The sequence below is a fragment of the Uloborus diversus genome, chromosome 2, assembly GCF_026930045.1.
Source record: "Uloborus diversus isolate 005 chromosome 2, Udiv.v.3.1, whole genome shotgun sequence".
Taxonomy (NCBI): domain Eukaryota; kingdom Metazoa; phylum Arthropoda; class Arachnida; order Araneae; family Uloboridae; genus Uloborus; species Uloborus diversus.
The window spans coordinates 38,939,351-39,067,581 of record NC_072732.1 but is presented as its reverse complement, the minus strand read 5'-3'; the positions used below and the strand labels follow the sequence as shown (position 1 = coordinate 39,067,581).

At 34.3% G+C, this 128,231-nt stretch overlaps 1 protein-coding gene across 1 annotated transcript; it reads left to right on the top strand.

The window, feature by feature from the left end:
- The first annotated feature begins 8,327 nt into the window (after nt 1-8,327).
- Nucleotides 8,328-100,481, top strand: LOC129235230 (rhodopsin-like). Its single transcript, XM_054868936.1, has 5 exons — nt 8,328-8,557; nt 92,439-92,569; nt 98,212-99,089; nt 99,162-99,492; nt 100,396-100,481. The coding sequence occupies exons 1-5, from the start codon at nt 8,328-8,330 to the stop codon at nt 100,479-100,481; spliced, it is 1,656 nt and encodes a 551-aa protein (XP_054724911.1).
- Nucleotides 100,482-128,231: the final 27,750 nt, after the last annotated feature.

The window sequence follows — 128,231 nt, the reverse complement described above, 5'->3', positions numbered from 1 at the left end:
GTCTCATGTTACAGCTTGTGAAACTGATGTAAAACAAACCGTTCTATTATCAGTCTCGACGTCTGCGTTGCTCCAAAATAAATTCTATTCTTGAATGAAATCCAGTTGTTCCGTAACCGAAAAACTATTTATAACGCCATTAAGCAGTGCAATTGACATTTCTCAAGCTTTTCAAAATATTTAATGCATAATAACAGAAGGAAATATAATTGTTGAAAATAGTATTTCCGCATAACATTTCCAGACTACGTGCTATGGAAAAAAAGTGTAGTAATAGCTTTTAAATTGCAAAATACTTGTTTTATTCTTAGATTTCTAACCATTCATAGCGTTTTCTGTCGCAAAGGAAGAGAACAATCTGAACGGAATTACTGGTTTACATGCTTGGAATAGAGCCAGAAAAGTAATAACGTAACAACCTGTATTTGTTTTTCTCCATGACGTGCAAAGCCGCGATTTTCCCATACTTCTTACATGTTTTGCAGATTAAAAAACCAACCGGCTATATTACCTATCATTTTCTTTCCCATTTTAAGAATGTTTTATTTTTTCCTTTCTTTTTCTGCTCTTTAACGTACATTAAACTAAGTCACAGCTCAAAATAGATATTTGATATTTCCAGTTATCAATCTCTTTTTCATTATTAAGGATTTGATACCGGTGATAGGAAATAAAAGAAGCAGCCATGAGTTATTGAATTCAGAGTTGAATGGAATGTTCATAATGTTTTGAATGGAGCGTGAAAGAGGTGTAAAAACTAGCAACAGATTCCTCCACAAATTTGTTTATTGAAAATGAAATTCGTATTCGAAGAAAACTCGTTGAACAAGTGGACGGAAATATTGGACGGCTCAATTTTGAAAGCAAGATTTAAAACAGTTAAAGTTGCACTGAAGAAAAAGAGATAAACAATAAAGAAAGAAAGATACTTAATTAACAGTGCCACAAAGCTAGGGAAAAAAGAGTAAGAATTACATAAAATTTATAAGTATAAATTTTTACGAACGTTTTTAGTTTAGAAATTTTAATGAATGACACCATATTTAATGAATTCAACAATAGAATTACTATACGATGTTGTTCTTTAGGAATAAAAAACGTACAGTAAACTCCCGATTTCCGCGGATCAGGGTGCCATGGTAACCGCCGATGAGCGAAACCGCGGATAATCCGAATAATAGATAAAAAACGATACTGGTGTGTACAATAGCTACAAAATAGGAATAAAACTCACACATACATTTAAGTTATAGCGAAAAACAGTCACATTATTGTAAGAAATATATGTAAAAGCTAAAAACAAACAATAACACAATCATAAGTCATCACCGATGAAGACAAAAAAACTGTGAAGAGACTCGCGGATAATCCGAACCGCAGATAATCCGCTCGTTGATCACTGCATGAACGAGAAAAGCTTAAGACTACACTAGTGTAGACGAAAGGGTGTTTAGTGTGTATAACAATAATAAATTGAAAGATATTAAGGGGTCTAAAGACCTTTAAACTTCAAAATTTTCGATTTTCTGGAAAAAATATATGTTATGCACAGTTTAATTCTGAACAATTGGATACCTTATTTATTACTATACGCCAAAAACTTTTCGAGTTATTGTTAAAATGCCTAAACTTTCCCCATAGAGATTTATGTTAACAGTAGCTGTTTAAGCCTCTTTTTCTCAGGTGCCGGTTTCTTCGGTTTTCTCGTTTTGCGCGCATGATATCTCAGAAAGTTTGTTATATATGTCCGTAAAACTTTTAAAGTATGTTTATCTGGTTTATATTTATGACCTGAACCTAAATTTATTTATTTTTTTTTTAATTATTTATTTATTTTTTTGAAATTTGGTAAGTTAATATCGAAAATTTCCAAAATTTTGGGTTAAAAAATATTTATTTTTAAATATTAACTTTAATTTTTTAGTTGAAATTTAGGTTCAGATCGTTAAGATGTATCAGACAAACATGCATGAAAAGTTTTACGGAAATATATATAAAACTTTTTAAAATATCATGCGCGCAAAACGAGAAAACCGAAGAAATCAGCACCTGAGAAAAAGAGGCTTAAACAGATGCTGTTAACATAAATCTCTACGGGGAAAGTTTACGCATTTTTACAATAACTCGAAAAGTTTTTGGCGTATGGTAATAAATAAGGTATCAAATCGTTCAGAATAAAATAATGCATGACATATATTTTTTCAAGAAAATCGAAAATTCTGAAGATTAAAGGTCCTTAGACCCCCTAACATGGAAAATGAATCAAACATGTATTATTAGGTAGCGGGAGAAGCAGTGACGCTCTGGTTACCTGGAACAATTTGTTTTAACGACAAAAATTAGTAACGCATTCCTTTGTTGAGAACAAAAAACAAGAGACGTATAAATAGGAAAAGCGTGTACTAACAATAAATCTGAAATCCAAATTCAAGATAAAGGCAGTCAGACGCATGTCTAATAAAAAAATTACATACAAACATATTATACATCTATCATCAAAATGTCCATGATGTCGTTTTATGATGCAATTCAATAAGCCATGGACTGGAAAACAACGTGCCATATATCCGTATTTAGTGCCATCTAGCAACATTGAAAAATAAAAATAGATCGTTCTGATTTTCAATCGAGAACACTAGAGTCTGGGCGTACAATATAAACTACAGTGATTCACACGGCGGCGTGGGCAATATGTTTTAATTTTTGTTTGCGCATTTGGTGCTCTCAACAGAGCACATGAGGAAGAACCCAAATTCATGCTTAACTGAATTTGCATAATTTTTAACTTGTACCACTACTAATGTAACCCATCCAATTATTCAATAAATTTATTCCAATTATTCGGTGCGTTTATTTCAATCTAGAAAATGCGCTTTGTTTTACTGCCATTGTTAAAATAACTTCAGCATTTAAAGCATTCAAAGTTAATGATAAATTCAATTCGCTACTTTAGGGACCATTCAACCAAAGTGAGATATGTTAAATGTTGTAATTAAATTATCTTAATCATTAACTATTACAATTTTAGTTTCGAACATGGTTAACTATCGTAATCAGTAGTAAGAATTGCCTTTTATAACTTGTCTCTACTAATTACTGTTAACGAATAAAGTCTGCTGAAATAATAGAGTACATTTGTTAGCAACAGGACAAGTAAACAAGGAGTGAAATAATGTCTGTCTTTGAAAGTTATTATTAGCTAATTTTTGAGGGTTATCAAATCGAGTATTAATCAAGTCAAGTATATGGATTGATAGTTAGAAAATCGGTGTCCCCCAGTTTCGCCGACATGATATTTCCTTCCCTATTGTTTTCAGTTTCAATCTTACATTTTTATATATTTAATGAGATGGGGAATGAAATTTTAACTGTCGGCAAAACTGAGGGTAAACCAGAACATCAAGTAGTTAAAAGATATAAATGTATACCTAAAACAATTCTTCCTAATTGTATCTAAAATATGCAGTTTCAAAATGCTGGACATATTATAACTGTCTGACCACGGATTGTATGGAAAGACAAACATCCGTTTTACAGCCGAAAATGGACGAATCTGTTATTTTTTAGCGATGTCAGCTTTTGCAAAAGCAGAGTCTCATTCAAATGAGCGGAATACGCGCATTAAATTTTTACTTTTCCCCCTTATTCACATAGATTCGTCTTACCTAGACGTTTGAAAATTCCATGCAATCCGTGGTTGGACAGTATTTCTATAATTTGTTTTCTCACAGATCGCCCCTGCAGAGCAACAGGGCCATAACTCAATGAAAGAAGCAAAGAAAAAATTACAATAGCTTAAGAATTAAATGTTTTTCTTTGTTCTTCTTCATGTGTTTAAATTATGCCTTTCTTCACTTTAATACATAGATTATACGAGACGGTTCAAACAACAGCCATAATTTTCGACAGTCAAATGAGGTAATTCTGTAATAATAACGCGAAGTTTCACATGTATTTGAAAATAATATTACCCACATGGGATTATGACAAGCCAAAAGGTCATGAAAGCTCAGATGAATGCATATTAAAATAAAAACTGCATTCTAAAGTTTCGGATAAAAATATTAAATAGCTCTCCAGAGAAAGTGGTTGATTTTGAGATGCGTCCTTTTTTAAATTCCTACTATTGGCTCACAATCTTCGCACATAAATCTTGTTCAAATTTCGCAACTCAATTTTCACCCACACCCTATGATCGGACTCTTTTGAAATTTGAAATGCGACTTCAGATGCGATGACAATGTAATATTCAATGATCAAATTAATTTATAAACTATTAATTATTAGCTTATTCCAATTAGAATTATCATTTTTGTATAAATCCTGTAATATGAGGTGGAAAAAAATATTCGCAAAAACTAGAATAAAATATCTATAGAAACCCCTGATTTCTTTGCGTCAGATACAATTTGTTCAAAAATTCAAAGGTAATTAGAACGTGAATCATAATTGCTTGTAACTAATTTATCCCAGAATGTAGGTAAGCCTTCAATTTGGAAACTTATTTTCGATCAAGGTCATTGTTGAACAATCCTTTTGATAAAATATATCCAACTTTTATCAATATGGAATATCAATATGGTTTCCACGAACGGGGCAAACGACCTAACGGATTGACTTATTTTTTTTTTTTTTTTTAATACAGATTGCTTGTTCCTTTTTATAGCGGTGGTCTGATGTATAGTTTAGTTCCAAAATTAATCCATTGCTTATTCTCGCTCAAATTACAACAAACTATTGTAATATTGCGTACTATTTTTGCTCTATTTCTTAAAAGACAAAATATAATACACATAACAGGGATGTATATATTGACTTTACTCTTGGTGAGCCGTTTCCCTTGATCATCATCTATGAGTAACATCGCATCCACATACATATGTTGTTGTTGTCCGGTGGCGCACACAAGGGAGGTGTCCAGGGGGTCCGGACCCCTCCCATAGGTCTTGCTTTTTTACCGATTGATTATGATTCTATGTATTTTGTACGTAGAATAATTTCAAAGAAAGGTAACAATACTTTCAGTTGTTATAAGTAAAATAATACAATCCTCATGTTAAAAGATTTTTTAAAATGTTGTGCAATTTTTCTGTAACGAATTGCTTGTAAGAAGCAGAATAGTGATTATAAATGAATACACTGCAATAACCATGTTTTTAGTTTTGTAATTACAGAATAAAATGAGATTCTCTGAACTTGAATCCATTTTTCAATTATAAGAAGAGTAAAAGCATAAATTATTTTGCTCTCTGGTTATTAATTTAAGTATATTTCATTAAACAATGCTAATTAAATTTCAATAGTTTATTTTTTACTGTTTTTCATTACCGGGAATCGATAAAATCAAGCCAATATATTTGATGGCATATTGGGGTATGATAGGAGAATAAGGCTTTTGACCTTGGACCCTCCCCTTACAAAATTCCTGTGTGCACCACTGTTGTTGTCGTGTACCAGCTAGGCTGGCAATTTGAGGTGCGCTGCTTCACTGTCCCAACTGTACCGCAATTTGGTGTGAAGTCCGACTTCTACAGTACACACATGCCATAAGGACCAGTTTATAGGGTAGGCAACCATTCACATCATAACACAACACATTCACACAAAGAAAGGAGAGAGAAAGTACGTCCACGCCCGAGCCGGGATTCGAACCCGGACCTTCCCGTCGCAGTCAGACTTCTCTGACCACTAGACAAGGCAGGCGGCTCCACGTACATATTATTGCCTTTATTCTTTTTGACAGTCTCTTATTTTTAAAAATGTACCAATTTCCTTTTTTGTAATCCTATTTTTTATGCCATACCTTTAAAAACTCGATTTTGCAGATGATTTTACTGTTACTAACATGCTAATATAAAGTGCATACATGGATAAGCTGTAAAAAAAGTAATAAATAAAAAATAAACATTTTCAAAATAAAGTTCCGAATAGTGATTGAAACATGGAGTAAGATTCTAGGAAAACTTTTGAGGCAAAATAGGAAGTTTAAAGTTTTTATTCTGAAACTCATAACTTATTTTACTCCGCATAAAAACACATTCTTGCTCAGAGAAATATGTTGGAAGAAAATTTGTTGCGAGGAAGATAAATTCCTCACTTGCACATTTTTCACCAATCCAAATCATTGATTTTTTTTTTTTTTTTTTTTTTTTTTTAATGTATTGTTGGGAAAATAAAGGTTTGGTTAAATGAAACAATTAATTATCTGAAACGATGCCCACAATTTTAATTTCAGATTTTTCGCCATTCAAATATTTAAATCAAATTTAGTTACTTAACCTTTGTCTTTTCACACTTGAAGCAAAAACTATTCCAATACTATCTTGAATAATTTGTACCATACAAATGTTTCTTTTTCTTCTCTTCCCGCTGAATAATCCCTCAACCAATGCTCCTGCTGTTTCATTGACGAAAGCCTCCCCGACACGCATGCGCAATGAATCTATCCGGAACAAAACTCCTGACTCCCTCAACTCCAGTTTTGTCGAACTCGTTCTTCGGAGCTGTGTGTACTTGCCGCGAAAACCTCCCGGACGATAAGTAACTGCAACTGTTAACTTCTGCCGGTGTTCGCAGGATTCGCTCTTTTTTGCCCTCATTGATTGATGGAATATGCATAAACTTTGATTCTTGGATATTCTCCGGATTTGAAGGAACGATCATTTTTCAGTCATTTGATTTTTTTTTTTTTTTTTTTTTTGTAATTATTTCGCAGAATGATTAATTCGGATTAAACTGATTAAAAGTATTTCTACATTATTTTAACATTAGGAACTGATTAATTTCTCTGAAATTGCAGCAAATTCAACAGGTTCAGTCTAAATTATTTTCGAATGTAATTAATGTAAACATCGTATTTTTTTTTAGATACTATTTTAAATCGAAGCTAAAACTGAAATGGACAAATTTTATTTTAAAGAATTCCAAGCACAAGCTTCTCAAGACTTCACGATTCATTTAAATGAAATTTTGAATTTTATATCTCTCAAAAAAAGTAATTTGATAAATTTACACGATGTTTTTACAAACTTATGCACTTAATTATTGTTTTTATATACATAAAAACTTTCAATTTATTTGTGTATTCAGGTAACATTTTTACAATTAATTTGTAAGTGGGATCTGTTGAAGAATGAACTCTTTTAATCTAAACTTATATTATAATAAATATAATAATTTATTTAATATATATCAAAAAGATACTTATAATTTTTATAAGGAAATATAACTACAGGATACTCTTTAAAATAGTAAATTAAGCAATTTTAAGCATATTATATTCTTTAGATAGAACTTTTCTCATTTCCGCTAAATCGCTACAAATTTGAACTGTGATAAGATATTGCCGTCTTATATATTTAACGAGAAAAATTTAATCAGAGTTATGATTTATGGAGATACTTATTTTGCAATGTATTGATGATTAACCTTTTACCGAAATAATTATCTTGGAGTTGAATTAGAAATTTAATTTCATTTTTTAATTAATAAAGCGACTTTCAATCTTAAATTTGTTTGAATGAAATGCAATTGTTTTTGCGCAACACAAAATTACGTATTCAAACAAAAGCAAGTATCGTAACTAATCGACGAATATAAAACACTTAAAAATATCCTGAAGTAGATTACCAATTATCTATTTGAACATTATGTTGTTTTTAAAGAAAGAAGACAATTATTATTATTTAACTAAATCTGAGAAAAATCTATAACTTCAATTTAAAACTCTCGCAATAATTGTATCAACATCAATAGTTATTGCCCGAAATCTTTAATGCATGCTCAGATTATTTCAACGAATTATTTTTCAGTTCATACTAGAAAGGTAATTTTCATGATTATTCCTCGATAATTGTGAATTTATATCTAATCAAAATGTGAAGAAAAGAAAAGTAAACAAATAGAACTCAGCTATTTTCTGACGTAGAAATATTTTTATTCATTACATTCTGTAAAAAGTAGAAAATATTATAATTATTACCTGAAACTAGGGTGTTTATAGAGCTAAAAATGATTTAAATTATTTTTATAAATAAATTTCATAACAACACCCATTGAAAGACGAGCTTATTCGCGTTAAATTATTACAAGCTAATTATATGAGCTTATTATGAATTCAAGCATGGCAGCAGAGATTTAGATTAGTAGTTTTTCTTCTTTCAAGCGCATATTCGTTATTCTCTCTATCTCCCTCCTTTTCTTTTTCTACCAGAATAGAGAAAAATAAATATTTCGAACAAACAAAAATGTCAACAGAATGTCACTGAAAAACTTCTTCTCAAATGACTGGATTGCTTCAACGTAATATGATTTCGGAAGAATAGACAATGTCACTTTGCAGTGGATCAAGAGAGTTGTTGGAAAGTTACGGGATTCTCAAACCTGCCAACGAGGGAGAGTCGAGCAATTTCAGTTTTGTGGTGGACCCGGTGTTTAGCCATTGGTGCAATTATGATCCTGTTTCGCACGCCTCCCATTATTTCGTCGGGACACTCCTCATTGTGATATGCATCATGAGCATTACTGGAAACCTGTTGGTAGTCGTGGTCTTCTCCAGGTAAGAGATAAATCTTATACTACATTTTGTGAAAACTTTTCCGTTATGACCGAAGGTCCACCATTCTCATACCCGCATCTAAACATATTCTTTTGATTTTACCGATTATCAAGAACAAAAATCATTTCCAAAAAAAGAATAATTACTAAGTATTATTTAATCAAACAAATTTAACACTTAACCAAAATACCAGAAAGCTCAAGAATGAATGTACAGTAAATTCCCAATTATCGGCGGAGGTTCCTTTCACATTTTTTTTTTAATCACTGTTGCTTATTGTTCTCACTTGACGGTTTTGATGTTCCTATGATTTTATTTTCCCCCCGCCTTCCTCTGCAGCACCTCCGTCGACCGGCCCCTCCTGATGCTGTTCCTCCAGCAAATGCTGTCTCCAGGTTGCGTCTATATCCTACACAAACACGCACACACACACACATATACACACACGCGTACATACACACACGCACACATACACATACCTACACATGCGTACATATACACACGCACACATACACATACCTACACACGCGTACATACACACGCACATGCCTGCACACAGACACAAACACACACGTCTACATGCACACACATTCGTGATTGCAAAAAACATAATTTGTTCAAGATGTCAAAATTCAAATTATCTTTTTTTAACTTATGATTGTGTTATTATTCGATTTTAAATTTTGCACATATTTTTTTTTTTTCATATTCAATGTTAGTAGATGCAATATAGCAATGTTCTTAGTTATAATTTAAATGTATGTGTAAGTATCGTTAAAATTATTTAGCTAATGTATTCACTAAGAATCGTTTTTAATCCATTATTCGGATTATCCTCAGTTTTAATTCTCCCCGGTTACCGTGCCACCCTATTCCGTGGATAATCGAGAGTTTACTGTATTTACTTTTCTTACAGTTAAAAACAACAAAGCAGAATAATCATTATAGAACATTTTATGTTCACACGCAAATCGATTTAATAGGATAAGAAAGAGAGAAAATATATAGGGGAGGGTGGCCCAAAAGGGGTAGGTTTTCGAAGAACGCTCGAAAAGAGTAATTTTTGGATTTTAACCGCAACAATTCTGGTTTTGTTTCCTAGCTGGGTTCTTAAATTTGAAAATGAAAAGTAATTAAGCACTTTTATTGTACTTGGCCTGATTATCACGGAGAAATCTGAGGCCTGGTTTTGCTTATATCTCAGCAACTAGATCACTTAGAGACTTCGGGATTTCACTAAATGATTTGCTTACAGTTACAGTTTAGCGCTGAAAAATTAAAATTCTAAAATAAAATAATTATTTCAGTTGGATTGAAAACAGAAAATTTCATGCAATTTGCCTATTAAATGTCTAAATATAAAACCCATTGTTACAAATTTTGTTGCCTTGCAACAGTAATGTTAAAAGCAATCATGATGAAAATTTTGAATCAAGGCTTCTCTGAAGCAATCATGAAATTAACAAGCATAAATCATAGAGAAGAACAAGGATTAAATTTTAGTGCCAACTGCTTAAAGTTTGTACGTATATAGGTTTTCTTCCCATTTAGTAGCAAGTAGAGGTGCGACATCGGTGGCAAAAAATCAATGTTAGAAATTAAAACATCGATGCTATTGATAAATCGACCAAAAAACATCGATCTTTTTATCAATGTATAACATACATTTTTGAATATACTACACTAATTTAAGCAATACCAAAGAATACATACCCGACAAACATATTGAAAATACTGAACCTCAAATCATAAATATAAGAATAATTTCGCAACATCTTGGTATTATAACAGGACAAAAATTGGTAATAAGACAAGCACCTATTAATACAAATTAGTTATAGTAATAAGGAAATATTGTCAAACTGAATGAAACAAAGTAAATTTACATCAAAAAATAATCTAAGAAAAAATGTATCATAGCACTTACCGTCAGTTGAATGATGAGAAAAAGTCATGCTAAGTATTTTAAAAATACCAAGTTAATTCTAACAATTATTTTTAAGAGCAAGAAATATATACTGTACTGTTAGTTAATAATTAAACACAAATTGTAAGTAATAGAGAGACGACTTGTTTGGAGAAATCGATAAGTAACCCCGAATATTGGTGTTGACAGTTTGGAGAAAAAGAAGTTTGTTTACTTTATTTCCTCAGAAGCGCATTTCTCTTTTCGCAGATTATCCCACTACTCAGAGAAACATCTCTTTCCGATATAACAGAAGTTGCCATCACTATCAAATAGTATTTTAAAGCAACTTTTACCAGCTCTAAATTTTTAAAATTGTAATTTTCACGGTAGTAACGTATAGGATTTTCCTATAGTTTAAGAACCTGAGCCTTGAAATAGACTTCAAATTCTGGCACCAGACCACCAGTGTCAGGTTTTTCCAATAGCTTTGAACTCTTCCTCACTCTCTCGTTAATCTTCTGCTATCTTGTAGTGATCTTCCCAAAAATAATCCTCTACACAGAAAAATTTATCTTATAAAATGGGTTCAAAAAATGATTTTTTTTTTTTTTTTTTTTGGCAGTTCCATAAGTAAGCTTAATTACCTAGCGAGAAAATTGGAGCAAATTTTATGATAATTTTCCATTAAAATGCAAAACCATCAACATCGAAAAAACATCGAAGCCAAAACATCGATGGTGAAAAAACATTGAAAATAAAACATCGATGTTAAAAACATCGATGTTTTAACAAAAACATCAATGTTTCCAAAACATCGACATCGATATCGCACCCCTATATGAAAAAATAAGGTGAATTTTCATGAACTTAAAATTATTCTATTTTTGAAATACATTTACACTAAAAAGAATAAAATAACAGAATTAAAAAAAAAAAAAATACCAAGCACTTTTTATAATGCACTCAAAAGGACAAAATAACTTTTCTGGGTCAGAAAGGGCAGTTTAAGAATTCCTATAGCTTTCGAAAATTCCAAGAAAATAGACACCACAAACGAAGAAAAGTGCGGTTCTTGTCATTTCAAAACAAACTTTCCCAATAAGAAAAATATGCATGTTTGAATACTCAAAGTTAGGATTGAAAACTAGATAATCATAAGAAATTCTCTTCATGATTTGAGCCGCACTTTTCTTCGTTTGTGGTGTCATTTTCTTGGAATTTTCGAAAACTACAGAAATTCTTAAATTGTCCTTTCTGACCCAGAAAAGTTATTTTGTCCTTTTGAGTGCATTATGAAAAGTGTTTGGTATTTAAAAAAAAAAATCTGTTATTTTTGTATTATTTCAAACCCAATATTTATTTATTATCAAACTTAACAAACATGCGAAAAACCCGCTTTGCCCTAACATTGAGCCCATAGCAGGTAAGCTTAACTAATTGTGGTTTGGTACATTTTCCAATCAAACATGAAGTTTTAAATGATTAAAATAGTTGACTAGCTACCTGCCATTATTTAAAAAATATATATAAACAGTTGTACTTATCCAATCTAAAGTCAGTACATTTGTTTATAAAACATAGAGAAATAACTGACTTCATTAACAGACTAATTAATTGCCATCCTAAAAAATAACTTTTTAAAGTTATACTTATCCTATTGAAAGAGAAAATCTAAGTCAGCGCACGAGTCAGGAAATTTTAAATAAATATATGATTAAATCCTATACCCGCTTTTCCCAAAGGCACGTTTTTTATTTCATTAATTATAACCTTAAATTAATAATTAAAAAAAACGGAATGACCATCCATTGTAGTTTATAGGTGGATAGTATCAAAATAAGTTAATATTATTGATAATAAAAAAAAATCTGGTCTTTGACTAATCACTACATACAAAACGTTTTTTTTTTTTTTTTTTTGAGCCTAGTTGCGCCATGCCGCTTCGCTGGGAAGGATTAAAACTCGGAGTTGTTCTGGTAAACACGACATAGGTATTCGTCGCCGTTAACACACCATGGGGAGGGGGCATATGAAGGCCTACCCGCTATGGGTGACCTACCCGCTTTGGGCAAACCTCCTCTATGTTTTTAAATGTAATCTGAAAGTATTGCTATCTTTACTCGGGATCATTTTACGTACTACATACATCGGATTATAGTCAATCAAAAATATGGGTCCGGAACCCTTGGACCCTCCTCCTGTGTGCGCCACTGCCGTTATAGGTATATCACTTGCGCATTCTACCCCAAACCTGTACCCAAACCTGTTTTATTATGCAATTTTTTTGTGCGATTTTTTTTTTTTTTTTTTGTTTGTACAGTTTATTAAAATTTCAATCAGATTGGGAATTAATTGATGATTTTTTTTTTTAAACGAGTGTGAGGTAATGCCTTCAACATCGGGGTGACGACATAGGCATCCCGATAGGAAGTCACTGTGACCTCCCAAAAATTTCCTTGTTCGGGAAATTTTGCCCGACTACTCGGCAAAAATTATCACCACTTGGTTTATTTTGATTTTTTTTAAAGATTAAAAATTTGTAAATATTTGGGTTAATTTCTATGTGAGACTTTTTTTATGCGGTTCCTATCCACTGCACAAAAAAAAAAAAAAATAAATAAATAAAAAATTAAGTGTGTTTGCGAAAACAACTTTTTAAAGCTAATTGTGAAGTTTCGAACAATTGTGTTATACGATTTTTTTATGCGGTCCCATCCACCGCATGAAAACAGGTTTGGGTGTATTGGAGATTATTTTTCATTTTATTTATTGTTGCAATGTTTGAGCAAAATTACATGAAAATTTTTTGTATGGCAATACCATATATCAATTTTTCTTTTTTTCCCCTGATACTTAGGTAATTCATGTAACTATCTAGATTGAAAGTAACTCAATTTAAATATTAATAGAGTAGGATTGAATTAAAATGTACGTACAGTTTTACTTTCAAACGGGGTTTTCTCAAAACGTCAATTTTAAAATCCATGTTCCTTTTCTATATAAAACTACTTTATATATTACTTTCAAATTTTCACACAATACTTCATTTATATACTCATAATTATACTGAATTTCACTTTAGGACTCGAAATTTTTCCTTAACAGCTGAGTATTGGTTCAAAGCGGTATTTTTCGTTATTTACATAGTGACTATTTGATACAACACTAAATATACAAGTTTACCTTAAAATTTCACCTTAGTAGATAATTAGATATATCTTGAAAAGTCAGTAAAAATTCTAAGTTTCTATTATGAAAACTTTTCGAGAAAAGATACATAAAATTTAGCAATTTAATATAGCGCGTACACAGAACTCCCTTAACAAGACCAAAAATTCCATCAAAGGGAAAATTGTTCCCCAAATGGTTGAATTAAATCATTGAAAGTATACAGTAATCCACCAAATAAAAAACAAGCTAATAAATAACGCAAAAAATACCATTAAAAAGACACGAAAAATATATAAACCGACTCTAAATGTGCCATTAAAATGTTAAATATAATCTGCCAAATAATTACTCAGCTATTAAGAAATATTAAAAGTACTTTTGAATTGTAAAATTAGAAAAAGAAGACAGCGGTAACTTGAAGGTCGTTTTCGCATTTCTGGCAAGGTAGAAAATAAATATGTAGACAAGCCAAATAGCAGACCTATTACAGAAAAGTACCTTTGTTTTTCCTATAATGTAATGATTCACCGTAAGATTTTAGCCACGTTCGCTGAACAGTAACAAGAGCAGCAGAAAAAAAGCATAATCAAAACCTTTTCAACTAGTGTTTAGGTTTCCCCCTATTAAGACTACATATCTCTTCTCTACAGTATAAAATGAAGTCTCAAAAAAGCGTCTGTGTGTTTGAACGATCAAAACACGAGAACTACCCGGTCGATTTCACTGAAATTTTTAGTTTTTTTCTTTAAGCTCGGAAAAGGTTTGCAGACCGGTTCGGAAATAATTTGAAGAATAGTTCTTTTTTTTTTTTAATTCCAATTTAGGCAAAATTTTCACATAAACTCCCAAATATAGGAGGGAAAATTACTTGCACATATTAATATTATATATCGTTGGAAATGATAAAAGTTTCTGCATTCTATGCAATTTATTTCATTGCTCTAACTTAATTACGGCGGGAGTAATTTGCGTTTTTAGTTCGAATTTTTTTAGACTTAGCTGACATTTAGGCACTCCTTTCTTCTATAAATATATCAATAAAAGTGAAGAAATTGTCCCAGTTTTCTTTTTGACACCTTGGAAAAAACGACGTTTTTACTCCCGATATATCTCGACGTATGGTCGAAAAACTAAGCTTCTCTCTGCAAAGGGAAAAAAGGTACAAGCCTTTTTAAATCAAGTTCAAAAAATCTCATCTCCATTCAAGTGGTTAACCATTTTATTTTCGTGTTTCTACGGTTGCGCTTTTTCAATCCAATGTTTCTTTCCATCTTATTTAAATTTATTAAACTTATTTATTAATTTTTTTTTAAATTTGTGTTTACAATTTTTAAATCCATCTTTCTCACTTTAATTTCTTAAGAGCATTTTAATTGTCATTGTTTGGAAGGGAAATTTTGCATGATGTTTTTTTTTTCTTTTTTTAAGCCTGATTGTTGAATATACGTCACTTGACGCAATTTTTATTTTCAAAGTAGACCGGGCAAACCTGAGCAACGCAGCTAGTTTTAAATGTAACCTTCTCCCAAATAATTCAATAATACTATAAACGGGCTGCTAGTATTCAATAATAACACCATAACTTTAAAAAAAAACACTTCGATCATAACAAAACTACAAGTCGCGTAGCACGAAGTTTTGACCAGATTACGGTAAGACACACAAAAAGTATTTGAAATAAAAAAACATATTCATAGATATATAGAAATATTTAATAATAAAAGTAACATATTACTTCAAAATGCAATAAATTATATAAAACAAAATATTTCGAAAGGAAATGTTGTATGCGAAAATAATTTTCCTCTTAAATTTTAACTTGTTTCATGCAAGGCGGCGATTCTAAGAGAAAAGTAAAAATTCGATATCGGCAAAGCATCAATATCGATAAAGAGCTCTCAAGAATAAAATACGAAATACTTTTTTGCTGAGTAGCCAGAATAGTTACATTTCACTTTAGCTTAAGCATTTTATCTTAATAATTCCCAAAAAAAAACGAATTTTAAAGGAAATTGTAGTAACACAGGCCTGCGAAATTTATGGTCATGAAAAGGAGCTTGTTCGATAATGAGTGGCTTTTGAATTTTTTTGGAGATGCGCTGATTTTAAATAAGGCATCAATTTTTTCTCAATCCTATCAGGATAATTTTCCTCATTCCCAAAATGACTTAAATACAAAAAGTCATTTTGGTCATTTTTTATTCATTATGTCATTTGTCATTTTTTTTAATGAACAAAAAAGCTTATTTTGCATATTTCAGGAGAAGGAAGGTCTTTAAAAAAAAACCCAAAAGTTTTATATTTACAAGTTAGTTTATATATATTAAACAATTGAAAATGACATGCTTACTGTCTGACCATCGATTACATGGAAATACTAATATCCGATTTATAGGCGGAAATGGACGTATCTATTAGTTTATAGGGGTGTTAGTTGGTTTGTTACAGATATGCACTTTTGCCTCTATATTATTTAGCCTTAGTTTTGTTAAAATGAAAATTTGCTCTCAGCAACATTTTTTTTAATCTAAAGTATATTCGACTTATATTCTCACGTCAAAAATTAATTGATTTATTTATTCCCAGCAAAGTTCTGAGCTTATACCATTTTGCTTTTACGTTCCTGAACGAAATGAAATTATTTTCTTTTCTTTTTGTTGTTTCCATGGTAACTATTTTTGTTTTCCCTTATTTTATTTTAGCGAATGCAATAAATGAATAGTAAGGCATTGGTGACATAATAAAACACGTGCATGATAATCCCATCGTTATTTTCTCTTCTCCCCTGCTAGATTCATTCAGATAGAATATTTTTTACTTGGCAGATTGCCAGATTACATACAATCCGCGATCAAACAGTAGTATATATATTAGCTTGTGTATATATATATTAGTAGTATATATACTAGGAATTGGAGCAATTACTATTGTTTGTTTCATATAGCCTGAGCTCTTGTGTATCTTGTTCAATTTCTCTTTTCTTTAACAGAAAAACTGTTTCATGCCTTTTGAGTATTTTATCAAATCCTCTGCACAAGGGGGACACACTTTATGCGGAGCCCATGACTTATCCTGGTCAGTAAATTTCACATAAGAGTATGCATAATATAATGTCTTCCCACAATCAGTTATATTTCCTTAGTGCTTCTCCCGTACAAATTCGCCACAAATATAACAAAGATAATTGGGTAAATTCAGACAACACCTTGTTGCTATTTACGAGGCGTATTTTTAAAGTAAGTTCCGTTTTGATATAAAAAAGAACGAGTACAGATAGAGCAAATAAATTTATTGCACAAAAATCTACCATGCTGTTGTGCCACAGACCACCTTGGAAAGACTTGAGATGCCGAAACAAATGAAAGATACTGCGAGCGAGGTGATGGCACACCAGAGGATGTTCAAAAACGCCCCAGCCAAAGCCCTGAAAGAGTCCTCATGGTTGACTAAACGGGCGGTAACTTTGTACGAATAGGTATACAAAAACCTGTACCACGCTATGACAAATGCTTGGAAAATCACGGGAGCAATGTCGAAAAATAGCGTAAGGGTGGTAGATTTTTGTGCACTAAATTACTTAGCTCTATCTGTATTCGTTCCTTTTTTGTATAAAAACGGAACTTACTTTAAAAACACGCCTCGTAGTATGTTTAATTGATAGGTTAAATTAAGCATGAAAACCATTAAATTATGCACACTCATGTGCCGTGGAAAAAAGTCCTGTATAGAAATACAGGCGTCCCTCGAATAACACGGTACTTCTACAACACGGTTTCGATATTACACGGTACCAAGCTTGCGATTATTATAACACGGTTTAGATATTACACGTTACGAAACTTGAATTTAATTCTTAATGGCTTTGATATAACTCGAATGTTATATTTTAAAAAGATGGAACTTCATTTTTGTTTAATACATTCTGTTAACGGTTGATAACTCCGATAAGTTTTTACTTTGTTTGAAGAAACTTGGTTTCGATATAACACGGTACACATTCCTTGATTTACATTATTTCAAAGACTCGTATAACACGGTTTCGATATAACACAATGCATCTTAACCTGATTTTTTTTCATGCACATATATAATTAGAATTAAAAATATGTAAATATGTTATTTAAAAAAAGTTTCGTATAACACGGTTTCGATACTACACGGAACGAATTAACTGTGTTACCACGGAACGAGTGACACCTGTATCACCATTATAAAAATTGTGCTGCTTTGCACGGAATCGTTTAAATCGAAGATCGTAATTGAGCAGAGAGCAGAGGTGTGAAATGGGGGGGGGGGGAGAAAAGTAGGTAAGGATCATGATCTCCAGTCGTACGTGATTCTAATCAAATTCCTCTTAGGAAATGATAGCAGCTTAAGTTTAGTGAGGATTTTTTACATATTCACTCTGCAAATTATGGCTATTTATTTAATGACTCTGTTGAAACAAAACATTTTAGAAATAGTACTTAATTAAAAAATGCTTTAAAGAAAGTTTTTTTTTTTTTGTTCCAGAGACAAAAAACTGCAGCTTTTGCCTAAGGACACTTTTTTTGCACTATATGCCATTCCATTTCCTTAAGTACAACACTATTTAATGGTGTAACCACTACGAAAATCTAAAGCTGCACACTGTCAATGCGGAGAAATCAGCCTGCTTACAGTTTGCTGTGAAAGTGGCTTCTCTACCATTGCAGTAACAATGCAGATGAAGCAACCAATCTTCGTTAATTTGTGATCGCGCCTTTTTTTTTTTTTTTTTTTCAATGCAATTTAAATGCAGAAAAATAAACCTGACTGCGCTGATTTTGCTGAGGAAAAAGAAAAGAAAAACACTTCGGCAGTGCAGGTTTAATGCAGGGGAAAAAACATTTCTACCTTTTAAAAGTTTCTGGGTACCATCTCAGCGATAATTCAGGAGATATAATCACTGGAATATAACTAATAGCAGTTACGCAAGAAACCATGCACAAAGAAAACAATGTATAATCAATGCAGTCATGATTATTCAAATGAAACGGCAATATCATTTACGAATAATTACGATTATCTTGTATATTGTCCTGATTGTCTGGTTAGGTCGTAAACTGCCGTATTATCATCAAATCTACAGAACGCAGGACACAGCAAAGCATAATAGAATAGACCAACTGCGACAATTATTTTTACCAGCCTGAAAGGTAACTATTTTTTACTGCAAAAGTGCGTATTCGGCCAATATATATATATATATATATATATATATATATATATATATATATATATATATATATATATATATATATATATATATATATATATATATATATATATATATATATATATATATATATATATATATATATATATATATATATATATATATATATATATATATATATATATATATTTGAATTTTTGGCATCTTGAATTCAAATTATGTTTTTCGCAATCACGAGCGTGTTTGTGTCTGTGTGCAGGCATGAGTGTGTGTATGCGTGTGTGTGTAGGATATGGACGCAACCTGGAGACGGCTTTCGCAAGAGAAGCAGCATCGTGAGGCCGGTCGACGCGACGGTGGTGCTGTCAGAGGGTGCTGGTGGGAAAATGAAATGATAGCACGCCAAAACAGTCAAATGAGAACAGTAAGCAATCGTGATTGCTCAAAAAAAAAAAAGAACAACACTTAAAAAATGACCCAAATAATCGTCAACAAAAGAAAAACCCTCCAAAACTAAAATGATGAGAAGCAAACTCTATTACATTAATGTGAAGTCAACAAAATGAAAAATAAAGTAAAAAGAAGCAAAATAAACATAGTTATGACGAAGATAAAGCATTCTCATATATATATATATATATATATATATATATATATATATATATATATATATTAGGGTGGTCCTTATTAATATGGGAAAATTCTTTTTTCGGAATTCAACAAGTGACGCCCCCTAGTTTTGTGACACTATAATAAAAAGTAATCGATGCAAAATTTGAACTCGATCGGTCAATAATAACACGTGCCCCTAGGCCGTTGAACTTTAACACTTTTGATAATTTTCCCACAAATCTTAGAGTTTTTACTTCAGACCCCGTACATCGTTTCTCCTATGTTTGCAAAATATTTTTACAGCGAGGTATTACTAAAATTAATCTTTTTAATTACTTCATATCATCTAAAGATTTTACATTAAATAAGAATGAAATAGTGCTTTAGAAACTTTACCTTAATCGTACGCTTTTCTCAATGTATCTCAATCGTGTGCATTTTTTCCCGATAGTCTTGGACTGTTTGTAAAATACTAAATTGCTTTTGTGTTTCATATTTGGTAAATTGATTGTGAAATTCTTCGATAAATTGTGCTCCCCTTTCAGATGTATCATTCATAACTTTCAGCATTTTAACGATATCTCTTCCCTTTAAATAGCTTCCTTCATTTTGCCATGAATCAGGATCAAATAGGAAAACATCTTTTGGTGTTTGTAACTTATCAAACATCAAACAGTTTTATTGACTTGTAATTGATTCTATAAATAGGAAGATCTTTACTAAGTATTCCAAATCATCTACTGTTATCTGAAATTTTTTATACAGTCATCAGACTTCTTGCTCAGCAAACATTTTTTTGAAATAGTCTTTTCCTATTGTAACGGATTCGGTGCGACTTCCACTTTCTTGAAATGAAGACACAGTTCTTGATAAAAACACAGGAAATTTATTTACACTATGTACAGGAAAGATCTTCAACAACTGCTAAATTATTCATCAGCAATTAAGCAATTATCACACAACACCGTAAACTCAACGTTTACACACGTATTTACTTCCAAATACGAAAACAACACAGCGAAATGCCTCGCTATAAACAGAGCAAATACACACTCTTAGTTCGAAATCCTCAATCGAAACTAAACTGTTTATCCATCGCTAACGGCTTATATATACCGAAAAGAAATCTCTCAAATATTCCAGAAAATGCTACGACGTTCTACAACTACATTTCCATTGATAAAATCAGTGAATGAAGTAAGAAAAAAAAGAATAGGGGGTTGTATACTTGAGCCATATGTTAAGGAGTTGTATATTCATTACGGGAAACTATTTACAGGTTACGTTACTACAATAATTTCTATTTACAGGATTTGTAACATTGCCCCCTTTCTAAGGACTGCACGTCCCGGGCAGTACAATCCCCAGAAAGGGTGTCGAACTTCAATCAAAAGTTTACAAATATTCACATTAATTAATAACTAAAAGATACAGAAAACACAATAATAATAAGAAATATTACTAAACATTAAAAGCAAAAATTATCTACAACTTTTATGTTATCAGCAATGGTTGTTTACGTAATACTCATGAACTATGGCCATAGTATGGGGCTAACCGATCATAATGTACAACCCTAGGTTTTGCATCAGGTGATTTTTGGATCCTCACTACGACGTCATTTAGTCGGTTAAGGACTTTGTAGGGTCCATCCCAATGCGACTGCAATTTGGGTGACAGACCTTTCCGTCGGATGGGATTCCATAACCAAACCTTGTCGCCTTCGTTGAATTCATGTCCAGTAGACCTTGTGTCGTATCGGGTCTTCATCTTCTCCGCCGCGATGTTGATTCGCTCTCGTGCGAAGTTGTGAACGTCTTCCAACCGGGCCTGGAGATCCTGGATGTACTCCTCAGGCGATGAAGGCGCATCCGGAGGACGACCGAAGACGAGATCACAAGGTAGCCGAAGCTCTCGTCCGAAGAGCATCTGAGATGGGGCAAATCCGGTAGTCTCGTGGACAGCACTGCGGTAGGCCAGCAGGAACAAGGGTAGCTTCTTGTCCCAATCCTGTTGATTTCTGGATACCATAAGCGAGAGATTATTTAGGATTGTGCGGTTAAATCTCTCCACCATGCCGTCCGATTGTGGGTGTAGTTATGTTGTTCTAGTTTTCTCAATTCCGAAAATTTGACGTAGGCCCTTAAACACAGCAGAGATGAAATTCCTCCCTTGATCGGAATGAATCTGCAAAGGTGTTCCGTATCTCGAGATCCAATGTTGGACCAGAGTCTCTGCTACGGTGGTAGCCTCTTGATCTGGAATGGGATATGCTTCCGGCCATTTGGTGAAGTAGTCGATGGAAACAAGAATGTATTTGTTCCCATCAGCAGTTCTTGGTAGAGGACCCAGGATGTCGATCCCAATTCGTTCGAAAGGAGCTCCAACGTTGTACAGATGTAGCTTCCCTCTGCTTCTCTTCTTCGGTCCTTTACGAGCAGCACAGGCGTCACAAGAATGGCACCACTTCTCCAAGTCATCCTTCGCCTTGCTCCAGAAGAAGCGCTCCCGAACTTTATTGAGGGTTTTCAAGACACCAAAATGTCCTCCAGTCGCACTACTATGTATTTCTTTCAGAACATCTGAAATCCTTGATCGGGGAAGTAGTAACTGCCACCTAGACGTTTTGCCGTCATCAGATTCCCATTTCCGGTGTAGCACGCCGTTCCATAAATGGAGTGAGTTCCATAAAGCGCAGTATCTTTTTGTTGCAGGACTGAAGATGGAAACGTCCTGCCAGCTAGGGCGTCGACTGTCACTTTCCATGAACTCTAAAATTGGTTTTATGTCGGGGTCTTCAAGTTGATATTTTCGAACTTGGTCATCACTCCATGGATCCGGTTCTGATGATGTTGGAGTCACTGTCACCTGATAGGCGGTAAGGCTAGTCGTTCCATACTGTTTCTCGATTCGGGAACAATAGTGGCAGTTCTCAGGACAGGGTCTCCTTGATAAAGCGTCAGCATTACCGTGAGATAACCCTTTTCGATGCTTGATCTCCATGTCATATTCCTGGAGCCGCTGTATCCATCTGGCTATCTGGCCTTCCGGATTTTTGAAGTTCAAAAGCCAAGTTAATAAGGCATGATCTGTCCGAAGCAGAAATTTTCGGCCGTAGAGGTAATGATGGAAGTGTTCTACAGCTTTCACTATGGCCAGTAACTCCTTTCTGGTGACGCAGTAATTTCGCTCCGACTTTGATAAGCATTTGCTCCAGTAAGCGATGACATGTTCATTTCCGTCAATTTCTTGGGATAAAACAGCTCCGATGCCCTCGTGGCTCGCATCAGTGTCTAGGATGAAGGATTTTCCAGGCTGAGGGTAAGAGAGAATAGGCGTTGATGTTAAAGCCTCCTTCAGTCGTAGAAATGCATCTTCGCATTCTTTGGACCATTCAAACTTTTGCTTGCTCTCCGTCAGCTTATGCAAAGGTCGTGCAATGTTGGAAAAACCCTTCACAAACTTCCTGTAGTACGTGCAGAGGTCCAGGAAACTTCGCAGCTGATGGATGTTTTCGGGACGACTCCAACTCTTGACCGCAGATACCTTTTCTGGATCGGTTTGTACACCTTCAGAAGAGATGATGTGACCAAGGTAGTTCACTTCCCGGCGGAACAAATTACATTTGGACGGGCTTAACTTAAGATTGGCTTCCTTAAGCTTTTGCAGCACATTCCTAAGATTTGCCAGATGTTCTTCGAAACTGCGTCCCACGATGATGATATCGTCTAAGTAGACCAGACAGGATTCGTAGGAAAGTCCTCTTAACACTGTCTCCATAAGACGCTCGAAAGTAGCTGGTGCATTGCAGAGGCCGAAGGGCATCACTTTAAACTGCCATAAGCCTTGTCCAGTTGTAAACGCTGTCTTCTCTCGGTCATCAGGGTGTATCTCAACCTGCCAGTAGCCGCTCTTCAAGTCCAGGGTCGAAAACCACTTGTGTCCGGAAAGAGTGTCCAAGGTGTCGTCTATCCGTGGAAGAGGGTAACTGTCTTTCTTGGTGATTTCATTCAGCCGTCGGTAATCGACACAAAATCTGGTGGAGCCATCTTTCTTTCGGACCAAGACGATGGGAGAGGCCCAAGGACTGGATGACGGTTCGATTACATCATTCTCCTTCATCTCTTTCAGGAGGGTTTCAACCTCTTCCTTCTTAGTGAACGGTAGTCGTCTTGGGTGCTGTTTAATAGGGGGGTGTTCTCCAGTGTAAATCCTATGCTGCGTTAAATTCGTACGGCCAACATCCTCCGATGTAGATGAAAACAGATGCTTGAAGTCGTCCACCAATTGTTTCGCAGCAGTTCTTTGATCTTTCGATAATGGCGCACTCCCAATTAACTTCGATGTCAAGGACTCAGAAGACACAGTTTCGGGGGAATTGATTCTTCTAATGATGCAGTTTACGGGAGTACAAGTTGCTAACACTTCACCTTTCCGAATATTCCTTGGCCTTTCACTCACGTTGGCGACTCTTACAGGAATTACATCCTTAGAAAGGTCCACAAGCGTAGATGCTACCAGTACTCCTTTTAGGCTATTGCTTAGGTTAGGGTATTCGATGGATGAGTCCAAATCGAAAACTATTGCTTTCTTCAAGGGAGCCAGGTATTAATGATTCTGACCTTGAGGGAATCGATAAATCTGTTTGGGCTATTATTTGATGAGCGGATTTTACATCACTTTCTGCAGGGAAAACAGCTATGTCTTCTCTCAACGAGTGCAGCTCATTAGTCTTGAAGTCGAGAGTGAAGTCATATTTCTTCAAAAAGTCCAATCCGAGAATGAAGGGGTCCGTGATATTAGCGACGAATGCCGTATGATGGTAGGTGGCATTCCCAAACACTATTTCCAAGTCCACTTTACCGTCAATCTCGATCTTGTCACCTGTCACAGTCTGGAGACTTACGCGTGGCGATGTCCACAGCAGTTTCAATCCAAATTCACGAGCCACATCTGTCCTAATGATTGTCACATTGGCTCCAGTGTCGACAATCAGTCTGCAGGGGTTCCCATTTACATGTGCGTAAATGAAAAGTCCATCACTGCCACTACTAGAAGAGGAAATCTGCAGAGCTCTAGTGGTGGTGATTTCCTTCCCTCGCGTAGCTTGGCGAGCCGGACAACTCCTTCGCAGGTGTCCTTCACTACCGCATTTCCAGCACTTCTGCTCTTGTTTCTTTTGGGCTGTTATGCTGCTCAGATGTCTTGTCAAGTCACCGAGTTGTCTCTCAAGTTCAGCGAGGTGGGACGACCTGGAATCAGACTCATCAGCTTCCTGAGTCCGGATTAGATGGCGATCCACACGGGTTGCTTCTTGGGCGGCCTCGTATCTCATCGCATACACAACGGCAGAATTCAGGTCTTTGACATCCGCCATCCGTAGAGCTTTCTGGATTTCCGGATCTCGAACCCCGTCGATGTAGTAGTTGAGTGCCAGGTTGTCTCGAACATCCGCAGGACAGTCGCAAAAAGCAAGATGAGACAGTCTCTCGACGTCCGCCGCTAGCTCTTGCAGGGTTTCCCCGGTTTTCTGGAAACGGGCCGTGGTAGCCTGATCGGTAAGGCATTGGACTCGGGACCGGAGGGCCTCGGGTTCGATCCTCGCTGATCGAAGACCCACCGTCGTCATTAATGGGGACTGGGCGACGTTAAATATGCTCGTGGTCTCAATGTCCTCCAAGTGAAACGATACCTCTGGGGGTGCTAGTACTAGGCAGCTATTAGCTCCTGGACTAGTTCAAAATTCTCACTAACTGTTCGATCCGGTGATGGTGCTGCCATCTATCGGTATATAAAATAATGGAGGCAAGGCACTTAGTATGCAGTCCTCGACATAAATACAGTTGAAGTCAGTTGTGACTCTTGAATAGAATAGAATAGAATTCTATAAACGGGACTTCAACTGGAGTCGGCTGAAATCTTTCTGGCACTTCTCACCGAAGCGAAGCTCCAACGCAGATGTGAGGGCGGCGAAATCCAGGCGCTGGCTGTCCGGAAGGGTCTGAAGAATGTCCGCTGCGTCACCTCTCAGGGATGCTGCAAGATGGCAGGCCTTGGTAGCAGAGTCCCATCCGTTCGCTTCCGCCACTATCATGAATTGAGTTTTGTAAACCTGCCACGAAGTTTTCCCATCAAATGTGGCAAGTTTAATGGACGGTCGAGCAACCGATGTGGGAGCGTCAAACTGTACAGAGCTGCTTTCCGCGATCGCCAATCTCCTTTCCAAGTTTTTAATTTTCTCATCCACATGATTTTCAACTGTTGCGATACGGTTTTCTACTGTTTCAAATTTTTCATCAAAAGCATCAACTCGATGCTCTATCTCATTAAATTTATTTTCCATCACAGTCTTTACCGAAGTAAGGTCGTTTTTAATCTCCTCTTGGTTAGAAGCTAAATCATTTTTCAGTACCATTAAATCACTTTTCAATTGTTCTTGATTAGCCGCAATGTCATTTTTTAATTGTTCTTGATTTGCAGTAAAACTTGCAGTCAAATCACTTTTTAATTGTTCTTGATTAGCCGCCATATCATTTTTTAATTGTTCTTGATTAGCCGCCATATCATTTTTTAATTGTTCTTGATTAGTCGCCATATCATTTTTTAATTGTTCTTGATTAGCAGCCAAACTTTCAGCCAAGTCGCTTTTCGCAGCATTAATTGCTTCCAGAAGTTGTTTTAATTGGTCATCCATTGCGCGAGTAATCACCATAAAAACAAAGTCTATAAATTCAAACAGTCTTTATGAAAAAAATGTCCAAAGTCACACTTACTCCAAGAAAGTCCAGAAGAAGCCCCACGTTGGGCGCCAATTGTAACGGATTCGGTGCGACTTCCACTTTCTTGAAATGAAGACACAGTTCTTGATAAAAACACAGGAAATTTATTTACACTATGTACAGGAAAGATCTTCAACAACTGCTAAATTATTCATCAGCAATTAAGCAATTATCACACAACACCGTAAACTCAACGTTTACACACGTATTTACTTCCAAATACGAAAACAACACAGCGAAATGCCTCGCTATAAACACAGCAAATACACACTCTCAGTTCGAAATCCTCAATCGAAACTATACTGTTTATCCATCGCTAACGGCTTATATATACCGAAAAGAAATCTCTCAAATATTCCAGAAAATGCTACGACGTTCTACAACTACACTTCCATTGATAAAATCAGTGAATGTAGTAAGAAAAAAAAGAATAGGGGTTTGTATGCTTGAGCCATATGTTAAGGGGTTGTATATTCATTACGGGAAACTATTTACAGGTTACGTTACTACAATAATTTCTATTTACAGGATTTGTAACACTATCTTCAAAGTTAATTCCTTCATCCAATACGGACAAAGTTACTAGTTCATCCCCTAAGTACCATAAGGGATTTATGAACTTTTCAATCACTGCTTTTGCTGCATGTTTGTCATCATTTTGTACGCTGCAAGTTTTTTGGACACTAGACTTAATACTAATTTAGAAGGCCTAGAATGGGTAGCTGCGAAAAACTATATCTTCATACAATATTTAACTGTAAAACAGCATTTACGGGCATTCTCTTCATGTAAGGTCAATTTAAATTCTTTCCTAATTATATAAATATTCAAACAATAAATTCCTTTTGCCACCCATCTGGCTCACAGATAAGCTCCAGGTTGCCGAAAACATATCCCTGTAGGAGGGAGGACTTCACCAAGAAATATTATTACACGTTATGAGAATTTTCTGTAATATTTCTTAATTCTGCTTTCTACGAACAATAATATGTAATCAAATTCTTCTTTTAGAATTTAAGGGGTATGTGTTAATTTTTGAATTTTGAAGCGCTTAAATAATGGAATATCGAGTCTAGAGGTAAGGAAGGCAAGAACTTCTTTAAAGACACTCTGCAGTACGATTTCAAGTGCATGATGATAGCAATACAAATACAATATATCACCGTTCAGTTTTTGCTCTAAAAAATTACATGCACAATTTATACGGCCAGTATTGTAAGCCGCTGTAAAAAACACTACAGCTTGAACAGTTAGCAATAAAGAGCAATCATCTAAGATATCATATACAACTGAAGAAACTACATAGGCTGTTAATAAATGAGCAGCATCTTTGTCCCTAATATGGCATTTGTCTAACATTGATGAAATGCGAGCAGATATCAATAGTTGTCAAGCTTTTTTGCGTTGTGGTAGACCAGATATAGAAAAAAGGTTTAACAGGTTAGGATAGATACCCATTTCGGTTTCTAAATCTTGTGAATTGCAAGAGGAACTTGATGATAATAAAGGACTATGTTCTGAAATAGAAGACAGTTTAAAGTATAGATTTTTACATTATATTCCGATCTGGAATTTTTTAAAATTTATATTTTACATTGGAAAATAGAGTTTATTTTTATGGTAGGGTAATCAAGGATTTTTTAAATTTTGAAATTATAAGAATGCATAAACATTTAAGCATATAACTAAAGAACATCGAATTAAAATATAATTGTCATTACTTATATTTATAGCATGGAAACCTAGTGACCCTATTTGCCACGCCAATTACATACACAGAAAATTTTCTAAATCAACACCTCCAAAGCCAGGAGGAGGCAATTTGTTGTTGTCAAAAATCATTCATTAATGGCCTAGGCCATTCATTAATGGCCTTTAGAATCCCTTGTGTCCATCTTGTTGGAAAGAAATGTTTGAAAAGAGCGAGAATAGCGGTATGCCTGTCCCAAGGAGTTGGGTCAAAACTTCAACTATCAAAATATCACCAAACAGGAAATTCCTTCGTTCAAATGAATAAGCAATTTTCACCCGTCATACTTTGACAGGTGATTTTCTAGTAAGTTAAACATTTTTCATCATCAGGTTTTTCTAGTTGCATGAATACAATTTTCGTCTTGACCGATATATTTAACTGTGAATATAATAATTTGCTCGTAGTTACATTTCAAACGATAATCTTATTTTAAATATCAAAAATAAATGAATAAATTAATTAATTTATAATCTTAAAATCTAGTGAAAGAAAACCTTTTTTTTTACCTTAAAAGGCATAATAAGTTAAGTCACATAAATACCGCAGAAAGATGTAACAAAAATGTGTGTTATATAAAAAATCCGAGAACTCAGAAAATAAGTAAACATTTGGAAAATTCATACTACACGGAATAATGTACGTTCGGTAAACGCTATGTATTTCTATGAAACCTCACACACATGGCTGTATACATACAGAAATGCCTGCATGCACACACACACACACACACGCAATTGTGATTACGAAAAATATTTTGAACTCAAAATGTCGGACATTAACTTTTTCTTTTTGTTATTATTATCATTTGTACCATTAAAATTATTACTTTAAGTTAGGGCCGTATTGCACTGGAGGTGCAGTATCTTAGCCTTTTTTTTTTTTTTTTTGCAATTGGTGCACTTTATAGAGGAACAAAAGAGGAATATAAATCCATTATTAACTCAAACTGTAAAAATTTTGACCATAGGTGCAATTTCGAGAGGAACTTAAGTGAAATCCTAACCCATTACTTACTCAAAGTATGAAAATTTTGAGGCGCACTTGAGAGATGAGTTAAACAGGAATTTAAATTCATTATTAATTCAACGTGTAAAAATTGGACTTTCAAGGCGCACATGATAGGGAACTAAAGATGAATCTAAGTCCATTATTAACTCAAAGTGTAAAAGTTTTGACCTACGCCACTATTATTCTAACCCGTCCATATCATTACGGTATGTAAACTTCCAAAATACTTGGAAGCACAAAAAAGCATACCGCGGGCACTGACTTGTGCCCCACCCAAGAGAGGGCTGACGTCTTCCTCTCTTTCAGCAGACCTCCTTTAAGCAAAAGAAAATTTACACCCCGACGTATGTTGTTTTTCCACTCCCTTGCGTTTTGAACTTTAGTTTCAACTCAGAGGTATTTATTTAGTTATTTATTACTTCACCAAATATTTTGCATAGTTCGTTAAATGGTTCAATGTGTTTTAACTATAAGGGTCCATGTGTTCATAGATTATGTTATGAAGACTTCCTTTTAAAATACCATTTTTTTTTTTAATGCTTCTGTTTTATAACATCGGGAATTCACGGAGGTTTTAACGAAATTCTGAATCATTAACACGAATCTCGAGAAAACCAAAGCGAAGTATTTTTATTTTTAATTAAAAACGCGAAACAATGAATATAAAAAAAAATTATTAATAAACCACGAGAAAATCGCTGTACTGATATTTGAAATAAAAGCACCGTGTACTAGATGATGTATCATCATTTAAGGACATTGACTTTTTTATGCGCATACACTAAACAAAGACATTTTTAGCTTTGAAATTATTTCATATAATTAGAAAGAAAAGCTGATAGAATTAAAGTTTAATGTTCAAAAATTTCTGAAAGCTATCGACTATCTGTTGCGTTGTCTTTGAGATTCTAGGAAAAAAGATGAATACACTGTAAGAAAGTCCGAAACGTAACTGATTATTTCCGTGGAACGTTTCGGGATTTCACAAGTTGTTATCCACTTACTAGAAAAATCAAGTATCTTTGTGAAAATGTTTCATGAATTACTACAACATGCACGAATGCAGACTTCTTTCTGTTATGAAAAAATGTTTTAACTTCCAGTTTAACGATTAACTGAGCGCATTTATTAAGTGCATCGGCTTTGGTTCGATAGCGGCCGTTCAGAGTGACTAACCTCCCAATCAGAGCAAACAAGTCTCTAGATTCCTTAACTTTGCAAGAAGTACAAATGAGTTACAGTCTTGATTTTTACTTGCAATTCTGTCTTAGCTTAGGCCTTGCTTTCAAGAATGCTTTTGGAGTTTTCTTGGTAAATCAGGAGGGTGTCAAGCTATCATATTAAACCTACCTAAGTTTTCTCTAAAGGTTCCGAAGACACAATTTCTGATTTCCTCAAGAAAAATTCCCAGATAATTTCAGGAATGTTACTGAGTTTTAGTGGAAAATACCCCTGCTTTTTTCAAGACATGTTATCTACAGAAATTGGGCACATCAGCTGCCCATGATTTTTCAGGAATGTTTCTGAATTGTTTTTTCAGCGAATTAGAGAAAACTCAATTGTCTATCTTATCCTAATTCACGGCTTAGGTAAATGAAGTTCAATAAAAAGGACAGGTATCTTTACTAATAATAAAGCTGAAAGTCTCTCTGTCTGTCAGGATCTCTCGCTCTGTCCGGATCTCTGTCTGTCTGTCAGGATCTCTGTGACGTGCAGAGCGCCTAGACCGTTCGGCCGATTTTTATGAAATTCGGCACAAAGTTAGGTTGTAGCATGGGGGTGTGCACCTCGAAGCACCTTCGAAAATTCGATGTGGTTCTTTTTCTATTCCAGTTTTAAGAACAAAATTATCATAAGATGGATGAGTAAATTACGAAATTATCATAACGTGGGACCGTAACATGGGCACAAGCCAATTGGCGAGATATGAAATTATCATAACGTGGAACCGTAACATGGGTCCAAGCCAATTGGCGAGAAAATTCACCATACATTATTTGTAAATATACAGGCGAACCAAAAGACCTTTTAATTTTTCTATTACGGTCAAAGCCGTGTGGGTACCACTAGTATTAAATAAACGTACATGTTTGTTAACAAGGTAAATTAAACCGTAAAAGTTTCTGTAAATTTCATTAAATAACACTTCATAAATTGCAATATTCACTTAAGGGATCCGGGACACATTTTGAAAAAAAAAATTACTAAACAGTTTAGAGTTTTAAATTTTTTGCACTGATGCACTATGTATTAAATAATCAAAATCAAAACATAAATATTTAAAAAATGTACTTAAATTTACTTTTTTTTAAAGTTGCTTTCAATCGCTAAAACTCAAAATATTCTTAATCAATTTGCAAATTTTTTTCAATTATTTTATGCAAAAATATCTAAGCTTTAATTTTTATGAGACGATTTAAAAATATTAATTCAACAAAAAGTAGAAAAAAATGAAAGTAAAATTTCGAAAAATTCGAAAATACTCTTTTTTTTTTCAAAAAATCATATTTTTTGCAATAATATTTTTTTTTCTTCAAATTTGTTGAATGAAGATTAAAGCAAACTGTTTTAAAAAGATATGCTCCAAATTTCCTCACTTTATCTTAATCAGTTCTTGACTTACAAGAGTTTGAATGCAAAAAACAGAAAAAAAATGCATCATGGAGAAAAACTCGTTTAAATATGCTACTAGTTAAATGCATGCAACAAAAATTATTATATCTTTTGTTCTAAATAAGATAGAAGGAAGACTCGAACGTCCTTTTGAGCAGAAAAAAAGGAGCAGTTTTTTAAATGATTTTTAAAAAATGCAAACTTTGACGATTTTTGTCAACGGACACTCTTAAAATGATTACAAAATATGAACTGCGCCTATTGATTCTATTTCAGTTGAGCAGTTCTAAAGAGAACAATCCTGTGATAAGAAATAAATAAATACCTTTGTGTTGAAACATCAAAGATGCATTTAACAACGTATAAAATGCACAAATTCGCATTTATGCATTTTATACGAAGTTTCATTTATCTTTTACCTGGTATATGATGCTATAGCAACATATATTCATCGTGGATACTTGACAAATGTTGCAAATACTGTCGGTTGTTCTTTTTAACCGACTTCAAAAAAGGAGGTTATGATTTCGTATTGCGGCTTTTTATGTGTGTTTTCGCATTATTCCAACACTACTGGACCGATTTGAAATTTTTTTTGTTTGTTTGGAAGGGTATACTTCCCGGACGGTCACATTGTAATTTCGTCTGGATCTGATAAGGGGTCTCGGAGAAATCCAAGAAACTTTAAATTTCATACGTCACGATCACGTGGTGTTGCTGTAATCGGTGTATTTTCACACCTAAGGTTTTGACTTTCTCTTAAACGATATTTAATTCTCGCGGCAGATGGATGATTAATTTTTTCAACGCTGTGCCGCATGGTAATTTTTTATTATAGGTGTTATTAATGTATCTGTTACTGCGTAGCAATGCAGTAAATTAAATATATTTTGCTACTTTAATAGTTGAATCAATTACCTTATTATTTTATTTACTAATAAATAACTTTATTTAGGCACTAAAATATAAAGTTCTTTATTAAATATTCCAATTTTTAAATATATTTAGTGTTCAATTGAGGGGGAATTGAATACAGAACACCCAACAATTTAATTTATATTCTTTAATAATATACATTATAACTGTGTATGATTTCTGAATTTTGACCAATATTCTATATTTACTATTTCACGATGCCTTCAGTTCAATTTGAATTTAGGGTTATATTAATTAGCAGGCTTCAAAAAAAATATGAGGTTCTGAACTCGTGGATTTGTTTTTCCTTTGTACAATGTTCCATAAATACTCGAAGACATCTGTACCCAGGGGCGTGCACAGGGAGGGGGAGGGACACCTGTTGGCCCGGTCCTGAGCCTGAAGGGAGCCCAATATTTTTGTAACTAACGGTGAAATATAGGGGTAAACAACATGGAGAGAAGCCGGAAAAGTCATTTGTGATGGGCTCCAAAATTTCTGTACACGCCCCTGCCTGTACCGATAAGGAAAAGTATTTTTTTGTTTGAAACAGCATAGTTCCTCAGCGGTCTAATGTTAATCAAGTTCAGGTTTGATGAAATTGAAGGAACTCTTCAAATATCATACTCACATTTAAATCGATTTGTACTTTATTAACTTTGTATATCGTCTCACTTAGTGAACCAGTTTATATGCTTTATTTTGTTTAGTGGTGGTTTTGTTTAGGGATGGTCTAACTTAGGTTCCAAATCTTTGATTTACCCTATTTGTTCTTTAGGGAAAAGTTAAGGGTAAAACAATAAATTTCATGCAATTTCCCTCACAAAAGATTAAATTTAAAACCCATTGATAAACAAAGGCCATAAAACAAAGGTTTATAATTTCTTTACCTATGGTTAAAGAATGTACTAAAAATATATATTATTAAGAGCAATGATGATGAAAATTTTAAATTAAGGATTCTCTGAAGCAAACATAAAATTCATTCTAGTGGAATTTTTAATCTTCATCTATAGTGGGGCCATGTGAAAAAACATGCGACTTTTATCACGAGTTACATGACACTATATTGCGAAACATAAATTACAATTTACAAATTTACAAATTTAAACTTAAAGCGATTTTTTTTTAGTGACTTATGCATTTGCTTTCGGAAAGCGAACTTTGATAAGTTGAACAAATGATGAAGACAATTTTTTTTTGTACATAGTTACGCATTTGAAAAAGCCTTTCTTCACAGTCGTCGGAAGTCTCCGAGACTCTCGCCGTGTTATTTACACCATTAAAAAGCAAAAAATAAATTACTTTCAATTTAAAAAAAAACCGCCTTCAAAAAATACCCAGGAACTAAAAAGCAAACAGTAACTGATTACACTTACATTCCATTTCCTACCCAAACATAGAAATGAAATTTATTTTAAAATTCCAGTTTAAAAATCAACTAAACTAAACACCGAATCATAAAATAAACACTGATTTAAATTACTATACGATGAATTATTTTAAATACCTAACTAATTTTACACGATCTCTTAATTTTTTAATAACCTTTTGAAGTTGGGGCCTCCTATAAACTACTACCTAACGTAACTGAGTAGGTTTAGTTTTAAAAACTAATTTCGCGTATAGTTAAGCTAGTGTTTAATTCAGGATTGGATGGGTTGTCAGTTACGTTATGTAGTTGTTTATAGGAGGCCCCTACTTCAAAAGGTTATTAAAAATTAAGAGATCGTATATAATTAGTTAAATATTTAAAATAATTCATCGTATAGTAATTTAAATCAATGTTTATTTTATAATTCGGTGTTTAGTTGATTTTTGTACTGGAACTTTAAAATAAATTTCATTTCTATGTTTGGGTAGGAAATAGAATGTAAGTGTAATCAGTTAGTGTTTGCTTTTTAGTTCCAGGGTATTTTTTGAAGGTGGTTTTTTTATTTAAAAGTAGTTTCTGATTTTTCTCCAATAGAAAAACTTGTTCCTGCTTGCTTCTAGTCGGAAGGAATTTAAACGAAACCGACACTAGTTGCTGTTGGAAAATTTTCGAGAAAATTCAGATCGGGATTTCGCAATCGAGGACTTTAATTCGGAAGTTTCCGAAATTTTAAAAGCATTTTTTTCTCTGAAAGAGCATGCTTAAAAACATTGGATTTAACCATATTTTAATAATTAGACAACGATTAATATTTTCAAAAAATCCTTTTAATCGGTGCTGAGATTCATTTTTATTTTTTATGCTTCTGCGCACGACATCACAAGTGATGAAATGCAATTCAGTGATGCTATTAGCGTTTGACTGAATACTTTTGACTGATACTTTTGACTGAATACTTTTGACTGATACTTTTGACTGAATACTTTTGACTGAAGGAAACACCTTCTTGAAAAATAAGTTTACAATAGCCGTGCGCAATGACTGCAAAAATATTTTCATTTTGATACAGGAATGAGTCCGTCTAGAATTCCAATACGTAAAGAGAATGCTTTTTATAATTTAAACCAGAAAATAACCCGTCATAGTATGACGGGGTCAAAGTGCCCTTTTATCAAAGAGACTAGAAAATCGCCCGTCAACACTCTCAAAAATGGACTTTCAAATTCGACGAAATTTTCTTCGTTTCTGACGAAATCGCTTCCAGGGATATGCTCCGAGCGATCATTTCGTCAAATTGAGGAAACTGCTTTCGTCTCTGGTTTGAAGATGCGAATTTCGTCAAATGTTAAGAAATATTTCTTCATTCTAGTTTCGTCAAATCGACAATCACTTTCGTAGTTTTGAGAGTATTAGTTTCGTCAAATTAATTTCGTCATATTTGAGCATGTTAATTTCGTAATTTTTTGAGTTTATTTATTATTTTTGAGTTTATTTCTTTTATTTATTTATTTATTTTTATTTTTTTAGCTGATTAGATTTTTTTTTTTTTTTTTTTTTGAGAATGCAGACGAACCTCGTTAATTCGAACACGCTTAAAAAGAATTACTTCTAAAAAGACCTGTCCCATTGTTTAGGGTCTGGTGGGGTAAAGTGGTCATAAAATCGTAGGTTTTCAACTTACGTGTTTAATAAATACAATAAATACTTTAAATACTTCAACTTTTTTTGTTATTATTTTACATTGCATTATTAAAGAACACGTACATTGAATTTCAGAAAAAAAATATTGATTTAAGTAGTTTTATAACATTTTCATTTCCCTTTGTATTTATGACCACTTTACCCCATGGGGTGGGGGAAAGTGGTCATAGCATGGGGTAAAGTGGTCATAGTTAAAAACAGCTACAAAACTGTTACAAATAACCCTATTATTTGTATATTTTGGTTATTTTTATAGTTACAAGTACATGTACGAGTATATGCGGGTATGCACGAGTATATACGTGTCGTTTAAACAAGAGTAAACATGTTCATATATGAATAAATACATGTATACATCAGATACATGCATGTATGTGCCTACTCAAGTATATTCATGTATACACGAGCGTATAAGCATGTATACGTGATTGCCTACAGGAGTGTATACGTGTCTACACGAGTATATACGAGTCACGTGTATATGCGAGTATATACGCGCAAAACGAACATCATTTGCGTGTTTGCACATGTATCTCGAGTATATATGTGCATACCTGAGTTTCTGAGTATATACGTGTATATTCGACGTATATACGCATATATAAGTGTACATAGATACACTACTGGCCATTAAAATTGCTACACCAAGAAGAAATTGCCAGAATGAAGCTAAATTTTACATACGTGATAATAAAATTGACATTAGAAAGTGATTACAAAATTAAAGCAAATTGATCATTTATGGTTGGAAAAATCTCGAATAAATGGAGGTTTAAGTACCCTGTTAAGCCACTTCTAGCATGAATGTACGATGTACTTGAAGCGAAACAATCGGGCATTGAGACATAACAGTCTCCTACGATATCCTGCGTCATCTCGTACCACAGTTGCTGTAAACGTGCCACTCATTCGATCAAACTCATACGTGTTAGCACTCACGACGGGGCTCCCAGGAACCATTTTTTAACATGACAATGCTCGGTCAAACACAGCAAGGGTGTAAAGGGATTTCCTCTTCCGCATTATCACTTTCTCTGTTCTGCGTGATGCTCTGGTCTGCGATTTGTGACTTGTCACAAATTGAGCATATCTGGGATCACTTGAGACGGTAAATTGGACAGTCTGTAAATTTGATCAAATTAGTGGCGCGTTTACAGCAACTGTGGTACGAGAAGACGTAAGACATAGTACGAAACTGCTGTACCTCAATGCTCGACCGTATCGGTTCTTAAATTCCAACTAAAGGTGGCGCAACAGGGTACTTAAACCTCCATTCATGTGAGATTTTTCCAGTAATAAATGATCATTTTGCTTTCATTTTGTAATCGTTTTCTAGTGTCAATGTTGCCATCACGTGTGCAAAATTTTGTTTCATTCAGATTATTCCTTCTTGGTGTAGCAATTTTAACGGCCAGTATTGTACTTACATACATATACGGGTATACACGAGTTAATTCGTGGATATATCCAGTGCGTGTTTGGTACGTGCCTACTCACGTATATATATATATATGTGGAAGCAAGAGTATATACGTATGCTTACGTGTAAACACGACTATATACTTGTTAGACGTATATACGTACATTTACGTGTAAACATCAGTACATGTATCCACGTATATCTACGAGTATATCCGCTAATATACATGTATGCTTACATAATGAATCCAAGACCTTGGGCAAAATCTAAGTGGTGTGAAAGGGGAGGATAAGAAGCAAAGGATCGTAAGGAACTTATGGTCGTTGACGCGCTACATGCACACAAAGCCAGAAATCGATGGACTAAAAACAGGTCACAAATTTTTTACACAAAGATGATTTTACCCGACATTTTAGTTCTTAAGAAATATTTAGACAGTTGTTAAAAAGTAAGGCCTGTAGTAACTCTAATACACGCATCGCAACAAAGGCGCAGCGACTGATGAAAGTTTTTCAAGAGTCTCGTAATTGCAACAGAGTGATTACGACGCATGTATTACAGATGCCGGCCGCAAGTTTCATCAATGACTTTAAAACTTTCTTAAGTCGTTGTGTAAAATTGTCTTTTTTGTAATAAATTTGTGACCTGTTTTGCATTCATTAGTTTCTGGCTTTGCGTGCATGTAGCGCATCAGCGTTGAGTTTGTGGCCATATGTTTCTTATGATTCTTCCTTCTTATCCTCCTCTCTAACACCTTTTAAAAATTTGCCCAAGAGTTTAAACTCACCCTGCATGCATGTATATCATATGCTAGTATGTAAATGTCAGCTCGAGTATGTACGTGTATATACATCGTGTCTACCTGAGTATATAAGTGTTCGTATATGTACGAGTATAAGCGGGTATATACGTGTATAGTCGAATGTATATCTGTATAGATAAAAAATACTACGAGATACCCAAATACGTGTTTATTGGTGCATTTATGCGAATACGTATATATACGTGCCTACACGAGTATATGCGTATGCATGCGCATATACTCATATATTTAACCTTGTTTACTGTAAAAACAATACATATTAAGTGAAATTAATATTTAATTGATACCTGCCTTATACTTAAAGATTAAGTGATTTTAAAAGAACAATATTCGTTAAGCCTAATATTATGACCACTTTACCCCATCTTACTAAAATTGTTCTAAAAAATTATTCAAAAGAGATTCAGCTAACTGCTAATGAGTATGAGTTCTTGAGACATGTAGGAAGCTTCCTGTGCAGTCAATCTGTTCATAATTCTAACAAACAAAATTTCCCAAGAAAGTTAAAAAAGGTGTTTATATTTTTAAAAAATTCATAATCACTCAAAATATTTTTTTTTACCAAATAAAATTTTGCCTGTTGTAAAATTTTGTATTCAAAATGTAGTTTCTAACTGCACTACTCTAAAATAAAATTTTCACATTCATTCGAACATTTATTTTTAAGGTATAGCCATTTATTTGAATTATGACCACTTTACCCCATTGACCACTTTCCCCCACCAGACCCTATTGTTTTTCGGATAAGACGAATTCTATTAAGAATAATCGATTTTAATGATCCATGAAAGTTCGTTTTAATGAGGTTCGACTGTATTTTATAAGATTTAGTCAAATCTTTACTTCAGAATCTTACCACCATAATTTCCCACTTTGATGCGTATAGTCACACTCACAGGCCCGTCAATTACGGGGGAGGGGTTATTCATGGGGGTTGACCTCCCCCCCTTTATTTTTGAACATTTATGTCTTTACGTACGAAAGGCCATGGTTTTAGTTGGTTTTCTATAAAATTTTTGAAGAGTATACAGCTTTTTCCACAATTGGGAAAAAAAATCGAAATGACTGGCCTGCACCCCCCTCCCTCCGCCTAAAGCAAAAGGCAAGTATTTGTTGAAAAAAGAGGCACATAAAAGATGTTAAAAAAAATTTTTTTATTAATGTAAAAATACAATCAGACAATTTCTTTAAAATGCAAAATAATTATTGCAAATTCAAGTTAAAGAACAATGTGAAATGATATCTTCGAATTAGGGCTTTTTACGATGCATCGATACATCGTAAAATACCGATGTAAAATACACCGGTTTAGAATAAAAACCTCTAAACCGATAGATGGGTATGCTCCACAAGTTTGCTTACATCCAAGCTTTTTTTTTTTTATCCAAGGAAAAAAAAAAAAAGAACGGAAACCCGCATGTTATTCCGGCCCCATAATCTCCCCATGGTATCTAACTAAACCCCCATAAGAGGGGGGGGGGGTCCTGCAAAAAATCTATTTTTTGCCGGATCTTTTCCAAATTTGGCACAGAGGTTCATTCTTGATGCTCAGGAATACTCATTGAGCAGTTTTCGTCCCGCTATGGAGGGGGGGAGGGGGGACAACCCTCATGGGGGTTCTCCTTATAAAAGCCAAGTTTTTTTCGGATTTTTTCCAAATTTGGCACAGAGGTCCTTTGATGCTCGGGAATGCACACACAATGGTTTTAGTCCCTCCAAGGGGGGGGGGGGCAACGCCCATGAGGATTCTCCTTCCAAAACCCAAATTTCTGTCGGATTTCTTCTAAATTTGGCACAGAGGTCGTTTGATGCTCGGGAATTCAAAGGGTAGTTATGGTCCCTCTATTGGGGGGGAGGTGGGGAGAGGGAACCCCATGGGGGTACTTCTTATAAAAACCTCGTTTTTGTCGAATCTTTTCCAAATTTTACGCAGAGGTCTTTTAATGCTCGGGAATTCAAGCAGGATAATTTTCGTTCTTCTATGGGGGGGGGGGGGGGCAACGCCCATGAGGGTTCTCCTTATAAAAACCATTTTCTTGTCGGATTTTTTCTAAATTTGGCCCAGAGGTCGTTTGATGCTCGGGAACTCAAATGGTAGTTATCGTCCCTCTATGTGGGGGGGGGGGGAACCTCCATGGGGTGCTCCTTATAAAAACCACGTTTTTGTTTATTCTTTTCCAAATTTTACAGAGGTCTTTTTTGATGCTCGGGAATTCAAGCAGGGTAGATTTTCTTCCTCCATGGGGGGGGGCAATCCCCATTGGGGTTCTTCTTATAAAAAGCAAGTTTTTGGGGGATCTTTTCTGAATTTGGCACAGAACTTCTTTGATGCTCAGGAATTCTCATCGGGTAGTTTTCGTCCAGCTATTAGGGTCTATTTTTTTTTTTTTCAAAAATCAGTTTTTATAAGATCTTTTTCCAATTTGGCACAGAATTCCTTTGATGCTTGAGAATTCCCCCGTTTTAGTCCCGCTATGCATGGGGAATCCCTCGCGTGGGTTTTTGTCGGATCTATTCCAAGTTTGGTACATTTGTCCTTTGATGTTTGTGAATTCCCATAGGGTAGTTTTCGTGCCAACTTTGGGAAAATTCTGACAAAAGCTTGAATTTTTGCAAGGAAAACTCCCCTAATCGGGGGTTTGACGCCTATAGCGGGAAGAATAATTCAAACTGCTTCAACTACTCGCAATGTAAGTTTGGTGATGCATCACGATGTAAAAATTCCTACATCGTCCAGCCCTACTGGGAATATAGAAGTGCTACTTCCTCGGCAGACATTGGGTTCTGGAAGAATAAGACATAGGTAACTTTTGAGCAGAGTTACATCAATATTTGCTCATGAGAAAATTGCTGGAGATTTACTTCTTCATTGCATCGCATAAAAAAGTTGCAAAAAAGATTTTTATCAAATTAATACCATAAACTTTAAAGAAATAGTGCAATAAAATGGACAGCTTTAAGTTTGTATATCTTTGTTCGAAAATTAGATATAGAAAATGAAATAAGATAATCTTGAGAAAAAGCTTACCTTTTTCTTTTTTCAATCGATTATTTGTATTATTAATTTTGCTTCTAAGTAGAATGCTTGTTTGGCAAAATTTATGTTTAATACAGGAAGTGTATTATTGCATGCAGTACATACTTCATACTTTGGAGTACTTTGGTACCCAACTTCATACTTACCTCTCTGGAACTTCAAGGAAAATTAGGTACCTTTATATAACATAATTGATTAAAATCTTACTGATTTACTAAAATAGCTCCATAAGCATTAATGCAACCATGGCCAACGCTAAGACAGAATTGCAAGTAAGAGATTCAAAGGTATGTAATGAAAATAGTGAGTCTACAGCAAAAACCATTACTCTAACTTAAATTTGCACTTACTAGTAGTTCATCTATGAAATGCTTCTGAAGGGAATTCCCTTTTTTTCCTGATGATTCCTTGAGGCAGCAAATATGGCAATAAAATTAATGCTGCATTTATTTCAGCTGTAGAAACTATGTATAATGGAAAAATTCATAATTATCACAAATCAAGTAATATAAATTAACATAGAATTTAGCGTACTAAATATGAAAATAAATAACAAAGAACACTTTATAATTGTTATTATTTTCAAACATGCTGCTAACTTACCTTTCTTAAAAAATCAAGGTTACCTTCAATAACTTATTTTAAATTTGGAAAAAATTGAAAAAATATTGAAAATATTTAGCTGCAAAGCACAAAGATATAGTTCTTTATGGAAATTAATATTTTCTTTGTAACTTAAAATGCTTTGTATTAAATTAATACTTACCTTACTTCATGTTTTATTTTGCAAGTAAAACCATTCAAAAGAAAAAAAAAGAAACAGACTCAACAAATAATGAAGTATTGATACAACATAAACAGGAGACAGCTGCAGAACGGAATGACATTACATAAACAACACGGGGTGCGACTTTAATAAGTCCGGTCAACGAGCATAACAAAAAAAGGGGAGAGGGGTATCATTTCCGAACCATAAACTGATAGCCAGTTTTTTTTATGGGTTTGTTTAAAAGGTTGCTAAGCAATTATTAAAAAATATTTTTTATGAACACTTTTGTGAGATTAAAGTTCTTAATGCTCTTTGATTATTAGTTTCTTCAAAATCATATTTTATTTTGCTATTAAAATATTTCATGTAGTTTTGTTAAGAATTAACTATAGAAGATCTATTGTTTACCCATTCCAAAATATTAATCTTGCCTAATGGGTAGAGCAATATTTCATTGAAAATGATAAGTGTTACGTACACTTTTGGGAGAGAGCTGCTGTATAAATTATTATTGTATTGAATAAAATATTACATGTAGAGTAGAAGAAGAAGAAAAATACCAATACTTAGAGAGGGGGCGGGGGCGATATATTTGTTTAAGAAAATAAAAAGACAGAGTAAAAAAATTTTGAATTATTAAACAAAAACACTTCGTTTACCAGAATTATAGTAGTAAAATTCATGAAGAAGAATGAAAACACATAACCATGTAACATATTCAACGTTGAAATTAAAAGCTTCAAAGTTCTATGCTATTTATCAAAGCGCTGTATTTATTATCTTCGTTGCTGTAGCTACGGTGGAATTTTTTATGTAAGTTGAAATTCGTAAAAATTCTTTGGTCATCTTTTTCAGTTGTCTAACGAAATAAAGGAAGTACGTTTTCGGAAACAATTGTCAACAAACACACATTTTCATTTGCAAATAAAAAATAACGGTAGTTAAGCCTAACGTGGAGGTGACTCAAAGTTAGTTTATACAAAATTCCAAACCAAATCGAACAGGTCGTTTTTAATTTTAATGTGTTTTAAATACAACAATTAACACAACACTAAACAAAAATGTAACAGTACATAAAAGAAGGCTCATTGCACATACAAATTTTAATAAATACTAACCTTTTTTATGAATCCTTTAGGATAACTGCCGTAAAATAATTTAAAGAGCAAGTACAAGACTAAAACGAAAACTCCCAGAATGCACTGCAATGTGACGAAATCGGGACGAAATTATTTCGTGAAAAATTTGAGATTTCTGGTTTTCTCAATTATCACGTGATTCGGTGACGAAAGGATAGTAGAAATTAACGAAATAGTGCTCGAGGATTGCCAAATCGTCAAAATTGAGCGTTTCATTTTTGACAGTGAAGATATGACGGGAGGAATTGCTTCTACATTTGAACGAAGCAATTGCATGTTTGGTGATATTTTGATACTTCAAATTTTAACCCTAACACCAGTGGATGAACCCTAAACTCCAATAGATAGGTTCATTGTTGACAACGTTTTTGTTTCTTTATCACTTTAAATGACAGTCTTACCAGTAAAACAGTTTAGTTACCGGATCCAGTTCAGCCTTGTCACAGCCTTTCTCTGCATGTTAAGCATTACCAAAACACATTCGCAAATTATCATGCGGTGGCGCAAGTTTCATTCTTGATGACGTCTGGAGCGTTACTCGATCATTGGCTGTTATATAAAAATATGAGAATTGGCCGTCAAATTTGATATGTTTCAAAAAATATCTGTACCAAAAAACCCGACTATTGTTAGTCACATTTTCCTTATTTTTCAGGAGAGCGTAAAAACGTTTCTTTACTGTGTACGAAGGTTGGGACTCGTTTTCTTAGGACATTGGTAAATAAATACAAAGGGTTTTCGTTTTTTTTTTTTTTTCCTAGCAGAATTTCGTTGTTATGGCCTAATAAGGAATGGGATATATGAGAGACATATGAAAAGTAGATATATATAAGGATTGCCCAAATGAAAAGTAGACAAGTTGAATAAAAATAATACTTTTAATGTAAATTAAAAGAAATCGGGATGGGAGTTGAAACACAGGTCCCAGCGTTGCGACAGCAAGGCGATGCCTTTGCTGTAAAAGATCGGGGCTGATTCCTGAGGAAATCCTGCACGGCTTCCTTCACTTCATCGTCCGAATGGAAACGTTTCCCCTGTAATGTGCAAAAAAGAAAAATATTTATTTACACTTCCTTTTACACCAGTTTTATGTTATTTCTCCATTATTGCAAATTTAATGTGACTCAAGAGTTAACTCTCTAAATATCACCAACAATGGCCACATTGAAACCAGATTTAAAAAAAAAATAATTTGAATTCTGAAATTTTGAATTCAAATTATGTTTTTCGCAATCACGAACTGCGACAGGACCCTACTCATTGGAGTTATTATTTCTAGAAACGGCTCCTGTCCTCCCCACAAGCCTGCCTCTCCTCCTGGGCGGTTACGTGTGCATATTTGTGTGTGAAAGTGTGTGGGCTTGTGTGTGTGCGTAGATCTGTGTGTATGCACGTAGGCGTGTGTGTGTGTGTGTGTGTGTGTGTGTGTGTGCGAGTGTGTGAGCGTGCACGTGTGTAGGACTTGGACTCCTCCGACCAGAAGAAGCGGATAGCGCAGGACCGGAGCAGCCGCGCCGCCTGCAGAGGACGGTGGGCGGTGGTGCTGAAGAGGCTTCTCGTCCAAGCTGAAAAAGGCACGGACCTCAAAAACGATCAAATGAGAACAATAAGCAATCGTGATTGCTCAAAAAAATCGACAAATTTGTCGTCAAGTCTTGGCGACCAAAAGACTGGCGATAAATCTCCAAGTGTCCTCCAAAATATAACACCACTTGAGTTTGCATCGAAATTAACAATGAATTCCCCCCAAAAAAGGTGCAAAAAAACCCTTTAGAAACACCCGAATGCAACCAAAAATGGAGGTGCACAACTAGATTCCACTAGGAGTCTACGTACCAAATTTTAACTTTCTAGGATATACAGTTCTTGAGTTATGCGACATACATACATATACACACATACGTACATACAGACGTCAAGAGAAAACTCGTTGTTATTAACTAAGGAAACGTCAAAATGGATATTTCGGGCATCTATTCGTTCTTAGGTACATATGAACGTATGGTCGGGTCGAAAAAAAAACTCAACATTCACTTGGGGGTGAGCAAAGTAGAAATTAAGCCCGATTTTTGAGTGAAAATTTTTTCGCGAATACAATACTTCCTTTTTTGTAAAAGGAAGTAAAAAAATTAATAATGGGGAAATTAAATGTTTCTAAACTTGTGAAAAATTTTTATGCTACGGCTGATGCTCAAATAAGGGATCATTGAATACCCTCTTAAAATTTGAGTAAGAAGCTAAAACTTTTACAGATTAATATTATTAATAATTCTAAAAAAAATAGGGGTTTTCCTGCACTCTAGCTAAAAAAAAGTTTTTTGAACCACCCTACTGTTCACTTTTCATTTGAACAACCCTTATATGAGAAAAAAATGTTCAAAACTTATACATAATTCTATATACAAAGTTAAATAACTATTGTGTTTTATAAAACCATGAAATTAGCTACTCATCTAATGCTTTTGATTTCTAGGGATTTCCTTCTCGAAACCTTAATCAATGTAAAGCCGTTCTCAACTCGTCAACATTGCCAGAAAATATTGCTTAGGCGTATCATCACCATTGCAATAAATAAACCTCACGTAATGATATGCAGCTGATTTAATGCACTTCTTTTTGCGAAAAATGCAAATGAATTTAAAATATTTACGATCAACAAGCATGAAGATAAATTTTTAATTTACACCAGCATCAGGCATGATCTTTCCACGTTGCATTAATGAACTAAATTCTGAAAATTTCAGCAAAATATTTAAAAATGCAGGGTAATTTTAGAACTAGCGTGCATCAACGAAGCTGAACTTTGCCAATCTATCGTGTTTCACAAAAGCTAAAAATATATATTATACGTAAATATTAACTACCTAGACTTTTAAAAAAGTGTTAGTTCTAGTATGTTAAAAAATATAGTTAGCTCTTGATGTAACACAATACGTAAAGATTCTTGGTCTAAAAAAAGGAAAACAGAATTTTCTTCAAATTGAATATCGAACATAAAATTCGAGTTTGGAATACCAGGTACATTTTAAATGAGTTAAACAATCTCTTTCTTCATCTTTCAATGCAAAGTTTATTAGTTTTTTAATTAGTTATTGGCACTAAATTTGATTTGATTCCGAAAAGACTGATGCGCAAGCATTAGTACCGAAATAAAACTTAATTCTAAATTAAGGTTATGTTTAAGATATATTTAAAATTTTTATCAATCATTAAGCAGGTTTTTTAGTTTGCAAAACAATATGAGTATGTGCAATGGGACATTTTCTTTCTTTTGTTGAAAAATATTTAGTATCATTATCGGCGCATCAGCTTAAGATCATCCATTTTGGATCGGAGCGCGTGTTTGAATAGTTGTCTTCTCTGGCGAGTTATCGCGTTTGGTGATTGTTCACTGCGAGCGATTATTACCTGCACGAGAATTGTTTATTAAATAAAATATAATTTACGGCAAATTTGGCGAAACACAAAATTTTGCTGTGGTAACCCTAGCTCCGCAACAATGAAAAATCCGATCCAAAATGGCTAAACTTAAGCTGATGCGTCGAACGCTGACGCCATCAACAATGAAACTCGCACCATGCCATGATAATTTGATAATTGACATGCAAGGAAATGTTTTATTTTGACAGGGCTGAACTGGATCCGACAACTGTTTTACTGGTAAGACTAATTTTAGGAAAATGAAAAAACGTAAAAATGGTCAACAAAGAACGCTATCACTGGAATTTAGGGTTAATCCACTGGAGTGAGGTTTTAAAATTTCAACTATCAAAATATCACCAAACATGCAATTTCTTCGTTAAAATGTAGGAGAAATTTTCACCCGTCATATATTGACGGGCGACTTTCTAATTTATTATAAACGGTAAAATTAACGATCTTGACTGGCTACTGGAGGTATAAATGAAAAACGAGCTGATATATGCCTCACATGACTTTCTTATAGTTATTAATACTAGTACCTTAGATTAAGCAAGGGAACACATCCCCTAGTTCGTCGTAAACCGAAGTAAAAAAGCGTTTTTACAGAAATTAATTGTCTAAACATCGGCAATTTTAACTTCATTCAAAGGTTAACTCTAAATATCGCCATAAGCACCAGATTGAAACCAGATTCGATTTTTTCCCCTAAACTTGTTTCCGCCTTAGCGATATATCGCCAAATCGGAGACAAAATATGACGACCGAAAGCTTGATGACACACTGCCAAATATTGGCCAAACTATAACATCACTTGAGTTTTCATTGATTTTTTTTTTTGTGTACTAAGATATTTCAAAACTCCTCATGTACCACAAATTTTAACATCAGGCTTACAAAAATAAGTAAAATAATCACAAAAAGCTAAAAACAAACAAGCAACACATTTAAAGAATAACATAAAACACTAAAACAGTTAAAGTCCAAAACACAAAACAATATTCCGAAGAACAGCAAGTCTCTCAGAACTTTTCACTAGATCCGAAGAGTAGGAGGTCAAAAATAGGAAAAAAAATAATAAACTTTGCTGAAAGATACTTCCGGCCTCACTATCTCCCTTAGTTCGCCACAGTTCGCCAACTTGAAGCGAAACAAATAGCTATTGAAGCTGCCATGTCCAGTTAAAACCTGAGTGAACAGGAAGTCGGATGAAAAACATTTGCACTTCAAGCGATGAAAAATTAACACTGATTTTCCTCCAAAAAGGAGTAAAATACTTCTGAACATCCAAATGCAATCAAAACGGGAGAAGCAGAACTAGACCCCACTAGAAGTCTACATGCCAGGTTTCAGCTTTCTACAGCGTAACGTTTTTGAGTTATGCGAGATCCATACGTACATATATTCGTACATACATACGCACATACAGAAGGCCGATATTTGAGGGAAATTTTTTTCGCAAATACAATACTTCCCTTGCTATGTACAAAAAGAAGTAAAAAGGTGCTATGTAAAAAAAAAGTAAAAAAGGAAACTATTTAAAAAACGTTGATACCAATGAAACTGCTACAAAAGGCTACAGGAGACTAAATAATTTTTCCAGTTCTGCTCAATTCGTAAAAATTAAAATTATTTGTTATATAAAATTGTTTAACTTTTTATTAATAATGTAGATTACATGATAATTTAATAGCTCTAGTGTCTAGTATTATGTTCGATGTTAAAGTTATATTGTCCCAAGTGTGCGGGCACAATAAAAAATAAAAATAAAAAAAAAACAATTACAATTTCTCTAATTTGCTCTATAACTAAAGGCTATATTTTTTTTATTTTCCCTTCATTGGCTATATTTCACTAATGATACAGTTGTTTACTTTTTTTAACTACTTACTAGCTGCGTCGCCTGATTTTGCACGGTCTACCTCGAGAATAAAAGTTATGTCAAGTCACGCGTGTTCAACAATTAAGCTTGAACAAAAAAAAAACAGTAAAATTTGTGACAGATTGTGTAAAAATAATCAAAAAGGGAAAACTTTAAATCCTCCGATTACACGAAAAGTCTCAAAACAAAAGCCAGAATTTTATTTGTTCGTATTCAAGGGGAAAAATGACAACAGAAAAATTTTAATAAAAGCATTGTTACGGAAAGTTGTGATGAAGCACTGACTAATAATTTGAATGGAGGAAAGCCTCCGAAAAATAGGGATTTTATATCAAAATCTAAGTAGCATAACTAATAGTTATTAATTGATATCTCCACTAATTATTATCGGAGGATTATGTTAAACAGTCAAACATAAAGACGGAAAAATGACGAATCTATCGATACTTGGTTCGATGATCAATTCACTGGCATTCGGGAGAAGTAACTCGGGCAGAGATAGATAGATACATACATACGCTCAGTTTTTAATTACGTAAGATTCAACCATTTTTGCAAGCAAAGCTCATGAACTTTCCTTATTAGAGTAGTTAAAGTTCTTTTTCCCCTCTCAAAAAATGTAGATGTCGTTACTTATTGCTTTTCAGTTGACTTATGCGTTTTGTACTTTCATTAGTTATTTTTATTTTAGCGAAAAGTAAAAATATTGAAATTGCCAAAACAAGTAAATTAATTAGATTTAAGGTACATAAATCCTTAATCCATTCTAATCAGTAACTTAAACTGTACTCTTCCAATGTATAATTTCTCTTAATCTACCATTCATTAAAAATTTAAGTTTAATTAAATGAAATTCGTGTTAAATACTAATCCTATTAATTGAAAATGACGTATAAAACGGAACAGAAAATTTTTCTCATACTATTTTTTTCTTTTTTCGCAGCATCTATTATGTCAAAGAAATATTTACGATCGATTTCGCCTTCCATTAATCTTTATCACGGAATTGAATTTTTAGCACGGCTCTTGGAAACTTCCTATTTTTCACTGCAAAAACGAATGATTTTGGCACTGGTTATCTGACACGAACAAATTAAGTTGGAGATTAATGGTTTAAACGGAAGAAGTGAAAGTTTGTAACAAAACGCGTTTTCTGTCGCAAAGAGTTATAAGCTATCCGTACTTAGTTTGCACTACGGATTCACAGACCTATCGACAACAATATTTCGGTTTTCGTGTAATTTATAGGTAATCACGGTATTTCACTTTGATGGCAATTGAAATTTTAAAGAACCCAAACCCAAGCAACATGTTACACTTATTTCTGTACCTCGGAGCAAGAAGGAACGTAAGTCACATTACGATAATTTTACAGTGGAAAGGAAAAACGTTTTTTTGGTGCATGCGAAGGGTGGGAAGCGCGCTTTTTTAACACTGGTGAAAAATTGGAAAGGATTTTTTTGAGCAATCACATTGCTTATTGTGCTCACTTGACTGTTTTTGGAATTCCCATGATTTTATCCTCCCCCCCCCCCCGCCTCGCTCTGCAGCACCGCCGTCGACCGACCCATATATACACACCTACACGCATACACGCATATATACATACACTTTCACACATACACATGCCAACACACTCATGCCTGCTCACACACATACATACACACATATGCACACACACATACCCAAGCAACATACAAACACACACGCCTACACATACATACACACATGCCTACACACATACATACCCACACAAACACACTTACATATCCACACAAACACACACATACATACCAACACACTCATGCCTGCACACAGACACAAACACACGCCTACACACACATACATACACGCCTGCACACACATACATAAACACATATGCTCACACACTCGTGATTGCGAAAAACATAATTTGAATTCAAGATGTCAAAATTCAAATTAATATTATTATTATTATTTTAATTGCTTTCACATGGCTCAATGATGTACTAATAAACTGAAAATCACAATTTTTGGACTTACGTCCGTCTGGCTCTGGGGTACAGAACAATATGCCCTACTTTATATATTTTAGTCGAGGAAGTTCACCAAAGTCGGAACCTACCTATACTAAGTCGGACCCAGGCTTACTTTACCCAATTAGTAGTGCATAGTATCAGTAGACATTTTAACTACTTCACTTCTTTGTCACACAACAACCTGTGGGATCACCATTTATTGATTCGAGTCAGTCTTTTATAGCAACTGCTTGAATGCGCGTAGAGCACTTGTGTTCTACGAAATTTCTGAAGTGTGACTTTAATTTTACTTCCAAAGCGGTAAGAATCTTTATTTATTTACTATCTTGTAGTGGCAAAAAGAAAATTGTTGATTATGAGCTTTGAAAGCAGTTAAATCCATTGTATAACTGACAAAGACATATTATTCAAAGTGCTGGTTTTTCCTAAGCCAAACCCCTATAAAAGGATTTCCGTTTTTTATGTTTTGTTTGCATTACCCGGCAGCAAATTATTCAAAAGAATCACTAGTATGTAATGAAATTGAGTATGCGTCATTTTAGTAGGAGAGTAGTGTTTTGTAACTGGGGGTCAAATTTTCCAAATCAGTGAAAATACTACAGAAATGATGTACAACCCTTTACCATTACCAAATGAACCTAAAATCCTTCAACATTGCTACAAAATAAATGAATCTGTGCCAAAGTTTTTTTTTAATTGTATTGAAAGAAATAATTTTCAGAAAGTCGAGGAGATTGAATTAGAGCACATTTTTTAAGACATCACTTTTCTTTTTTTTTTGAGCAATCACGATTGCTTATTGTTCTCACTTGACTGTTTTGATGTCCTTTTCCTTTGATTTTATTTTCCCACCCCCATCCTCTGCAGCATCACCGTCGACCGGGTCCTCACGATGCTGCTCCTATAGCGAAAGCCGTCTCCAGGTTGCATCCATGTCCTACACACACGCGCATACATACACAACTACACACACACACACGCACGCACACACACACAAACACACACACACAAACACATACACACACATACACAAACACATACACACAACTACCCACACATTCATGCCTGCACACAGACACAAACATATGCCTACACACACATACACATACCCCCCCCCCCCACCCACACATTCATATACACAACTACCCACACACTTATGCCAGCACACAGACACAAACACACATGCCTACACACACATACACATACCCAATACACACAAACACACACGCCTACATACACACACTTGTGATTGCGAAAAACATAATTTGAATTCAAGATGTCAAAATTCAAATTAATTTTTTTTTTTGTTCAATTCAAAAGTAGTATTTGGGCAATTCCACGGGTAACTAACTGACTGACATTTTTAGAGCACAACAGTGTATATTTTGCAACATTCAATACAAAACATACGTTGTGTAAACGATCTTTTTTCCTGGGTTATTGCATTTTTAGCTTACTTTCCCAGTAAAAGTCAGAGAAAGAAGAAAAAAGCATGAAAGAAGGCTTAATGCATCTTACAAATATCGCGAAAAACAAAAAAAAAAAGTCAAAAATAAGTGAAATAATTAAATAAATATTGAAAAATTAAAAATTGGAAAGTAGGGTATTGAGATGGGAAAAAATGTCTGTCGGTCTGTCTGTCTGTCTGTCCCCCCCCCCCCTAATAACTTTTGAATGAATAGTCCGGTTCGAACAAACTTTTTTTTGTTCGAAAGATCTCGGTGAGGACACCTCATTCCCATATTTCACTTTTTGATTTAAACAATTTTTTGTTCAATTTTGAACAATTAAAAAAATTTAACATTAGCGCCTACGGGGAAATTCAAGGCAATTCCGAACAGTGAGGCGAATTTGCTTCAAACAAACTTTGTAGGAAAAAGCGTTTGATGAAAAACTTGTATATAAAATATCTTTTTTGATTTGAACAATTTTCCGTTCAATTTTGAACAGTTCAAATCCCTTAACATTAGCGCCTACGGGGAAACTGAAAGTCAATGTAGATTCCGTACTTGAAGGCGGATTTTTTTCAAACAAATTTTGTTGGAAATATCTCTTGACGAAAAACTCCAGACTCCGACTCCGAGAATTTAGGGGCACCTGACTTCGAATACGACTCCTGTGCAGGACAATTAATCGGACTCAGACTCCCCGACTTCGACTCTGACTTCGTAGCTTTGTCAAAAATTTATATATGGAGGACAAATGACTGACTCCGATTCTTGGATATTCGTCTCCGACTCCTTTATCTCATAATGAGATTGACTCCGACTCCAATTCCGCAGCTATGGTTTTAACTGCGAAATAATTATTGTTGATATGACTTGTTTTTATTTTCACGCTAAAGTTTTAATTTAGGTATTTAGATTTCGGCGAAAAAACTCGAAGTCATTTACGTTTCTACATAAAGATATGCGTAGACGATTTTTTTTTTTTTTTTTTTGTCAATGAAAAGTATTTCTTTAAGTTGACATTTTATTTATTTTGGTAAGTGCATTAATTCATTTAAAAAAAATATCTTTGGCAACAGAGAAAAAATAAACTTTTTTTTTTTTTTTTTGATATGATGTATTTATTTTAATTATTATTTTTTCGTTTTGAAAGTTGTTAAAGAATTTTTTTTAATGGAAAAAAGTGTATTAGCTGCTTTGTTTAAAATGAGCTGTTATTTTATTTGTTCGTTTTTTTTTTTTAATAGATGAGTGAGGAATATTTTATTCCTAGAAATTAGCTTAAAATATTTAAAAAATATCTTTGAAACAATTTGCGATTTTAGCTATTTTGAGAATATTGATCACGTACTAAAAAGTAGTATGGGTATACGGGAAAGTAGGCTCGTATAGTTCTAGGCAGAACTTCTTGTTTAAGCTACATTTAATTGTATAATTGAAACTTTTGGAACTATTTTGGATGATTTAAAAAAAAGTATCAAAAGCACGGTGACTGACTGACATGGTGTTTTTTAAAAAGGCATTCAGTTATCGTGTTTTTAAAAAATTTTCAAAAATCCACCAATGAAAAAAACAACCAATTTCGAGAATTCAATTAGACCATTAATTTCAGCTTAAAAAATACAATAATGCAGGAGAAAAGATTGTTAGCACAACGTATATTTTGTGTTGAACGTTACGAAATACTAACTGTTTTGCTCTAAAAACCTCAGTCAGTAACCCGTGGAATGGGGTTGTTTCCTCTAGTCAAAAGTACTACTTTTAGTCACTGAAATTGATAGAATGAGCAAAATAATAATAATAATAATAATAATAATAATAATAATAATAATAATAATAATAATAATAATAATAATAATAATAAAATGGACCCAGAAATTTTTTTCATTTTTCAAACATTTTTTTTAATTAACTTTTTTAAATGTCTGATTTTTCAAACAAGACGTGGTCTTTATGACGTCACAAATGATGTACTTTGGCGCATCCCACTGAAACGCTGGATGTTTACGCTTACTGTCTGTTTTATTTCCAGATTATGTTAGTTCAGAAGCAAATTAAATATTGTACTCTACGATTGCCATCAACCATATCGTTGCCAATACATATGAGTAAAGAAGTAAATTAAATATTGCGCTCTGCTCTAATTGCAACAGTGAATGGTAGTTCATTATTTGTGATATCATACACAGAAGCGTAAAAAATGAAATTTAGTTTGCACACCCATTCAAATATTTTTTAAAACATAGTAAACTTTGTCAAATTATTTTAAAAAGGGTCAAATCCAATATTTTTAAGCATGCTCTTTCAGAAAAAGAATAATTTTAAAATTTCTGAAACGACCCCATTGACCATTTACAATTTTCTTCATATAAAGCCTACGACTATGCGATTCTTCAACTAAATGGAGCATGAATTATCACTGGACATTTTTTTTTTTACATTAACGAAGTTGTACGATGAGTTGCAATTGGTGTTCGAGTTTCGTACATTTTCCCTGTGCTATTTGACTTCGAAAGAAACTATACAAGACCCAATGCTGCCAAAGCAGATAGTTATAAAATAGTTCTTTACTTTTCGATTTACAAAACAAGTTGAGACCACTTTGCATAGCTCAATGTAAATTCCAATAATTGGGAAGTTACTACATTATTGTTTCGAATGAATTCTTGAAAGCTAAATGGAAGTCGCTCCATTCTCTTGGTCCTCTCTTGCATTCTAATACAAACTGCGCTCAGAAATTAATGTCAGTGAGTCGGCTTGAAGACGTTGATTGTTTACACCGTCAAAATACATTAATACATCAAAAGGTTTTGAAATAAACTTCACAGTTCTGCGCTTTATAGAGTCATCTGATATGTCAGGCCATTCGGAGGGAAAGGACAAGTTGTTGCGTGAAGCTTTTCTTTGTCTCTCGCGCAAGCTGCTCTAGATTGAACAAAACATTGCCGAAATAACTTAGATAAATACCTTTGTGCTGAAAAGTAAAGTAAGAAATAACAACGTCTTTGACAATCAAAGTCAGTTGATTCAACATCAACGTCAAAAAGCACAAATTGTAGATTACTGCAGACACGTGTTTCGGCGTTACAGGGAACACCTTTTTTTATTGCAAACGAAATGAGCTTATGGAAGAACGGACATCTTATAAAAGCCGGTCTTTTTTTAAATGAGTGCAATAATCATATTTTGCAGTTTGAAGCGCATTTTAAGCATTACTATTTTCAGAGTAGTTCCTAACATTTGTGTTGTTTCCTTCAGTCAAAAGTACTACATTTAGTCACTGAAATCGATAGAATGAGCAAAAAAAAAAAAAAAACATAGACACAGAAAATGTTTTTGTTTTCCCAACAGTTATTTTTTAATTATTTTTTTTAAATGTCCAATTTTTCAAACAAGGCGTGGTCTTGATGACGTCACAAATGATGCATTTTGACGCATCTTTCTACTACGTTCCACGTTATGATAATCAACAAGCGAATCAAATATTGCGCTCTACAATTGCTATCAACCATATCGCTGCCAATACACGTGAGTAAAGATGTAAATTAAATATTTTGCTCTGTGAATGGCAACACTAAATGTCATTTAATCATTTGTGATGTCATCGGCAAGATTTGTAAACAATAAAAGCGCACCGATTAAAGTAATTTTTTAAAAATATTAAAATTAAATAAATTATTTAAAAAATGGTCAGATCCTGTGTTTTTAAGCATGCAGTTTCAGAAAACAACTTTTAAAATTTTGGAAACGACCCCTTTCTCCTCCTCAATTTGTTGCTATTCTCATATTTTCCCTTAGACCAAACCTTAGTTGAAATATATGAGGTATTACATATTCTTTACACCCCTGAAGTTTCAGGATAAATCGTCAAGTATTTTTATGGATATTTGAAAAGACGTCAGAAGTCTAAAGTGCCTGGTCATTTATGGCATTAAAGTATACATGAAACCGTGATTTTTCAAAAACGGGGAAAACGGTTACTTGTTGTTTCCTTGAAGCAAGTTTAAAGAGCCGATGACTCAGAGGAAAAAAAGCCAAAGCAATATAATTTATTATCTTATAAAGGAGCCAAGTTTAGATTTATTTCCTACAAAACTAACAGAAAAAAGATTTTTAGTTGAAAACATATTTTAACGCACTCTTTTTGAAAAATAACTATTTTCGTAAGGAATAAGATTTTAAAAGAAGCGTTTTAGTATATTTAATGAAGTTGAAGAATGAAACTAAAAAGCTGCGACAAAAGAGTTTATTTTATTCGAGAGCCGATTATTTAGTTTCTACAAATAAATTTATTACAGACAGAAAAAACAATTCTTTTAATAAATTTTCTTTCTTAAAGGGAATGAATGACATATTTTTCCATTAAAAGAACTTAATGTTGTAATGCTGCTGCGTTTAAAAAATGTAGAAATGATGAAGTGCAGTGGGTACGTTCTAAGAAAAACAAAAACAATATTTAGTCTTCAGAATTATATTTAATACTAAAACTATTAGAACAAAATTTGTTTATTTTCTTTTACTCAAATCTTTTATTAGTAGGTAAACAGGTAATCAAATTTTAAAGTGGTGCCACTGAGGTTCAAACATTCGACACAACACAGTGAATTATCTTAAACAAAGAGTGATATAAAATAATGACTTTATGAGTAACTAAAGAACAGTGCTTTTGACCTGCTTCTTCCTTCCTCATCCTTCCATAAAATAATGGTGGAATATAAGTAAATAAAAAAGCGTAAGTTGGCAATCTCCAAAGTTCTATAAAAACGAAGAAAAAATACTAAAATTACGAAATTAATTAAAATATCTAAAATGGAGACCTTCGTAATGAGGAAATATTTCTAAGGTGATGGCAGGGTTTCGTGACTGTTCGCATAATAATTTTATAAGAACCATTCGCCTCGAGTATAACATGGTTTCCTTAAACTATCTTAGCCAGAACACCCCAGTTCTAGATTTCTTTTTAAAAACGAACTGATTTGTGCATCACAGGACTTTCTTTTTATGTTAATTTGATGTTAATAGTGCCTTGGACTTGGAGTTCCTAAAGAAACACTTTTAATATTTTCACTTCAAGTTTATTGCGAACCGAAGCTAAAAAAAAAAAAAAAGAATTGTGACCCTCCCCCCATTTCCTCCAACCAACTCTAATTTGAATTCTGAAACTTTGAATTCAAATTATGTTTTTCGCCATCACGAGTTGCGAGTTGTTTCTAGAAACGGCTGCTCCCCCCCCCCCAAGCTTATCCTTCCTTCTGGTTGGTTACGTGTGTAAAGTTGAGTGTGTGTGTGTGTAATTTTACGTTTGTGCATGTAGGTGTGTGTGTGTATGTGTGTAAAGGCCCGCGCGTGTGTGAATGTGTATGAGCATGCGTGTGTTGGACATGGACGCCACAGTCCAGCAGAAGTGGATTCTGGGGAACAGTGCTCAAGACAAGAGGAGCCGCACCAGTGGGCGGTGGTGCTGCAGAGGACCCTGGGCCAGGCTGAAAAAGGGACCACAACATCAAGGACGGCTAAGTGAGAACAATAAACATTCGTGATTGCTCAAAAAAAAAAAAGATTTATACAGATTAATTTTCCCAACATTCGCAATTTGAATGTGATTCTATGGTGAACTCACTAAATATCGCCAATAGTGGCCGAATTAAAACCAGATTAAAAAAAAAAATATCTAAGTTGACGACAAAACTTGGCGGCCAAAACCTTGACGATATATCGCCAAGTGTTTGCCAATTTACAACACCACTTGAGTTACCATTAAAATTAACAATGATCCCCCCCCCCGCAAAAAAAGTGTAAAAGACTCCCTTTAGAACATCCGAATGCAAAAGAAAGGGAGGTGCACAACTAGACCCCACTAGGAGTGTACGTACCAAATTTCAACTTTCTAGGACATACCATTCTTGAGTTATGCGAGATACATAAGCACATACGCACCTCCGCATATACGCACATACATACGTACGTACATACGAACGTCACGAGAAGACTCGTTGTAACTAACTCGGGGATCGTCAAAATGGCTATTTCGGGTGTTCATACGTTCTTAGATTCTTTCTTATCCACGCGTGGTCGGATTGAAAAAAAAAAACCTCAACATTCATTCGGGGGCGAGCAAAATAAAAATTAAAACCGATTTTCGAGTGAAAATCGTTTCGCGAATCCTTTACTATGTAAAAGGAATCAACTTCTAATCACATAATGAGCAGTTTACATTAGTTAAATTTAGTCCTGAAGATTTATGCGAGTATGTGTAAAGATCTAACAGAAGGATTTGCTTCGGATAGGAATTATCAAAAAGATCTTTGCGATCTGAAACATATTTTCATTATTTTGAATAACTTTTTGATCAGACAGAAATATTTTGTTTACATGGTTGGAACCGAAACTTTTTTCTCTCATATCTCTTGCCGGCAATTCTTGCCTTGCAAAGTTGAAGCTATCCAGTGACTTATTCGCTCTCACTGGGAGCTTATTTAATCTGGAGGGGCTGTAATCAAACTGAAGCCGATACACTTAAAAAACACGCTCAGTCAATCTTTAAACTGGTAGTTAACTTACGGGGAAAACGATGAAAACCTGTAAAATCCCGAAACATTCCATGGAAATAGACAGTAACGTTTCGAAATGTTTTTTTTTTTAGTGTTTTATTACCTTTAATGAATCAGAATATATGGAGAATGTTTTGGTTCGAATCGAAATTTAAACGTGTAAAAATCTTCCAATAGATTTTAGTTCCGACTCTTTAGAGTTATGATACGGAAAAATGTCACAATGATCGTAAATTTCAGAAAATAAACTGATAGTGAAATAATACTCTTTAAGGTATAAATTTTGCTCACACACACATTAAGGTGGTTCAAAAAAAACTTTTTTTTCAGTTAGAGTCCAGGATACCCTCTGTTTTGTTTCGACTTACTAATACCTGTAGTATTATGCTGTAAAAGTTTTAGCTTCTTACTCAAATTTTAACAGGGTGCTCAAGACCCCTCAATGTAACATTAGCCGTAGCATAGAAAATGTCACAAATTTAGAAAAATTTAATATTTAATTTCCCCAGCTGGTTTTTTTTTTTGAGCAATCACGATTGCTTATTGCTTTCACTTGACTTTTTTTGGAGTCCTATTTTATTTTCCCACCGCCACCCTTCGTACCATCACCGTCGACCGGCTCCTCACGATGCTGCTCTTATTGCGAAAGCCATCTCCAGGTTGCATCCATGTCCTACACACACGCGCATACATACACAACTACACACACACAAACACACACCACCACATACACACACACCTACACGCACATACACAAATACATACACAAACAAACACATACATACAGACACGCATATATACAGACACCCACACATACACACACAACTACCCACACATTCATGCCTGCACACAGACACAAACATATATGCCTACACACCAGTGGTTGAAAAAACTACATTTTTTTTGTAGCGAACTACAACTACAACTACTTTAGCACAAATGTAGTTAACTACAACTACAACTACTTTTTTCAAAATGTAGCAACTACAAACTACTTTTGAAATGTAGTCGCTACTTCGCTACTTTTCAAAAAATAAATAAATAACATACACATAATACACACCGTTTGCGGATTGAATAAAAAAAATGTTGAGATTGATATATTGGTTCATTTGAACATGGAATATTGCTATAAATTATCTATTCTTTCTTTCCTTTACTAAACGATTCGTCAATTCAAACATTGTATACCATTTGCAAATATTCCCTGCAAGAAAGGACTTAAAAGTGGAAGGAATTCAACTTTCAAATTTTTAATCCTTTCCTGACAGTAAATAGTATTTCATTCAAGAAGTGTAACTCGGCTACTTGAAATTGAGATAAATCCAGTCATAATTTGATTTAAATTTTACATAGACATACATATACATAAAATTTATTTAGATGATGAAAAGCATCATCTTTTAAACAAAAAAGAAGAACTTTAATTTTCATTATATGAGTTAATTTTAAAAGAACTTGTATTTCGTAGGAATTAATTGCTTTTGAGCTTCAAGCTACGGTTCCGGACCTGGACACATCTCTTTTCTTATGAACCTGACAAAATAAAATAAAGAATTTTTCAATTTTACCAAATAATCTCAAAAACTCAGAACATTTAATAATTGACTTTTAATATGTTAATATATGAACACCCAATCAGTAAAAAAGAAAAAAATTAGGAAAAATACCCCAAACGGTTGTACTAATTATCCGAAACATGTAACATAGCTAAAAACTTACTTTACTTCAAAGTGCATTTTTTAGCAACAGTGGACTCGGGCTACAACACAATTCGACTAACACGAAATGTCTATATAGCGAGTTTTACTCGAGAAACGAATTTTGCAGCTGACGCGAATTCCTCACACGCTATACGAAGATTTTTGGAGCAGAAGCGCAGGGTTTATATCACCCTCTTTCTTGGGTACTAAATATTAGTTTCGTGAATGGAATTTCCCTTTGGCATCACTGAAAGCCAAAATTCCTCGCACCGTAGAGTCGAAACATCAGATTGTTAACGTACAAATCGCCGCTCCGCATTTTTTTTTCGAAATATTAAGTTGATGAAACATAATTTCAAATAAGCGGGCTGTTTATCTAAAGTTAGAAATGTATCCCTCGCGTAAGTTGAGGTTCGACTGCATGTGCAAATGGCATTGATACCGAAAGCTTTTTGCTTAACGGGCAAAGTTTGCATGAAACGGAATCAATTCGTTTTTTTCTTTCTAAGCCATGCTCTACTCAAGGCGAATATGGGGAAAATGTTAAAGTTTCTATGCCAAACAAACTAATGGCGTCAAACAGATACAACGTATGGCGTCAAACAGATACTACGTATGGCGTCAAAATAATATATCAGAAGTCAGCTCATATTTTTCAGTGTTACGAATCTCATTGGTGCAAGTTTTACTCCCGTAATACTTGCACCAGTTAGATTCGTTTGAAAACGCGTTTTTTTTTTTTTTTTTTTTTTTTTTTTACTTTATTCAAAAGTAGTTTCCAGAAATCGCTACAAACTACTTTTTTTTGTAGCGAACTACTCGCTACTCTACTTTTTTTAAAAAGTAGTGCTCTACACTACAAACTACTAAAAAATGTAGCTACTACAGTAGCGTCGCTACTTGTAGCGCGCTACTTCCAACCACTGCTACACACACATACACATACCCCCCCCACACACACACATTCATACACACAACTACCCACACACTTATGTAAGCACACAGACACAGACACACATGCCTACAGACACACACACACACATACCCCCTACACACAACCCCCCCCCCACACAAACACACACGCCTACATACACACACTCGTGATTGCGAAAAACATAATTTGAATTCAAGATGTCAAAATTCAAATTATTTTTTTTTTTTTTTAAATAATTATTTTGTTGCAACGTACATGCATATTACTCGTGTATATTATGATATGTAGCATTGTTTTTTTTTCAGTTCAATGTATTTTTAACCCCCCTCCCCATGCGTATGAAGTTTGGGGGAGGTGGTTGAGCACCCTATGTCAGTTGAAATAGGAAGCTAAAATTATTTCAGTATATTACTATCCACAAGTCTAAAAATATTGAGGGATGTTCTGTTATCTAGGAAAAACTTTTTTTTACATGTATTTTTGAACCACCCTAACACACAAACAAAAATAAATCAATTTTCGGTATTTCAACTATTTATTTGGAAGTTTTCTTTCCTGTCAGGTCTCTTTCTTTATTTCTTACTCGAGAGAGAAGTAAGTTTTTAGTTTTATGTTACATTTTTTAACAAACTATTCTTTTACTAATTCTTATGCTTCATCCTATTATTTTCTTTAGACTTAGTTTCTTTTTGTTGCTTCAACCAGCAGTGGAAATGTGGTTAACCTAATTCCTGAATTACTTTCTACAAACTTTGATGAAAAAGGAAGATTTTTGATTGAAACCCATTGAACAAGTACTTCTTCCGAATGATTAATATGAGTAATTTTACGTGACGATCGATTACAAAGCTAAAATGACACACGGTTTTAAGGAAATAAAATGCACTTATGGTGAAAAAAAAAAGATTTGTCATCATTTTAATCTCAAAGTAGATACGAATGTCCAGTTCACCATTGAAAATTTAACGTAGAAACATTTGCGATGGACTTATCACGTTTTTAAGACGTCCTAATTTAGCCACTACAAAGGAGTTTAAAATCCCGTAAAAGTTGCATTTGTGAGCAAACTAATGAAGATACAACTTATAAGTAAGCACCTGGTAAATTATTGCCTAATTTGGCAGTCTGTACAAGTTTCTCAAATCAAATAATTAAATGTTCTTTGTCATTCATTTCTGATCGCTCAGTCTATTTATGTTTCATTAAAAATTATTTTAAAACGAGCTGATGTGTGCATCACATAACTTCCTTTTACTCCAATTTAGTGTAATTTCCCCATTACTGGCAATTTTAATGTGATTCAATAGTTTACTCTCTAAATATCACCAACAATTGGCAGGATTAAAACCATACTTTTAAAAAAGTCGTCAAATTTGTCGCTAAGTTGGCGACAAAACTTGGAGACCAAAAGACTGGCGATATATCGCCAAGTATCCGCCAAATTATAACACCACTTGAGTTTACATCGAAATTAACAATGATTTACCCCCAAAAAGGGGCAAAAGACCTCCTTAGAAACACCCGAATGCAACCAAAAGAGGAGGGGCATAACTAGACCCCACTAGGAGTCTACGTACCAAATTTCAACTTTTTAGGACCTACCGTTCTTGAGTTATGCGACATACATACGCACATACGCACATCCGCACATATGCCCATACATATACATACGTACATAAAGACGTCACGAGAAAACTCGTTGTAATTAACTCGGGGATCGTCAAAATGGATATTTCGCGTGTCTATACGTTCTTTGGCACGTATCCACGTGTGGTCAAGTCGAAAAAAAAAACTCAACATTCATTCAGGGGTGAGCAAAATGGAAATTAAGGTCGATTTTTGAGTGAAAATTTTTTCGCGAATACAATACTTCCTTTTTTGTAAAAGGAAGTAAAAAGCAAGCACATCTGTTATTTTTCTCGTGAATCTGTGTTGCCATTTTTGATGTTGATGTTATCGTGTATGGCGAAGTGCAAGGTGAAGGAAAAAGGGGGGGGGGGAGATAAAGTTTAAATATTGCCAAAGGCGTAAATCACAGCACTGTCAACGACTCTATCTGAGTAGAAAGCGTTCATGTTGCAGTCAGTCAATTTTGAAAAGGGAACCAACAATGGAAGAGCAGCTAAAAAGGGGTTGGGGTCCAGTTGCGTGCCTGGACCGTGCTTGTATTCATCATATATCCTGGAACCGTAACGTCGGGTAGGATCTTTATGCCCTTAAAATGCTTTGCCCTCTGTCTTGTTATTACTTCCTTTTACTAAAAAGGAAGTATTGTATTCGCGAAAAGAAAATCACTCAAAAATCGGCCCTTATTTCCATTTTACTCGACTCCGAAAGAATATTGAGTTTTTTTCAATTCGACCACTCGTGGATATATGACTAAGAACGTATAGACACCCGAAATATCCATTTTGACGATACCCGAGTTAATTACAACGAGTGTTCTCGTGACGTCTGTACGTGCGTATGTACGTATGTGTGTATGTGTGTATGTGCGTATGTATCTCGAATAACTCAAGAACGGTATGTCCTATAGAATTGAAATTTGGTATGTAGACTCCTAGTGGGGTCTAGTTGTGCACCTTTTTTTTTTTTTTTTGGTTCCATTCGGATGCTCCAAGGGGGGTCTTTTACACATTTTTGTGGGGAAATCATTGTCAATTTCAATGCAAACTCAAGTGGTGTTATGATTTGGCAAACACATGGCAATATATCGTCAAGTTTTTGTTTGCCAAATTTTGTCGCCATTTATAGAACTGATTTCAATTTGGCCACTATTGGCGATATTTAGAGAGTTAACCAATGAATCACATTAAAATTACCAATATTGGGAAAATTAATCTGTATAAAACGTTTTTTTTTGAGCAATCACGATTGCATATTGTTCTCATTTGACCATCACCGTGGACCGGCTGGCTCCTCACGATGCTGCTCCTATAGCGAAAGCCGTCTCCAGGTTGCATCAATGTCCTACACACACGCGCATACATACACAACTACACACACACACGCGCACATACACACACAAACACATATACACACACACGCAAACACACATACACACACAAACACATACACACACATACACACATACAAACACTTACACACACGCATACATACAGACACCCACACATACACACACATACACAACTACCCACACATTCATGCATGCACACAGACACAAACACATATGCCTACACACACATACACATACCCCCCACACACATTCATACACACATACACATAACCGGTACACACAAACACACACGTCTACATACACACACTCGTGATTGCGAAAAACATAATTTTAATTCAAGATGTCAAAATTCAAATTAATTAATTTTTTTTTTTCTTCGGTTCGCAACAAACTTGGGGTGAAAATATTTGAAGTGTTTCTTTGCTAACTCCAAGTCCAAGGCACTATGATCATTCAATTAGCGTAAAAGGAAGTCATGTGATGCACACATCAGCTTCTTGTTGTTGCAATGTCTCGGCTATAATTCTATTCTGGCTGCCATTTTGATCGAAAAATAGAATAGGATACTTAGTAACAGCAGGACGCCGGACGCTGGAAAGGCACAAATTGGCAACTGAAAGCATAACATGCTTCGGAGTTTCAAGGAAACAGCTTCTTCTTATTATTATTATTTATTTTTGAGTAATCACGATTGCTTATTGCTTTCATTTGACTGTTTTTGGCGTGCTATCATTTTTCCCACCGGCGCGGCGCCACCCTCTGCCAGCACCACCCGTCGCGTCGGTCGGCCTCACGATGCTGCTCCTCTAGCGAAAACCGTCTCCAGGTTGCGTCCATATCCTACACACACACGCATACATACACGCACCAACACACACGCACACACACACATACACAAACACCACCATACACACATACCCCTACACACATACACACACGCATGCATACAGACACCTACACATACACACAACTGCCCACACATTCATGCCTGCACACAGACACAAACACATATGCTTACACACACACACATACCCCGCCCCCACGCACAAAAAAACACTCATACACACAACTACCCACACACTCATGACTGCATACAGACACAAACACACATGCCTACACACATGCACATACCACCCCACACACACACACACATACAAACACACACTCGTGATTGCGAAAAACATAATTTGAATTCAAGATGACAAAATTCAAATTAATTTTTCTTTTTTTTTTATTTATTTTTATTTTTTATTTATTTATTTTATTTTATTTATTTATTTATTTATTTATTTATTTTTTTGAATTGAGCTTTTAGATGTAAAGTCTTTCTCTCAAGAGGAATATTTTTCTCGGATAACATTACATCCAAAGCAAAGATATTTATCCATTTTGTAGGGTGTGACGTGTTTGACCTTTAGAAATGTTTATGGAGAATTTAATCCGTCGTTAATAATGACCGAGCGCATTAGAAAGGAGTTTAAAATCTCCTAAAAGCAGAATTTGTGGGCTATCGGCTTTGACAGAATATATTCATTAAATTTCGGAGCTTGTCCGCTGAGAATTTGAGAAAATTAATCTGAGGAAGTTTATTGCCTTGCACAGGTATGAAGATATTTGCGCTCATAATAAATTAAAAATGATACGATTTAGTCGAATCAATTTGAATTATGCGTAGGCATACCTGAATACATATCATTTAGCATCCAGTCCGTAATAGCAACTACCTCTAAATGCAATTTAGGCTACCATATTTGTATGGTATTGTTCAATTAAATCATGTAATCTAATTCGTCGTTCTAGTAGTATGCCAGTCCTGAAAATTGCAATGGTTAGGAAAAGTTTGTTAAATAGCTTTTATTCAACTAATATTTTTTTGATACTTGTATGTAACTATAAAACATTATTGTTAAGTGCAAAAACGATTTTAACTTCAAAAGTTTACACTGTAAAAGAAAAAAAAAATCCGAAAAGTTACTGATTATTTCCGTGGAACGCGTCGGGATTTCACAGGTTTTTATCCACTTCCACAGAAAATAAAGTATATTTGTCAAAAAGTTTCTTGAATTGCTAGGAATGCAGACTTCTCACTGTTGTGAAAAATATTTTTAGTTACCAGTATAAAGATCAACTGAGTGTATTTTATAAGTGTATCGGCATAATTTTGATTACGTTCCGTCATGATTGGCAAAGCTCCCAATAATAAGAAAGAATAAGTCTCTGGATTCCGTGGCTATGCAAGAATTGCAGGCGAGTTAGATTCATAGTACTTGCTTGCAATTCTCTCTTAGCTTTGGTCATGATTGCAATAATGCTTTTGGAGCTTTCTTGGCAAATCAGGAAGGTGCCAAACTATTATAATAATGACTTGGCAATCGCAAGGCAACAAACTAACGTAGAAATATGGTACTTACTGTTCGACCACGGATTGTATGGAATTGGCAAACGTCCAATTAAGACGAGTCCATCTGAATAAGAGGGAAAGATAAAATTTGATGCGCGTGTTCCACTTATTTGATTGAGACTAAGCTTAATTTAGAGGCTAACATACATCTGCAAAATCTGACATCCCTGAAAACTAATAGATGCTTCCATTTCCGCGTGTAAACCGGATGTTTGCCTTTCCATACAATTCGTGATCAGACAGTAGGGTGGGTCGAAAAACGACTTTTTTTTTTATTTTGATGGTGGGTAGTGCGGAAAAGGTACCATTGGTGTAGCAAAGTGCACATAAAAAATTGGATTTTTTTCTGACAATTTCTTTTGATTTGCGCAACTGGGATGAAGTTTCGAAAAAATGCTGTTTTTTCATGTTTTTAGCCAAAATTAGTAAAAATAGTATGTTTTTATTTTCGATGATGACTTGCGCGGAAAAGGTGCCACGCGGAAAAGTGGCACTAAACTCCCATAAAATTTTTTGGGGTGTGTGGAATAGCTCTTTCCTTTGCTACCAATGAGTAGAAGCTTTGTCAATTTTCAGTTTTTTAACGTTTTCAGTGAAAACTCTCAAATAATAAAAATTATGTTTTTGCCATATTTCTCTGCCAAAATTCTATAGTTTTTATCACATGCGATGCATGTTTAGATGCGTCGTGTGTTATACATTAACTAGATGCTGCGTATGAAGTTTTAAATTTAAAATATGCTATTAGAAAACTTAGTGCAGCTTCTCTGTTTGATTAGCATTTAAAACCAACGGGAGTAACGCAGAATTTGTCCTTAATCACTGGTAAATATTTATAAATAAGAACGAAGTTATTATCTCTTAACTAAAAACAGTCGCGTGAAACGACACTCCCGTAAGAACATGAAAAGAAAAACAAACGAGCTTATGTGTGCATCACATGACTTCCTTTTACTCCATTACTGGCAATTTTAATGTGATTCAGTAGTTAACTTTCTAAAGATCACCAACAATGGCCAAATTGAAACCAGATTTCTTTTTAAAAAAAGTCAAATTTTTCGCCAAGTTGGCGACAGACCTTGGCGACCAAAAGACGGGTGAAACATCGCCAAGTGTCCGCCAAATTATAACACCACTTGAGTTAGCATCGGAATTAACAATGTTTTCCTCCAAAAAGGTGCAAAAAACCCCTTTAGAAACACCCCCGAATGCTACCAAAAGGAAAGGTGCACAACTAGATTTTACAAGGAATCTACGTACCAAATTTCAACTTTCTAGGACGTACTGTTCTTGAATTATGCGACATACATACGTACATACGCACATGCATACGTACATACAGACATCACGACAAAACTCGTTGTAATTAACTCGGGAATCGTCAAAATGGATATTTCGGGCGTCTATAAGGTCTTATGCACGTGTCGACGGGTCGAGAAAAAAAAAAAACATTCATTCTGGGATAAGCGAAATGGAAATTAAAGTTGATTTTTGAGTGAAAATTTTTTCGCGAATACTTCCTTTTTTGTAAATGAAAGTAAAAACAACAGTGTCGTTGTAGGTGCTAAAAAAAGAAGGAAATAAGTAAAGAACTGAAACATTTTGTAGTAAGTTACCGTCCAAGCCAAGGCTATGGCAGAAATACTTAAAATACACCACCAGCTCAGTTATTCCGTCCGAGGACTGCAGTTTCGTGCTTTTTAGCACTCATCAGCCCGGAATAAGAATCACATGAGCTGGTGGCGAAAATCCTTTTAAGGGAGCCAAGAGAGCCATACAAACTGGTAGCTAATGTAGAATTAGCTCACCAGATGAGTGACCGTAGCAATGGTGTACATCCACACCATCTTTAGTTTTTTCTTGAGTTATGTGCTGTTCCACCTTAATTTTGAACGCAGATGCAAAAAGATTTCGAAGAGAAGATTTCAAACTTAAAATTTTATACGCAGTGAGTAGTTAATTTAAGACACACCACACGTCTAAAAATGCATCACATGTGATAAAACTATAGAATCATGACAGAAAAATGTGGCGAAAACAAAATTTTTACTGTTTGAGAATTTTTATTAAAAATGTTAAAAAAATTCAAAATTGATAAAACTTCTACTCATTTGTAGCAAAGGAAAGAGCTATACCACACACCCTAAAATTTTTATTGGAGTTTAGTGCCACCAATGGCACCTTTTCCGCGCAACTCATCATCGAAAATAGAAACATACTATTTTTATTAATTTTGACTAAAAACATGAAAAAACAGCATTTTTTCGAAATTTCAACCCAGTTGCGGCAGATTAAGAAATTGTCAGAAAAAATTCAATTTTTTATGTGCACTTTGCTTCACTAATGGCACCTTTTCCGCACTACCCAACGTCGAAATAAAAAAAAGTTTTTTTTCGGCCCACCCTATCAGATAGTACCCATGTCGCTGGCGTCAAAACAAATACAACTGACGGCAAACGGAATATCCGCACTTTAACCATTTAGTTAGAATTTTTCTCAAATTTATATTATAAGTTATATTTTTACGATAATCTGAGTGTTGTTGACAACGAAGTCTACTTAGCGAAGCTTTTTTTATTCGCGCAAAATAGATAAATATAGAAAAAATTGTTATTTGAATTACTTTTAATGTAATTTACTGCCAGCTGGTTTAATTTATGCAATACGTAAACAAGCACAAACAAGACACTCAGATCGATGTTATTAATTATTAGGTCATATTGATGTTTTAATGTGGACTTGCGATTGCCAAGTCATTACATTTATTTTAGAACTGAAGACGTCTAATATTGATACAGTCCCTATTAATGTTGCGATTTTTAATAGAAACTATCCAAGACAAAATTGTTAAATATGAGCTTTTAAAGATACTAACTAAAATAACTGTCTTAGTTAAATATTAAATCTCACAATTATTTACGGTGAAAGCGAAACTTCCATTATTATTTATTATTTATTATTATTATTATTATTATTATTATTATTATTATTATTATTATTATTATTATTATTATTATTATTATTATTATTATTATTATTTTGTACATTTTATGTTTTTGATAGGCTTACATTTTCCCCTGCTATTTAGATAACAAAATCTTAATATTGACAAAATAATAATAATAATAATAGTCAAAAATTGTTTTAAAACACACTGTAATTTCTTCCAAACACATTTCAAATGAAGTATATTTCTTTACTCATATTACCAAGCTTCCGTCTATATTCCAGATTAGTTTTTTTTTTTTTTTTGAAGATAAAGCGTAAGTAATATCATTGATCACCTAAATATTTCTGATTGGAGTAATAAATAAAGCTAACTTTGAAAAAGGGATTGCAGTTCTGCATCTCTTATAGACCACACATACACATATCTCTCATCCTTTAACACAAAATCTATTGAACAAATGATCTCAAAATTTGACATACATGATATTTACATTGGCATTTATTTATTCTATGCATAAAATATCCACATTCTACTGTAAAGTTTATGATTCTTAAAGGGGTAAGAATGAATGCATGTTCTGAAAATAGAACACCATGCGATTTGAAACCAACTTTTATGCTTATACTGGAATTTGTAAGAATGGAGTTATATAGGAAAGGCCATTACGCGACTGCATTCAAAAATAGTCAAAATAATTATTCCTGCAGACCAGCTGTTTTCGAACTTTTTCGATTCATGAAACCCAAGGGCAATATGGCTCTTTTGAGAAACTAAACTCCCCCTCAAGATTTTTTTATTACTAGCTTACTACCCGGCGTTTTCCGGGTGCTTTTCAATGCAACATATCTCTTGGATAATCAAATGAAGGAATTCTATCTAAATGATCGAAAAAAATTGCATTCACGCCGCTCTCTAGGCTTAAATCTTCAAAATACTTTAAATAGCACAGAAAATCAAGCATTTGCAGAAAAAGTAGCATCAAACTAAAGCGAAAAAGTATGAGGCATGTTGTCTGGGCTCTAGTGTCCACTGATACGTCGTCTGAGGTTGAATCAGACGGGCGGTACACAATCGTCTTAATGCAAAGACAATCTATTGTCTTTTGCACATCTTGTAGGACAACCTTTTACGTGATGCTTCGAAAGAAAAGCGTTGTGCTGTCTTTGTAGGTTTTGCTTTCTCCAAGATATCAAAAAAATGCAACAATACTTTTAACATACATTTTATTCGGAAATAAATCATTGAATGTCTCCTTACAAAGAGTGAGCTTACCAAAAAATAGAAGTCAACCCCTATTATCAGGCACAAATATATACAAAATAATCTTCTTGAACACAGTTACAATGTATTCAGATTAAATTAAAATCATCCCCAATGTCCAAAAAACTAAACAGATAGTCCACCGTACAGAAAATAAAGAATTCAGTCAGTGTTGTTAATAGACGATAACACTCCGTTTTACGGATTTTTTGGCGGTGTTTATCGAATGAAGATATCAAGTGTTAGGTTATTTTGTATGTTTAACAGGCAAGCACATTTCGCAGAAAAAGTTAGCTTAGTTTAAATAAGTTTACAGAATGTGTCTGCTCGCTCTTTCCATTGTGATTTAGTGCCATGCCATAGAATAAAATTGTGTAAGTGTAACTTATCTAAAAAGACGCACGTCAGTTACGTTTCATTTTCTTATATTGACGTCAAACTTCTATTTTTGTAGGTAAAAATGACGGTTAGATAGTAATATTAATGTCTTCTAACGATTTCAAATTTGTCCACATTTAAGTTCTATCTCAAATTTTTAAAACCTAGTACTGGCTGTAAATGTTGTCCATGCTATCTCACACTGATGCAGGTAGAGAGAGCACGTATTTAAGTTTGATGCTTTGGACAGAGTAGAGAACAGAGTTCTTTAGAGAACATCGAAGTTTTAATTTATAGAGACACAGTCGTCGTGAGAGGTGGGAATGGGTCCCCTGACTATAATACAGTTATTATTTTAAGTTATGTAAAACATTAAAAATGAAAGTGGTTGGACGCGAACTCATCGAACGAACTATTTAAAAACCGTCAAATAAACTGCGTTATAGAGAAAGAAGTAGGCGTGCGCATTTTTGTCACTATCCGTATTAGATTTTTTTTTATAATTATTTGCAGGCCATGAAATTAAAAAAAAAAGTCTTGTTTGTACTTATACAACTGTATAATATAAAAATCTTTTGTTTATATTTTGCAAAAGCTTGTTGCCTATTTTGTTCTCCTTATCCACAGCTTAAAAGCAAACGAAATGTATTTCCACGTTTCGAAACGTAGAATAAAAATTTAAAAGTAAAATTATTCAAATTTTTTTAATCCATAAATTTAACTCAAAACTTGCTCCTAAATAGTGTTCTTAGTCCCCCTCCTAGCAGCAAGAAGAATTACATTTGTGAGTGAACCCAACCTTGAGCAAGCAACATAAAGCTATCTATATTGGAAATAGTTACATCTCAAATACATTTAAAGTATTTAATCGACTGCCCTTATGACTTGTTGATCGTGATGATCTCACTGGAGATTGTTATCTCCAGAAGTTTAAAGAAATATCCATTGTGGGTTACATGTGAGATATAAAGGGTTTTACCTTATCCTATACTCTTACGAGAGTTTAAGCTATTGCTATGATAATTTTCCATTCATGTCTTACAGCACTCCTTCAATGACGGTTGAAATGCTTAGAGGCAGTTACAAACTTCCAATATTTTTCGATTGTTTACAAAAACAGTTATCGAACTGAACTTTTTAATTGGGAATGCAACTTTGTTCAACTTATTTAACGATGAAGAAAAAAACTTCACATTGTGGCGCAGTATTTCATCATGCCTTTTTTAGTAGTAATCTCTTTCAAAAGTTGCATTATACCCGCTAACAGGTTTAAAATTATTGCTAGTCGGCGAAGATGCTTCATCAGGTTTACTATTGCTCGAGCGTTAAGGTAATATAAAATTTTAAATGAAGAAATCTGTTTACATAAAAAACGTAGCACTTTTTGCAGTTTAAATTTAAATTACTATTTCTTTGCATTTTTTCAAACTTAAAACTCCAACCCTCCCAAACCGCATGAATTTCGCCAAAAAAAAAAAAAAAAAAAAAAATTCCGTGCTGTTTTGCGGGTCAAAAGGTGCACAGCCTTTTATTTTAGCACACAATGGCAATCCTAGTATGTTATTTTATGTGCATGTAAGAAACGTCATGACCATCCCCCCCCCCTCCCGCTTGAAAGACAAATTCTAGCTACGCTACTATATGCACAAAAATGATTCTTTTGCAATTCATCCGCGAAATTAGTATTTTTTACACCTGTTCTTTGATAGCCTGGAGCGATTTAACTTAGTTGAACCGCATCAGGTAAAGACCTGACGTAAATCATGGATTAGTATAAAGAACATATGCATATCGGTTCAAGGATCATCCAACATTAAATTGCTGAAGATTGTACATACATAAATTATTGATACCTACCTAATTTTGGTATTTTATGTGCTGTTCATGTGGAAAATACTGATCTATAAATTCGTTCTATCATTGCTGCCACAGAATTACCAAAAGAAAGCATGCAAAAGAAGTAGAATCGTCGGAGACCGCAATGCATCCCTGCTGTGCAGGATGCAAGATGAAAAAAGCTGAACAGCAGCAATCCTTTTTCGTCCGACTTTCTTTCCAAACATGCTCTACGTTGAGAATACCTTTAGTGCTGATTGCATTTAAAATATCCCCTGGTTGTTATGAGTTGCTAATCATTTTCATTTGTTTGGAACCAAGGTTCACAAATTTAACGATTACAGTTAATCTTTGAAGAAACTTCATTTGAGGCGGTTTTTTACAGGCTTTTCGATCAGACCGAGCTCATAAAAATATGAAAATGCGTTCGAGTAAAAAAGATAAATTTTAATGTTAAAAACATAAACTTAAAACTCTTTGCATCATTTTTAAATTCCAAAAACCAGCCTATATGAATTCCTGAGCATCAATTTACCTCTGTGCCAAATTTGAAAGAAATCCGACTAAAACTGGAGATTTGTATGAGAAAAATATACACACACACAAGCATACATCCATTTTTATATTTATAGATTGTTGTTATTATTATTTATTTTAGTTTATTATTTTGAAAATAGAACATTGTACTCTTTTTTTTTTTTTTTTTTTTTTTTTTTTTGTGCTAGTGCCAAGATGTGCATGCTACTGTTGCACTCTATTCAAAAACAGTGAAAACTGCATTCATATAGATCAGTCAGGGTCGCGCCCAAGGGGCGGGTTATGGGGTGAAACCTCTCCAATTGGGGAAAAAATAATAAGCCAAATAAAGAAAATGTATATTTGGCACTCATTAACACTAATGTGAAAGTTTGTGACTGGCGCTTTTGAAAAAAAAAGTTTTTTTCTGAAATGAACGACTGTTAGAGCTTTATACCAACTGGAGTAATATTTTGAAAAAACTGGTGGAAGAACCATTAAATGATTAAGAATGTTTCCAGAATATAAAACCTGACACGCATGTTACATTAGAGAAACAATTTTTGGACATAGTTTTTTAAATACTTTTATTGCAATATACTGCATAGTAAACGGATTTGATTAAAAAGAAAGAAAGAACATTTTTTTTTAACAAAAATTATTTAATTAAAAACAAGGTGTAAAATGAAATAATACACTGCTGTCATTTAAGCAGCCAGTATTATCGTTCCCGGGGAGGAAGGGGAGGGCAGCAGTCTATGCAGGTGTATAAATGCCATACTGGGGTCGGCAATTTGACGTAAAACTAAAGTTTGTGAGGGTTTTAGCTCTCTCCCACCCCTCGTTAAAGATTTAGAAGCTTTAAAACTCCATCCCTTTATGATAATCTGGACGCGGGCCAGAGATCAGTGATCTTAAAACTTTGTCGAAAACTGGAGCCCTTAGGACCAAAAGATTTTGACAAGCCGGGTTTAGTTGAGAAGAATTTGAAGACCACTGTTTTAGACGAGGCAACTACGTTTTTATTTTTATTTTTAGTCTCGTGAATGCTCCAAAATGGTGGTTAGAACGTTTACCATTGCAGTACGTTAGTACCGAAACTTTCTCAAGAAAATGTAATATATTTAGCCGAACAAAGCTATATCTACATTTAAACAAACGGAGACGTTTACTTTAACTTTTACAAACAAAATACAAATACACTTTTATTAAGACATTTAATGTAATTTTAATGTAAAAAGGGTAGAACAATCTGGCTTTAGACGGGGTAAGTCTTGCATAGACGATATTTTCGTGGTAAAACAATTAATAGAAAAACGTAGAGAATTTAACCTTGAAACGCATATGCTATTTATAGATTTTGAAAAGGCTTTTGACCGTATAGATAAATAAAAATTATGGACTATAATGAAGAAAAGAGGCATCCCTATGCACCTAATACAAGCATTCCAATCCCTCTTTCAAAACACAAAAATAAAAATTGACACATTGAAAATAGAAACCAAACAAGTCGTGCGTCAGGGCTGTGGTCTATCACCAACCCTTTTTAAAATCTATATTGACGACGTTTTACGAACTTGGAAAGCATTGGTCAAGACTGGTATTCCACTCAACATGACAACTGTAATTAATACATTACTATAAAGTAAGAAAAAACAACGTCAGAAAAGCACAAATTGCAGATTACTGCAGACACGTGTTTCGGCGTTACAGGGATTGCATTTTTCAGTGCAAAAAGTAATGAGCTTATGGATGAAAAGACATCCGACAAAAGACTATGTGACGTTTTTTCTTACTTTACTGTTCAGCACAAAGGTATTTATTTATCTTAATACATTACTGTTTGCTGACGATTTGATCATTATCTAATCGAGTGAAGATAAGCTACAGCGATCCCTTCACACACTACAAAAAATATGTCAAGACTACAATATGAAGATCTAGATACAGAAAACGAAATCGATGGCATTCCGGGGAAAGGAGCCGGTAAGAACTAAAATCGTCCTCAACAACCAAATTATTGGAACAGGTCAATAATTTCAATTACCTTAGCTGCAACATTTCATACCAACACGATTCTGATATCCAGAACAAAGTGTATAAGTTCGAACATATTTGTGGTACGCTGATGAGAACTGTAAAAGGAAAGACAAGAAGAGAAACTCAGATGAAGTTCTATAGGGTTATGGTAGTGCCAACACTGCTCTATGGCTGGGAAAAATAGACCATGAACAGCCGGACAACAAACAGAATTCAGACGGCGGAGATGCGATTTCTCCGAACAGTCAAACACTGCACCATCTTAGACAAAATAAGAAGCGAAGATTTCCGAAAAGAATTACAGATCTACAGCCTTAACGGAAAAATTACTGATTGTCGTATCAAATGGAGAGACCACGTACGAAGAATGCTGCGTGGAAGACTACCAAGAGCCATCTACTACACTATCAACCCAAAGACAAACGAAACCGCGGTCGACCTATATAGCGGTGGACAGACCAGGAAGCCGGAACAGGCTGAAAGCCTAATTCATGAAGAAGATGATGATGATGAATGTAAAAAGCAAAAATTCGGTATCCAAGTATTATAGCCACCTATGTTATTGAACAGAGTAATCCAAAAATCAGAAGGAAGTTTAAAAATTAATAGTTCGAAAACAAATAAAGAAAAAAGATGCGATATGCACTGAACGAATAGAAAAGAAGCCAGGTTTTGTATGGCAACGAAACAAAAATATTTCTGTTTCCTTACAACAGAAGGCGATTTAGCTTTTTACTTCTCCATTACTCTTTTTTTTTTTAATTAAGTGAGCTTTCATAACTGTGGACAGCATTCCCATGCATATAAACTTTGACAATCATTATGTGTTGCCGTTGCTCCTTTTTATATCGTTTGTTGCTTTGCATGTTCGTGCATCAGAAATCTGACTGCGCCATTTGTTGGTCGCTAACAGAATTACTTTTGTTTCGTTTCCGGTCCAAACCCGGATTCTTTTCCATCCGTTCAGTGCAAACAGCATCTTTTTACTTCCTTTTACAAAAAAGGAAGTATTGTATTCACGAAAAAAATGTCATTCAAAAATCGGCCTTAATTTCTATTTTGCTCACCCCCGATGGAATGTTGGGTTTTTTTCGACTCGACCGCACGTGGATATATGCCTAGGAACGTACAGACACCAGAAATATAAATTTTGACTATCCCCCAGTTAATTACAACGAGTTTTCTCGTGACATCTATATGTACGTATGAATGTGTGTATGTATCTCACATAACTCAAAAACGGTATGTCCTAGAAAGTTTAAATTTGGTACGTGAACTCCTTGTGGAGTCTAGTTGTGCACATTCCCTTTTGGTTGTATTCGGATGCTCCTAAGGGGTTTTTTGCCCATTTTTGGGGGGAAATCATTATCAATTTCGATGTAAACTCAAGTGGTGTTATAATTTGGCGGACACTTGGAGATATATCGCCAGTCTTTTGGTCGCCAAGTTTTGTCGCCAACTTGGTGGCAAATTTGGCGACGTTTTTTTAATCTGGTTTCGATTTTGCCACTGTTGGTGATATTTAGAGAGTAAACTAATGAATCACATTAAAATTACCAATAATGGGAAAATGAAATTAAATTGGAGTAAAAGGAAGTCATGTGATGCACACATCAGCTCGTTATCTTCATTCATTTTCGGACTATTCATTTTGAATGTTTCGTCCTGACTTTTGGATGACCCGGTGCATTTTTATTTTTATCTGTAAATATCCCAGAAATACACTGCGAAACCTAAGGGCTTAGGGGAGCACAATTTGGAGAACCATTGCTTTAGTCTCAGCAAACTACTTTTTTATTTCCGTTTTCAATCTCGGGAAAGTTCCAAATGTGGATTAGAACTCTTGCAATTTCTTGCAGTTACTACGAAAATTTATTCTCTCAACAAAAGTATACTATATTTAGCCGATGGAAAGCCATATCTGCGTCATTTGTAATCACAAGGAACTATCTCATCGCAAAATTCCATCTGAAACCCTCCACGAATTCAAAAAGGACGGTAAATTCACATCAAAAGAGAAAATAAGAAAATGGAAAGAGAAAGAAGACGAGAAAACAGGAAAGTTATTAAGGAGTTCGAGTCTCTGAAAAGTAATGGAAATCAAGATGGAATTGAAAATTCTTTGTCAAATAGAAAATTAAAAAAGAAGGAAGACTTTCTATTTTAAGAAAATGGCGTTGTAGAAGTTACTGATTGAGAGATCAAAACATTTCTTATCACAACAATAACGAAATGGGACTTCAAACATTTTGTAGCAACTGCCACCCATTAAATTAAGTTGTATAAATATATAGAAGAGTTGATTGGAAATCGAAGAAACTAAGCAAGATAGACTTAATGGGATGTTTGCAGTGGACTTGACGTTCTATATTATATTAATATATTCTAACTGATTTCTTTGCTTTCGCACTCTGAAAAACGCTTTTAGTAAGCGATACGTTTTGAAGTACAGTTTTCATTGCACATTGATACTTACTATTTCGGTCTTCTCTGTTTATTTGTTTGTTATTTAAGTCTTAGAAAAAGTCCTATGTTCAAAAAAAAAATCGTGTTATCATTAAGGTAAACGTTTTAAGCGATTTATTCTTATCTCAGTGTTATAAATTTTATTAATTTATCCGGAAACAAGAGTATGGCAGAAAATTCAGCAGCAAGTTTAATTTTTACTTTCTTGCACAAGAAGTAGGGTGTTTTGAATTGTAAGTTCATTTAATAATAAAATGATTGGCTTACCCTTTTTCCTGGAAAGCCAAGTTTAATAACTCACCAACTTGCACTCTGAAAACATTAAACGCAATAGATGACTCCTTTTCGGGGGTTTTTTCTAGATTTATTCGATTTATTTACACCACCAAACATTAACCATCTTCTTCGATACCAGACAGACTCTCATCACATTCCCGCCCACGAATACACAAAACAAAAAATACATATTTTTTAAAAGTCTCTTTACTGGTGGCGCCCTCTCTTGACGGTAGGAGCAAACATACTCCCCCGCCTGGACTATCAGTTCAGTCTTCCGTTGGCAGTAGGCAACACTTGGTAATAGGGCGTCTGAATTGTCCTCGTTGGGTCTTGACATCCACGACTCGAACAGCACCATCGTCTCCAAGAAATACTTGAACAACTCTGCCTAGGCTCCATTGCAGAGGTGGGAGATTGTCCTCCTTCAGAAGGACCAAATCGTTGACTCTCAGGTTTCGTCTTGGTTTCTTCCACTTGGTTCTTTGTTGTAATTGATTTAGGTACTCCAGGTGCCATCTCCTCCAGAACTGACCTCGGAGATGTTGAATTAAATTCCATCGCTTCCTTAAGCACGCTGGTTGTGAAGGGACCTCTTCTGGAAAAGAAGTCATTGGAGCACCAATCAAGAAATGTCCTGGCGTAAGAGGTTGCAAGTCTTGAGGGTCATTAGACAGAGGAGTTAGAGGCCTTGAGTTTAAGCATGCTTCAATCTGCGTTACCAATGTCACAAGCTCTTCAAAGTTCAGAACAGCTGATTTCATTGTTTTAATTAGAAGCTGCTTGGTCGATTTGATGCCAGCTTCCCAGAGTCCGCCGACGTGAGGTGCCGTGGGGGGTATGAAGTGCCATTTAATGGATTCTTGAGTTACAAAGTTCTGCACTTCAACAGATTTGATTAGCTTGAACTGTTCTTTTAGCTATGAAGAGGCTCCTTTGAAGTTAGTTGCATTGTCGGAAAACATGTTGGTTGGTTTTCCTCGTCTGGATATGAAGCGCCGGAATGCTGCCAAAAAGGCATCTGTTGAGAGGTCCGAAACAACCTCAAGGTGCACAGCCTTTGTTGCCATGGAAATGAAGAGCGCTAGGTAGGATTTTAATTTTACTTTGCTTCGAGGAACGTTGGGTTTGGTGATGAATGGTCCTCCAAAGTCGATGCCAACGTTTAAAAACGCTCTGCCAGTACTGAACCTATTTGCAGGCAAATTCCCCATGAGCTGCTCACTCGATTTGGCTCTGAAGCGAAAGCAGGTTTGGCACTTGGATAAAAGTCTTCCGACTACTCCTCTGCCAGAAGGAATCCAGAATTTCTGTCGAATGCAGCATAAGGTAAGTTGAGGTCCACTGTGCAAACTGATATGATGAAAATACTGAATGACCAGATTAGTGAAGTGATGGCTCTTAGGAAGGAGGATTGGGTGTTTTTGAATTGGACTCAGGCTCGAATTTTTTAATCTTCCTCCAACTTTGATTATTCCATCTGTGTCCAGAAAAATACCCAGAGGCAGAAGCTTGCTGCTGCTGGGAAGAGGATGTCTCTTCTTTAAGAGTTGAATTTCGGAATGAACCTCTGATTCTTGTACAGTTTGAATAACAATCTTGGTAGCATCATCTACCTCTTTTGATGTTAGCACACCAGTAACTCTAGATGATCTGCAATTGTTGATGAATCTTTTACACCAAGCTATGACTCGGATTAAACGTGAGAATGATGAATACCTAGCTATGATTTCCAAAAAATAGCTGCCTTGACTTGATGTTGAGACATTAGTAAGAACGGTGGATGACTTCTCCTCACATTTCACGTCTTCTTCAGAGGAAGTCGACAAATCAATTGATGGAAAGTGTAAAGAATCCTGACTTAGCCACTCTGGCCCTGACCACCACAGTTTATGAACTTTTAGCTTGTAAGCTGCAATACCTCGTGAAGCACAATCGGCAGGATTTTCTTGACTCTTCACATGATGCCAGGATGCTTCAGAAGTCATTTTTTGAATTCTTGAGATACGATTGGCAACAAAGATTTTCCACCTGCTGGGAGATGACTTTAACCAATCCAAAACAATTTGGGAGTCTGAGAAAAGAAATGATTTATCGATTTGAATTGCCTTTCTCAGAGATTCTAACACAACAACGTAGAGTTCAGAAAGAAGCAGAGCTGCCAAAAGTTCAAGTCTGGGCAAAGTTATCGATTTTACAGGAGCTACCCTTGTCTTAGATGTTATCATTGAAACATGGACTTTTCCGGTTACCAGCTCAGCTCTTAAGTAGAAAACAGCAGCGTATGCACGCTGGGAAGCATCACAAAAACCTATGAGAAGAACTCGCTTTGCTGTAGCATCTCCTGAAAGGTATCTTGGAATCTGAATCTCTGCCAGATGCTTCATTTGATTCCTGAATTGGGTCCATGATTCGGAAATGCAGTCTGTGACCGGATCATCCCAAGAGATGTTTTCTCTCCAGATATCTTGCATCATGATCTTCAACTGAATTGTCGTTGGTGACAGGAACCCCAAAGGATCATAAATCTTGGCGATGGTTGATAAGAGTTGTCGTTTGGTTGGCCTAACTTCATTTGGTGGACTGATGTTGATTCTGAATGTGTCTTCCTTTGAATTCCATATGATTCCCAAGATTTTCATCAAATGATCCTCTTCTATGTGCAGAGATCCCGAAGAACTTCGTAATTCTGGTGGTAATGATTCCAGCACAGATGATTCATTGGACGCCCATTTTCGAATCGGGAAACCTCCTTTCTTCATGAGTTCGATTACTTGACTTACTAATTTCTTGGCGTCCTCTTTCGAATTTGTTCCTGTCAGAAGATCATCTACATAGAAGTCCTCTAGAGCAACTTTAGATGCCTCTGGAAATTGCTTGATTTCTTCTTGAGCTAGCTGCTGAATTGTTCTAATGGACAGATATGGGGCACAAGCTGTCCCGTATGTTACAGTGAGTAATCGATACTCTTTTAACGGTTCTTCAGGTCTCTCCCTCCAGAATATTCGTTGAAAGTCTGCATCATCTTCAGAAACTAGAATTTGCCTAAACATCTTCTCTATATCTCCTGTTAAAGCAATCCTGTGACATCTGAATTTCAACAGAATATTAAATAATTCATTTTGTAACTTGGGGCCTGTATGAAGAACGTCATTTAAGGATAATTTCGAATCAGTTTTGGCAGAAGCATCAAAGACTACTCGTAACTTTGTAGTCTCGCTCTGTTCCCTAACAACTCCAAAATGGGGTAAATAAAAACATTTAGAGGATGGTTTCGAAAGTTCTGAATTCGGGACAAGTTGCATATGGCCTAGATTTTCATAATCTTGCATGAATTTCACATATCTATCTCTTAACTCTGGATTGCCCTGAAGGCGCTTCTCCAACGAGAAGAATCGTCTCTTGGCTTGGGCTTTAGAATCACCCAATGCATTGTCGTTTTTGAAAGGAAGACTTACAACATATCTACCATCCCGATTTCTCCTTGTGTGGTCGAGGTAGAATTTTTCGACTTCTTAATCTTCTTCTGAGAGGTTACTGGCATCTGGAATTGACTCAACTTTCCAGAACTTGGCTATTTGATTTTGTAAGTCGAGCAATGCATGGCAATTGATTAAAGACATGACCTTCCTTTCGCTCTGACAAGCTGTGGAAACTTTCCCAGAAAGCAACCAGCCTAACCTGGAGTTTAGAGCAGATGGTTGATTTTTAGTCCCAGATATTTTTCCATACTGAATTAAATCAAAGAATATATCAGCTCCCAGAATCATATCGACAGGACGACTAATGAAAAACGAAGGATCAGCTAACTGAAGTCCATTAATGTGAGGCCAATCGAATTTTGATACTATGAAGTTAGGCAAATTACAAGTGAGTTCCTTAACTACTAAAGCATTTACGGCAAAGATATCTTGATTAAAATGAGGAGAAAGTTGAAGTTCGACTCGTTTAGTAGCATAAGCAGCAACTTTGTTATCTAAGCCCAAAATAGTATTTTCTGACTCATAAAATGGAAGGTTTAAATTTTTTGAGCATGATTCTGTAATTAGAGAAGTCTGAGACCCGCCATCAATCAAGGCTCGACAGTTTACATATTGTCCTTGACTATTCTTAACTCTAACAATGGCTGTAGAGAGCAAAATTGAATTGGAATAATTCATTTGTCCTGCAAGGCAAAACTGTTCTTGAGATGTAGCCAATGGCTGAACTACATTCTGTTCACTAGTAACAGCTAGATTCTGATTTGAATTACAGACAGGGATTTCTTTAGGACTACTTTGGAATTGGTGAAGTACGGTGTGATGTCTTTGCCTGCAAGCACGACAAGAAGTTGTAAATTTGCATGATGAAACGCTATGATTCCCTCGCAGACAATTAAAGCATAACTTTGACTTTTTAACAAAATTCCAGCGATTATTTATATTCATCTTTAAAAACCTCTCACATTTATGTAATGAATGAGAGGAAGAACAAAGTTTACATGAGTCATCTGACTCTACAGTAGTTTTAAGAGAATAAGGTTTGTGAATTACTTTATTTGATTTTTCGTTGAGTGGTGTAATTTTGATACCTTGAAGACTTCTGGCTTGCTTTTCAAGAAATGAAAGAAACTTATTTAATGAAGGAAAATTTTTGTCTTCAAGGGTTAATTCCCATTTGACTTTGATAGAATCTTCCAACTTATCTTGAAGAGAAAATACTAATAGAAGTTCTACCAATTGATTGCATTCTAATCCTAATGTTTTAAAATTTCTGAGTACTTCATTACAAATGTCTATCATGGCCCAAATTGATTCTGAAGTAGGTTTAACATTTTTTAGAGAGAAGAACTTTTTGCATTGGGAAAATGCCAATTCTCTCTGATTGTCATACCGATTCAACAGTGTTTCCCATGCCTGTTTATAATTTTCATGAGTTATTGCGAATCCCTTTATTAATCTAGAAGCATCTGAAGTGACAGCATTTTGTAAATACTGCAGTTTTTGAATATCTGTTAAAGATTCATTAGAATCAATTGAACTAGAGAATATAGATTTAAAACTCAACCAAGAGTTGAAATCACCTGCGAATTGTGGAAGATCATATTTAGGAAGATTTATGTTAGAATAAGCATTCACTTTCGATTTATCGTCTTCGAATTGTAGCTTGCTATTAATACTAGTTAAATATGACTCAATTTTTTCCAATGTCAAATCAGCCAGATCTTTAGAATTAGTAAAGTTTTCATATTCTACATCTTCCACAAAGCTTTCCAAAACAGAAAACTCATAATAATTGTCTTCTAACCTTTCTAGACATTTTAATATATTACCTTTAAAGGCAAGAACTTTCTGAATATTATTAGACTCTATTACATTATCAACACTTTCAGAATACCTTTTGATTTCTTTTATCTGAGTTTGGAACACTAATGGTATTTTACTTTTTTCTTTAGTAGGAGCCATCTTTTAAATAATAACCTAATGCAACTATACAACACAAATACAGATTTCCAGAATTAGTTACTATAAATATACAGTCACTCAGAATAATAAACAAATTCTTCGAATTTACTAATTCAGATTTCTTGCATTTCGAATTCACAAGTAATAATAATATTTTTGAATTAACTGACATACATTTCTGGACTTAAATAATAGAATAATAAACACATCAAGAGATTAAGAATTCTTTCAGACGAATTTCGTTTTCAGAATACATCTAGACATCTAGTTTCGATTATATAAGATCATTAGCGTTTTCGATTCTAGTAAGAATAATAAACATTCTACTTTCCAGGAAATGATCTACTGAATTTAACTCGATTTATGATGCATACATCAACAATTAATAAACAAATCCCGTCGGTGCCTCCATGTTTTGAATTGTAAGTTCATTTAATAATAAAATGATTGGCTTACCCTTTTTCCTGGAAAGCCAAGTTTAATAACTCACCAACTTGCACTCTGAAAACATTAAACGCAATAGATGACTCCTTTTCGGGGTTTTTTTCTAGATTTATTCGATTTATTTACACCACCAAACATTAACCATCTTCTTCGATACCAGACAGACTCTCATCACATTCCCGCCCACGAATACACAAAACAAAAAATACATATTTTTTAAAAGTCTCTTTACTGGTGGCGCCCTCTCCTGACGGTAGGAGCAAACATAGGGTAAGATCCTTAGTTACAGACAAGGGTCTAGTAACAGACGATCATAATCCTTTAAGAGGTTTTCAGCCTCCAGCTCAGTTACTTCCTATTCCGGGCTGATGAGTGCTAGAAAGCACAAAATTGCTGTTCTCGGATGGAATAACTGACCTGGCGGTGCATTTTATGTATTTCTGCCTTAGGGCCCTGGCTTAGGGCGGTAACTTACTGCAAAATACTTACTTTGCCTTCAATGTTTGAGTTGAACTGCACCATTGTTGTGGTCACTCGTCTGGTGTGCTGATTCTACATTAGCTACCAGTTTGTTTGGCTCTCTTGGCACCTTTAAGAGGTTTTCCGCCTCCAGCTCAGCTACTTCCTATTCCGGGCTGATGAGTGCTAAAAAGTACGAAACTGCAGTCTTCTGATGGAATAACTGAGCTGGCGGTTTATTTTATGTAGACAGTCTTAAGTTTAGATTTAAATAATAAGCCTTTAAGGCGTGTAAAACTGATGTTGCTGCGGACCATGAAGACGGTGCAGCTTTCTAGTGTCATCAAAGTGAATTTTATGTGATAGTTAGTATTTTCAAGACAGTGGTGAAAGGTTATGAACAGCCACTACGAGTCAGATGATGTTTCATGTTCATTTGAATTTAATAAGGCTTTTGATTCAAAAATAAAGAACTTTTCCATATTTGAAAGAGAAAAAGGGAAATTTTGTCAATTAGTCATCCTTTCCTCATCCTGTCTGTTACTCATCCTTTGAGCAATTTGTTTCTAAGTATCATCAGGTTTTTCGGTGCCTGTTACTCGGCGTCGATCCTTTTTTTTAGAAATTGAGCAAATAAAAATAGAGTTAACTAATCCAAAGGATCCAGAAGCAGCGAAACGTTAGATGATATGTAGCTGCATAAGAGAAAAAACGTTTTAAAAGTCTTAATACGTTAAAAGTCTAAGAAAATTGAGTTAACCTGAGAGCGATGTCTTAAGCATGTCTGAGTCTGGTGACGTTACCCTATTGGTTTTACAAAAAAAAAAAAAATATGCGTCTGGTAATGGGCCCTTCGGGCGCTTTTCATTTGAATGTTGGCAAGTTGCATTCAAAAGATGTTTTCGCAATCCGAATGGGGTCGTTTCCAAAATTTTGAAAGTATTTTTTTCTGAAAGAGCATGCTTAAAATATAGGATCTAACCATTTTTTAAATAATTTGTTGAAGTTTAGTATTTTAAAAAAATTACTTAAATCGGTGCACTTTTATTGTTTACGTTTCTGTCATGTGACATCACAAATGATGAAATGCCATTTAGTGTTGCCATTCACGGAGAAAAATATTTAATTCGCATCTTTACTCACGTGTATTGGCAACGATATGGTTGGTTGCAAGCGTAGAGCACAATTTTAATTCGTTTCTTGATTATCATAACGTGGAATCGCGGGAGAAAGATGCGTCAAATTGCATCATTTGTGACGTCATCAAGACCACGCCTTGTTTTCAAAATCGGACATTTAAAAAAACTAATTAAAAAATAACTGTTGGGAAAATGAAAGTATTTTCTGGGTTCATGTTATTTTTTTTTTACTCATTCTATCAATTTCAGTGACCAAAAGTAGCACTTTTGACTGAAGGAAACAACCCCATTACGATAGCATCTTAGCAGGTTAGTAGCGTGATAGCACATTCTTCATCGGTTAGTTTTCGTCAAAGCATGACAAAACTATAAGGGAAAAACCAACCTAAGGTAAGGAGGAAGTCTCGGTAAGGTATAAACCAACTCCGTAATTTCGTATATAAATTTGACTCTGTTATATTATAAGGAAAAATCAATCAAACTTTATTGACATCGCACATAACGTTGTTACGCCTCAAGAAGTCGTCGCTCAATTAAATTTAAATTCTATCGAACAGGATCTCGTGCGTCAATGAGGTGTTGCCATTCGGCAGTTTGTGTAAAATGAAATAAATAAATATATTTAACAATTGGAATAATTTACATATATGGATGTGGTGCTTCCTTATATACTACTAGAGATGATCATTACGTGGGAACATTGAAAAAGGAACCGGAACGTCAATAGCGGTCAAGTGAGGATAAAAAGCAATTTGGATTGCTCATTAAAATAACATTAATTTTAATTTTACTCACCTGCAAGTGGATGTTGAGCAATTTATTCGGCATTTCCGTACGTATGTACCCGCAAACCTATTAACAACCGAAACATCCACTATTGACCAATCCTGGACTTAATTATCACTACTTTTCTTTCGACGTCTGTAGGTGCGTACATTCTTTTGTCGTTTGTATGTGTGTTATGTTTAACATACTCAAAATTAACTCAAAAACAGTATGGCGTAGGGAAATTTTGTATGTTGGCTGTAAGTAGACTTCAGTTATGCGCCTCCCCGTTTGATCCGTCTGATTCGAATGTTCCAAAAGGGGTGTTTCGCGATTTTTTGCTGCAAGTTAACGTTGATTTCATTTCAGAGTGATAATGTTATAAATTAGCAAGCACTTTACGATAAATTGACAAGTTGGTGACAAATTTGGCAATAAAATATTTATTTCGGAAGTCCTGTTAGTTTGCCGCTACTGGTGATATTTAGGAAGATGCCATGTGAATCAACATTAAAACTTTCGGTTTCTGGAAACTAAATCTCTGTAAAAGTCATTTACGCTGTTAAAAATTCAGGAAACTTTGATAGCATATATTACTGTTAAATGGAGTGTTTACAGTAGGAAAGAAAATTATTGTAAATTGTACCGAAAAAAAAAAAAAAACGATTGCAGTGCCAATACACCACATGACTTACAGGGCGAAGCAGATAACTCCGTATTTCCCCTCACTCGATGTGTTCCAACTGGTATGGATGTCCGCGAAGCCGTAAATTACAGTAACAGGCAAGAAAATGACAGTAAGTGCAAATCTTTCCCTCCCCCTTCTTTTTACATTTTTTTAAATCTATTGTACGTCAGTTTTATTTTACAGGCTTGTTTATTTGGTTTTCAATGAAATAAAAGCGCGAAAAAAAAAGGTATTCTATCATTTTCCTATTATTAGGATTTAACTCAAAAGCAGTTTCCCCAAATATATCGAAAACTCTTTTCTGCAGATACCGCAGTTTACCAGCGAACGGCAGAACTTTTTAAAAGCTTACCTGCTTACTGTAAAGCAGTGGTACACAACTTATGGCCGGCGGACCGCGAAACTGACACTTGTTGTACACTGTTTTCTTCAAGATTACAAAACGAAGACTAAGATTAGTCACAATGTTACAAATTTGGAGCCAAATATTTAGATATTGGTTTCTGGAAAGGAGATTCAAACTTCCCCTAAACAACATTTGCACCAAGTAATAATAAAAACAATTCTCAGTTAGTAATTATTATTATTATTATTATTATTATTATTATTATTATTATTATTATTATTATTACTATTATTATTATTATTATTATTATTATTATTATTATTATTATTATTATTATTATCATGTTTTTTATTTATTTATTTATTTTTATTTTTTGCAATCTCGAAAAAAAAATCATTTTTAAATGAGTTCTGTCCCGCGAGAATCAAATTAATATGAGTTCAACCCCATCCCTTTTGAAGCAACTACTGCGTTATCGAGCAATAAAGCAAATAAGCATTATCGATCATCATCCATTTATCTCACTTTTGTTATTCTCCATTATTCCCATAAAAACGTATTATTGCTTTTTCCCGTGATAAAGCCATTAACTGGTGTCAATCATGTAAAGCGGTTCGCACAATCAGAGTAGGGCTAACAATTACATGGCAGAAAGCCATGATTTCCAACCGGTAGCCTCAAGTTGCCAAATGGCAATTCAGAAATGCATGTCGTTTTGGAATTATGTTAGTAAGTTATTATTAAGCAGCTGACATACCTGAAATTAGAAGAAAATTAAATGTTTAGCTTTTTTTTTAATGCAAATGTAACACAAAGTGAAATGGTTTTATGCAAAAGATGAAGCGGATATTACCACTTCTTATTTTCATAGTTGTCATTTATCAAATATTTGAAGAGCTAGTGAATGTTCCGTATCCACAACACACAAACTAATTTATTGTTCTACACAATGTCGCATTTTTACAAGATGGGCAGCCAATTTGCCTTTCTCCCGAATAGCGGTCAAGAAATATTCCATAAAATGTTATCCCGCTAAACGTTTAGGAATTCCTCGGCCTTAATAGGCGACTAGCTATATTCTAATGACCTCAGGTGCTCTCAAACATCTATGCAGTAGGCAATTGCAAAAAGCCCTATTAAGTAATTATGGGAATCCCAATTATAAATCATGGAACCTCTTGCAAGAGTTACGCAATCTAACCTGGTGGAGCATATAATTTCTTACAAAAGGTTCTATTTAATTAGTTGTTCAGCAGCAAAGTTAAAAAAAAGTTGTTCGTTAGAGCAAAAAAAATAATCTTCTTTCTATTGAATTTTGTGATATTTTTTGTCATTGAATATCACAAGTAAATCAGTTATTTCAACAGCATTAATTTAAAATGTTTTAGCAATTTAACTTTCTTCGTTAAAGTAATGCCTCATAGCTCAAAAACCGAAATATGCAATCAATTACTTGCTGTATGTCTTTAAGATATGGAATAGTAATCTGCACATGGTAAAAATGGTTGCTTGTTGGTGCATGTGTGTGCGTGTGTATGTTCCTTATACAAATCGACAGTTTACGTCGGATCTGTGTAAACTTGGTACAGAAGTCCTTTAATGCTCATGCATTTACACGGAGAGGGTGTTGTCCTTAAACAAACCCACAAGTTATGTCGGAGCGTTGTCAAATTTTGTCACAAAGGTCCTGTGATGCTTATTATAGAAAGCCAAGGGGAGGGGGTCGTCTCCCTAAGGAGGACAAATTTCCCACATAAGAGTTTTTCTTGTACAAATCCAGTTTTCGTCAGATCTTTGCCAAATTTAGCAAAAAGTTCCTTTGATGCGCTAAAATTCAGATAGGAACTTTTCTGCCACCTGTGAGGAGGGGGGGGGGGGGTAGAAATTCCTTGAAATGAAATGTTTACGCCTGAAGATCCAAAGAGGTCTAAATATAATTTTGAGTTATAAAAATTATATTTTCTACACGCTGACAGGAAGTTTTACACCGTATTTTTTCTTTTATTTAACTACCAGAAAGTAGCTCGTCAAGGTATGACGGGTGAAAATTACATTTGAACGAAACCATTGCCTGTTTGGTGATATTTTGATACTTGAAATTGTAACACTAACTCCAGTGGATTAACTCTAAACTCCAATAGATAGCGTTCACTGTTGACAGCTTTTTCGTTTCTTCACCCCCCTGAAATGACACACAGTCTTACCAGTAAAACAGTTAAGTTGCCGTATCGAGTTTAACCTTGTCACAATAAAGCCTTTCCCTGCGCGTTGAACATTACCAAAACATATTATCAAATTATCATGCCGTGGCGAGAGTTTCATTGTTGAAACACGCGGGTTACTCGATCATGGGCTATTATTTATATGAGGATTATTGTTGACCATGCTTCACTCCACATAACTTTTATTTTCGAGGTAGATCGTGGAGGGCCGGGCATCGCAGCTAGTAAATACTGATTTAGACGTTGAAATAATACTAATGTCAGTTATTTCATTCTTTTTGCAACTGTTCTTAAATTTAATTTCAATTATTATTCTAATAGTATGGCAATATAGAAGTTCGAAAAACACACCACCAATTGTAAAAATTACTGATAAAAGTTCTAAAATCAAGATGATATGAAAAATTGAAGGCACATATCCAATTCCCGTAAGTTTAGTAAATGAGAATCATTAAAAATTTTGTTTAGTCCTGATTTAAATATAATGTGGCAGCAAATAATTCAATTTTTTAATTTAATTATATGGCTATGCTGCGTTTTAGGAAATGAATTATGTTTGTGTAAAATTTTGTTCGAAAGAGGGTAAAGGGGAGAAACCTGAAAGCATTAAAGAAAATAATGAACACATAGACATTTAGGCTTACAGCAAATAGTTTCCAAAACACAAAAACTTTCATGATGAAAGAACTACTTTATCACATTTAACAACATCATAAATTACAAAAGTTAAATGATTTCCGAATAACCTTTTAACCAAAGAAATTTCTTTTAAATCATTAGAATTTCATTCTCACACCCACTATCAATCATCATTTCAGGAAATTCCATCTCTCTGCTCCCCCAACCATCGAATCTCTCCATTAAAGATCCATTAGAATTCTATTGTCAAGACGCTAAAAATTTCGTATTTAACGTTAATCAAATTCCACCGTGTTTGACTGAGTTAGCTTCTCTCTAAACTTACATGTTATTTAGTCGTAATTTCATGCATACAACTAGACTTTCACGATTTTCTCTATCATGAAATTCCACAATGCAATTAACTGAAAGGATTTTCAGAACTCAATTTGCATATATACGGTACACAGCATTCTAGAACTTCAAAAATTTCCTATTTTAACGAGTTCGCATTATGAATTTCAGATCAATTATATTCTCATCTACAGTTACTTACAAAAGGTGCTAAATGATATTAGTTGTAAATGAAGCACATTTTGAGAAAAGTTACATAGCTTTAAAAAAGTATTACTGAAAATAATGCAGCGTGCATTTAAATTAGCAATTAATAATTCCTTTGAAAATTACTTTTTTCGTATATTTCTAGTTAAAATTCTGCAGACAATTTTTCGGTTATATGCTTCATTGCAACGAGAGAGAAAAAAACTGACGAGAACTTTTCCCCCGAAGCAACCAATAAACATTGAACAGACAACATATTTAACGGCAGTAAAAAATCAAGTGAAATTAGATTCAAAACAATGCATTTAATTGAAAAAATGCATTTGGCTTGACAGTGTGATGGCTTGTTCATTAAAAAAATTAAGGAGCCGTTAATAGTGTTACTTAATTTTTAAGCACAATCAACAGTAGAAATTGCAATTATTACCGGTACTTAATTATCTTCGGAATGTTATACGAGACTCTTTGTACGAAACATTCATTTACCGTGTACAAGAAAAGTAGTTGGATGCATGCTGCCTAAAGATTATTGCACCTATTCCCTACTGACGTCGGTCATCCTCATATATATAATAGCAAATGATCGAGTAACGCTCCTGACGTCATCAACAATGAAACTTGCGCCACGGCATGATAATTTAATAATATTTTTTTGGTAATGTTTGACCTGCAGGGAAAGGCTTTATTTTGACGAGGCTGAACTGGATCCGGTATCTTAACTGTTTTACAGGTAAGACTGTCATTTCAGGGGAATGAAGAAACAAAAGGGGGTCAACAACGAATGCTGACCGGAGTTTAGGGTTAATCCACAGGAGTTAGGTTTAAAATTTCAATTATCAAAATATCACCAAACAGGCAATTGCTTCATTCAAACATAGAAGAGTAGAAACAATTTTAACCCGTCATATCTTGACGGGCGACTTTCTAGTTTATGCAGAATGATATGCATCATAGTTATCGCGTGCAACATTATTCTTGCACATGAAATTATTCAGAACGCATTTAAATGGTCATTTTGCCCGATCACGGGATTTTTAATTAGACACAAGAAGTAGTACCTACAATTTTAAAAGATACGTTGTTGATACATAGCGCTAACACACACATGAGTAGCGATTTAAACCCAATAGTCGGAGGAAAATGGGATTTTTTATGAAGAAGGGATTTTTTTTATTGCCAGATTTAATATGGACTATGCCATAAGTAAATCTTGCAAATAAAATTCAGAATAAAACGTTACACTTAAAGTTTTTTTCCCCTGTTTTAAGAAGCATCCAAAAGCGCGTCTGAAATGGCACACTTTTCCAATTATTTTTTGCGTTTTTGTGCTCCGATTTTTAGTAATTTTGTCTGAGCCAGTTAAAAAAAAAAAGGTTAACTTTAAAATGTAATAGAAAAAAAACGTTTTATTTATTAACGATGCGGCACAAAGCGTTCCCAAGCTTCAAACGTGAATAACAAAGCAATAACTAAAACTTTCTGAACATTTTATTCCTTTTTTCGAACAATAATGTTTCTATTGAATACCGTAAATCACCTCGCTTAAAATTGACATCATGCAAATATCGAGTAGCATAACTTTTGCAGTTTAGTAGATATTTTATTATCGCATTTCAAATGAAGTGGATTTTTTTGCTTCTCATTTTACTAACTCATATCAGAGAAACATTATTTCAGTGATTGTTTCAAAACGTTTTGTACAATTAATAACTAATGAATCAGCAATTTTTCTTCTAAATGTATTGCGTCGATAAAAGTATCAAACTAATATTCTGAAATCACCATATATGTTTAGCAAGTAGATACATATGCATCACTGATTTTGCACTTCTTATAGTTATTTCATGTCATTTTTCATATTCGCCCATATTTGGGAGTCATTAAGATGATAAAGTGTGCAATTTTTTTCTATTTCTAGGTACCGCAGACTTCGAAGTCCAGCCAATACGCTAATAGTAAATCTAGCTGTGAGTGACATGTGTAATGGCTTTCTACACCCGATGGCAGCGTATTCGTCTTTTATGGGAGCTTGGATGTTCGGAAAATTAGGTAAAAATTCGGCAAACGTATTAAAATGCCACATATTTGATTTTGTATTCCATTTTCGGATTAAAAAGGAGTATTTGTTGCAAAGCGAACTGATCGTATTAATTTTCAGTAAGTTATCGCCCTATAGCCAGGGCTAAGGCCAGAAATACATGTAATGCACCGCCAGCTCAGTCATTCCAGCCGAGGACTGCAGTTTCGTGCTTATTAGCACTCATCACCCCGGCATAGAAATTGACTGAGCTGGAGGTGTAAAACCTCTTAAGGAAACCAAGAGTGCCAGCCAAACTGGTAGCTAATGTAGAATTAGCACTGACCATAAGAGTGACCAAAGCAAAGGTTCAGTTCAACTTGAAGATTGAAGGCAAGGCAGGTATTTTCAGTAAGCTGAACAGTATAATTTATATCAGCTACCTAGTTGTTTGGCACTCTTGGCTTCCTTAAGAATTTTTCCACCTCCAGCTCAGTCACTTCCTATGCCGTTCTGATGAGTGCTAATAAGCACGGAACTGCAGTCCTCGGCTGGAATGACTGAGCTGGCGGTGTATCTCATGGATCGTGTTAATGTTTATTTCTGATGGCAGGCTACAATAAGGTCGTTTCCAAAATTTAAAAGTATTTTTTTTTTCTAAAAGAGCTTTCTTAAAACCGTGGAAGCTGAAAAAAATTTAAATAATTTCACTAAGTTTAATATTTTTAAAAAATAACTTTAATCGGCGCGCTTTCATTGTTTACGCTTCTGCCGATGGCATCACAAATGATGAAATGCGATTCACTGTTGCCATTCTCAGAGCACAATATTTAATTATCTTCTTTACTCACATGTGTCTGCAACGATATTGTTGATAGCGAGCGTAGAGCGCAAAATTTAATTCGCTTCTTCTTCTTGATTATCATAACGTGGAAATGCGGTAGACAGATGCACCAAAGTTCATCATTTGTGACGTCAGAAAGACCACGCCTTATTTTCAAAATCGAACATTTTAAAAAATGAAATAAATATGAAGCATTGGGAAAATAAAAGTTTTTCTCGCTCCATGTGTATTTTTTTTTTTTTTTTTGTTTATTCTATCAATTTCAGTAACTAAAAGTAGTACTTTTGAATGAAGGAAACATACCCATTTAGATAAAAGAAGAACACAAGCTTAGAAATAAAAATGGAAAACAAAGAAAGTCACAAAGTAACATTCATAGCCCATTCGGGCCTCCTATTAACGGCATTGCAGAGTCGAGACTTTTCTATTCAGCAAAGGGCCCACTGCTAAAATTGTAGATCATTCAGTCGACAAAGCGTTTCCTGGGGTGTACCACGAGGTGGTAGATCTATGTTGCACCCCGAGCGTAATAATGTATTAATAATTAAATTTATTTTGTTTAAGAACACTAGATACTTTGCTATTGTTTTACTTTGCCTGTTTAGGAGAAATACGGTTTATTATGTTTTTGTTATGTGAACCTATTTTCCAAATGTGTAATTGTATTTTTTCTATAGATAGAAGGGCGACTGCTAAGAAAATTAATAATAGTACCATAGTACCAGATGCGGCCCATGGAATATTATGGTTTTAACTGGACCCTATTATTTAAAGACCAAACATTTAACTACTTTCGCATGCATACGATTTCTTTATCATTCACTAGGCTCCTTTAATATTCTGTTGTATATGTAATTTAGTGCGTCAATAAAATAAAAAATATTAATAAAGCAATAATGGGTTTTGTTTTGCTGCTAGCAGAAATTTTATAAGTTATCCCTTGTTTTTCAAAAAAAAAAGAAAAAGAAAAACCTACAAGCATGATTGACGCTTTTTTAAGCCATGTGAACAAATTATTAATCCATGGGTGCAATCTTTTCCTTCTTCCTTATTAATTTTAAATAATTAATTGATTTCGCTTTTTCTATGGAACAAATCTTTCTTTTTTCATCAAACACACAACGGGGGTTGTTTCCTTCAGTCAAAAGTAGTACTTTTTGTCACTAAAATTGATAGAATAAGCAAAAAAAAATAATAACATGGACTCAGAAAATACTTTCATTTTCCCAACAGTTATTTTTTAATCAATTTTTTAAAATGTCCGATTCTTCAAACAAGGCTTGGTCTTTATGACGTCACAAATGATGCGTATATGGCGCATCTTTCTACCGCATTGCCACGTTATAATAATTAAGAAGCGAATTACAATTGCGCTCTATGCTTGCTATCAACCATATCGTTGCCAATACACGTGAGTAAAGATGCGAATTAAATATTTTGGACCGTGAATGGCAACACTGAATGGCATTTCATCATTTGTGATGTCATCGGCAGAAGCGTTAAACGATGAAAGAGCACCGATTTAAGTAATTTTTTTCAAATATTAAACTTAAAGAAATTATTTAAAAAATGGTTAGATTCTATGTTTTTAAGCATGCTCTTTCAGAAAAAAATACTTTTAAAATTTTGGAAACGACCCCATTAGTTTCCAGCAGCATACCACTTTATCTTTTGAAATTCGGTTTCATTTCGTTAAAGCTAAATCCATCTTTCATATGCTTATTAAAATTCTTCGTCAGAAAGCATATTTTACGATTTTCTATTCAAATCCTCCAAGCTTTTATTTTTAAAAATATTTAATTACTTTTTACGTATAGTTTAAATGACATAATCAATGGAATAACAACTTTCTCTTAGCCATGCACTCTGATAGATCTTCCAGAGATGCAATTCAGTTAATTTGAAGAGGTGAATTAATCTGTCATTTCTAAATCAGCTTGAATGAATTCTTAAGGTGTCTTGCATACCTAATGATTTGATTTAGTTTTGTCATTTCAATGGCAGAAATGTAAATTTCATACCTTTCCGTTAAAGACGTCACTTAAACAACTTGTTTACTTATTACCTTGGCGACAATAGAAAAGTAGCTATAACTAATTGGCGATACCTAAAAATATACGGTAACCGTATCATTTAGAAATAGAAGTTGTTGAATGTTGCGATCTGCAAAAGTTTTAGTTTGAAATAGCGATTGATAGTTAAAAATCATAAAAAAAAAGAAATGTGCTCAGTGAAATACTTTTATCGTACCGTTAATTAAATAAATACAATACTTTTGGAATTTAATTATATAAAAAAGGCATTTATTTGTTTCCGAACACAAATAAATAAATTAGAAAATGCAAAATTTGCGCTTCTTGATCATTATTTTAAAAACATTTATTTACTTATTTAAGTGAATGACAGTCGGTTAATGCTGATTAGTGTTAGTGTTTAAAAAAGGGAAAAAAAATAGTTTCATTCATTGAGACTCTCAAAAAAGTTCTAGTAGCTAAACAGAGTAATTATACATCTATATAAACAAAACAGAGAATAAATATATTTATGTTTGTGTGCATGTTCCCTATACAAATCCACAGTTTAAGTCGGATCTGTAACAAATTTGGCAGAGATGTACTTGGGCACTCGAGAAAGAAAGTGGGGGGGGGGGGGGGGTAGACGCCAAAAAAGTATCGAAACGTTTCAATTTTAGAATTTTAAACCCAAAAATGGTATTAAATGGCTCTTTCTATCAGAAATGATTTTTCAATTGCCTTGATTTCAAGCTCATTCAAATGCCCGCAAAACATAGCCCTGAAGTAGATTGAACTTTTTTGATGCAATTCTTCAAAATCTGACGGGGTTTAAAACACGAATATTGATGTTATTTGGAAAAAATTTCTCATTCTGAAAAGAGCCTTTTGATCTTTTTACCAATACAGATGGTTATTTTTGGAGTTCACATTATTTGAAAACCATAACCAATATTCAGTCAAGGAATTTTGGGGGACTGATCTCCAGGTTTTAGTGGGGATTTTTAGAGGCTGTAGTCAACCTTTTATAGATTTTTTTTATTACCATTACTTAGCCTTGCTTTTTAACACGCGTCACTTGACATTACTTTTATTTTTGAGGTAGACCATGCAAAGCCAGGTGACGCAGCTGGTGAATGAATATATTACAGATACTGCAAGACGTATTACGCTCTTGCGGAAACAATAATGAATTATTTATTCAGACGCATTTTGCTAATTAATTAAAGGTAAAGAATAAGCAATAAACGTTGGCATATCTTTAAAAAAATAATAATTCAGCAGAAGTAATTAGTAGAAGTTCCAGAACAGAAGGCAACTCTTGTACCGTAGCTGCTGTTTGAGTCCTAGCAAGGACATGATGCTTTTGATTGATACAACACTTTTTGGATCAAGTCCTAATGGTTATTTGTACCGCTCTAACTTTGTACCTGGTCGGAGACTTATTCAAACCCTAATACCCGTATTTACCAGATTATTCAATTCTGGTTAGAAACTTGAACTGCAGATTGACGTTTTCTTATTGTTTAAGAAGGCTTCGACTGTCAATGTGACTGTCGGACCGATGGTCGAATCGGTTAGTGAATATGACTGTAACCTGAAGGATCCCCATTATCTCAGGGGAAATTTCGTGTTCTGCCTGTTTAATGAACTGTTAAATGCACAAGACAGTTAGATATTTGTATTACATCCAACTTATCAAAGTAAATATCCGTAAATGTTATATTAGTAAACACGTATTGGGTAAAGCACACTACTTTATTGAACAGAACTTGTTGTAAGACGTTTGAATATAATCCCTCAACAACTTTAAATTATTTGTTCAACACAAACTCATTAATTAGGATTTTAAAAAGTTGTATTCTTTAAAGTTTTTAAACTCCAATGTTTTTATGAAATAGAACAAACGAGCCCCTCTTTATTTTTTAGTAAGGTGTTAGCTTTTCTATAGGTATTTTTGAGAAACCGCTCACGTTTTATAAAGATTTGTGCATTAAGAGCAAGCAAACACTTTTTAGCAGAGTGGTTTAAAATTATCTTCTTCTGATTTTTGTAAATTTTCTTTTAGTAACACCAGTGCTATATAAAAGCTTTCCATTTTCCTAAAGAGGAAAGAATAAAAATGTTTCATTATTTTAGAAAAAAAAATTCTTTGCTTATTTTTCGAATCTCCATTCAACTGTAAACTAGGAAATAATTTAGTAGAAAAGTCGGAAAGCATGTGATTTTTATTTTAACGGCAGTATTTTTTATTGCTGATTTTCACGTTTCACGGCGGTATTTCCCCGTGGATGTTGAATTGCAAAGACTATTAAAAAGCATTATTTTTATTCAATATCTATGTTTACATTATTTATATTGACTTTGAAAATGGTTTATTAATAACGAATTTTTGCGAAATAATTTTTGTTTTTACAAGCTATTAAAATATGGAATTATTAATTTTGGAAAATATTTTAGGGCTTTTAACTGATATTTTTCGGAAAATACTTTTTGCTGACATTGCACACATTTCATTACAAGTGCACACATACACTACGTTCGCCGATCTCGACCGGTAGCTACTGGTCAGTTGATCACATGACAGCTAATGACGTCAGACGAATAACACGCAAGTGAAACAAAAACTTAGTATTGGTCAAAAATGTCACGCGTGCTTCAAACCTCCAATCAACCAGCTTAAACTGCGGTGAACTAGTAGATTATAGAACGCTGCGGTAGTTACCGGTTGACTAGTCGAGGTCGGTGAACGCACCTATAGTGCATATGCGGAATGTTACAGACTTTTATCTATACGAAGTTTTATTTTCTGTTTCAGGGTGTGAACTCTACGCAGCTCTTTGCGGTTTGTTCGGCTTGGTGTCCATTGTCACCCTCACGGTCATTGCTGTTGAAAGATTCATGGTCATTTCGGTAAAGCCTTGGTACCGTGGTGTTCTTTTCACACAAGAAAAAGCTAAATTGGCCATTCTCTTTATTTGGGTGTACTGCTTAGTGATCATCGTGCCTCCATTCCTTGGCTGGGGTGCTTTCGTACCTGAAGGATTCCTCACCAGTTGCTCCTTCGATTATCTCTCTCGCTCTGCAACCAACAGATCTTATTTCATATACATTTTTATTTTGGGTTTTACGCTTCCTATAACGGTCATTAGCATTTGTTATGCTTTCATCATTAGAACTATTCTTCAAAACGAGAAAGACATGAAAAAGAATAACGTCAAAAAGGTTTACACCAAGCCAAAAAAGAGGAACGATTACAAAGCAGCGGAAATGGTGATGTTTGTAATTGCAATGTTTCTACTCTCTTGGACACCTTATTCCTTAATAGCAATTATAGGACAGTTCGGTAATCCTGTAGTTTTAACACCATGGGTGTCGGTGCTACCTAGTTTATTTGCCAAAATGTCCACAATATACAACCCAGCTATATATGGGTTGTCGCACAGACATTTTAGAGCTACTCTTAGAAGGATATTCAAGAAGCAGCCCAATCGCTTTTCCGTAGAGACAGGGACCCATTTTTGCAGGAACTCTACAATGAACCGATCAAAACATAGGTGCTCATGTTTGCCCAATTACGGCTCTGACCAAATGGAAAGTAGTAGTGCGTCATGTACTGGAAAAAAACTTTTCTTGGGCGTCGCTGTTTCCAGTAATTTAGAAAGTAGGAAAATAATATACATAAAACGAGCACAGGTTGTTGCGCAGGAGAAACCGGACGAAATCAGTGAATGTAGCGGTTCATGTATACTTGGAACGAACTTTAAGAACTGCGTTGAGACGAACTGCAACTGTCCGGAAGAAAAGCCTTCCTGTAATGAACTGTCAAGGTCAGTATCTAAACGGTCGGTTGTTTTGACCTTGAAAAGGACGTCTGCTGATTCGTTGATTAGAAGTCTCTTGTTCCGGAGCGAGAGTTCCATTCACCAAAAGTATCAAACGTGCATTAACAAGGATCAAATAATTAAAATACCTACTTCAGTTTGCTTTCGACAGAATTCTCTCACAAAAACGACAACATTCGATACCATCCCTGTTCTAACAAATTTAGCAGAAACTGATCCACTGTGTTGCATTCCTGTAAAAAGGACTAAAGTGGGTAAAGGGCCATCGACTTCTGTTCCAGTTACAGCTAATGAAGCTGAGCTCAGCTCAACATCACGCTCTGCGGTTCGAACAGCTCATGTTGAGTCATTGAATTTCCTTCCCAAAACAGTAACTAAAGGTGGATCTTCTCGCGTTCAAATGATAAGTTTAAAATCATCTCCTTCAGCTAATGTAGTTTCACCAAATATATTTTGTGATACTTCCTTGAATCTAAAGCAAGAGATACTTGATGAACTGAAATTTGTTTCAGAATGTCCAAGATGCCAAAAAGCTTTGTGTGATGACTGTATCTTTCAGCAGAAACATTTTCAACATCAAAATTGTGAACATTAATTTTTGATAATTTTGTCACCTAAATGTAAGAATTGGTTAAAAGTTTAAACAAAAATGCTAACTTGTGATTTAGCTAAAGCACAATTTTTTAATTGTTACTGCTTGAATGCTGATAAACTTATTAAATATTTGCCACCAATAGCAAAAGTATTATTGGAATGTGAAAATTTTAAAGAGTGTTAGGCGTTAAGTATCTGGCTCTGAAAAAATTTAAATGCTTTGCCTGTACAACGCTTATTGTAAAACTATTACAGACCTGTCTCTCATAAATGCCTATTTCTAAAGATTCCGAGACGGAACAATTAAAGTGATTTTTTAAAAGCCAAAACGGATGAAATGGTTGTGTACTTCCATTTTTATACTGTATTCACATTTCGCGAATTCACATTTCTCATTGTTTAGTGAAAATTCTGTCTTTAAGTTAAAAGTTAACAACAGTTAAATCATGAGTTCGCATGCTACATCGCTTTAACTTGTTTTAATCAGTTGTTAAAAAAATATTTTGTCCAACTTACATTCAGGTGATGAAATGTTTTGTTAGAATATGTACTTTTTATTTCAGAATCTAGTGCGTACCGAGTGGGCTTCAAATACAGTCGACTACAATTAACAAATACAAATACCTGCAAAGTTATTAAAAATATTTAGTTAAAGAGTAAAAATACCAGGACAACTTTATTCATAATTATTTATTTATTTATTATTGTTTTGTAAATACTGATGGAAAATGCATTGTTACCTTCCTTGAACACGGGACATAAAATGACAAATTTTCAGTAATGCAATTTTAATTTCGAAATTGAGTTTTCATATAACCTTACAAGGTTTCTCTTCGTTTAAAAATGACTAATAAAAACTTTGATCATTTCCAAATTTATATAATTTTTTATAAAACCGACTAAAAACAAATGCGAGTTTTGCTTCGTTAACTCGCACAAAGTTCTTGCGTGATAATTTAGCAAATCATTCTTTTGTTTCACTACAAGTTACAGAAATAAAAGAATATAATATAATGGTTTTCCGGTACACATTCAAGCAGAGGTCCTCAGGATGGGTGCCGTGATACCCGGGATGCCTCAGGGAGAGGCAAAGGGCGTCGTGATGTGTCCACGGCATCAATATATCGAAGTAAAATGGAAGGGGGAGAGCAAGAATGGTAATCTAACTGAAAAGATGCAATTTCACTATTCTATGTGTGCGACATGATTTTTTATATATATAATGAGGTAGACTAAGATGACATGAGAAAATTCTAATTCTTCAAAGGGCGTCACAAATCAAAAAATTTGGGAACCCCAGCTTTAAAGTTTACCTTCAATGGCACGGATGGGAGATAACTAGGGTTCATTTTGAAAACTAAATATTTTCGTCATGCACAAAAACTAAATGCGCGTTTTGGAAAAAACATTTAAAATAGACTACTCGTTCAATAATTACTAATTAAGGTCCAAATATCATTTAAGCTGTGTATATAACCAAAACTGTGTTCCGTAAAATTATCTTTCTTCTCAAGTAATTGTTTTTTTTAAATAAGTGCTGTGTGTATTTTTGAATTAAAAATCAAGAAATATGGTAATGTAAAGAAATTGTAAGAAAGTACATTTTTGAAATGTATCAGACTCGTTTTGGGAGACAGCATATGATTATTTTGTTGCAATATTGCAGAAAATGATAACTCAATGTAAAAAAAAAAAGCACGCAAAGTTATTGTATGGCTTCAACTATAGGTATATAATGTAAATAACTATATTGAATTGTCTATCTTCCCTATTTGACCTAATATACTGCTTATAAAGATCAAAGAAAATCGAGGCTTCCAATTATTAAATATATATCCGAAATAATGAAATATTTTTCTTTAATAAACGGTTTAATGGGGTTTATGTATTCCTTCCTATTTTAAGCTTTTATCTTAGGTCAAAAGTTTTTTTGAGTTTTTTTTTTTTTTTTTTTTTTTTTTTTTTTTTTTTTTAAATCCTTGATTTCTCGATAATTATGTAATACCAATGATATGCAATAGCAAACTCTTTCAAATTAAAATAACATTGTTTTAATGTATTGGTCACATTTTGTCTGTTGTAATATAGGAAATCAAACTTGAAAGACATGATTTCTTACAATAATCTTCATCACACAAAAAGTAAAGCGATAGAAACTGCCAGAAAGTTCCAAAATTTGGCTAAAATAATGAATTAATTCCCTAACAGATCAGACGTGGTTCTTAACATCTTCGTGGTTCTTAAACGTAAGCAACTTTTAGTGTGGTTACAAATAGCACAGAAGAAAAAAATTGAAACATTTTGTGAAATGCGCATACTTAGAGAAACCTTTTTGCTTGTGATAATAGCTTTAACTTCTGTTTAAATACAGAAATGCTTTTTTTTAAGAGGATATTTTGATTTTAGGTATTTTTTAAAGACTTCTGTACATAACTAATTTATAACAAAGTAAAATTTTACCAAGATTACATTTTCATACATCGGTTTTAAATATTTCAACCCATATATTACTATTTAGCAAATTGTATTTTAATAACATTTTCATTCGCGTTGTGTTTGTTACGTTAAGTGGCCATCTTTTGTGGTTTTCAGAATTTGAAACGTATTTACGTCAATTCAATTTCCTTTGAGGAATTCTAAAACTTTAAAGATTGCTTCAAAATAGAACAGTCGACTTCTCAAAAATTTGTAAAGCGTTTCGTTGTGAAGCTTCTATATATACGAGCCGCCGCATCAGCTTAAGATCAGCCATTTTGGGTCGGAGTGCTTGTTTGAATGTTTTTTTGAGCAATCACGATTGCTTATTGTTCTCATTTGACCGTTCTTGACGTTGTGGCTAATTTTTCAGCTTGGATCAGCGGCTCTGCAGCACCACCGCCGACCGGCCTCTGCAGGCGGCGCGGCGGCTGTCCCCTGGTCGTGAGCTATCCGCTTTTCCTGGTCGGAGGTGTCCATGTCCATGTCCGGCACACACACGCCTATGTGCATACACGCAGGTCTATGCACACGCACACAAGCCAACACATGCATGCACGCGCGCCTACGCACACACAACTATACACACGTAACCACCCAGGAGGAGGGGCAAGCTTGGGGGACAGGAGCCGTTTCTAGAAACAATAACTCCAATGAATAGAGTCCTGTCGCAACTCGTGATTGCGAAATACATAATTTGAATTCAAAATGTCAGAATTCAAATTATTTTTTTTTTCTTTTTCTTTTCTGGCAAATTATAGCTTTTGGTGATTTGTCACTGCGAGCAATTTTTGCGGCACGTGAATTGTTTATTAAAAAAAATATCCTTTTTGGCCAATTTCGAAAAACCCAAAACCTTGCTCTGACCCCCCATAGCTCCGCAGAAATGAAAAATCCGATCAAATGGCTAATTTTAGGCTGATGCGCTGACCTGTATATATAGCGGCTCTAGTTGGATGTATCTAAGGAATAAAGATCTACATTCTTGTTTAAAAATCATAAAACTTAATTCTTCTAGAGGTTTGTAAGAGAAAAGATGCAAAAAAAATGTTCTAAAAACAGCACAATTAAAATGGCGTGTCGGCAAGAACACTATGTCTTTCGCTTACTGAAGAGGAATACAACTGTGGAATTGGAGTATTAATGCTTTGATACATTATATACATGTTAAATTTCTTTTATGTATCTCTTTTGCCAGTTTTCATCTGTACTATTAATTTTTGTGCTCGTTTGTGTGTGTGAGTGTGACTGTAACCCTATCATCTCCGGACTGTCAATGTTGACCAGGTCAATAATGGTACCACTGGATGCAGGACATCCAAGGAAAGCCATTCCCCCCTGTCTTACTCCTCTAAAACTTAAGGAACATCCAGCAGTAAAAACATAAAAGTCATCAATTACGCGCCGCAGGCGGCATTGAGCCACCACTGGTGGCAAACAAAGGTTGGCGAGCACGGACGAAGCCCCCGAATCTGGTTAAAAGTAACGGTTTTAAATTTTGTATTTCGTTTTTAAATTCCATTGCCATAAATGTTATGTAAATGAGTCGAAAAGGATGGAGGATCAAGGTTTTATTTATTATTTTATTATTCCATTATAACCTTAAAGGTTATTTTTTTTAAACTAGAAGTACGTTTTAGAATTTAATTTTTAGTTTGAATAGCAGTTGTGCCTCATTTACCGCTTGTTCAGGAAAAAACATTACCTTCAAACTCTCTGCATAGCAGCTTTAAATGATCTGAAATATTCAAAGTCTGAATTATTCATATTTTCAATTTCGCTTTTTAAATCGTAGAATAAAAAAGTTGATTAAAGCTACCAGGGTAAGTTGCTAAAGCTGATGTTATTAAAGTCAGTTAGAACTGATTTCACTGGTCAAGTTACTCGTCGAAACAAGACTTTTAGCTTTTGCGACGAAGTTATCTCAATTAAGGTTTTTGAACACCTAGGACATTAAAGTATTTCAATCCTAAAGAATAAGTATGGTTAATTCTACAGGGTGTTCCGTTTTAACCTGCAAGACCTTTCTTTTCGCAACCCTTAGCCCTAGATGTATACTTCCAATTGCAAAAATGTTAAAAACCCGATGCAGAGTTAAGATATTGAAAGTTTGAAGTAAAAATAAGTCAAAAAATAAAAACTTTTTATACGGGCCCCAGGTCCCCTAACTTATGTTTAGGGAAATAATCTTTATTGAAAAATAATTCCAATACAAAAGTTTGATATTAGTGCGATCAATATTCACCGGGATATGAAACGCAGCATTTTGTGACTTACATCACTTTTCACTCGATGTCAGTAACACCGCTTGGGGGGAAATATAGGGGTTAACAAGTGTAAAAAATTATACGTGTGCATAGAGTAATTTTTCAAATTGTTCGAGGTTTTGTAGTGTTTTTTTTTTTTTTTTTTTTTTTTGCGTTAATGGCAAAACATTTGCATTTATTTTGGAATAGCAATGAAAAATATAAATACTTTGTTCTTTTTCTTCGACAACTTGTCATTCCTCTGAAAGAACGTTAAGACCCAATTTCATCTTCTGTGTGGTGCTGCTGTTTTTCAGGGTTTCTTTGTTGGACGGCGATAGAAAGTCACTCCACATCTCCCACCAAAACCGAGAAGGTCTTGTTACAATTCGGGAGAGAAGTGAAGGAGTTGTCTTTAGTTGTCTTCTGTATGGTTTAAAATTGTTCCAGGTTTTGTAGTGTGATTTTGCGTATCACGGTATAAATACCTTGTTTTTCTTACTTCGACACCCTGTCATTCTTCTGAAAGGGCGATAAGTTTTAATTTCATCTTTAGTATGCTCCCTTAAAATTTTGAACTGGAATATCTCTTTGAGTTCGTTCGCAAAAATGTCAAGTTTTTTGTGTCAGTAGTAGTTTTTAATGAAGGTTATTTCTCTAAATGTAAGTTGGGGGACCTAGGGCCCGTAGAAAAAGTTAATTTTTTGACTCATTTTTATTTTTGCTTCAAACTTTCAATACCTTAACTCTGCATCTGGTTTTGAACATTTTTGCAATTGGATGCATACATCTAGGACTAATGGTTGCGAAAATAAAAGTCTTGCAAATTAAAACGGAAAACCCTATATATTAAAGATTCCTTAAAATGTTTGATGATCATCTTGCTTCACATTAGAAAACGAGTTCTATGTGTTCGAATAATATTTGATCAATTATTTAAAAAAAAAAAAAAAAAAAAAACGCGTCTTGAGTTCGAATCTAAAAAGATAATCAAACGCAATGGTGAAAACATGATTTTTCTTTCTGAATGATTTCAAATTTCAACAACATTTTTGTTCTTACGGGTAGTTAAACATTTGCATAAATTTTACGTAATTTTTAAACATGAATGATATTTTCAAAAATTTCGAACTAAAACGTATTAAATACATTAATGCAGAATACAGTAAAATTTATCAAAGTGTGTACTATTCCAAAGCTGTAATTATTCTAGATGTATTTTTTAAAATTCTGTTAGAATTTCGATCGTTTTGTGATTATCCCCGAACTGATACGCATCGTCAAGCTCAGACAAGCTGTGATTCAAGAGTGAAACTATTGTGATTCTTAGTTGTTTCAAAATAATAGATTGTATATACGAGTGAAGATATATTTATGACGGTTTTGTCCTCTCGTCAAGTTCTCATAGCAGTGCAACGAGAGCGAGCTTATTTTGTGATGTGCCCTGATACGTATTCCATTTCATTTCCTCTATGTTTGTACAAAATGAGCATTAAAAATCGTTTAAAAAAGAAAGTTTTAGTGTCCTGTTTGTTTTTTTTTCCACATGTGAACAGTAGAAAAAGAAAATATTTGAATCTTGTGTCTTTTTTTTTCTATACTTGAACAGTAGAAAATAGAAAGTTTCAGCATCTTGTGTCTTTTTTTCATGCGTAAATGCCGCTATAGCGAACCCGGGATATAGCGATTCCCTGGTTGTAGTGAACTTCTTAAATGTCCAAAGTGATGCTCTAAGTCATTAATGCAAATACAGACGCTTGCAACGATCTCCAAACGCTAGATCGGGCGATCCAAAAATTTCTACAATTTTAAACTTTTCATCCTGTATTGAAAAAAGTGGGGAAGTATTTTTTCGTAAACGAACCTGCTTTAAAGTGGATTTATCTAAAATAAAGTTAATTTTGAAAGAATTTTTGACTGTAAACATGAACAAAGAAGATTTTCTGGTTTTATGAGTTGCAGTATTTTATAAACATTTCAAAAACATTTAGGAAGAACCACTTGAATGTGCAGTGATCTTCTGAGATTAATAAAGAAATATAAATTATAAGTCTAGGACCTACGACTTCTACACCAATGACAGCTGTCAATGTTTTGAACAAATTTTTTGAGACAGAAACTGTAAATCAATAAATATACATAATTGTGATATTGTTTGCAATAGTAGGCTAAAATATTAGCAAAATGCATATAAAATTCAAAAGCTTGCAACCGAAATTCCATTCTTCTTCCATGGTATGGATAAACTTTTAAAAACAATTAGTTTCTGTAGATTGCTTACAACTAAGTCAATATAAAGGGTGTCCCAAAATTAACGCAAGATTTGAATTTGCCGCCATTTTTGCAATAAATGGTTGGCAACCCTGAAAAAAGAACAATTTGACAGCTGAGAGTTTAGGGTAATCAAAAATGGAGCGTTATACAATACAATAACGCGCTTTCATTATTGAACAATTGTTTCAAAAATAATGACAAGTTGAGGCTGGTCATGCAGTTACTGTTATTGGCGCTCGGTATCGCAACACGGTAATGCACGGGTGGTTGTGTGCTTGTTGACATAGACCTTTGAATTCAAATAACCCCATAAGAAGAAATTTAAAAATGTTAAATCACACGATCTAGGGTGACAATTCTGATGACCGAAATGAGAGAGTACGCGACTAGGCAGCCTCATGCAGTAATTGAAATGTTTCACTCTCTCTAGCTGTATGGTACAATAACACGCCATTTTTACTAACCCTAAACTCTCAACTGTCAAATTGTTCTTTTTTCGTGGCTGCCAGCAATTTATGGAAAAAGTGGTGGCAAATTCAAATCTTGCGTTAATTTTGGGACATCCTTTAGTTAATACTAATATTTAACTTCATTGCCCTAATTCATAATGACAACGTCGTGTAACTGAGAGGTTTATTTTTGAAGAATTTTAGCAAATTAGGAGTTTTTTTTTTTTTCTTTTTCTTTTTTTTTTTTTTTTTGAAGAATGGGATGTAGTGAACCTTCAGCTCTAGCGATCTCTTAAGTCAGTACGTAGAGGATTTGTTATAGCGGGTTTGACTGTAGTAGAAAAAAGGAAGTTTTAGTTTTTTGTGTCTTTTGTCCCATACGTGAAGAGTATGAAAGGAAGTTTTTTTTTATCTCGTGTCTTTTTCCCATGTTTGAACAGTATTTCCCTTTGGCCTAAATTAGTTGCTCGACTGAGGTTGAAACCGTTGTCCCAAATTAGTTGCTACATTTAAATGACTGGATACTCGTCGGTGGATTAGTAAGCTTGGGCGCCCGACCTAACGCATTTTTTGGGGGCCTATCCCATGGCCATGGAAGTTCCTCCCAATTACGACATTTGGAGATGGTAAATCCACTACAATTGATACAAATACTGAAACTGAGGAGTTTATGATTTTATGCAGACATTTTTCAGACCGTTCAGTGTGCTGTGCAATTAATCAACGAAATTAACTTCCAAGCATTGCTTAATTGTATGTGCCAATTTAAATTCAAAAATCCTATCTTCGTTCATTCTTATGCCTCGTCCCCTTTTGTAAGTCTTTTTACACCAATTATCACATAAAAATATCTTCTAGCTAATGAATCGAAAATTCATTAGAAAGCTGACTGATCTTTCCGGTATACTGGTGGTAGAGTCTTCACAAAATGTAGAGCGTGGCTTAAGAGTGAGCAAACACTAAATTTTCCAAACTAATTTGGTACTGATTTTAAGCGTGCACTTGCCAAGCACTCCCTGCTTCATGAAAGAGGCAGTGCTTGGTAAGTAAACGTTGTTAGTTGATAGCATAGCACCCTAAAAAGCAAACTGATACTATTGGTATACTGGTGGTAGAATCCTTACAAAATATAGAGCGTGGCTTAAGAGTGAGCAAACTCTGTATTTTTGAAACTAATTTGTTACTGATTTAAAGCGTGCACTTACCAAGCACTCCCTGCTTCATGAAAGACGCAGTGCTTGTAAGTAAACGTTGTTAGTTGATAGCACAGTACCCTGAAAAGCAAACTGATACTTCCGGTAAACTGGTGGCAGAGCCCTTACAAAATGTAGAGCGTGGCTTAAAAGTGAGCAACCTCTGAATTTTCGAAACTAATTTGGTACTGATTTAAAGAAAGCACTTACCAAGCACTCCCTACTTCATGAAAGAGGCAGTGTTTGGTAAGTAAACGTTGTTAGTTGATAGCACAGTACCCTGAAAAGCAAAACGATACTTCCGGTATACTGGTGGTAGAGCCCTCACAAAATGTAGAGCGTGGCTTAAGAGTGAGCAACCTCTGAATTTTCGAAACTAATTTGTTACTGATTTAAAGCGTGCACTTACCAAGCACTCCCTGCTTCATGAAAGACGCAGTGCTTGTAAGTAAACGTTGTTAGTTGATAGCACAGTACCCTGAAAAGCAAACTGATACTTCCGGTAAACTGGTGGCAGAGCCCTTACAAAATGTAGAGCGTGGCTTAAAAGTGAGCAACCTCTGAATTTTCGAAACTAATTTGGTACTGATTTAAAGAATGCACTTACCAAGCACTCCCTACTTCATGAAAGAGGCAGTGTTTGGTAAGTAAACGTTGTTAGTTGATAGCACAGTACCCTGAAAAGCAAAACGATACTTCCGGTATACTGGTGGTAGAGCCCTCACAAAATGTAGAGCGTGGCTTAAGAGTGAGCAACCTCTGAATTTTCGAAACTAATTTGGTACTGATTTAAAGCGTGCACTTACCAAGCACTCCCTGCTTCATGAAAGAGGCAGTGCTTGGTAAGTAAACGTTGTTAGTTGATAGCATAGCACTCTAAAAAGCAAACTGATACTTCTGGTATACTGGCGGTAGAACCCTTACAAAATGAAGCGTGGCTTAAGAGTGTGCGAACTACGACCTTTCAAAACTTATTTGGTACTGATTCAAAGAATGCGCACTTGCCAACCACTCCCTGCTTAATGAAGAAGAAAGTGCTTGGTAAGTGAATGTTGTTCATTGTAGACTAGCACCCTGAAATCTCTAAAAATAGTTCAAAGAGCATCGTAAAGTCATCAGTGGCCACTAATTTGGGGCCTAAGATGGCTTACCTTTTCTTTACTAATAATATAGCTGAAAGTCTGTGTCTTGATCTGTGGATATCTGGATCTCTGTTGCGTGCTTCGACCGTTCGGTCGATTTTAATGAAATTTGGCACAAAATTATTTCGTAGAATAGCGGTGAGCACCTTTGAAGCGATTTTTCAAAAATTCGATTTTGTTCTTTTTCTATTCCAATTTTAAGAACATTTTACCGAGCGAATTATCATAACATGGAAGTTTAAATTATCATAACATGGACGAGTAAACTATCATAACGTGGGCCCATAACATGGGCGGGCAAAATAACATAACAAATTAGCGAGAAGTTCATCATCCATTAATATACAGAAGAATCAAATGCCCTTTTAATTTTACACTACGGGCAAAGCCGTGTGGGTACCACTAGCTTAATATAAAGCTTGATAAGAGAAATTAGTTCATAAAAGACAACATTGGAAAAATTCATTTGTCGCCAGTGGCTAATAGTAGCAATTTCGATAAAAAATACTTTTTTTAAAGTGAAAGTACTAATCACCACGTGTATTTTTTAAAATATTTTTACTATTGAAATTAACAAAAATAATCACAAATGATATTGATAAAAAAAAAAGAAATAAAACAAAATTATTTTGAATTTTGACATCTGGAATTCAAATTACGTTTTTCGCAATCACGAGTGTGTGTGTGTATGTAGGGGTGTGTGTTTACGTCTGTATGCAGGCATGAATGTGTGTGTATGTGTATTTGTGTCTGTGTGTGTAGGTGTGTGTATGTAGGAGTCTGTGTATGTGTGTGTAGGTATGCGTGTGTGTGTATGTGTATGGTTGTGTGTAGGTGTGTGTATGCATGTGTGTGTATGGTTGTGTGTAGGTGTGTGTATGCGCGTGTGTGTAGGATATAGTCGCAACCTGGAGACTGTTTTCGCTAGAGGAGCAGCATCGTGAGGCCGGTCGACGGTGATGCTGCAGAGGTAGGCGGGGGGAAATAAAATCATAGGAATTCAAAACAGTCAAATGAGAACAATAAGCAATGTGATTGCTCAAAAAGTGGGAGTGATAGCGCAATTGACTGCTGAAAGCAGACAGAATGATTTTTACAGCTAACAGTGTAATACATTTTCAATCGTATGGTCAATCTAATATGTGTAAAATGATAGACTTAAGGTGGATATTGACATATGATTTTTGATCATCATTTTCGCCCTTTGATCAGTTCCTACCTGTTTTCACATTTGGCCCGTCGCAATGCATTTTACAGGCCCTTTAGCGTAACCTGTTTATTCATGTATAGTTTTGGATTTCTTGGTAACCTGAAGTCGAGCTCCGCCACCATTCTGACCGATAATTTATCTCACTGATTTTGCTTCAGAAACAATGAATAAGATGAATGAAGCATTGAAGTGTTCGCCCAGAATGAGAGCTAGCTATAAGATGCAAATGAAATTCTCGAGTTCGGTAAATTAATTCTTGTTGGCTGTCGAAATTTCGTTAAATCACTGTGGCAATAAAAAAATGAAATTTTGAACTTTTTTTTTTTTGACTGATTTGTGTTAACGAAGAAATTAATGAAAGAAGCTATGACATTTAAAGTTTTAACATCATTGCAAGCGAAGTAATTGTAAATTACAGCGTTTCACTTTTCACACGCACAGAAACAATTAAAAAAACATAAAACAATGAATAATGTGTTAATAGAAACGAAATATGAATCACAATTTCTCGGCATTACTCATCTTTCCTGCATTTTTCCTCCTTGTATTTTTCATTTGTTCTTTTGCGTAATGTTATCAGACATTTTGAAGAAGTTCGGATAAGTTAGGAATTCGAATGTTATATTCGTATTCCGCCGGATATTAGAAAGTGCTCGAATTGCCCACTAAAAATGTTTAAAGGAATAAAATCTATAAACAACCAAAAAAAAAAAAGAAAAAAGAAATCGCTTTTAGGATATTTAAGCACAGTGCAGCCGCTCGGGGATGTAGGGAGAGGTAAAAATATAATAACTCAACGAATTTTTCCCTGATGAGTTTCAAAACAATAAAAAAATTTTGAAAAAAAAATAGAACCGACTTCAAAATTGCTCTAAAAAGTGAAAAATAATTTTATTCTTTAAACACCATCGATAATGCTTTTAAACATAATTTTTGAAGTTGGCGCAAAAACAAAACTTAAAATCCAGTGTAACCATGCTTCGTTCATATTTTTTTTCAGAAAAAGCATCCTAAGTTACGAAGAAACATTTATATCGCTATTCAAATATGCTGTCATCAATGCATAATGTATGTGATAGTGAAGAAACTGGTCCTGGTTAAATTTATAGTTGTATTTGAGTTATGACTGTGAATGATTTTATCTATCGTTTTTGCGCCAACTTCAAAAGTTATGTTTAAAAGCATTATCGATGGTGTTTAAAGAATAAAATTATTTTTCACTTTTTAGAGCAATTTTGAAGTCGGTTCTATTTTTTTTTCAAAATTTTTTTATTTCATTCTTTTTAGTGTAAATGTAAGTATTTCAGAAATAATAAGAAGTTACCATCACGAAACTTCACATTTTTTTCTTAAAAATGCTAAATACTAAAAAAAAAAAAAAAAAAAAACTATTGACACGCGTTAAATTTTAAGCGATTGGCACTAAAAACTTATATTTGTTCCTCTCTGGAAATCATGCGTAGTTAATTTAATTATAACCATTTAAGTATTACGTTTTTCCTAACTAATTTACATTCCACAGCATCTAAGTTGCTCATGATGCAATCCTGTATTTTCTTACTTAGCCCCGATCATCTGTTATCGGCATAGATGATAACGATAAAAATACTACAGAGTAGTTGAGTCAAACCTAATGGTAGCATTGTAAAGGCTAAGCAGATCCTAATCACTGAATCACCTCGCTTCCAGGTTAGGTTTACCCCTACTATGGAGCAATAGCACTGAAGAAAGGAAGATTTTGATAATTCACATAGGGTTACTATAAATCAGCAGGGTTACTAAAATAAAATTATTTACGCCAAAAATGAGACGACAGCGCCAGATTCCCCATTATCGAAATATCCCTTGAAGAAATTTGATGCTTGCTTCAGAGAAGCCTTCATTAAAAACTATCATTACAATTACTATTAATGTTACTGTTATAGGGCACCAAAGTTTTATAACAATGAGTTTCATATTGTCGCGTAGATGAAGATAGCGAAGACAATGTGAAAGCCAAATGTAGCGAATGCTCGTTAGTCTCAACTCGAGATCTTTATTCAGAACCACGAATGAACGTTACATCTACTTATATACAACTTGAGAAAGTGCTGGAACTTTCCAGACTTGGAAAGATACAGAAATTAATAGAAGATTCGAGAAAATACGGGAAACAGTAGAAACGAAATTTTAGTAAAATTCACTTTGTCCTAGTCAGGATTTGAACTGGGGTCGCTCGTGTGGGAAGCGAGAATTCTACCACTGAGCCACCGTTATCCAGGGATGAAAAGTGTGAACTTCGCTACAAAATCATTTAATAGGGAAATTGCATAAAATTTACTGTTTTTTGCTCATAACTTTTTTTCTAAAGAACAAATATGGTCAAACAAAGTAATGGGACCTAAGTTGAGCCATCCCCTATCCATTAAAGAAAGAATCATCAAAATCGGTTCACTAGGTGAGACGCTATGAGTGGACAAACAAAAAAAAAAAAAAAACATACATACGGTATGAATTGATAACCGCCTCCTTTTTGAAGTCGGTTAACAAAAAAAGAACATACTAATACTTGCTTATGTATCGTTATTTATTTTGATTCAGTTTTATTCATAATATACTTTATGTGAGCAGTTTTATTAGGTGTGCAATCCGAAGAAATGTTCAAAGAAGATGCGAGAAAAACAGGAACGTATTTTGTTACAAAAGAAAAAGAAAGAAAGAAAGAAAGAAAAGAAAAGTTCATAGTATTTTCAAAACACGTACAAAAATGTTTGTTTCAAAATGCGTGTGTTATAAAGATTTTATTTTCAGTTCTGAATTTTTTTCAAGCAGTTTTTTTCTCTCTGGTTCTTTAATGCATTGCGCTTTGATTTAATTAGTCGACTTCTAAAATGCGTCAATTCTAAATTTATGAGAAATAGTATTTATATTTCCATAAATAATTTATTTTCTATTTTTAAGCTAAAAATATAATTTGAATCTCTACAACTTTTTCCACCAAGGGTGCATAGTAGGATAACTTGAAAAACTTTTTAAAGTTAACGATTTAAAAAATATTACAACAAAATGCAAAGGAAACTAACATTTGCTGTTGTCATGTGAGACAACTTCAGCTTTTTTCTTCTTTTTTTTAGCTTTTTTCAAAGCAATATTATAAGGATAAATTATGAACATATTACAGAGAAAGGTTAAAGTTGCTTTAGTCATGTTCTACATGAAAGTTTTCTTTTTAACTAAAATGAAAAAGGGCACTGCAGCCCAAAAGAAACTTATCCCACGTTGTCCCCTTTCCCTTTGACTGATACTTTCAAAGAATTAATAAACATATTTAACTGTATCTATTTGACAACCTTTGCAAAAAAAAAAAGAAACTGAAGTGAACTGAACTGAACTGATTTTTAAATACAAGCACGCTAATTTTACTCCATTCAACAATCTAAAAACAACAACTTCAAAAATGACGAAAAAGTACTCAAATTTGAACATATCGCGAGTCAAACTGGTTCCGACTACGTGGTATTCAAATTTGAAACATTTAAATACTCATCAAATACTTAAATCAACATGTGAGCTCATTTTTTGAGATATTTGTGCTCATTTTTGAACATATGATAATTTCAAAACTGAGTATTATGTACTCATTTTTGAGTATGGAATAATTCAGCACACAATCTGAAAACATGGGTATTCATATTTGAAACAAAAGGTTTCAAGAAAATTTGAAAGCATGAATGTAGTCATTTTTGAAAACTTCATTTTTCTCAGTGAGCATGGCTGTTTGACATCCCTTTTAAACACCTAACCACATGTATTGTGGAAAAATTACGTTCTCTCACACAAACTTGCAATTTGAATTCGCATACACGTGCTTCAATGTTACGAGGAGCTCCATTTTCATTGCATAATAATGTAATCTTCTATATTGAAGTCATTCGGAAAAAGGCAAATCAAAGCATGCATACCAAAAGATCGGGGTTTCCTAGCAACCCTATATAGATCCGAAACATTTCGTAATTTAATTTGCAAGTTTGTGCAATAAAACGCTATTTTTGAGCGTTCAATTTCCCCACAAACGCGGAAAATATGTTTCCATATAAATATTTAAAACTGACGCAATTCTTTTGGTGTCGTAGAAAAAGTTCTTCGGAAATAAGTCCAATAATTAAGGTCAGTTATACATGCATATCTTTTGAGGTTAAAAAAAATTAATTTGAATTTTGACATCTTTGATTCAAATTATGTTTCTCGCATTCACGAGTGTGTGTGTTCTTGTGTACGTGTAGACCTACGCATGTGTGTAGGCGTCATTGTATGTGTGTGTGTGTGCGTGTGGATTATGGATGCAACCTGGAGACGGTGTGCTTGCTTTGGGAACAGCATTGAAAAAAGTTGGTCGAGGTGGGGCTTCCGGTCCAAACATCAAAGGTCGGACGTCATTCAACAGTCGAAATGAGAACAATAAGCAATTTGTGATTGCTAAAAAGAAAACCCCGCATTTTTGAATACTTTTGAATACTTTTGTAACATATTAATTCTACCAAAATGTAAGCAACAAAAAACGTGGCTTATTTCAAGAATTTTTTTTCGTTAAGCTCAATTGAGCTGTCTCCGAAATTTCAAAAGCATTTTTCTCTGAAAGAGCATGCTTCCAGACACGAGATTGAACTCTTTTTTAAATAATTTGACAAATTTTAATATTTTTTAACAATTATTTTAATCGGTGGCAGGAAAAAGCAGATAAGGAACGGCGCAGATTGAAATTCATTTTTTACGCTTCTGCATGTGACATCACAAGTGATGAAATTCCACTCAATGATGCCATTAGCGCACAGCCCAAATTTATGATGTCCTGGCTGCACGGACGACAGTAAAGCGTAAACATTTAGCTCGCCAGTGGAGTAGCTTGCCAAAGTACATCACTTGTGACGTCATGAAGACCACGCCTTTTTTCCAAAATCGGTCATTAAAAAAAATAGAATAAAAAAATAATGTTGGGAAAATATTTTTTTTTTTTGGCTTCATGTTATTTTTTTCAATTTTTTTTCCTAACTTATTTAATCAAGCTCAGTGACTAAAAGTAGTACTTTTGACTGAAGGAAAGAACCCCATTGTGGCATTTCTCGTGTTATTGGAATCAGCTCACTGGCGAAGCTGCATCGGGGAGCCGGTCAACGATGGTGCTGGACAGGGAAGCGGCCAAAAAATAAAATTAAAGGAAGGATGGACGAAGGAATGGACGGACATCAAAAAGTTTGAGTGAGAGAAACAATATCTCCTGAATCCAATTTGCTAGAATGAATCACTCAATTTTACAGTATAAAGTGCCCGAAATCGTTACACACACACCATGTTATCTCAAATAGTTAGGGCATTTTCTCCAAAAATTTTAACAGAAAATACACATCGAAGACTTTTTTTTTTTAAATTTTTATGTACTATCTTCAGAAAGTGGAGAAACATGACACCGTTTTTGTACCCGTAAAAGGCCAAATAGGTATCCAATTTAATTCAAATGCTTTTCATAATGTGCATTTTTTAATGATTTGATTGATTTAAGTAGTTTTAAAATGTTTCTTTAGAAATGCTGTATATATAAATAACTAGCTGCGTTGCCCGGCTCTGCCCGGTCCACCTTAAAAATACAAATTGCGTCAAGTGACGTATATTCAACAATCAGGCTTAAATAAATAAAAAAATCATGCAAAATTTCCCTTCCAAACAATGACGACAGATATTAAAATACTTTTAAGAAATTAAAATGCGAAAGATGGATTTTAAAAGCGTAACCATGGAAACACGAAATAAAATAAATTTAAGAAATTAAAATGCGAAAGAAAATGGTTAAACAATTTGAATGGAAATGCGATTTTTTGAACATGATTTTAAAAGGCTTGTAACTTATTTCCTTTGGAGATAGAAGCTTAATTTTTCGACCACAGGTCAAGAGAGATCTGGAGTAAAAAATGTCGTTTTTTCCAATGGTGTCAAAAAGGAAACTGTGGGACAATTCCTTCACTTTTTATTGATAGATTTAATGAAGAAAGTAGTGTCTAAATTTCAGCTAAGCCTAAACAAATTCGAGCTAACAAAGCAAACAACATCCGCCGTAAGTAGGTTAGAGCATTGAAACAAATTGCGTAGAATGCAAGAAATTCTACATTTTCCAACGATATATAATATTAATAAGTGCAAGTCATTTTTCACCCTTATATTCTGGATTTTATGTGAACATTGGGCCTAAATTGGAATAAAAAAAGAACTATTCATCGATTTTTTTCCGAACTGGTCTGCACACCTTCTCAGGACTTAAAGGAACAAACTGAAAACTTCAGCAAAATGGGCCGGGTAGTTCTCGAGTTTTGCGAGTTTAAACACACAGACGCTTCTTGGAGACTTAATTTTATACAATGTAGAGAAGAAAACTTTGAAAACGAGTTAATACCCAGCAATTTCAAAATTATAACTTTCTTGCGTACATAAGTATACGCCAGTGTTTTGTATTTTAATTTCAAGATATTTTTTTTTACTAAAAAATAGAAATATGAAAGTTTCGTTAAAGTAAAAACTGAGTACAAAGAAACATTAACACCCACTACACTCAAGTTTTGGCTTCATTTTTAAATAACTTTAGTCCTATCCACACAAAGTCGTGAAAATAAAGATCACGCTGTACGTCCTATTCCATGGTTCTAAAATTTGGTTTGTATTTGAAAAACGAAAAACATGTAACGGTCATCTACTTTGGTCTATCCGTTCTTATAAAAACAATTTTGCACCCTAAACAAGAGAAATTTCACACGCGTTTTTATTTATTTATATTTCATAATATTTTGTTTGATCTATTTTTAATTTAATAATGATCGACATTTATTTGGAGATTTTTATTTCGCATTTTACTGTGTCTTATTATAAGAACAAAATCAATTACTGCTTATTGATAACCTTTTAGTATAATCGTTGAAAAAAAAAGACATTTTTCAGAAAGAATTTTTGTAAACGGTATTAATTATTTCTCTTATATTAAAAAATTCAAGCACAAAAAAAAATATTTTTTCCCCACTGTCTGGGTTCTCTAAGTTATTTTAACAGAAAATTTTAACAGAAATTACTCCCGAAACGAAATGCATATTCATGGTTTTTTTTTTTTTTTTTTTTTTTTTTTAAGCATTTTATCTATGCGAGTAAAGTACAAATAAGTTTTCATGGGGGAAAAAAATATGCGCAAAAACTGTTACGTAAATTGTATGCCGTTTTCAATTAAGATAAAATGCTTTTAATCTTCATTTAAAAAAAAGGAAAAAAAGATGATTTAATACGGTGGTTATGTTTTTTATCAAATTTCAAAGCGCTTTTAAAACCGAAGGGAATAATAGGGAGTTTTTATCATAAAGTTGCATTAAAAATCATTTATTTCCTTTTTTTTTTTTTTTTTTTTTTTTTTTTTTTTTTTTTTTTTTTGCAAATGATACATAAAGTGAAGGCTCTTTCAAAACTATCCCAAATTATTATTAAACGATTGAGTATATATTTAAAAAACTTTTATCTCCAATTATTTTGGAAAATGGAAATCGTAAATTCACATTTTTTTTCCTAGTGAAGAAATGTCTGATGAATAAATATGTTATTAAAAAACGAAACCTTTTTAATAAACTGTTAGTTTAGCAAAATAACATGGTTTTTTGCTAAACATACTTTGAAATCTCCTGGCTGTGATTTCCCAGCTGTTTTTTTTTTTTTTTTTTTTGTTAGCAACGGTGCCTTGAATAAAAAAGACTGAATTACAGAAATCGTCTTGTATAGCTAGTTATAAATGCCTTGAGATTTAAGTTTTAGAATACAAAAGTAAACTACAATATGATTAACAAAAATATCCAGGTATTTTTAATGCTCCCAATTTTTTCCATTTTCTGAAGAAATATGTGACCGTGTTCTGTAACTTTGGTCATATGAAAGACGTGCTTCAGTCCATTCTTTCCTTACTTTATTACGCGTGCACTTAAGGGACCAAAAGCAAGTTAAGAATACAGAAAGTGTTTTTTTAAATACAGCTTCGTAGAAATCTGAGAAAAAGCTGTAAGAGTTCACTTGCTATGTATTTTCGAAAAAATATCTGATCACTCCTTACTCACATAAGCACTTATTTCGAAAATGACGATTTCCTATCAGTTTTCTATCAAAGTTCACTGAAATTTCAATAAAAACTCCACGGCAAATAACAGACCATTGTAAAGAAATTTGAAAGATCAATGTAGAAAAGTTTATGAAAGATGAGTAAATAAAGCAGTTTATATTACGCTGGGCACAATACAGAAATTTATAACTTTACAATTAAGTAGCCAAACATATATTTTACAACTGATAAAAGAAAATATAATTCTAGGGGAAGGTTGCCGTCAATGAACCGGTTCCATGACTAGACCGCGAAGATACTTCCCGTACTAGAGTTTGTGCAGACGCGAAATTAGTTTTAGTACTTTCTTTTGTCTGAAAACAGTATAGTTCAGTGTCGTCAAGTAGCTAAAATTATTGTTAATCATATTCTTAATCAGTCAGAAAAGATTTCTGCCATTATCTTACTAATTATTGAGATTTTCATTTAGTTACAACATGCTTTGAATATCGCTGATCATCTAAACGTGAATATTGACTTAAAAGAGTGCCTTTTCAAGTACAATTCCCCATACTTCATGTCTCATCATGATTCGTCACAGCAGTAACATCTATAGGAATATTCAAAATGACGCAGTTGCTATCATTGGCCCGCTAGGTGTTTCCATAAACGGACCACCTGACAAAATGTTTCATTCATGGAAAATCTCAAATATAGCTGTAACTTCATGCTCAATTACCTTTGAAAATTGCTCAATTCTTTTAAAATAAATATGAAAATGAAAAAAAAAAAAAAAAAAACTCAGTAATTCATGAAAATTCTTATACTTAATTATAATTTCATGGCATTTTTTTACAAAATTGATTAAAAATTTAAATCATAATAATACAGTTTCAAATACTTTTGCTGTTAAAAAAAAAAATCCGAAGTTAGTAAAATATGGCCAGTGGACAATTAAGAGCATGTAACGTGCTACAGTAGCTTATAGAAATGGTGGTATGGGCCTTAGCGAAGTCTACCTACAATATACAGTCCTGAAACCAACTTTAAAAGTCGCATGGAAAATAAAACCGGTTTGTTGTTACCTTTGTCACTTATTAAAAATTTAGGAGATAAGATCTCCGAAATAGAAACATGATTAGTGAATCATATTTTGAAACTGGAGCAGAAGTTTTTGGAATTACTTCCGAAAAATTGGGGGAATTGACCTTTTAAGAGACAGACAAATAACATGTCCCACAGATTTAGTTAAGACAAAGAGTCTGTTAGTATTATATTCTCTGGTAGTTTGAGCCTGGTTTCAGTTATAAAATGGTCAATAAATTTTCTGACATTTTAGAGATTAAGTACAATTTTGGGTCGAACGAAAAATTTCAATATTGATTTAACAAATTCTTAACAGTTCAAAAAAGAGGATGAAAAGATATTAGCAAAGAACAGTGCTGCACAGGTTGGAAAAATATCAAGTAGTGAACGAGGTGTGATAAGAGAGACAACAGCTGCGTGTTGTGAGAGTGCTGTTTTTTTTTTTATGTTCCTCTTATCCGAAAATAAAACATTTTAAAAAATAAATCTATTTTTCTATAACTTATTGTTATTTGTAGTATCTATTTATCACCTGTTATAAATATTTGTAAGTTACGCACTGGTTTTTTAATTTGAGAATGTGGTGCATCGATGGAAACTTGATGGTCCATCCGTAGCAACCGGTAGTCATTAATGGATCCCATGCTGAAATATTTATTTTTAATTTTCATTCTTTATTGTGTATATTTATCATGAGAGTGAATATAATTATTAAAAGAGAAATGCACTGAGAAATTGTTCCTATAATTAATGTGAAATTTGAGTTCGATTTCCTTTCTAAAAAAAATCAAAAACTGTTATGTGGTTCATTGATGCCAACCTTCCCTATATCGTAAAACGTTAGAAAGTTGTCGAAAATCTAATGATTTGTATTTTAATGAAAGAACTATTAATTAGGGGCTATCCGTATTAAACTAGCTTGTATTATGCATCGACATAGCTAAATTGAATTGTTGCAGACAAATGCTAATGACTTGTAAACAATCCTTAGCGATTCATACACTATCTGAAAATCAAGTTGATCTTAGAGACCACTGTCGGATGCCACTACATGCTTTTCAAGGACAAATAAATACAGTTCTATATTGCAAGAAGTTAGAAAGATATCGAGGATCTAATGATCTGTATTTTAATGAAGGGACTAGATTAGTTAGAGGCTTTCCGTAAAAAACTAGCTTTTGTCATGAATCGACATAGCTAAATCGAATTGTTGCAGACAAATGCTAATGATTTATGAGCAATCCTCAGCGATTCATACACTATCTGAAAACAAAGTTTTTCTACTATATGGACGCCACTACATACTTTTCAAAGATTAAAAAAATGAACAAAAAAAAATGCAGATGATTTGGGGGGAAAAAATGGCACATTTAAAACAAAAATAATAACTCAATTCGTTATTTTTTTGACGAAAACGTGTAATATACGTATTTTTTCAGAGTTTTCGTGTTGTGCAGTGTAATCTTGATATAGAACTGCTCTCTCTCTCTCTCTCTCTCTCACTTTGTTTAAGAGAGAGAAAGTGATAAATCAAATCATTTGTCATCTTGAAGCGATGTTCGTTTTGTGCTACCTTAACAGTTTTGCTTTGTGATTCATTTTTTCTCTTTCAAGCTTTATTAGATCAATGGCAGAGATTGAATGATATGTATCTATATCTCTTCTCTTTATAGGAATATAGTTCATTTGTCTCATGATTTTTATTTCTTGTATAATTTAGCCGTTTCGGGATATGAGTGCCTATCCCTCCCTCAAAGAGTCAGCTTCCACCAGTATAATTTTTCTGACGATTTTTTACTGCGTTTTTATGTTTTATTATATGTATCATTCCATCGTTTTCTTCTTTGTTTCATGGATTCACAATCATTCAACTTTTTCCCCTGCATGCTTTCAGTATTTTGTTTCTTGTACTCTATGAAGGCTTCCACGTTGTTCCAATCACTTGATTTATTTCTTTATGAATTACGTTGTTTCATTTAGTTTTTCTGGTTCCAGACTTTTTTTTTTTACTGTGTCGTTGCTGATTGTGATTTATTGTTAAATGTTTCATTTATTTTACTTCTAAGGACTTAATTCACTACAACTTCACATTTAACAGCCCGTTTTAGTATAAGGTATAAAGCTCTTTAAGTAATTTTCTTAGGGAGCTTCCGGTCAGATTTTTAAAGACCTCTGTCTTAAATTTCGCATGCTACCAGAAACTATATTAAAATATTTTTTTCGAGAACAGACGCATCCTCATATATATATATATAATCGCAAATTCACTGATCGAGTAACGTCTGATGTCATCAACAATGAAACGTGCGCCATATCATGCGTGACGGAATTATCTCATTGCTGAAGCACCAACATTTAAATAAGTTTTTTATAATTTGATATTTTTTGGCAATATTTGACATACAGGGAAATGCTTTATTTTGAAAATGCTGAACTAGATCCGGTAAGACTGTCATTTTAGGAGGATGAAGGAATGAAAAAGGGGTCAGTAATGAACGCTATCTACTGGTGTTTAGGGTTAATCCACTGGAATTAGGGTTAAAATTTAAACAATAAAAATATCACCAAACAGGCAATTGCCTCCTTCAAATGTAGAAGAAATTTTCGCCCGTCATACCTTGACGAGCGACTTTTTAGTCTTATAAGATGCTCCCAGTTGCATTTTTTTCTCTCTCTCTCGATATCGAGTTCATCGTAAAACTTAGTGGCGCAGACCTGAAGTTTTGTGAGGTGAGGGTTCTGGCTTTGTGAAATGACTGTAGCAGCGCGTCTTGTATTGTTTTTGTTAAATTCTCATTGAAAAAACACCCTTTACTGCGTTCTCTAAAAAAGTTTAAAATTAGGTGCCTTCTTTGGTGGGTAGGGGTGAGAGGAGTAAGATGCACCTTTACCTTTTCAAATAAAACTATATTTTAAAACGTATTTCTGAACATGTGATTATTTTAGAAGGGTAAAAAAATATACGTTACTGATATACAAACCTTTAGCTTTATCATGAGAACAAAATTACACTGTTAGTGAACATGAATTTCACTTAAAAAATTTTATTACAGTCGAGCCCGCTTAATCGAATAGCCATTTTGTCACGAAAAAACATTCTAATAAGCGGGACAATCTATTAAACGGGATCAAAGCAGCACATTACATTTGCTTGGTACATTGAAATGTATTATATTAAGCGTTATATTATTTTAACCGATATGCTAATAAGTGGGCTCGACTGTATTTGCATTTTGTTGGACGGAAGATGGATAGACCACCGACTGTGGCCCAAACAGCTGTTACGCCATTGTAAATATTCATCATAAAAGATTTTGTTTGAAAAAAAGTTCTAATTTCCCCGCGAAAAGCACTTTTATCTCATCCTCCATTTTTCCCAACAAATTTTAATGCTGCTGAATTTAGGGTTTGTACAACATGCTCATATTATACTATGCAGTGTAAATTAATTGAAGATGCCATACGGAAAGATAAAGATTAAAAACAGAATAATTATGATTAGTGGTTGTAAAATAAATGATGCGTAAGAGCGTAAGAACTAAAATGAAATTAAGGCAGTGGGCGTTTAATGGTGGCAAGATTAAACGCACGGCGTGTTTTATCGTTTATTTAGGAAATGCTATTAATTTAAAGGATTGCTGGGAAGAAGGTTTTTCCAAAAACGTCAATAGGTTATTTTCTATAATTAATTTATTTATGCATTTTTGATAAAAATAAGGGAAAATAAGTTTTTATTATAGGAGGAATTTCAAACTTTGATTAAAATAACATTTGTGCTTACTATAAAGCTTATGTTCTTACAGTTTAAAGTATTTTAGGAAACATTTTTATTTTTATAGCTGTAAATTTGACGGTGAAGTTAGCCTTCTAAGTTTGGTAATAATCATTATAATAGTGACAATAGTAAATATAATATACATTAGGAATAAAAAATACGAGGTGCGGCAAAATGTCCCGGACAAACAACTTTTTAAGTGTTTTTATTAAAAATAAAAAATAGTAAAACATACGAACTATAATAGTAAAAATATACATTTAATAGAAAATAAAATTAATTGGTTTCAAAGTGGCCTTATTTTGCAGCGATGCCGAGGGGCAACTGATCTTTCTGCTAAATCATTACTATGTGTCACAACCAGTATCCATTAATAACAATTTTATACATAATGAAGATAAGAGAAATAGTTTAATTCAGATTATTTTCTGGAATACATGAAAGTCACAGAAACTGGTATGGATTAAAAAACAACTATAATTTGTAATGTGATCGAAATAATTAATCTTTGTAGAAACATTGTTCGCCATATAGTTAAACTATGTAACAACAAATAGAATTGCTCTACTTTCGTCTGATTTCTTTCCGCTTACTTAAGTTAAACTGACAGACAAATAAAAAAAGGTCGTTCCAGGACGAAAAGGTTAGAGTTCATTTAGTTTTTAATTGACAATGGTTATTTATTAGATAAGTTTCTAATTTTTAAGCTCGTTTGTTTGATATAAATATATATGTTGCTAAGAGCATTTGCATTTTATTTCGATATCTATCACATTCACGAGTTTATAAGCTAAATTTCAAAGAACTATTTGGTTCTTTCTTGCTATAGTTATCGTATTTCTGAGTCCATTTTCAAGCGTTAAGAAAAGAAATAAAATTATTTCAGATTTTTTGACGCAAAATTTAAAACTTTGAGTAGAGGAATTGGTTAAAAGCATATGACTGCGTTTTGGAAATCTAAGAAACATTTTCATATTCTGATGCTGATATCTTCTTTGACAACAACAGCAAACCTTTAATACCTAATGATGTTTCTACGGTCTTCCTCATTAATAGAAATATAAGTATAGTTTTGCTATCAGAATATTTATTTTTCAATTAGATTCTTTTCAATAGTACTTTTGACTTGCAAATATTATTATTTTTTTAAATGTTTACAAAAAGTTTTTTACTTTCTTCCATATCTAATATATAGAAGAAAGTACTGGATTCGGGCAAATTTTTGAACTTCGAATTCTGACAGATTCGAACGTTTTGAGGTCTTCTGAGTCCATTTCGACTATTTTTGGAAAATGCCTGTGTGTGTGTGTTTTGACCAGGTTTTTGTGGCCATTCTACAGCAAAAACTACCACATGAAATCGAACGAAATTTGGTACACATATGTGCCCCTATGTGAACTTATGCCCGTTAATTTTTGGCGCGAATTCCTCCAAGGGGGCTGGAGCAATGGGACGTTTTTTGAGTTATGCGTGCTTGCTATTCCTCAGGACGTAACTGGTGGAATCAAACAATATTTGGTCCATATGTTGCCCCTAACAGGTACAGTTGCTGATTCAGTTTTGGTGTCAATAGCTTAAACGGGGGTTGAGCTATAGAACGTTTTTTGTCGTCAATTGTGACTGCTGTATCTCAAGAAATAAAGAACGGAATCAAGCAAAAATGTATCGACATTTTAGAGGGTATAAGAGCTGATTCTATTTTGGCGTCAACAGCTGAAAAGGGGGTGGTGCAATCGAATGTTCTTTTTTTTTTCGATTGTGAGTGCCATATCTCACGAAGTAATGCTACGTTCTGGAAGAAATTTGGAATATACACTAGTGTGCAAAAATTAAGGACGAAGTCGAAAAATTAGCATATCAGCTGAAGGCAGAGCGGACAGAAAGACCAATCAGGAGATTAAGTAAGGTGATGTACGGTAGCACATGCGCAGATATGCAGGCAGATGTAATGGGGGAGTGTCTGAGTAGTATAAAGCATGTTGTCGGTGTAAGATCAGTATTTCTGGCAAAGAGATTGCACGCCGTATAGCAGTTAAAATCACACCGAGTTGCTGCCTCAGCGAGAAATGGCGAATAATCAATCTGTTAGACGACATCTGGATGCTTTTACCCGAGGTCGAATCATTGGGAAGTTGGAGGAAGGCCGCAGTGTGACAAGTGTGGCTGCAGAGTTCGGAATTGCTCACAGCATCGTTTCACGACTTTAGAGACAATTTCAAACTACAGGAACAGCTATCCGGGGGTTCAGTAGTAGTCGTCCACGAGGAACCACACCCGCAGATGACCGGTATATTGTCTTACAGGTCAGAAGAAATAGGAGGCAGATAGCAGGAGAAATCGCTAGACACGCGACACAGGCGACTGGACGACCGATATCGCGTTTTACCGTGGCCAGAAGACTGCACGGTGGTGGTGGTCTGTTTGCACGACGCCTTATACGGTGTGTACCTCTAACGCCTGCTCATTGGAGAAGGCGTTTTCTGTGGTGCCGGGAACACCGGAATTGGAGAGACAATGAATGGGGACGAGTACTCTTTACAGATGAGAGCAGATTCAGTCTGAGTAGCGATTCTCATCGCATACTCATCTGGAGAGAGCGGGGAAGCCGCAACTATCCCTCGAACATCATTGAAAGGGACAGGTATGGAGGTCGCGGTGTTCTCGTTTGGGGAGGCATCATGATTGGTAGTCGTACAGACCTTCACATCTTCGACGCAGGTTCAGTCAACGGGACCCGTTATTGTAACGAGATTCTTCTTCCATATGTGCGTCTTTTTAGAAGCGCTATGGGTCCGCAGTTCCTTTTCATTGACGACAATGCGCCATGTCATCGCACAGTAGCTGCCGAACAGCTCTTAGAGAGTGAGGATATTGAACGTATGGATTGGCTGGCACGATCTCCGGATCTCAATCCCATCGAGCATGTATGGGATTTTCTAGGCAGACGCTTGGCAGCTCGTATCTTACCACCAGTAACGATTCGGGAGCTTCGATTGGCGCTGCAAGACGAATGGGCAGCAATGCCTCAACAACTCATTGACACCCTCATTCTCAACATGGGCAGACGCTGTGAAACCTGCCTAGCAGTCGGGGGAGATCATATCCCCTACTAAAGACCGGATGTTTCTTGCTGGACACCCATCACAGGGATGTTTCGACCTTCAGTCGCATTGCGCTCCATGCTACTTTTTCAATAAAGCTTCTTTTAATCCCTCTGATTTCTCTTTTAGTAAGTGTTGCTTACATTACACATGTCCTTACGTATTGGGGATCTTACGGTATTAAATGTGTTGATTTGGAAAGCTTTTGTACAAAGTTATATTGAAAAAACCGTCTCGTCCTTAATTTTTGCACACCAGTGTATGTGAATTCATATGCAAACAGGCGTTGGTTAAATTTTGGCACCAATCGCTCTAAGAGGTACCGATTTTTTTTTTTTTTTTTTACAAAATAGCTTTATTAATGCAACAATCTTTACTAATAATAAAGCTGAAAGTCTCTCTGTCCGGAGAATGTCTGGATGTCTAGATGTCTGGATGTCTGTGACGCGCATAGCGCCTAGACCGTTCGGCCGATTTTCAGGAAATTTGGCACAAAGTTAGTATGTAGCATGGGGGTGTGCACCTCGAAGCGATTTTTCGAAAATTTTGTTTTGTTCTTTTTCTATTCCAATTTTAAGCCCATTTTTCACAGAAATTTAATAAAATGGGAAAGAATTTGTTCTGAAAATTATCTTCCTTTTCTTTACTTCTTTATCTTTCTTCTTTTCTTTTCTTCTTTACTAATAATAAAGCTGAAAGTCTCTCTGTCCGGAGGATGTCTGAATGTTTGTAGGATGTATGTAGGATGTCTGTGACGCGCATAGCGCCTAGACGGTTCGGCCGATTTTCATGAAATTTGGCACGAAGTTAGTTTGTAGCATGAAGGTGTGCACCTCGAAGCGATTTTTCAAAAATTCGATTTTGTTCTTTTTCTATTCCAATTTTAAGCCCATTTTTCACAGAATTTTAATAAAATGGGAAAGAATCTTTATCTTTATCTTCTTTACTAACAATAAAGCTGAAAGTCTCTCTGTCCGGAGGATGTATGGATGTCTGTAGGATGTCTGTGACGCGCATAGCGAATAGACCGTTCGGGCCGATTTTCATGAAATTTGGCACAAAGTTAGTTTGTAGCATGGGGGTGTGCACCTCGAAGCGATTTTTCGAAAATTCGATGTGGTTTTTCTTCTATTCCAATTTTAAGAAAAAACTATCATAAATTACGAAATTATCATAACGTGGAACGTGGGTACAAGCCAATTGGCGAGAAAATTCCCCATACATTATTTGTAAATATACAGGCGAACCAAAAGACCTTTTAACTTTTCTATTACGAGCAAAGCCGTGCGGGTGCCACTAGTAAGAAATATAAATCGTAACAAATTATCCTCTGCGTATTTCTCGTGATTTTAACTGCAT

Excerpts from the sequence above, each read along its gene's own strand:
- LOC129235230 (XM_054868936.1), top strand. The coding sequence starts at position 8,328 with ATGTCACTTTGCAGTGGATCAAGAGAGTTGTTGGAAAGTTACGGGATT. Across the intron at positions 99,090-99,161 it reads TATACATAAAACGAGCACAG|AACTGCGTTGAGACGAACTG; the intron begins GTTGTTGCGCAG and ends ACGAACTTTAAG. Across the intron at positions 99,493-100,395 it reads TGTAAAAAGGACTAAAGTGG|AATCTAGTGCGTACCGAGTG; the intron begins GTAAAGGGCCAT and ends TTTTTATTTCAG.